This window comes from Malus domestica, chromosome 09 (assembly GCF_042453785.1).
Source record: "Malus domestica chromosome 09, GDT2T_hap1".
Lineage (NCBI taxonomy): Eukaryota > Viridiplantae > Streptophyta > Magnoliopsida > Rosales > Rosaceae > Malus > Malus domestica.
In genome coordinates this window covers 4,245,910-4,365,643 of record NC_091669.1, presented here as the reverse complement: position 1 = coordinate 4,365,643, position 119,734 = coordinate 4,245,910, and the positions used below count along the sequence as shown (strand labels likewise).

General features: G+C 38.3%; 19 protein-coding genes, 1 long non-coding RNA gene, 1 other non-coding gene and 2 pseudogenes across 34 annotated transcripts in view; 16 read left to right on the top strand and 7 right to left on the bottom strand.

Annotated features, from left to right (window-relative positions):
• The first annotated feature begins 2,151 nt into the window (after positions 1 to 2,151).
• LOC103421514 (ribosome biogenesis protein WDR12 homolog) lies at positions 2,152 to 7,267 on the top strand. The gene is made up of 14 exons (XM_070804669.1): positions 2,152 to 2,479; positions 2,610 to 2,710; positions 3,436 to 3,542; positions 3,984 to 4,019; positions 4,137 to 4,222; positions 4,559 to 4,617; positions 4,696 to 4,806; positions 4,913 to 5,038; positions 5,566 to 5,709; positions 5,862 to 5,970; positions 6,096 to 6,232; positions 6,336 to 6,371; positions 6,472 to 6,567; positions 6,888 to 7,267. Exons 1-13 carry the CDS (start codon positions 2,317 to 2,319, stop codon positions 6,562 to 6,564), a joined length of 1,308 nt encoding a protein of 435 aa, XP_070660770.1. The 5' UTR covers positions 2,152 to 2,316; the 3' UTR covers positions 6,565 to 6,567; positions 6,888 to 7,267.
• A 5,288-nt stretch (positions 7,268 to 12,555) lies between these two features.
• Positions 12,556 to 18,847, top strand: LOC103421512 (uncharacterized). Its single transcript, XM_008359554.4, has 15 exons — positions 12,556 to 12,816; positions 13,351 to 13,505; positions 13,670 to 13,730; positions 13,823 to 15,320; positions 15,403 to 15,434; positions 15,608 to 15,740; positions 16,124 to 16,221; positions 16,522 to 16,566; positions 16,731 to 16,836; positions 17,155 to 17,281; positions 17,423 to 17,538; positions 17,679 to 17,755; positions 17,923 to 18,057; positions 18,219 to 18,287; positions 18,392 to 18,847. Exons 2-15 carry the CDS (start codon positions 13,357 to 13,359, stop codon positions 18,662 to 18,664), a joined length of 2,919 nt encoding a protein of 972 aa, XP_008357776.2. The 5' UTR covers positions 12,556 to 12,816; positions 13,351 to 13,356; the 3' UTR covers positions 18,665 to 18,847.
• A 360-nt stretch (positions 18,848 to 19,207) lies between these two features.
• Positions 19,208 to 19,280, bottom strand: TRNAA-UGC (transfer RNA alanine (anticodon UGC)). Its single transcript has one exon. It is a non-coding gene; the product is annotated as a tRNA-Ala (tRNA).
• A 1,856-nt stretch (positions 19,281 to 21,136) lies between these two features.
• Positions 21,137 to 29,188, top strand: LOC114826923 (uncharacterized). 12 transcript variants are annotated; one of them, XM_070804668.1, is made up of 11 exons: positions 21,137 to 21,398; positions 22,250 to 22,529; positions 22,731 to 24,446; positions 24,528 to 24,598; positions 24,737 to 24,987; positions 25,278 to 25,347; positions 25,483 to 27,047; positions 27,194 to 27,242; positions 27,349 to 27,590; positions 27,728 to 27,835; positions 28,263 to 29,188. In XM_070804668.1, the coding sequence occupies exons 2-11, from the start codon at positions 22,376 to 22,378 to the stop codon at positions 28,489 to 28,491; spliced, it is 4,455 nt and encodes a 1,484-aa protein (XP_070660769.1). In that variant the 5' UTR covers positions 21,137 to 21,398; positions 22,250 to 22,375; the 3' UTR covers positions 28,492 to 29,188. The 12 variants fall into 12 exon arrangements, with proteins under 12 accessions (XP_070660769.1, XP_070660768.1, XP_070660767.1 ...); XM_070804667.1 differs by having other exon boundaries at positions 25,275 to 25,347; XM_070804666.1 differs by having other exon boundaries at positions 25,251 to 25,347.
• Positions 29,189 to 30,598: 1,410 nt separating this feature from the next.
• LOC103411385 (transcription initiation factor IIB-2-like) lies at positions 30,599 to 31,243 on the top strand. Its single transcript, XM_070805183.1, has one exon. The coding sequence runs from the start codon at positions 30,599 to 30,601 to the stop codon at positions 31,241 to 31,243; it is 645 nt and encodes a 214-aa protein (XP_070661284.1).
• A 777-nt stretch (positions 31,244 to 32,020) lies between these two features.
• Positions 32,021 to 32,859, top strand: LOC139187945 (uncharacterized). The gene is made up of 2 exons (XR_011570986.1): positions 32,021 to 32,190; positions 32,284 to 32,859. It is a non-coding gene; the product is annotated as an uncharacterized lncRNA (long non-coding RNA).
• Positions 32,860 to 35,460: 2,601 nt separating this feature from the next.
• On the top strand, positions 35,461 to 37,471 carry LOC103411384 (transcription initiation factor IIB-2-like). The gene is made up of 2 exons (XM_008350020.4): positions 35,461 to 36,322; positions 36,725 to 37,471. Exons 1-2 carry the CDS (start codon positions 35,503 to 35,505, stop codon positions 36,859 to 36,861), a joined length of 957 nt encoding a protein of 318 aa, XP_008348242.3. The 5' UTR covers positions 35,461 to 35,502; the 3' UTR covers positions 36,862 to 37,471.
• A 9,232-nt stretch (positions 37,472 to 46,703) lies between these two features.
• LOC103442408 (transcription initiation factor IIB-2-like) lies at positions 46,704 to 48,461 on the top strand. The gene is made up of 2 exons (XM_008381191.4): positions 46,704 to 47,569; positions 47,960 to 48,461. Exons 1-2 carry the CDS (start codon positions 46,750 to 46,752, stop codon positions 48,094 to 48,096), a joined length of 957 nt encoding a protein of 318 aa, XP_008379413.2. The 5' UTR covers positions 46,704 to 46,749; the 3' UTR covers positions 48,097 to 48,461.
• A 7,138-nt stretch (positions 48,462 to 55,599) lies between these two features.
• On the top strand, positions 55,600 to 57,581 carry LOC103442409 (UDP-glycosyltransferase 83A1). The gene is made up of 2 exons (XM_008381192.4): positions 55,600 to 56,213; positions 56,552 to 57,581. Exons 1-2 carry the CDS (start codon positions 55,733 to 55,735, stop codon positions 57,430 to 57,432), a joined length of 1,362 nt encoding a protein of 453 aa, XP_008379414.2. The 5' UTR covers positions 55,600 to 55,732; the 3' UTR covers positions 57,433 to 57,581.
• On the top strand, positions 57,563 to 58,685 carry LOC114827087 (UDP-glycosyltransferase 83A1-like; annotated as a pseudogene).
• Positions 58,588 to 63,238, bottom strand: LOC103442410 (isoleucine--tRNA ligase, cytoplasmic-like). The gene is made up of 4 exons (XM_008381193.4): positions 62,592 to 63,238; positions 61,481 to 62,179; positions 60,759 to 61,094; positions 58,588 to 60,528 (listed from the first exon to the last, which is right to left on the bottom strand). Exons 1-4 carry the CDS (start codon positions 63,123 to 63,125, stop codon positions 58,780 to 58,782), a joined length of 3,318 nt encoding a protein of 1,105 aa, XP_008379415.2. The 5' UTR covers positions 63,126 to 63,238; the 3' UTR covers positions 58,588 to 58,779.
• Positions 63,239 to 64,098: 860 nt separating this feature from the next.
• On the bottom strand, positions 64,099 to 66,171 carry LOC103442411 (small ribosomal subunit protein uS9c-like). The gene is made up of 2 exons (XM_008381194.4): positions 65,683 to 66,171; positions 64,099 to 64,517 (listed from the first exon to the last, which is right to left on the bottom strand). The coding sequence occupies exons 1-2, from the start codon at positions 66,031 to 66,033 to the stop codon at positions 64,230 to 64,232; spliced, it is 639 nt and encodes a 212-aa protein (XP_008379416.1). The 5' UTR covers positions 66,034 to 66,171; the 3' UTR covers positions 64,099 to 64,229.
• A 1,000-nt stretch (positions 66,172 to 67,171) lies between these two features.
• On the top strand, positions 67,172 to 68,764 carry LOC103411383 (UDP-glycosyltransferase 83A1-like). The gene is made up of 2 exons (XM_070804656.1): positions 67,172 to 67,682; positions 67,831 to 68,764. Exons 1-2 carry the CDS (start codon positions 67,214 to 67,216, stop codon positions 68,712 to 68,714), a joined length of 1,353 nt encoding a protein of 450 aa, XP_070660757.1. The 5' UTR covers positions 67,172 to 67,213; the 3' UTR covers positions 68,715 to 68,764.
• A 3,191-nt stretch (positions 68,765 to 71,955) lies between these two features.
• On the top strand, positions 71,956 to 73,757 carry LOC139187967 (UDP-glycosyltransferase 83A1-like). Its single transcript, XM_070804655.1, has 2 exons — positions 71,956 to 72,632; positions 72,787 to 73,757. Exons 1-2 carry the CDS (start codon positions 72,164 to 72,166, stop codon positions 73,668 to 73,670), a joined length of 1,353 nt encoding a protein of 450 aa, XP_070660756.1. The 5' UTR covers positions 71,956 to 72,163; the 3' UTR covers positions 73,671 to 73,757.
• Positions 73,758 to 77,343: 3,586 nt separating this feature from the next.
• On the top strand, positions 77,344 to 79,698 carry LOC103411217 (UDP-glycosyltransferase 83A1-like). The gene is made up of 2 exons (XM_008349867.4): positions 77,344 to 78,012; positions 78,591 to 79,698. Exons 1-2 carry the CDS (start codon positions 77,526 to 77,528, stop codon positions 79,472 to 79,474), a joined length of 1,371 nt encoding a protein of 456 aa, XP_008348089.2. The 5' UTR covers positions 77,344 to 77,525; the 3' UTR covers positions 79,475 to 79,698.
• A 560-nt stretch (positions 79,699 to 80,258) lies between these two features.
• On the top strand, positions 80,259 to 82,632 carry LOC103411382 (UDP-glycosyltransferase 83A1-like; annotated as a pseudogene).
• A 3,182-nt stretch (positions 82,633 to 85,814) lies between these two features.
• On the top strand, positions 85,815 to 88,001 carry LOC103429051 (UDP-glycosyltransferase 83A1-like). The gene is made up of 2 exons (XM_008367199.4): positions 85,815 to 86,479; positions 86,989 to 88,001. The coding sequence occupies exons 1-2, from the start codon at positions 85,990 to 85,992 to the stop codon at positions 87,912 to 87,914; spliced, it is 1,416 nt and encodes a 471-aa protein (XP_008365421.2). The 5' UTR covers positions 85,815 to 85,989; the 3' UTR covers positions 87,915 to 88,001.
• A 2,986-nt stretch (positions 88,002 to 90,987) lies between these two features.
• Positions 90,988 to 91,332, bottom strand: LOC103429149 (transcription factor UPBEAT1-like). The gene has a single exon (XM_008367292.2). It carries the CDS (start codon positions 91,330 to 91,332, stop codon positions 90,988 to 90,990), a length of 345 nt encoding a protein of 114 aa, XP_008365514.2.
• A 6,891-nt stretch (positions 91,333 to 98,223) lies between these two features.
• LOC114826921 (F-box protein At5g39250-like) lies at positions 98,224 to 100,281 on the top strand. Of its 2 annotated transcripts, none has more exons than XM_070804654.1 (2): positions 98,224 to 98,359; positions 99,214 to 100,281. In XM_070804654.1, the coding sequence occupies exon 2, from the start codon at positions 99,266 to 99,268 to the stop codon at positions 100,013 to 100,015; it is 750 nt and encodes a 249-aa protein (XP_070660755.1). In that variant the 5' UTR covers positions 98,224 to 98,359; positions 99,214 to 99,265; the 3' UTR covers positions 100,016 to 100,281. The 2 variants fall into 2 exon arrangements, with proteins under 2 accessions (XP_070660755.1, XP_028963687.1); XM_029107854.2 differs by having other exon boundaries at positions 99,166 to 100,281.
• A 148-nt stretch (positions 100,282 to 100,429) lies between these two features.
• LOC114826831 (expansin-A23-like) lies at positions 100,430 to 102,374 on the bottom strand. Its single transcript, XM_029107593.1, has 3 exons — positions 102,269 to 102,374; positions 102,074 to 102,168; positions 100,430 to 100,876 (listed from the first exon to the last, which is right to left on the bottom strand). Exons 1-3 carry the CDS (start codon positions 102,372 to 102,374, stop codon positions 100,430 to 100,432), a joined length of 648 nt encoding a protein of 215 aa, XP_028963426.1.
• On the top strand, positions 102,190 to 114,370 carry LOC103442835 (sister chromatid cohesion protein SCC2). Of its 2 annotated transcripts, none has more exons than XM_070804653.1 (28): positions 102,190 to 102,815; positions 103,400 to 103,509; positions 104,246 to 104,393; positions 104,468 to 104,564; positions 104,658 to 104,914; positions 106,077 to 106,184; positions 106,328 to 106,439; positions 106,664 to 106,760; positions 106,863 to 107,049; positions 107,178 to 107,609; positions 107,690 to 108,222; positions 108,304 to 108,514; positions 108,590 to 108,640; positions 108,753 to 108,911; positions 108,999 to 109,166; positions 109,281 to 109,580; positions 109,665 to 109,817; positions 110,193 to 110,362; positions 110,481 to 110,589; positions 111,516 to 111,674; positions 111,782 to 111,886; positions 111,955 to 112,188; positions 112,391 to 112,524; positions 112,604 to 112,894; positions 112,979 to 113,402; positions 113,511 to 113,603; positions 113,699 to 113,824; positions 113,934 to 114,370. In XM_070804653.1, the coding sequence occupies exons 5-28, from the start codon at positions 104,753 to 104,755 to the stop codon at positions 114,147 to 114,149; spliced, it is 4,734 nt and encodes a 1,577-aa protein (XP_070660754.1). In that variant the 5' UTR covers positions 102,190 to 102,815; positions 103,400 to 103,509; positions 104,246 to 104,393; positions 104,468 to 104,564; positions 104,658 to 104,752; the 3' UTR covers positions 114,150 to 114,370. The 2 variants fall into 2 exon arrangements, with proteins under 2 accessions (XP_070660754.1, XP_028963684.2); XM_029107851.2 differs by having other exon boundaries at positions 102,225 to 102,815; positions 104,254 to 104,393.
• A 336-nt stretch (positions 114,371 to 114,706) lies between these two features.
• Positions 114,707 to 117,048, bottom strand: LOC114819114 (biotin carboxyl carrier protein of acetyl-CoA carboxylase 2, chloroplastic-like). The gene is made up of 8 exons (XM_029107853.2): positions 116,609 to 117,048; positions 116,091 to 116,144; positions 115,852 to 116,006; positions 115,443 to 115,749; positions 115,245 to 115,316; positions 115,074 to 115,139; positions 114,960 to 114,997; positions 114,707 to 114,861 (listed from the first exon to the last, which is right to left on the bottom strand). Exons 1-7 carry the CDS (start codon positions 116,765 to 116,767, stop codon positions 114,974 to 114,976), a joined length of 837 nt encoding a protein of 278 aa, XP_028963686.1. The 5' UTR covers positions 116,768 to 117,048; the 3' UTR covers positions 114,707 to 114,861; positions 114,960 to 114,973.
• A 1,448-nt stretch (positions 117,049 to 118,496) lies between these two features.
• The window catches only part of LOC103442405 (probable mitochondrial-processing peptidase subunit beta, mitochondrial), a 3,883-nt gene continuing 2,645 nt past the window's right edge, over positions 118,497 to 119,734 (bottom strand). The window contains exons 7-9 of the mRNA XM_008381187.4: positions 119,499 to 119,564; positions 119,022 to 119,129; positions 118,497 to 118,899 (exon numbers count right to left, since the gene is read on the bottom strand). Coding sequence (XP_008379409.1) covers positions 118,813 to 118,899; positions 119,022 to 119,129; positions 119,499 to 119,564 — 261 coding nt within the window. The 3' untranslated portion in view covers positions 118,497 to 118,812. The remainder of the gene's footprint in view (positions 118,900 to 119,021; positions 119,130 to 119,498; positions 119,565 to 119,734) is intronic.

Sequence of the window (119,734 nt, the reverse complement as noted above, 5' to 3'; positions counted from 1 at the left end):
TTAATAAATTTTCGGATAGGATTTCAAGTGTCACGTGTCAAGATGTAATTGGTTGTGCAAATTTATGTGGCATTTCTTATCTTCAGCTTTCAATGATGTAGGTATTTATACGAAAAACAATTAGATTTTTTTTTAATTCGTCCAAAAAAAAAAATCAAATTCCAATGGTAACTGACGTTAGCTAGCCATTGCTAGCTAGCATTATGCTGACATTAGGTAGTCGTTGTCATTCAAATGGGCTAAGCTAGAGGGTTGGCAAAATGTCAAGCTTGACATTCTGGCGCTGGAGGGCTAGGCTGTAGGGCTGATTGGCTGGAAATGGCCAGGTCGTTGGCCTGATTTGGGGGTTTGGCCCCGGTAGGGCCCATAAGCCCTTTAGCCTAACCCTTGGTTGGAAACGGTTTTCGTGTCATTCCGAACTATTTTTAACCCTATAACTCTTTTGTCGGGTCGGTTGGAGATGGCCTTACTAACTATACATGGACATCATATTTAGGCAATATACATAGAGGTTGCGACGTATATAAGATTGGTTTAAAATTTAAATAATAAAAAAGGTGATAAATTATGAGCAAGATTATTAAATATAAAAAATCAACGATATAAATCTAAAAATATTTGAATAAAAATTATTATTGGTACTCCAAAAATCTCATTATACACTCCTTATTATACTTAATTCAGTCTCGTTTGTAAATGAAATGCAGAGGTTACGCTGTGAGCTTCCGTTTGCAATCATGCGGCTATTACTAGATACTGGTCATCTCCCTCACGTCGAGAATCCCGCCTCTGTTGCGAAATTAATTGCAGAGTTTGCTCAGAACGATCGTTGCTGATGATGAAATTGAGGTTCTACCATAAAACCAATTGACAATATGAAAAGTAGTCCAAGAATATGTAGAGCATCCTAAGACCATATAAGCACATAGTAAACCTTGTCCCTCACCGATGTGGGACAACTCTTAACAACTGAAGGGGACTGCGGCAGAACTTATGAGACTTGTTCATTGCTAAGAGGCCTATTGTTCTCCTTGGCAATACTAATGTTTTTCTTTAATTTTAGGGAGTTTTAACAAAACACTCTGGTACTGTTCATTTTTAACGAAAAATTATATTTTTATCTTTTTCTGGCACTATTTACTAAACTCTTATTTGTCATTTTTATTAAAAACTAAAGTTTTTTTTTGGATATTTCGTTAGTTTTTCTTTAATTTTATAGTTCTAATTTGTGTTCCGGAACAGTTAGCAAAGAAATATTCTGAGTATTAGAGACGAGATGTAGTTATGATTAAAATGTGTGGCACTAGAATGCGTTCAAATTCCGCTTCTCTAATATTCCTTATATTGAAAAATAAGGAAGGGGAACTCGGTTATCTTTTCCACATGAGAAAGTAAAATACCACTACCCGAAGATCTAACGTAAAATATTTACTAGTTGTACATAGATATAATATTTTGGTCAATACACATAGACGTTGCAATGTTTAATAATAATAATAATAATAATAATAATAATAATAATAAAATGATAAATTATGAACCAGATCATTAAATATAAAAAATAAATGATATAAATCTAAAAATATTTGAAACTAACAGTGGTTACTCAAATAAAGCTATGTACAAAATAAAATTTATTTTTTATTTTTATATTTTTGTTAAAATTTTGCTTCACTTACCATAACAACAAACTATCTTTTTCATTTTCTTCAAAATATATTTTTCGTGCAAAATTTATTGAATTCCATGTTGATGAGAGAATGAATATTGTATGTACTTATAAGTAGTTGAGTTACTCTCCATATTGCCACTTGGTTTTATGGTGGAACCTCAACGTTTTCAGGTTCACCATATTTACCACATGGATGAGAAATTCTCTTGTAAATCCAAGCTACCATGTCTAGTGCTAATTCTTAGTAAATATGCTAGGCCAAAGTTATGTGACGTCATTATTTAACTAATAACTTAACTGAAAACATAACGAAAGTATTAAGGTGCTACTAAAATTAAATCTTAAGTATGAAAATGAGACGAAAAAAAACTAAGGATAGCAAAGTGCGAATTTCACGATGCTTAACTGTATTAAAGTAAGAATAATTTTTTTTAACATATAATTATTGAAAAAGTTAATTTGTCTCTAAATCCAAACGGTGCGTTCCGCACGCCTCTTGTTTCTTTCTGTTTCTAAACCCTAGTTTCCTTCCATCCCTTCCGTCTTAAACCCTGCTGCTGGCCTGCTAATACCTCTCTCTCTCTCTCCTCCTCCTCCTCCTCCTCTTTCTCTCTCTACAATCTCTTTCACAGAGAAGCAAGGAGATGGACGCCGACGGAAATACCGAAGAGCCGTCGCGGCTGGTCCTCGTCCGCTTCAAAACGGACCTCGGCCACCCCTACAAAGTTACAGAATCCTCCATTTCCATCCCCGCCAATCTCACCCGCTTCGGCCTCTCCACCGTTGTCAACAACCTCATCAAATCAGGTAACCTCTCATATCCCTAAACGTGTTTTTCCCTCCTCCGTTGATTCTCTGATACTCTGCTGCCCTTAGGGGAAAGAAAAAGGATTTTGCTTTTTGGTGTTCTGAAGCTATGATTGATGATTGTGATCAGGAAACCCCGATTGGGAATCGGAGCCTTTCGATTTTCTTATCAAGAATGAGCTGGTTCGGATGTCGCTCGAAAAGTTCCTTCTTGCCAAGAACATTTCTGCGGTGCGTATCTCCGATTTTTCGGATTCAATTTGCAATTTGTTGCGTGAATTGTGTGCATAAGTTTTCTGATAAAATGCTGTGTGTAACTTTTATGCAATTGCAAGCAACATGGAAATAGAAAGCAATGCTGAGAGATTGGTTAAAAGTGACGGGATTGGAACAATGGAATTTAGAGTGTTATCAGCTTGATTAATACGAGATAAAGTGAAGTTGAAAAACAAAACGTAGTTTTTGTTCATTAGACGGGATTTCTAAGTTACGCCTCGTTAGGCGTAACTTTGGCATAGGATTTGAAAAACAAAACGTAGTTTTGTTCATTAGACGGGATTTCTAAGTTACACCTTGTTAGGCGTAACTTTGGGCATAGGATTTTAATTGCTTCAAGCTCCGTCGTCAAGTTCCTCGGAATTTTGTAAAGTCTGTTTCAGAGTCTCCAAACTGGATACTTGAGAAACCAACAAGAGTTAAGCTAATTGGGTTAATTACTTCAGTTAGCCACATAATATGGGTTTTACAATTATGTTTTTGGTTCCACAACTAGGAAAAATTGAGTTTATCTATTATTTATTGTCAAGTGCGGATGCTATCTTCTAAATTAGAGTGGAGTGGGTCTAGTGTTGCATATGTTGCTTTACGAGCTGATTTGATGTAAGTTTATTTTCATCATTGTCATTTTATCCACCTTTTTTATTTAATATCTAATGATAGGTTTATGACTTTTACAGGAGAGGATATTGGAAATCGAATATATACGGGCTGTGGTCCCACGCAAAGAAGAAGAACCTTCTTTACATAATGACTGGGTCAGTGCAGTTGATGGTTCTAGTCCCAGGTATAACCATCACAATTTGTAATGTGTACTACATATCTTCATGGAAGTCTATAAATACTTGGTTGCTCCAAAAGTGTGTAGCGATAAACTCTTATCCTACATGGCTTGGGGTGCAGTATGTAAACAATAAGGATATATCTGTTGCTAATAAAGTGTGAAGTTAGAGTAATTTTTTTGAGCTGAGGATTTGTAGTTAGGTCCTCTTATTAAGAAAGGTGGCATGGAATAGCTAGCTTGAAAAGTATTATTTTCAGTTCTACTCCAAGTCTCTTAAGGGGAAACCTTCAATTGTCATTTCTCGGAATGTTTGGTATTCATTTAATATGTTAACTTGCATCGTGGTGCAATATGAAGTTATTTCTGAAACATTATCCTAAATTTGATATTCTTGTTTTGGCCCTAAAGTAGTTTGAAACTCCTGTAATTTGTATTCTATGGCAGGTTCTTTTTGACAGGCTGCTATGATGGTTTGGGAAGGTAATTCCTCAAAAAAGTTTTGATTTCATTTCTTGTGTACCTCATGATTTCTCATGTGGATACACCCAAAATAAGGAAGCTTAATATTTACTTTTGTTGAATTTGGTCTTCTTTTAGGGTATGGAAAGCTGCCGGAGCATGTACACATGTTCTGGAAGGACACAGTGAACCTGTTACTTCAGTTAGTATAATCAATCCAAAAGGTAGCTATAAGATCTAACTGTTGATAATTGGCTTATTCCTTGTTGAATATGGCCACGATACTGTTTTAATCAGTTCTTTAGTGAATGTCAATTGGCACTGCCAACTACTTGCATTTTTTCAATTCTGGGTTTTCGAGGACCAATTTATTATGGCATCCTCATTGTTTTTGCTTTTGGATTTGAAATTTTTTTAATGTCTACTGGGATACTTCTGTGCATGAATTTTTGTGTGTTAGGAGGTGGTTTTTTACCTGGTAGCTGATTAGGTAGTGCAGTTCCCAATATCTATATTATCTTGTCGCAAGTGCTTAAGCTGTTATTCATTTTCTATTGCAGGTGGAGAAAGTGTTACCGTAGCTACTGCTTCGAAAGATCGGACACTGAGACTGTGGAAGGTAATTGGATGACCATACTGTTATCACAAGGGTAGTATGATGTGTATACTAATATTTATTATTTGTTTTTTGGGGAAGTTCAATGCAGAAGAGACCCGAAAAAATCCTTTGAAGATAAGAGCATTCAAAATTTTACGTGGACATACAGCAGCTGTTCAAAGTGTTGCTGCTCAGACCTCTGGAAACATGGTCTTGTCTACTTCTGATTTCCAATATGTAATTTGATAAGTAGTGTATATGAGATTGGGCTTTGTCTATAACTTACCTTTTCTTTTGTCTTCTTACATATGATTAGGTCTGTTCAGGCTCTTGGGATTCTACTATCAATTTATGGCAGACAAATGAGCCTGATTCAGAAGGTGATACTGTGTCAACGAAGAAGAGAAAAAAGACTGGTCAAGAAAAGGAATCGCAGTGGGAGGTATGTGATATGCTTATATATTAAATTTTATATAGAGGGGTTTGATAATTTTTGGGGTGACGTTCAATTGACTAAGTGGGGACAGGCTTATTAAATATTTGACTCAGGGTGCACACGGTATGTACAACTTCTAAGCCCTGACAAATGGCTCATCACTTTGTTATTGATTGAAATTTTTGCACTAGGGAATTCTTGATGGTTTCTTTGTTTCTGCCTATGAATTAAATCTCATAATGTTACACAAAACAATATTTTTCGATCTAATGTAGAAGTAATGGAAAGATTAATTCATTTAAAGGAAATGTCTATGTAAGAAATATAGATCAATTATTTCTTTGAAGGGGATGCCTAACTGGTTTATTTATGTATTAAAGAGTTGTTCAGCTAGAAATCAAAGAAGTGTTTACTTTTTTGAGATTTAAAAGATTATTGCATCAATGATTGTGGTAATTGATAGTTATGGTTGTGGTAATGAGCCAGATTGTTTTCCCTGGTAATTGATGGTTATGATAAATTATACGTCACAGGGGGAGGCTGTTTCTTCTCTAATAGGCCATACACAATGCGTATCTACTGTGAAGTGGCCAGAGCCTAAAACAATTTATTCTGCATCGTGGGACCATTCCATTAAAGAGTGGAATGTCGAGAGAGGCACAGCCACGTCGACAATAGTAAGTGCAAATAGCCTTAGCATTCTGTTGTCTGAAGTCTTTTTTGACAATCATGCTTATATGCTTTCTGTGGCATCAAATCACACAACATCCTGGCATTTGCTCTCTCAGAGTTATTAAATGTGTATGTGGTAACATTCTCCTCGTGACAGTATCATGATAAAGTACTCAACTGCATTGATATTGGAGGTGAAGGTTCTGCTTTGATTGCTGCTGGTGGTTCTGACCCCATTGTTAGGGTATGGGATCCTCGTAAACCAGGTCCGTTAGACGACTCAAGTGTTCTGCTCTCTCTCTCTCTCTCTCTCTCTCTCTCTCTCAGCACACACACACAAACAAACTAAAGAACACAAACATCTGACATGGAGGTTTTATTTATTTCCTAGGAACTTCTGCTTCTATCAAAACTTTCTCATCTCACACTTCCTGGGTTACGGCATGCAAGTGGCATGAGAAGTCTCCATTTCATTTAGTCTCTGCATCTTATGACGGAAAAGTTATGCTGTGGGATACGAGAACTGCTGTATGCCTCCTCATTGTTTTTGTTTTCTTACAATAGTTCACGCTTCTGCCAAGCATGACCTTGAGATGAATTTGTTACTCAATAATAGTGTTTTCTCTTGCAGTGGCCCTTGTTTGTCTTTGATTCACACAAGGACAAGGTACAACATTATTCTCTCTTTCTATCATTTTAATTTCCTTTTTTCGTTAGTGTTCTAAAATTCAATCTATTTTTTAACTGTGAACTTTGCTGTAACTCAGGCGCTATGCGCTGACTGGTGGAAAGGTGATACTGTGCTTAGTGGTGGTGCAGATTCCAAGCTTTGCATGACTTCCGGGGTTTCTGTGCTGTGAGAGGTAAAAGTTCCCACTTTTATAGGTTATTTGGAAAATTCAATGTTCCTCCCGACTATCAAAGCACGGAAACTTGTCGTATAACCATGCGCATTAGAGGAACATGACAACGTATCTATTACTTTTAAACCTTTGTTTGTCCATCTGGGTGCATTTCGACATAGATGAGTTTTTCCTTAAAAGTTTGTGTTGATTTGATAATCCTGCTTTCTGTTATACTTCATATGTGGCATTAAAAGCTCAAAGATTCTGTCTCAAAACGTTTTGCTTTAGTTTGTTCTGTTGCGTGATGATAATTTCAGTATTTCTGCCATTGCTTTCAGCCATAAGCAGAAGAGTGATTTGAAGATGGAAGGACTTTTGCATCGCTTACAACTTGCTTGAATCTCTACATGTTTCATGATCCTGTGGAAATTGGTCGCGAGAATGGGGGCAATCTGAGTATTGTGTCTATGGGGATGTTTGGCCGTGACTTTGGTGCCTCACATGGCCGGAGAATATATAGTCTCGGAGCTATTTTTTGGTCCAAGGCAGACTATGGCTTAAGCAGTAGCAATTGACTGACTTCTTTAGAAGTGTGCTCGATGTACAATTGCATGATTTATATCTTATATTTTTTTGGTAACTTTGTACTTTTGGAGGTTTGCTTGAATTCTCTAAACGGTGATCCTATCATTAATTTTATGTCTTAAAATTTAGTGTTGTTCTTTGGCGTGCGTTTGTCCAGAATGCGAACATATACGCTATATTTCATTATACAAGTGGAGGGATGTTTGAAAGAAAAAAAATCCTTCCACTCTACTTGTATAGGGTGTTGCTCCGTATTCCACACACATTGAAAAGTTGAAAACTTTATGTGCGTTGGATGACTTGAGGATTGCTACTGTGTAAGCTGAGAATCCAAATGGACGGGAGAGGAGAATAAATTTTGTCTTAACGAATTAAAAAAAAAACACCCTTAGTTAACAGATGCCCAAAGAATTTGCAGGTTGACCCGAAATCAACCGAAAAAAAAAAGTGGATGATTAACAGGTTCAACCGTTAACAATATTTTTTTTATAACAAACGATATTATCTACTAACCGTTAATAATTCAACAACTTGTTAAGTCTCCACCCAAATGCTGATTTAAATTTGGGGTCGGGTTAGTGGGTTGGGTTGAAGTTGCCACCCCTAACTGTGGGAATGGATTTTGGCGCGAGAATTCGGTTAATTACTTTCCAGTTCCTATTTTACCCCTGCGACCTCCGTTGATGAGTTTGCTAGGGGCGGTTGAATTCCGTTGATGAGTTTGTTAGAGGCAGTTTTAACTGATCAGTGTAATGAGAGAGAGAGAGAGAGAGAGAGAGAGAGAGAGAGAGAGAGAGAGACTATAAATAGCCGTGCATAGCTAGTTCATTTCTTCATAGTTTTTCATAGCACACTGGCCTTCAACTTGCTCTCTCTGAATTTCCCAAAACTCCCTCTAGATCTCTGCCTCTCTCTCTCTCTCTCTCTCTCTCTCTCTCTCTCTCTCTCATCTTCTTTCTTTTTCTTTCTCTCTCATCTCCTTTCTTTCTCTTTCTCGCTCTCTCTTCTTGCCGTGCTTCTTGCACATCATGGAAGCCGCCGCCGTACCGGAATGGCAGCGTCAGTTTGATCTGTGGTTTCTCATTCTGCTCGACCACCTCTGCGAGTCTGAAAGAATTTGGACCATGGGATATCCACTGGCGCGTCTTAAACAAGATTTCCGTCACGCGAGCGGCCTCGAAATCGATCACCGTTCCTTGGGCTTCAACAACTTGAGCGGATTCATTTCCAGCGGTTACTCACACCTGTGTATGATGGAGAGGGTCGGCGGTAGAAGGAATCGAAATCTGATCGTCCGCCCCATCAAGACTCCTCCTACTCGTCACGACACTAATTATAAGGTCGCCGATACGTGCTGCCTCGTACCCTTTGTTATCGCAGTCTTTCTGTACTTTGTTTTCACCATCGACATCGACAACGATAACATGAAACTCTTATGATCGTCAGCCTTAGAGGAGGAGGAGGAGGAGGAGGGGGAGGGGGAGGCCTCTGATGATTGTTTCTTTAATTTCCGCGAGATCTTAGGCTTGGCTAGGCTTGGCTTAGGGTTTGTTGTATTTTCCGCGAGGTCAAGAAGGTGCATGCATGGTGAGGAGATATTTTGGTTGAATACACAATTTTACGAGTCGCCCTTAGAATCGCACAGACACGTGATCTGGACAGCGAATCCCAAATTTTCTTTCAGCGAGAGATCTGCCTTTGTCTTCCATATTGCTTTCTACGAGTTTATTAAAAGAAAAGTCAGAGTTGGGAAAAGTGAGCTGCCTTTTACAGGTGGGCCTGTGTGCTCGTGCGAGATCCCGTGAGTGTGAGCCAACCGTTAAAATGACCGAACTACCCTTACAAAATGACTAAAGTACCATTAACGAGTGATAATATAAGTAATTTTCTTGTTAGCAAAGAAATACCTTAAAAATTTAAACCCCAATAACATGTCTACTTATCTCAGATTCTCAAGCGAAGCTCACACGAAATCAAGAATTCGACCTCTAAAGAAATGAATTGGATCCCTAAGCTGGGAAGTAACATTATAATTGCTCGAGAAAAAACTCATTTCAAGTTTGTATTTTGAGTTCATTTTACGTTTATACTGTTTTTAAAACGTTAAATTTGTCCAATTTTAGTCAATAATAATTTATTTAGGACATGAGCATTTTAATAATACTGGTTTCGATTCAGACTCACGTGCATTAGTAAAACAACTTTTGTAGAATTAATATTGGGTAGTGCTATTCATACCTATTTTTACTTTTCACACATCTTATTAAATTTTTGTTCATTGATTTTGTTCAATTCATTCGATTCGACAATTAAAAATTAAGAGGGTGTATGAATAGTAAAAATGGGTGTGTAACAACACCCTTAATAATTTCATCCCCTTGATAGACTCCGAATTTCCAACTCATCCTCAATTCTTTGAAAGGTCGATTACCCAAGAAAATTTGCCTATTTATTTAAATCCAAGTTCGAAACCCATTCACCTAAATTGAATAGTTTTGGATATCGTTCTAAAAATTTTCGTCTAGCACTCTTTGATTAGTCTTTACGCATTTTAAAATTAAGAAAGTGGTCATAGAGTCACTTAGGCATTCGCCTAACCCAACTAGGTCGTGACTTCTACTTAGACATAAAATTGATAACTTTTTATTTTGCATTTTATTTTGTCAATAAGACTTGGATGAACACTCATTAAATGCTTGTTCTCCGTATTTTCAATATCTTCTAATACTTTCTAATCTATATATCATTTTATTTTGCAATTTATGTATCCTAATATAATTATATGTTTTTTTAAGTATAAATAGTGTGACAACCCATTTCGGAAAATAATTTCCGTTGACGTGAAATTACTGGTTTACCCTTGGACGTTAAGTTGTGTGGTGTATGACTTGTATTTAAGTTGGATTTAATTATGATTTCCTAAGTTTTTGGAACCACTTAGGAACTAAGAAAGACTAAATTTCTCTCTCTCACTTCCGTGCCCTCTCTCTCATACTCACACTCTCCCTCTCTTCCTCTCTTGTACAGACACAACCAGAAACCCTTGTAAACGTGACAGATCGAAGAAGAAAAATAGTACCATTGTGTTCCTAAGGTCCTCACGAGTTCAAAGGTACCAATTACAGGTAAGATTACCTTCGATTTCACGTCGAACCACAAAACCCGATTTGGGGTACTATTCATGCTCAAGTAAAATGTTGATTTTTAGGGAACTTAAAGGACATAGGGAGCTTAAGGAGGTCCTTACGAAGCTCGTAGTACTTCGTTTGAAGAAATTGGACGTCGGAATCGTGAGAACGATGAGTTTTAAGGTTTGCCGGATTATCGAAGCTTTTTCTAGCGGGATTCCGGTGGTTTCAGAGCTCGAATCAGGTATGATTTTGTTCGTCGTTGTGAGATCTTTAAAATGGTTCAAGTTTCATAAATCTTGGGTTAAAAACAAAGAAGATATAAGGAAATGAAAATTTCCCGGTTTCCGACAACGGCAACGGTCGCCGAAGCTGAAGGTAGAAGATGAAAGGATATTCCGTTAAGTTTAACGGAATATTCTAACGGCGTTAGGTCACGCTGTTAAGTTTTGTTAAGGAATAAACGGAATATTCCGGAATATACCTGACGGCGTCAGTTGACATCATCAGTGTGCCTGGCACATGGCCGTGTGTGGGGGGGGCACGTCTGGCCGTGCCTTGGACGGCGCGTGGCGGCGCGTGGGAGCTAGGAAAAATATTCTAAAAATTTGGGGATGATCCTGAGGTTGCGTAGGTCACTGTGGTATATTCATATACCTAAGTTGAGCAATATATGAGAAGTTATTACCTATTGTTGGTTATGTGCGTTAAATAATGTTAATTCGGTTATTACGACTATATGTGAGACCTATTCTCAGGATGTGCGTAATCAATCGAGGCTCGGGGGCTACTACCCATCGACATATCTGTGAGTAGGCAATTATTTTCAGTATATATATATATATACACACACTTGGCGTTTTTTCCAAAAAACGTATTTAAAGGAAATGTGATTTAAATGTCATGCTATACCAATGCCTATATTTAATTTTAGTGTATGCATTATCATAATTATGCATATTGTCGCATGGTGCTGTGGAGGCCCAAGTAAGCTTAGGTGAATTATGTTTTGATTATGTAAATTGTCAATGATGTGATATGTGATATGTGATTGAATAATGTTGAGCTCATAAAACTGCACCTAGAATGATTGTGATTTAGCCAGAGATATGATACAGGCCTGTTTATTATGTCACCTCCCGCGCCATATACTCACATTGGATCCAATTTAGGTGCACATTCTTGTCGTATAGACCTTATTTATGGTTCCGACTTGTAGGTGACTAGCGATTTATCGCCCGGCTATTATGTGAGAGGAGTATTGAGCATAATTATATTACACCCATTATCGTCGTACAGACCCTTGCATTTGGTTTCGACTATTGTGCAGTATGTTGCCGTATAGGTTATTGTAGGGACTCCGGCTAGAGTGACTTTTTAGCTATGAAATTTAGCCGTATAGACTACCTCAGGGGTTCCGGCTAACATGTTATATTTCTATGAAATCATTATTACCTGATTTGCTTACTCTATTATATCGTGACATGACATACATATGTTTATGATTATGTGAAGCAAGATTGAAATGATATAATTACACATATATTTTTGTATATTCTTATATATTAATTATGGGAAAAAGTATACTTGTTTTATGGCGATGGGTTAGTATATTCAAAGGAAAATAAGGTTTATATGTAAATGTGTTTTTCTGACCCACTCAACTTTGTTTTTCGCCCTTCCATGTTTTAGGTAGCAGAGTTTGGTGGCCACAAGGAATTCAACGGTGTTTTGACAGATCTCGAAAAAGTAGGATTCATCCTTTGGTGTTGTATCTTAGTAATTGTCATACTTGACTGTAACTAGACTTTCTTATTGCTCTGAAAGTGTATTTATACACTTAAACTCTCACTAGTATCCCTTCTTAATTGGGATTGTTAGTTGCTTGATTTTAAATTGTTAGTATTTCTCTTACTCTTTATAGCTTCCGCTTTGCGCTCATGGTTACGTCACTCTCACGTGACGCCCAGCACTTATTGACTTCGGTCGGGGTGTGTCAAATAGATACTTATTATACAATAGTATAATAAATTTACTTAAATCCGCCTAACCTGCATAAGCCTCACCTAAATGCTAGACCCCAACCCACAGCTCGACTAGCGTCTAGCGTCTTTTAAAGCATTGGTTTCGAATTCCCTCACCAACAAGTTTCAATGTTTCATGTCTTTTTATTGTTATGAAAGAAAAACGATGGTGAGTTTCCAAAAAATAAAAATGATGGTGCATAGATATTATTGAGGGGTATTAAAGTCATTACATGGATGGTCAAACACAATGGAGTGCCCCTGAACTTGAGTGGAAGCCGCTTACCATTGCCAATTTAACGCCGCGTACAAAAAAGCTTTAGGCCTTTGAGTCCCTGCGCCATTGCATTTCTTCTCCTCCTATTTCTCTGCTCTCTCTCTCTCTCTCTCTCTCTCTCTCTCTCTCTCTCTCTCTCATCCTAATCCAATAATCCGTCCACACTAACAATTCCCCACATTTTTTCTTATCCTTCCCAGAATCATGGGGTCTCTCCAGCACCTTTCAGAGTAGCTCCACCGTTTTCCACCAGGTTTTTATATCTATACATTTTCTGTATAATTATATTCCTCTGTGTGCATGATTTTTTTGGGAATCTCAAGGAAATATGGATCATCTGATCAAGTGTTTGAATTTCTGCAAAATGTCATGTGATGTGATCGTTAATGTAGACGTGCATGTATGTTTAGGTTGACCATTGATGAATTTGGTTTTCTGGGCTATTATTGCTGAATTTTTTAAATTTAATTTGTAGTTGAATTTTGTGGAACTTGAAATCGTAGAATTTGGGTTTTGTTTGGAAAAGTTATATTTTTATTTTTGTTGTTTGTAATATTTTATTGTAAAATAAACAATTTGAAGTAAAAATTATGTAAATACTCTTTAATTTGATGAAAAAAGCTTTCTGGGTTCGCATTGTTTAATTTTTTAAATTTGACTTGTAACTGAAAATTGTGGAACTTAAATTATAGAATCTGGGTTTTGTTGGAACAAGATTATTTATTTATTTTTATGTTTTTGTGTGCCTAATATCTTGGTAAAGATCAAAACTTTTAATTCCTTGCAGGAAGAGATGGGTACAATTTCATTGCCTGAAATGGCAGTTGGGGTTATTCACCACTGCCCCATTGCATCTTCAGGTCCACATTGCAAGTATGATAGGAGTGTATGCCGCCTGGGGCGGCGTCCTCTTGTCCTCAGAACTAATTCGAATAGAAAAAAGTGTGTAATTTCTCTCTGCTGATGCGCCTGTGAATTTATAATTTCATTCCTACATTGTTTGTTGACATTTTACTATATTTCTTTCTTTTAAATGTGGCGGAAACTGTTGTAAGTTATTTGAAGGTTGCGTTTTCAGTATGATGACCAAAACGAAATTCGTGCAGGAACCTTTTCTACACGCCACATTGGCTATGTAAATCAAGAACTAGTATTTTTTCAAGCATGGTAATGTCTCTTCATGCTAAAGGAATGATGTATTTCTCCTCATAGTATTCACAGCTTTTGCGACTCATGGCTTCTGATTTATTTTTTTACAGGATGATTCCACTGACACTTTTACCAACGTGGCTAACACTTCGGGTAGTAGTGAAGTGTTGAATATAGAAGAAGATGAAATGATGACCGCTAGGAAAGCTCTTTTGGAGGCCCAAGCTAGACAAGGAGCCATTGAGAAAGAGAGAGATCAATTGCTTGAAGAGTTAGCATGTTCCGAGGCTAAACAACAGGAATATGTTGCGACCATATTGCACGACAAGGAATTGGCTATCGCAGAACTCGAGGCAGCCAAGTCACTGTTCCATCAGAAGCTGCTGGAATCAGTTGAAGAGAAGTTCAGCTTAGAGTCTAAGTTAGTTCTTGCAAAACAGGATGCAGTTGAACTTGCGGTACAAGTAGAAAAGTTAGCGGAAATTGCTTTCCAGCAGGCCACATCTCACATTCTACAAGATGCCCAGATGAGGGTTTCGGCAGCAGAAACTACAGCTGCTGAAGCAGCTTATCAGATAGAAAAACAAATTAAGGAGGTGACTGAAGGTAGTATATTGTTAATTGTGGAACAGTCAAAACTTGCAATAGAGAAGGCACTGGATGCGGCGGAAAAATCTGGTGAGCATGCATCAAAAGCAGTATTAGAATATACTGAAGGTGTGAGTCCACTGGATGAGCTTGCTTCCCTTCAGTCAAAAAATATTATGCTACAGGGTGCCGTAAATGATTTAGAATCTCAGTTGTTGCTTACAAGAAGTGACGTTGATAGGTTGAAGTTGGAGTTGGAAAAGGCCCTTGCACATGCAAATGCGTTTGAGGTCCGAGCTAATGATGCTGAGAAAGCATTGCTTGAATTTCAGGAATCCAGTAGGAAAAATACCCTCCAGAAAGAGGAGGAAATTATGTCTTTGATAGAGAAAATGAAGAAAGATACGTCAGAAAGAATGAAGTCTTCTTCTAAGGCTTTCAAGGCTGAGTTGCAAAGCATTAGGGATGCTATTGGAGCTGCCAAAGAAATGGCATGTACGAAAGATGATGCATACTTGAGAAGATGTGAAGCACTGCGAAGATCACTGAAGGCATCTGAAGCTGCTACAAAGATGTGGAGACAGAGAGCAGAAATGGCAGAATCATTATTATTGAAGGACAGATCACTGGGTGAAGGGGATGAAGATTCTATTTATGTTGTTAATGGTGGGCGGATAGACCTTTTGACAGACGATGATTCACAGAAATGGAAACTTTTAAGCGATGGCCCTCGCCGGGAGATACCTCAATGGATGGCTAGGAAAATTCGTACTATCAGTCCCAGGTTCCCTCCAAGAAAGATCGATGTAGCTGAAGCCTCGAGTTCAAAGTTCAGATCTTTGAATTTGCCCAAACCTGATGAAGTATGGTCTATAGCTAAGGAAAAGCCAAAGGAGGGCGATACACTTATTGAGCATGTGCGTGAGAGAGAAACAATAGAAAAGAAACGAAAAGCTCTGGAGCACGTTCTTCAGAGGAAGACCATACAATGGCAGAGCACCCAGGAACAAACAAAGTTAGGTTAGTTTTCTTGTGTTCCCAAAATTGCTTAATGTTACTGAGAAAAAATGAGGCCTGTATCTGACTTGAGACTTCAATGCAGAGCCAGGAACTGGAACCGGACGTGAGATCGTGGTACGTATTTTCATACCAATTGGTTGAAATAGTAATATGTCATCCTAATTGTAGTAAAGATTGGTTATGCAAGACTAGATTTTCAAGTTTACTTTGATCAAAATATGCCGTCTACCTCTCTCTCTCTCTCTCTCCCCCTCTCTCTACTGACTCTTATTCTTTTGCTTTTGAAGTTTCAAGGCTTCAATTGGGAAAGCTGGAGAAGGCAGTGGTACTTAGACTTAGCTCCTAAAGCTGCTGATTTATCTAAAATTGGGGTAACGGCAGTGTGGCTCCCACCACCAACAGAATCTGTCGCTCCTCAAGGTTCATCTCTTCCTCGTCTATTTTGTTTAGTTTTGATCTCTCTTGTTAACGAAATTAAATACAGCAAGATTAATGACTTTTAAGACATTCCTGTGCATGCATATAATCATTCTGGATGGCAATGATATCGTTTAGGTGTTATTGTTGCATACCTAACAAGTTGCCTGATCTGAAGTACTTTTCTTTTGTTACGTTCTTAATATTTATATGGTATTCACATGCCACCTCCATGTGTGTGTGTTTATATGTAGAATCATACTTAGGGAGTTAGGACCTGCCTTAGTATATTTAGTAGCATAAAAACATGATTTGATGAAGTTTGCGGCTCTTCAGTAATTTTGTATAGAGTTTGTAACCAGTTACCAATATGAAATGACTCACAGGTTATATGCCTTCGGACCTTTACAATTTGAACTCAGCATATGGTACTGTGGATGAACTTAAACACTGCATTGAGGAAATGCATTCTCAAGATCTTCTGGTAGGTATAATCTTAGGCATCGAAAGTCAATTCTTGAACTATTTAATGGACTTTTGTATGATAAGAGGTTTCCGATATTATCTTTTATTGTCTTTGTTCAAACAAGGAAAGTTGTTGAGAAAGTGCAATTCACTCGTCATAGGCTCAAAACAGAAATCATCTTTGGCTAATCAGATCATAGGGCCCGATTCAGAATAATGCTATGCATATGTATAAGAATATTATCTACGTTTATTTTTTGTTTAATTAACATATGTGAATAATCGTGTTGGATTAGTAACGTATTTTGCCTGTGAACAGGCTCTGGGAGATGTTGTCCTAAATCATAGATGTGCTCATAAACAGGTAAACTGTTGATTTCCTGTTTCGAAACTTCATGGTAGTCTGTTTATGACATTAAAAACTTTCTGAAACACCTTTTCGTTGAGCACAACTTTCATGTTGCTAACTCAGTTGGTCATATTTGTTGTCATTCCTCTTGATAAAACTCACATTCTTCCCGATTTCAGAGTCCAAACGGCATTTGGAACATTTTTGGTGGGAAGCTTGCTTGGGGGCCTGAAGCAATTGTTTGTGATGATCCAAATTTTCAGGGCCAAGGAAATCCTTCAAGTGGTACTTTATTATTTTCTTTGATTTTTGGGTGATACACAAACATTTTTTTCCTTTTTTGCCCCACGTGACCATTCAGAAATTAAGGAAGCAAATATTCTGTAAATTTTTTGAGACATAATCTGAGCTTCACTCCTGCTCTTGATTGTTTGATTTAGTTTACGTAAAACAGTTCCGACTTGAGCAAGACATGCTATTTACTACCCCACATCAGTGCGGGAATGTTGGGATAACCTCATGAAGTTTACATATGCATGTCTTAGAGACTACCAGAAATTTAAGCTTACCCTTGTACCCATCTGCTGTTGATGCTGTGTGTAGGGGATATATTCCATGCGGCACCCAATATTGATCATTCGAAGGAATTTGTAAGAAATGATATAAAGGAGTGGCTAAACTGGCTTCGGAATGATATTGGTTTTGATGGATGGCGCCTTGATTTCGTAAGGTGAAAGTTCTTTCTTTTGGGGGGGCCAAAGGCCCAAGGTGTTTTCTTAGTTTAACCCAATGTTCAGATGTCTGAATCTTTAGAAATTGTTTTCTCCTTTTAATCCATAGCATGCAATTAACTCCTTTTGTGTTGTTCCAGAGGCTTCTCTGGCACCTATGTAAAAGAATATATTGAAGCTTCGGTTCCTGCATTTGCTATTGGAGAATATTGGGACAGCTTAGCTTATGAACATGGAAATTTGTGTTACAATCAAGGTACGAACTTGTGAACTGCAAGACTCGATTATACACCGCCTTGACTTAGTAAAACTCGTTTGTGGCCAGAAACAATGATATGGCTACTGTTTTGCTCATTATGGACTTTTGTGACAATGTTAAATTTTTTGGTTCTCTAGATGCTCACCGGCAACGGATTGTCAATTGGATCAATGCCACAGGCGGCACTTCCTCGGCATTTGATGTCACAACAAAGGTACTCTAGACTGCATCTGCTGCATCCTATATTAGTTTGACTCACATAAATTAGGCTAAGAACAATGTCTCTAGGACTGGGGAAAAATCGAAATGTTGTCTGATGAAATTTATGTTGTGTGGCTGCATATTTGAGCCCAATGCGTACTTAGTATTGCAATTTTGCAGGGAATACTCCACTCTGCTCTTCATAACCAATATTGGAGGCTAATAGATCCTCAGGGTAAACCGACTGGAGTTTTGGGATGGTGGCCCTCTCGTGCTGTCACGTTTTTGGAGAACCACGACACAGGATCAACACAGGTCTCTCTTTCACACTTGCATGCACGCTCACACAAGCACTGAACGCAAATATCCCCATTAACGATGTCACATTACCATTAACGAAGCACATGAAGCCCGTCACTGGTTTTTTACTGCTACACTCCTAACGTATGAACATCCTAACTTTCTTTTTATGTCAGGGTCACTGGCCGTTTCCACGAGATAAGCTTACACAGGGATACGCGTACATCCTAACTCATCCCGGAACAGTGAGTTCCCAATCCCCCCAGTTTCCATTTCTTACTTACTGTACGACTAGCTGCTATTAAACTTCGCAATCTGCAATCTTTACGTTCTTACCTCTGTTGTGCAGCCTGTCATTTTCTATGACCATTTGTACGACTTTGGTCTTCATGACATCCTAACCGAGCTAATCGATGCTCGGAGAAGGGCCGGGATCCATTGCCGGAGCTCGGTGAAGATATACCACGCGAACAACGAAGGTTACGTTGCACAGATAGGTGATACACTGGTGATGAAGCTTGGACATTTCGATTGGAACCCGTCGAAGGAGAATCATCTGGAGGGGAGCTGGCAGACGTTTGTTGACAAAGGATCGGATTACAAACTGTGGGTACGACAGTAGTCTAGTACGATTTAAATGGAAACGTATATATATACACACACACTTGTAACACCTGGGATTAATTAATAATTGTAACTTCCTGGCACCAGGAATAACTGCAAATATAATGCAAAAGAAAAAAACTGTTTTGCAACAATTTTCTTTATAATTTTCTTTGTAAATAAAGAAGGCTTTTTAGCCAAAGTGGATCATGAGGTTGATATAATTCGTCATTTTGGTACCTGAGATTTAAAATCAATAGAAGTCGTCATTGAGATTGTCCATCGTCAATCATTTGTCATTTTGTAAAAAAATATCTCTTAATTTGAAGGTATTTTTGTCAAATCAACACTTCCACTTGAACATGTGGTTTCTCCAATTTAACGGAAAATTTTCACAAAATGATCAAAATGATCAAAATGATTGACGGTGGACAATTTCAAAGACCATTTCTATCAATAACGTGTCGATAACCATCCAATCGCTCTTGCCATGCGACGATGCGATGGCAGCAAAACTGGTTAGAAAAACAATAATTAAAAAAACCTTAAAAAATAGCTGTTTTGGAGATGCAGGGGATCGAACCCTGTACCTCCCGCATGCAAAGCGGGCGCTCTACCATTTGAGCTACATCCCCAACTTGATAATTCTTCTCATACCAAATATAACTATTTGTCTTTTACAAAATCATCAATCATGTCCTCTTTCTCTATCTGGGTGGGGATTTGGAACCATCGGATCCAAATTCGTCGTGATCTTAGAGATCCTCACATTTTAACCATTATTCGTACATCGTGCGATCAGAAATCATTTGATTTTTATTATTTAAAATTAAACACAAATAGTAACTAACGAAAACAGACCGCACGATATACAATGATCGATTAAGATGTGAGAATCTCTAAGATCCTGATAAAAAGAATCCAAAAAGGATCCTCATCCTCTAGGCGGAATGAGATCCAGGTCGAATCTGTGCCGGAGCGTGGACCTAAACATCCTTACCGTTCAGGAGAAAATAAGAAATCTGAATCATTCAAGTTTTTAAATTTTAATGTAGCGAATTAATGAAATGAGTTATTGAAAATATAGAATTAAAATTAAATAGTCTGAAATTTCTTTATCTAGGGACACTAGACACAGAAATCCAAAGCGATTTCAATCCTATCAGGGCAATTTAAAAATGTACGAATGCACCCACCAACTTCGCCACATCAGTGTTACTTACTGTGTATGTATGCAAAAACGACAACTCCAGTCAAAGTCTCAGCTGCACAAATCCCCAAGTCAAAGCAAAAACGACGACCCAAGTCAAATTCTCGACCTTACCACCAATATTATTAATTTTTAGATCTTTATTTATTCATATTATTAAAAATAATGATGTATCCTGTTCTCTGCACTAAAATGTACCCCATAGTTTTTTGTTGAATTAATTGGGAGCATGACACGTGTACCAAGAATCAGAAACATAGGGCAATAAATGGCAGGACTTTGGGAAAGGAAAATTAAAAACTCTATCACCAACCCCTACTACACTCTTCTATCTTTACACTACATAAACACATCTTATTTCATATTACAATCACACAACTTGGTTATGTAGATGCTATTAGTTTCAACTGTTCATGCATTGTGCATAAATTACGAACATATATACATTAATGGTTTGAAATTGTCACATGTAAGCTGTATTTAAAAGAAAGTTGTTGTCGGTTAATTACTCTGTGGTGAATATAACTCTTTTGAGTTCGCTTACTACACGCATGAACGATTACAAAAATCCACTTGTAAGTTTTGTTTAAGGGAATGCTATTGTCCAGCCTTAACCTTTATGACAAAAACAATCGGGAGCCTAAAAGATGATGATTTACACTGGAACGAATGTCAGCAGTTTAAGTATTTCTCATCTCAAACTCGTAAATTTAGCTAATACAAAATCTAAATTCAGTAGACGTTATTGGGCCGTGAAAGTTAGGTGGCTTGGCCCAAACATGGAACAACCCTAGACAATTAAGCACTTAAACCCACCCACTTATCCCTAATCGTTTGCTTAAACCGGCGGCGGGAAAATAAACCCAAAAAAAGAAAAGAAATAAATATTAACTTATCAAGCACATACAAAATTCTCAAAAAAAAAAAAAAAAAAAAAAGAAAAGAAAAGAAAAAGCTCCAAAGTTCTGCTTGAAAAATAAAGTGCACCGCCCCACGCGTGGACAAAAGCGCGTGACGTCCGAATATCCCGTCCACTTTTTCCTTTCGAGCCACAAGCAATGACGCACGCTTACTAGAGCCTACGTCACACTACCATATCAACCGTCGATCTCCCAGATATCGTCATCCGACGTCCATAACTGGAGGGCACACCAACTCACGCGAAGCACATTAGCCCCTCTATCCCCGTGCCGTAGGTTCGGGTACTCAACAATACCCGAACCTGAGGTTCGGAGTCCGAGCCTGAGGCAGCGTTTTCTTCCGAGACTCTGTGCGTTTGTTGGAAAACATATTTCTCGGAGCGGTGTTTTGGTTGGATCGCTTTATCGTCGACTTCGGGTCCGAAAAATGGATTGCGGTTTCTCACTCCTCTGGTCCTAGAGAGAGAAAGTTCAGTGCCGGAGAGATAGAAGGAGCCATTTGCGACGCCGTTTTGGAGCTTAAACAACTGAGGTGTGAATTGGGAGCTGCAAAAGAAGCAGAAACGACGCCGTACCGTCCGCGCTCTTGAAGAACCCTAATTCCCCTGGATTGGGATCACACTGTGAGCTCCCAACTCTCCGCTTTTTGCTGGTTTGCCCTTCTGTGTTCACACTCTGTTGCTTTAGCTTGTAAGAGTGAGACATTAGAGTTGGAGCCGCTGAGGTTTTCTGTTTCTAATTTTAGTCGAATTACCTCGGAAATTGTTAAATTCAGGTGGTTTGTTAGTAGTTTTGGGAGAATTGAGGTTTCATTGATTGTGGGTGGAGATTTTGTTGGATTTTTTAGGGTTTTTGAGTGTAAAGTTTGAGTTTTGCTTGTGATTTAATTTTGGTTTCTGTTGCTTAATGATAGTGTTTAAGTGCTTTTTGTTTAGCCTTTGATTTGTTTTTCGAAATCCTGAGTTCGCATTAAGCTTAAGTTTCTGCTGAATTTGCAATTTCGGGGGTTTATTTTCTTTCCCATCTTTTGGTATTAGCTCAAATACTCTCATAAGAGTTGTAAATTCGTAAATTACTGTGAATATCGAAAAGTTTGAAACTTTTTTCATTTCAAAGAATTTAGGAAAGTTTGAATTTTGTAGCTGGGCACCCAAGCCCCTAATATGTGTATCTCTCTCTCTCTCTCTCTCTCTCTCTCTCTCTCTCAGAAGTTATATTTGCAAACAACTGAATAATACTAGTTGTTTGACACATGATTGGAATTTGTAACTTTGCTGTCGTAGGTTCCAATTGGCAAACTGTTTTAGCGGTTCTCCATAAATGAGACCGGCTTGAGTTTGAAATCTGATGTAGCTGTATTTTCGAGGTTTTTCCATGATTAAATTTTCGACATTTTACCAGCTGTATTAATTGATATTTTGTCAAAACTGTCTGTCAGTGCTTCTAATCTCAACTTGTCCAATGAAATATGCAGGACAAGTTGGAGAATGCCTGGCAGAATTGCAGGGATCAGGGTATCTTATGCATAATGGTCTCATAAACAGTCGTAGCTCTTTTTCACAGAAACAATTAGCTGAGAAATTTGGTGCCTGGGAATTTAATGCCTGGTAACGAAATTGAAGGCAGGATCCACAATTTTTATGAACAAGACAACTATTCCCGTCAATCTCAAGTTGCAGACAATAATTGGCCTGTTGATATTTATAATCAATGGCATGGAAAACAAAGAGAGACAAGTAATGTGCAACAACTAGGTACAAGTGGCTTCATTTTCTTTGTTCTTCTTGATTGCTTTATAAGTTCTATGTTTTGGTTGTCATGACTGCATTGGAATTTGCTTTTTGTTTCCCAAATAGTGGATAAATCTTTGAATTTTCCCCCAGGACAGTTGCATAATGTAAAATACCAAGTTTGTGTTTTTGAATGCCCTAATGTATCTGTTGTGGCATTTGCAGATTTTGGGAGAGGACGGGGCGGTGAGTCTTTGAGTTTTGATAAAACATATAAACAGTTGGCTCAGAAACCGGAATTGTCCCATATTCAAACTAGAAACCAACATCTGGAGACGAATGGGTTTATGCTTGGATGGCAGGATTTGCAGGAAAGCCAGTTTTTCGATGATAGCTCAGTTTTGGTTCCACTTGCTTTAACTTCGAGAGGCTTATCTATCCTTCAATCAGAGCAAGAAAATGCATCGTGCGATAGTCCCACTTTGACAACCAATTCAGAAAGGTCTGAAATTACTGAAGCTTCCAGTGAGTTTAACTTTGTTGGAAGGCAGCCACAACTTGTGAGGGGACAACAACAAGGCATTCCACAGATTCACTCGATGCAGCAGTCTGGGTACAATGACATGCAGATGTTGCAGCAGCACCTGATGTTTAAGAAACTGCAAGAACTTCAGAGGCAGCAGCAACTACAACAGTTCGGTGATGCAAGGCAACATAATGCAGTAAATCAGCTCTCTGCAATTAATAAGCAGACTTCAGGGGTTCAGTTTTCACCTCTAATCAATGGAACACCCGTTAATGATACGCCACAAATGTTTATGAACTGGGTGCAGAGGGGTGGATCTCTGGGAGGACAAAATGTTTCTAATAGAGTTATTTTTTCTCAAGAGCAAGGTCAAACTTTGAGCTCAATGGGTCTTGCTCCTCAGCAGTTTGATGCATCTTTATATGGTACTCCTGTTGCTAGTGGAAGAGGGACTATGAATCAGTATTCCCATCTTCCGGTGATGTCTCATGATTCTGAAAATTTGTTGGCCAAGGCTAATGATCAAATGCAGAAGCCTGCTATGCAGCCATCAGCCTTCAATAACTCATTTGTAGGTGCTCATTGTACGACTGCTTCTCCGGACCAGGTTTGCTCACCTCAAGGGGCGTTTGTATCCCAACAAGGCTTTCAGGGAAAAAATGTATTTGGACAAGTTATTACTCAAGGTTCAAATTGTGGATCCACATTGGGTAACCTCCAACAAGGGGATACCTTGCAAACAAATACATCACCACAGGAGCTCAGTGGAAAGCAAGATCAAGCTGGCTGGCCGGGAATCTTCCAGCAAAAAACAATGCAGCATGGCCCTTCCCAGGGTTTGGTTCCCCTTGATCCAATGGAAGAGAAGATTTTGTTTGACATGGATGATAGTACTTGGGATTCGTCTATGGGAAAGCAGAGTGATATTGGGGCTGGAGGCTTTGGAAATGCATTCGAAAGTTCATTTCCTTCTCTCCAAAGTGGAAGCTGGAGCGCGCTTATGCAGTCTGCTGTAGCAGAAGCTTCTAGTAGTGATACCGGCCAACAGGAGGAGTGGAGTGGATTGACTTTTCAGAATACCGAGCTGTCAACTGGTAATCAGCCTTCAAACATCGTGGACAATGAGAACCAAGGAAGTTGGGCTGATAACAATCTGCAGAGTGTCTCTTCCTTAAGTTCAAAACCTTTTCCCATGCTTAATGACTCAAGTGTTAGTTCTAGCTTCCCTGGCTTTCCACAGCCAGGCATCCAATTCACACCTGAGCATCGAGAAGGGTTTCACCAGGATGAATCTCATGAATCCATTCAGAAGTCTCCCAAAAGTTCTAGCGAGTGGTTGGATCGTAACTCTCAACAGGTTCAGCCACATATGCGTTTGGACAACACATGGACCAGTCAAAGCAGTAAACCAGAAGGTAAGAATGTTCATTTTCAATCCTCTAATGGAAATGATGCTAATTTTCGTTTCCCTGATATTGTGTGTGATTGTTGAACAGGTGATATTAACGAAGGCATGTACAATAGGAACTCTGAGAACCATATGTGGAATAGGGATGGTGATTCCAGGGTAACTTCATTTTCCAGATCAACTGGACAATTGGAGCAAGTACATTTTGGTTCAGAGAATATTCTTAGGAACAGAGAAAATTCCAATATTTTTAACTTTCATTCCCTGCAAAATTCACACATGACTAATGTCCATCAGGAAACCAGTCACCAAGTCCAAGATAATAATAAGCTTGATTACGGGAAACATTTTATATCTAGCAACAAGGAGGATAATGAGGGCATTGGAGAAAAACATCATCAAATGAGTAACAGCTCTCATGTTATGCAAAACTCTTATGGGAGGGAAGGTGGAACATATGAGCAGCAGCAAAATTGCTACCAGAGGGACAACTCGTATGGCCGGAAATCAGAGGATTCTAGCGGCATGCGTTTGACTGCACAAACAAGGTAGTTTGCTTAAGAATAATGAGGGATTGAAAGTTCCGAATGGCTAATATTTCTTTTGAATACTAATGAACATTAAACATTCTCTCTGCAGCCTTCCTTATTATTTTCCATACGTATTCGCATTCGTTAGCATATGAAATTAAACATTCTCTCTGCAGCCTTCCTTATTATTTACCTTATGTATGGTAGTATATGGGCATTAAACATTCTCTCTTCTATTTTGTATATTCTCGTGGAATCTTTAGATGGCTTAACCACAACAGTCAAAATATACTTCATCTTCTTAGCAGGGTTGATCAGTTGAAGGAGAATAGTTCTATCGCACAGTTTGGCCATCCTGGATTTAACCCACTATCTGAGGTAACTGAGGCAAAAACTCCTGGAGCTTCTGTTTCTCATATCTACAATCAGTCTTCTGCTTCTCAAGGTTTTGCTTTGAAATTGGCTTCTCCATCTCAACGACAATCCATTTCAAACACTCTTTTCTCTTCTCAGGGTATGATCCATCCAGCTAGTAATCCAAATCAAATGCAAATGGATTCTAATTTAAGAGGGAAAAATCAGACCTGGTCCACTCTGTCCCCTTCTCAACCTTTGCCCCAATCACATGAATCATCACCGAGATCCCGTTGGGATGATAAATTTGGTATCGGGGGACAATCGAGCAGCCCTACGTCTTATAAGCATGGAAACTCTATTGCAGAAAGCACATCCAGTCCTACATTTTCAAGGAATCAGCTTCAAACACAACATCTGTTTAATGTACCTGGTCCATCTAATCAAACAACATTACCTGGTTCTTCTGCAAAGCATGCACCTTCCAACCTTGCTCTATCTCAAGATACTTCTCAGCAAATTTTTGTCAACTCTGGTGGTCAACAATTCCCTGTTCTTGAAGCTGTTCCAGTTTCTCAGCCTCCTTTTATGTCAGGCATGCCTGCACGGGGTGGAGTATCAGTGAAGCCGCAGAGTTTGTGGACAAATAACCAAAGCCAGCAACATCTTTCTGGCATGGAAACTACTTCGTTGGCTTCAAAGGAGCTAAATGGTCTAAATACCCAGGACAGTGGATATAGATCATCTGAATTTGGCCATTCCCATACGAGTTTACAAGGATTCAATTCTGCACAAGAGAAACAGGAGGAAGAGAGGATGTTTGATGCTTCACAGACAGGGGTAAGGAATGTCTCCGATCCTAGTGATTTTGCCTCTGGTACATTGTTGAATCATTCGCACCTGCAGGATCTTGGTGGAATACATCATAATGACAGCAATGGCCTGGCTCCCTCTGCAAGAAATCTTGGATTTCTTGGCCATGCTTTAAAACATTCACATGGATTTCGTCATGACCACTCCCGGCTGCACCAAGTGCAGGGTACGAAGAATGAAGAGGCTGATCCAAGTAGGAGGGATCTGGATGTACAACAGGTAACTGCTATGGCAGGACAGCAGTCAATTTATGGTCATAACAAGGATGGTGAACTGAATTCTCCATCAGCTCACAAGTTATCGCCACTTGGAAATTCCAACGCAACAAATTTCCTGACGGATGCAAGAGAAGGTCTAAGTGTAAAAACTTCTTCAGAATCTGCCTTCCAAGCCCAAGGCATGGTTGCATTTGGTGAAAGTGATTCTCAGAGTCCATCTATTGGCAATGATGTGTTACCTAATTATGCTGAAACTTCTCAGCCCAATCTAAGCATGGCATCGAACTGGTTTAAACAGTATGGGACCTTCAGAAATGGGCAGATGCAACCAACGTATGATGCAAGGCTTGCTAGGTCTTCTGCAGGGCAGACCTCGCTTGTGAAGCCTTCGCAAAGCCTAAACATACATTCTTCTGTGGAACAGATAGATGCTTCTGAGGCTAACAGAGTATGGCCAAGTACAGCTACCAATTTGGTAACAAGCGAACCCTTTGTAGCCCCTTATGTGTTACCTTCAGAAGTCATTGATGAAACTATGGCGATCGTGAGACCAAAGAAACGCAAAATTGAAACATCAGAGCTTCTACCATGGCACAAAGTGACAGAAGGTTCCAAAAGGGTTCAAGATGTCAGGTATTTACTATTGCTCCCCGTTTATTTTCTTTATGTCAAATTTGGCATGTAGAAGATGAGGTATTCCTTTGTTCACGAAAGTGCACAGCTAATCCTCAGGTCGTTTATGCTGGTTCGTTAACTTTTGGATTGCATTTTTTATGCAGTCTGGCAGAGCAAGAATGGGCCTTGTCATGCAATCGGCTGACTGAGAAAGTGAGCTTCTAGTTAAATGGGTCACACCAGCAATTCATTCTACTTTAAAAAAAATCCCAGGTACTTTGGATCCAGGTGTTTATGTATTATTCATTTTTAATGGCAGGTTGGACATGAGTTTGAAATGATTGAAGATGGACGTCCAATCCTTCGATCTAAGAGAAGGCTTATCTTCACAACACAGTTTCTGCAGCAATTGCTCGGCCCTGCACCAGCATCCATTCTCTCAGCAGACGCTGCTTTGTACTATGATAGTGTGACATATTTTGTTGCTAAATTATCATTAGGGGATGCGTGCACCCTGACCTGCAGCAGCAGTACTGATGCGCCACTGAACGACAGTAATACGTAAGTCACGTTTCATGGTTTTTTGAGAGAACCAGAGAGATTGTAAATTTGAAGTTTATAAAAAGTTCTTGTGCTTCAAGTTGTATGGTTCGAGGTTTGGCCTTCTAAGAATTAATTTCTCTGCAATTGTTTTGTAGGATTGGGGAAAAGCCTAAAGTTTCTGAAAATACTGAAATGCAGTATTTATCAAAAGCTGTGGAAGATTTCACTAATAGATCGAAGAAGCTGGAAAATGACCTACTGAGGTATGCCAAAGTTTTTTGTTCAGGAATTGTTTTTGACATTTCTAGTAACTACACTCTCATTCAGTCTTATTCGGGAACAAAAGGTAGAAAAATGTTTCTTGCAACTGACCGTAAGCAGTTGGACTAAGGCTCAGTTGAGTATGCTTTTTCCTTAATAACCAGATCTGCAACTCTGCTAGAAGTTTACATGGGGGGTACTCATACATTTTTCCAAATTTTGGTATAGTCACATATATTAGTTATTGTCAGAAATCAGCTACTTACCCTGTTCCCAATGGTAAAAAAAAGGTTCTTTTGAATTCAGAACTACATGTCTTTTAGAAAGTGCGAAAATTGGGTAATCCTTAGAATTATGCCTTGCAAATCTGTCAGAATTCGGCCATCTAGTTCAATTTCTTTTGTATCATGATGTCTTTTAATGATGCAGGTTAGACAAGGTTTCAATTTTAGACTTAAGACTAGAATGCCAGGAGTTGGAAAGATTTTCGGTCATCAACCGGTTTGCCAGGTTCCATATCCCCCAAACAGCTACGTCTGGGACCACTTCTTCATCCGGTACAGTTCCAACTGCACCAAAACCATTCCCCCAACGATATGTCACTGGACAGCCGCTGCCAAGACATCTACCAGAGGGTGTTCATTGTCTGTCACTATGATTATGAATTGATTGCTCCTTCCCCCTGAATGCTCTCCCCTTTTCATCCATTTGCATTCCAGATCCCGCTCATGCACCTGTTTATGATCACTTTTTACTGACACATATGCTAGCCTAGCACAGAAGAAAGAAGATTGAAAAAATGGAATGCAGGAAGTCAACCCCAAGTAAGGAAAGCTGCTCGTTCATTTTTGAACCAACACCTATTGTTGTCATTTTTGGGAAAGTACATATTGTTCTCTTGTATATTTTGAAGAAGTTGCAAAGGAGAATAGGTAGAGTGCCTGAAGCAGCAGGAGGATGGTCGTTGGTATGAATGTGTCTCTTAGTGGCCCTAAGTTGTTGCATAAATTAGTTTTTAATCTAGCCATACCTAATTTATACAAGAATATCCAGTAGCTACGAGCACTGTCACTATCGTATTTCCTCTCTTTTCCCCTCCTCCGCGTTTTTCGCCCTTTTTACAGGTCGTTTCTGCATGAAGCTGTACTGGCCGAACCCAGAAGAGAGAGTTGGGATGTTGAAGATGAAAAACAGTTAAGTTAGTTAGGAAAAATTGAATAATATTATGAAGGTTGTAATTTTATGATCCAACAGATGCTTTGCTTTGCAAACACTCCACCTCCAAAAACATGGGTGAGTTTTTATTTTTTATTTTATTCCTGCCATTAATGATAATATCCTTCTTTTTTTTCTGATTGGTCACGTGTGAATGCTGGTACTTCTGCCTTTGGATTTTTGTAAGGGGGAGCACATAAGATCTATCTGAAAAGGTTGCCGAAGCTTCCAACTCCATTGGAACTTTGAAAACCGTTTGTTTGTCTTTTGTTGTCGTCTTGAAAAGTACAAGGTTTCAGATTCAAGACATTGATTCTGTGTCCCCTCCAAATGGAGTAAAAGACAAGGAAATGCTTCATTTGATAGGACAAAAAGGGATTTGGAATTCATGGGATCCGATAAGTACTTTCGTTGTCTGTCTGCATCAGCAGAGCAGCATCTGATCCGTTCATGATCCACCAAAGTTTATTTATTTATTTTTTGATTTTTTGACAAAAAATGATGATAAAATTCTGTGGTGTTACTTGACAGCTGACAACATCACGGATTTGGTGTTTGTTTTTCTGGAAAAGCACTATAGTTTTCACCATCATTTTCTGTTGTCCACGTGGGTTTGGAACATGGGATTTTTGCCACGTGGAATATGGGACCTGAATCACCAAGGTCCTTGTCCTTGTCCTGGTTAGCCAGACCTAGATTGCTCATGGAATTGGGGGTGGATAATTCCTGGGGCAGTGTTCTTTGCCACCTTACATTTGCTCTTACATTACATACAACCAATCATTTTAGACCGATATTTTAATCCAAATTTAAACTGTAAGAGCAAATGACGGAGTTTCTCTCAAGCTTAATTTGTTCGGGAGAAAGTCTCTTTTAAAAATGGCATTTTTGGTCCAATTAAAAATCACGTAGGAACATGTTTTGTTTCCACTTTTGATGCAGTAATTGGTGATTCAACTGGAAGATTTAGGTAAGTGAGTTTTACTGGGGCAAACTTAGAAGAACAGTAATCGGAGAATCAATACCAATCAACCTTCATGAGGAAGGTTACTTCCTGAGGAAGTATCAGACCTGCACGAGCAAGTATCAAATCAAACCTTCAGGAGGAAGGGGAAGGTTTACTTCTTGTGGCTGTTAGTCAATGGTGACGTGGCCCAATGAAAGCCACAGGACAAATATCCTCAGCCCACTAACTTTCTAGCTTTGTCAAAGAATCCAAGGGTCTTCCTTCAACTGTCTATGTGGCAGTAGTGGGTCCCAGTGAGAACAAATGAAGGTGTAATGTAAGGACCTCCTTTATTATACTTGTTAGGAAAGTTTTGGGATAAATATAAACTTCATTTGCTCCTATAAATATCGCACATCCAGGCTGGCTAGTCTTCTTAATCGTAACCCCAAATTCTCGCACTGTAAAACATAAACTAGTAACTGCACAGTATGCACATTCACTACCACAACTAAAGCTAGCTAATGCCTCTCTCTCTCTCTCTCTCTCTCTCACACACACACACACACACACACACACTCTCTCTCTCTCTCTCTGAAAAATCATGGAATTTGAGTTCTGTGTGGATTGCAAGGAATCCAGAGAAGTTGTGATCGACCACCAGTCGGGTGACACAGTCTGCACCGACTGTGGTTTGGTTCTTGGAGACCACTGCGTCGATGTCACCCCCAAGCGGCGAAAGTTTCATGATCAGAACCCCGGGGAAGACCGAAGTCGCGTGGGCGCTTCCTTGGATCCTTTGCTGGACAATGGTGTTCTTACCACTTGTAACTCCAAAGAAAGGAAGCAAAACAAGAAGGAGGATAATGTCGATGGCATTGCTCCACCTAGTAACCAGTTGAACAACGCAGTGTCAAACCCCCAAAAGTCTCTCGCAAAAGCTACCAAATACCTCGAATCCATGGCTTGTTGGCTAGACAAACATGGCCTTCCCGATGAGGTTCTACATGATGCTGAAGTGTTATACAAGAAGGCCGTTGATAAGAAGATTCGTAGTGGGAGAAAGTTTTGTAGGGGGAGAAAGTTTGAGGTTATGGTGGCCGCTTGCCTCTTTCTTGCTTGCCAAGAAAGCAATAACTCGCGAACACCCAAGGAAATCGCCAAGGCTGCCAACGGACCTTCTAGGAAAGAAATTAACAAAATGGTAAAAGTCTTGGAGAAAGAGCTAGAGATCCGTGTTAGAGTTTGATATTTGGATTAGTTTATATTTTACAGAGTTTTGTTGTAATTTTCACTAAGAAATTGAAGTTAAAGATGTATTTAATTGGGATTTTGAGAAAGTGCTAACTATTGATGCGGAGAGTAAGTGCAAGCGAAAGGGAAATATTTTTAAATAATAATTTTTGCTTCACCGTTAGATTTAAAAGAAAACTAACCAAAAGGGCCTGAAAACTTTAAGTTTTAATAAAAAACCATGTTGTAAGTTTATTTAATGGTTAGGACAAAGCCCAACACTAAATCAATCCAAATAAAATGGCCCAAACAGTGAGTGTCTGATTTTGCCCCTGATGGCAAAGCATTTTTCCGTTTAATCTCTCTTCCTTTATGGGTCTCTCTGCTCTGCTATGGTCTGTCTCCCCATTTCTTCCTGACACATCTGAGAGAGAAAGAGAAGTGAAGGAAGTGAAAGAAGAACACATCTGAATCCTTTTATTTCCAAGTTCAATTCCAATTCCTCCATTTTTCAATCGAATCGATCGAATCTCTCTCTCCCTCTCTCTCGATCTCTCCACCCAATATGTATTTTTGTTTTCAATTCAATTTGAGTTTCCACAATTTTTCAAATCAATCGAATCGATCGAATCAGATAAGCACGGGCGACCTTCTCAGCATCGATTCTCTAGAGCTCGAGTTCCCCTATCAGTATAACACGTTACCTTTCTCTTTCGATCTGGTTTTTGTTTTCACAAATTTGCTTCATTCCTGTTTTCAATTTACGATTTTGAATCTTTGCAGTTGAATTTCTTTTGCATACATCATTAGTTCTTGAACGCTTGAGATTTCTATGAATCCAATGATCTATTGCAACACCAACTGCAATATTAATAAATTGCACACAGGATTTGCCATGAAGAAGAAACCGGAAGCTCCGATAAGACCATGGAAGCTCCCTGTGCATGCTCCGGAACTGTTAAGGTACACCTCAAAACCGAGTTTTGTTTCTTCTTCTTGTTTTGGTTTTCTGAATAATCCTGAAAACGATTAATAAATTCTATTTTTTGTTCTCAGTTTGCACACAGAGATTGCATACAGAGGTGGTGCAACGAGAAAGGCAATACAACCTGCGAAATATGTCTTTAGGTAATAATCAGCTGGTCAGATTTTTCATTTTTGGCTTCTTTTCAAATTTCATTCTCTCTTATTTTTGTTTGGTGTTCCATATTAATATGTATTCTAATTCGATGAATTGTTTTTTGCTGTTTTGCTTCGTGTTTACATATTTCAATCTTCAAAAATGGAATTAGGTATGAGGTCATTGTTGTTTTCAAGTCGATGAAACGATGTATGAGAACATCGTTTTCTGTTTTGTCCGGATTCTTGGCGTCTAAAATTTGTCTTTTCCCGTAACTTTGGTTTATGTTCCAAGTTATACTATTTGCTTCCTTCGTTCCGATGCTTGTACATATGCATCTTGGATGGGCACTTGGATGGATTTTGATTTGACAATGCATGTTGTAGTGGAAGAGAAGCACATGCTCAAAGAGGAAGGGGAATGAATCCCATGTCCGCTGAATGGTAGTAGGTTGCTTTGCAGTTTCAAAGACTAACTGTGTTCGTCTATGCATCATGTGGAGTTTCATGTTCAAGTACACACTTGTGTATATCATTGAGCCATGTAGACAATTCATTAGGTTTAAGAGGGAAATCGATCTCTTGGAGGGCGAATTATGAAAACCATTTTATACATTAGGTTTATCAAACTGAACTATTTATCAAATTAAATCACACTTTTTTACCAAAGCAAACTGAACTATTTATCAAAGTGAACTAGGAAACCACACTTTTTTACCAAAGCAAATTGAACTATTTATCAAACTAAACCACACTTTTTTACCAAAATAAATTGAACTATTTATCAAAGTGAACTATTTATCAAACCAAACCACATTTTTTTACAAAAGCAAATTGAACTATTTATCAAACTGAATTAGAAAACCACACTTTTTTACTAAAACAAATTGAACTATTTATCTAACTAAACCACATTTTTTTACCAAAGCAAACTGAACTATTTATCAAAGTGAACTATTTGTCAAAGTAAACTAGAAAACCACACTTTTTTACCAAAGCAAACTGAACTATTTATCAAAGTGAACTATTTATCAAACCAAACCATATTTTTTTACAAAAGCAAACTGAACTATTTATCTAATTAAACCACATTTTTTTACCAAAGCAAACTGAACTATTTATCAAAGTGAACTATTTATCAAAGTAAACTAGAAAACCACATTTTTTTACCAAAGCAAACTGAACTATTTATCAAAGTGAACTAGAAAACCACATTTTTTTTACCAAAGCAAACTGAACTATTTATCAAACTAAACCACATTTTTTTACCAAAACAAACTGAACTATTTATCAAATTGAACCATACTTTTTTACCAAAGCAAACTGAACTATTTATCAAAGTTAAGTAGAAAACCGCACTTTTTTACCAAAGCAAACTGAACTATTTATCAAACTGAACTAGAAAACCACACTCTTTTTTTCCAAAGCAAAGTGAACTATTTATCAAACTGAACTATTTATTAAAGTGAACTAGAAAACCACACTTTTTTACAAAAGCAAACTAAACTATTTATCAAAGTGAACTAGAAAACCACACTTTTTTACCAAAGCAAACTGAACTATTTATCAAATTGAACTAAAAAACCATACTTTTTTACCAAAGTAAACTGAACTATTTATCAAACTAAACCACACTTTTTTTACAAAAGCAAACTGAACTAGAAAACCACACTTTTTTACTAAAACAAATTGAACTATTTATCTAACTAAACCATATTTTTTTACCAAAGCAAACTGAACTATTTATCAAACTAAACCACACTTTTTTATCAAAACAAACTGAACTTTTTATTAAACTGAACCATACTTTTTTACCAAAGCAAACTGAACTATTTATCAAAGTTAAGTAGAAAACCACACTTTTTTACCAAAGCAAACTGAACTATTTATCAAACTGAACCACACTTTTTTACTAAAGTAAACTGAACTATTTATCAAACTGAACTAGAAAACCATACTTTTTTACCAAAGCAAACTGAACTATTTATTAAACTAAACCACATTTTTTTACCAAAGCAAACTGAACTATTGATCATCTACAGGACCATTGTTTTATCGATCAATAGTCACGACCGCACTGGCAAATCTTTAAACCCACCAACTAAAAATGAAATTGAAATAATTTTTAATGAAAGGGTTCCTGCAGAAAACATTTATACAGGTTCTAAGCGGCAAATAAAATTAAGGTGGAGATTGGTAATTTGAACAACCTAATTCAAATAAGTAAAAAAAAAAAAAAAAAAAAAAAAAAAAATATATATATATATATATATATATATATATATATATATATATATAATAAAAGAAAGTGGGAATCGATGGGTTTCTCAAGCCTATGAAAAAGACGTCCCTTCCGGCTTCCAAGAGCAAGGGGGAGGGCAAGAAGAAAACAAGAAAAATAAAAAGGAGAAACCAATGGCAAATTCAAAAAAAAAAAAAAAAAAAAAAAAAAAGAGAGAGAGAAACTGGCTGACAAAATGGCATTCAAATTCTAAACGGTTTGGCTAACGGAAGTAGTGTTCCGTCAGGGGCAAGGATTGAAAAAAAAAATTGTTTAGCACGCTGGGCTTACTTCCAGCCCGTGTGCTCTTTAGTTAGGCTTCTGTTTCTTATAGTTTGTGTCATTTTTCATTAAAATTCATGTCCTTTTTATTAAATAAAGTTATTATGTAGTTTTTAGTTAAATTAAAGTTAATCAAAACCCTTTTAATTAAAGCTCCCTAGATTTAATCCAGTGGGGGTCGATCGTGAGTTTTCCTGATCCAGGAGAACAAGACTGCCAATTTTTTATGTTAATTTTTTTTTTCAATATGCCGAAAAAACACAATTATCATAATAGTGAATATTTGAACAATTTTTTTTTTAACTATTGGTTTTGTAATACGTGACGTATCGGACGGTATTATTTGTTCTCTTGCGTCCATGTATTTCTGCCTCGTGGAATGTGGACCCCAGTCGACACGGTTCTACACCTTTAGGAATCCTTTTCCCTTTGCGTGTACTGCACGCCGTGTAGTATTTGAATTTGAAATAGTCGGTCACATTGGAGTCGGTTAACTGAAGCTTTTTTCTCTATAAATATGGCATACCCTGGCTCTACATCCCACGATACAAAACATAAGTTATTCCGCAAATCTCTCTCTCTCTCTGAAAATCATGGAAGCTAAAGAGTTCTGTAGGGACTGCAAGCAAGAGACAGACGTCGTGTCCGACCACAGGTCGGGTGACACAATCTGCACCGTCTGTGGTTTGATCCTCGAAGCCCGCTACATCGATGAAACCGCCGAGTGGCGAAATTTTGCCGATCAGAACCCTGAAGAAGACCGGACTCGCGTCGGAAAAGCCTCCGATCCGTTGCTGGATAATGGTGTTCTTTCCACTTGTATATTCAAAGAAAAGAAGAAAAACAACAAGAAGGGTACTGATGCCGATGGTAATTTTCCTCCTAATAAATGGACCAATAGGGCTGTAAACCCTAGCAATTCTCTCCTAAAACCTTTCAAGTACCTCGAAGAGATGGCCGACCGGCTAGACATACACGAAGGCGTTCCGAATTGCATACTGGATCATGCCAAAGGTTTATACAAGAAGGCCGATGATAAGAACTTCTGTAAGGGGAGAAATTCTAACCCCATAATGGCTGCTTGCCTCTTGCTTGCGTTTGAAGAAAGCCAAAATACGCGAACACTAAAGGAAATCACCATGGTTGCCAATGGGCCATCTAAAAAAGAAATTAGCAAGATGAAAGAAGAGTTGAAGAGAAGATTAGGGATTGCTTCCAAGATCAAAAGCGCCATGGACCTTTGGCCGCGACATTGTTCGAATCTTGGTATTAGTAGTAAAGATAAGAAGGCTGTGGAAGAAGCCCTGAAGAATTTGGCAAATTTTGATATTAGGAGAAACCCTAATTCTGTTGTGGCAGCGGTTATGTACATGGTAGTTCAGCTTTCTAATGGGAATAACTGTTCTGTTCAAGGTATTTTAAACTCTTTTTAGTAAGCTTATTTATGCATGTTTTATAGCAATTAAGCTTGCATGGATCTTTAATTTATATATGATTAACTTCTTAATCTTAGTAATTAAGAAGCATATATTAGAACTTAATTACTGGGGAAGATGGGTAGGATGATGGTTAGACTAGGCTAGAGATTCAGGATTCGATACCTTCCTTATCGTTTCATTAGGGAGTAGAACATAATGATTTTTGTACAGTGCTAATAACATCTCCCCGTTGATTAATAAATGTCGGTTTTTGTTGTACTTTGAGATTAATTCGGTCTGTATATTTGATTATTTCTGTAATCTATCTTACAATCATCCTAATTAATCATCCTTGTTTTGTCTGCATGGATTTGATATAAACTATGTGGATCTGCAGAAGTCTCAAAAGCAGCTGATGGTGTTGCTGTAGGGACAACTAAAAAGACATACAAGGATATTTATCCCTATGCTTCACAGATAATACCAACCTGGTTTTGCGGGTTGGAGGGCTTCAAGAAACTTATCACTCCTTGAACGTCTAAGGCACAACACTGCAATTCCTAATTCCTGATCCTTCCAGCTTATATATGGAGTTCGCTGGGATGATTAATTTGGCTTTCCCCTCTCAACTAGTTGTGGGATTATGATTTGACTAATTGTCAAATTTTGAAGTCAGATTTTGAACTGGTGTCTGAAATTTGTGGCATGATCGCTTATGCCAACTTGTTCTTCAAACATTCTTTTCCTCCTCACAAATCGGTGTGCTTTTGAATGCAATTACTGGTGTGGGTTGCACATCGTTTGACACCAAAGGTGGGAAAGGAAATTTGGAGGAACAGAGTTACAAAACTTAAAATTGTGAATTAACTAAAAAATGGTTGTAATCTTGGATTAGAAAAACTAAATACGAAGAAGGAAAACACGCGTTCAAGAACAACTTTCGGCAAGAAGAGGCAACAAGTCAGCTTTGAATATTTGTTGGTCGGTCAAGTGCGCGTCCGAAACAATGATTTAAGGAGGACTTTTTCTTAAGTATCCTTTGTTAATTCGACCTCCATTTTCTAGTAGAGATGGGGTTTGAAACCTACAGAAAGGTCAAGTTTGGAGGAGTTGCAATTTGATTCTTCTACGTATTATTAATCAATGTGAGACTTTTCTCGAAGTGGAGAAATTCTGTTTGTCTCTTTATCGAATTTGACATTTGTTGATATTTTTCTATCCGTTTCTCGCTGCGTCAGAAGACGAGATGGGAAGGGAAGTGGATTTGGAGCATAGCTAATCCCCACCATGCCATCCCAGTTTCTGTTGGCCCAAACAGTTTCCGGGAACCAACCCAGAGTTTCAAAAGTATGTCCCAAGCCCCGTTTCGAAAGTTCAAGCTTTCAATAATTCCACTAGCATATGAAAAAGGCTTATTCTTAGCTACGCTTCCTGGAACTCTATTTTGATCTCACTCTATTCCTGTCACTCAAAAATCATCACTTTACTCTTTGAAACTCAAAATTCGTTTCACTTTGACTTGTGAACTCTCTTCTCCCTATAACTTATAGTTTGCCTCCTAAAATGTATGTGAGACCCAACACACAATAAGACTATGTCACCTGTGCAATAAACTCGATTGTAAATCTTCATTATGCATTGACATTGAGCAATCGGAGAATGTTAAGTTTATCGGAGAATGTTAAGTTTAAAAGAAATTGAAGAGATGATAAAAAAAAAAATATTTGATTAGCTTGGCGCACTCAAATCAAACCCACATAAGAAATTAACAAATCTAAGGCAATGTTGAGCCAATTTTAAGTTTTATAGAGATGACTATTAAGTTTTAAGGGGCAAAATGGAAACAAAATCGACTTTCAGAGGCAAAGTGAAGCAAACTTTGAATTTCAGGGAGTAAAGTGACGACTTTTGAATTATAGGAAGTAAAGCGAGATTAAAATCGAGTTCCAGGGGGCGTAACTAAAAATAAATAAATTCATTAGGAAGAGATGGCAATTTAGATAGAAAAAAAAAGGGAAGAAAACAAATAAATCCACAGCATACCTCAGCATAATTCAAAAAGTATGTACCAGTACAGTAACAACAAAAGAAAAGGACAATAATGAATTTAATTACCATTAACAAGGACAATGATGCAACAATAGAAAATGGTAGTGATTAGGTTTAGTTTTTTTTGGTCGAAAGATTAGGTTTGGTTTTGTTGTTGATTCCAACTAATATCAAGACAAATTCTTGATGTTTTGGTCCATACATCCAACCTCTCTATAAAAGTGATACAAACTTGAGATTGAATTTCAACAACATATGTGAGTTAGACCAATTAATCAAGGTAGTGTGTCTGTCTCCTTACACCTAAGTAGGGGTGGGTTCGGTTCCCACCGGTTCGGTTTTTTCCTAAAACCGAAACTGAACCGAAATTTCGGTTCGGTTCGGTTCACATTTTTCGGTTTTTTTTCGGTTCGGTTTCGGTTTTTTTTCGGTTTTTTTTTTTTTGTCTCCAAAAAATAAAAAATTTGAAAATATAAAAGCTCACATTCTCCATCCACGGTCCAACTTCGGGAAATAACATATTTACAACAACAAAACCATGATGAGAATGAGAATCCAAGTCTTCCAAATTCCAATGATGAGTTTATTTTTTCACGGGAGCTATTTGATGATCTCATTGAGTTTGAGCTTGAGCTCGAGGGCGAGGCCTTTGATGCACTTGACTTCATCTAATTAAGATACAAAACAAAAAGATAAGACTTTTACATCCCAATACCTACTAAATTAAAAGCAAAGTTGTTCAATTGTCAAACACCAAAACCTAGAGATTTCGAATTAAAAGCAAAGTTTAACAATTTATAAAACTCGTGTTTATTTAAGTCCCCAATTGATGCTTTCATGACCTTTACCACCTGACCTTTAATTGTTAAAGAATGATACTGCATGTGTCTCTTCCCTAATCCTATAATTTCATATTTGAGCAATCAAAAAAATCTACTTATCGAAGCTTAAGTTTTAAATGTGCCAATAACAGACTAAATTGACTTATGAGGGCCCAAAATTTGTATTGGCCAGATCTATATGCGACAAGATAATAACAACAAAAGATAAGATCAAAACTAAACCCAAATTCCAACTACATTCAACGGGAACTCCTATTGCACCAACAGAAACCAACATGCCAGCCAAAATAAAATCCATTATATATAAAAGAAAACAAAAAACTTAAGTCCACAAGTTTCCCACACATTTGTTTTCATTTCAACTGTTAGAAGGCATATTTTCTTTGATAGCGTGCAGCTTATTCAGCTTGTTAACTGATTCATTTCTCAAACATTTGTTTTCCCAGGGAGTAGAAATGCCGTGTGAGATCTACCGAGGTGAGGCATCTTTTGTAGAAGAAAGAACTCATAGGTTATAACCCATTATAAGATCAACAGGTTACTAGATTGGAAACGTATACTTGTCGTTTTTTTTTTCATTTGTTGACTTGTTTTTGTTCTTTCTATGGTTACTGAATATGCAGTCTCATGGTGTTATGTTACTGCTTTTGATTTTAAAAGCACATGTTTGCCACAAGTCTAATGCTAATAGTACGTTGGGTATTCCTTTATGTAGTTATATAAAATTGCATGGAAGAAACAAAAACCAGGAATTAGCACATCCAAAAAGAAGGAACAAATAAAATAGGAAAAATCAAGATTAACCAAGAGACCCAAAAATCTAATTTGAAATCTGGCAAGATCTGTAGACAGTGCACAGCAGATGAAAATTGGAAGTTTGAGCAAGTCTAGGAACCCTAAAACTACAGGCTAATCACACAGTAATTTACAAGATCAACCCCAAACCCCCAATCCATCTACGCCTACCTCTACCTGGCCTAGTGCTGTAAACCCAAATTGGTAAATGTAGCAATCAAAATGCAAAGTTAACAAATTCAATTGCTATGAAAACTCAAAGCCGAAAGCAACAAATTTCGAAATGAAGGTAGAGAGAACATACCAAGCTGGACTTGAATTTCTCCACAAACTCACTGTTCTTAAATCCACCGAGAAATTCCCGCTTTTCGAACTCTTTCAATCTCGTCTTCAACAACCCTAATTTTAAACAAATTGAATGAAGACATGAATTGGGGGAAACAGATGGGTCATGGGTTTCAATCGAAGTTGTCAAACAAGAAATAAGAGAGAATTTTTGAAGCACCTGAGTCACTTCCAGTGCTAACTCGCCCAGTGCCAATTGCTGATGGGAGAAATAATAGAGAATCCTCAGTCACTTCCAGTGCTCTGACCTGTTTAAGACTCGGGTTTAGAGGTTTGGTTTGAATCTACAACAGAAAATTAAACGTGAGAGTGTAGTCGAGAGTACTAACCTTTTGAGAGACAGAATTTGAGAGACAGAGTTTTGAGAGTCAGACTCGGGCTTTAGAGGTTTGGCTTTGGGTGAATTCTCAGTCACCGCCGCTGGGAATGAGAGCAGAGAGATAGAGTTTGAGATAGAGTTTGAGAGGAGGGAGGGAGGGAGGGGCTGCGCGAATTGGGAGTGCGAAAACAGGCGAGACCGAGAGAGGAGGACTGGACCTAGGTTTAGGTTACACTCGGTAAAACGGTGGCGTATTAGAATTAGGATTATTAATTAATAAAATAGCATAAAACGACGTCGTTTTGAAGACTTCGGTTCGGTTCGGTTTCCGAACCTCAGAAACCGAAACTGAACCAGACAGCTTCGGTTCGGTTCGGTTCAACAGCTTCGGTTCGGTTTTTTTTTCGGTTCGGTTTTTTTCGGTCTCGGTTCGGTTTTCGGTCCGGTTTTTTTCGGTTTTCGGTTTTTCCAACCCACCCCTACACCTAAGTTCGAATTTTTCTTCCTATAAATTAAGGTATTTTAGATATCGTTGTGTTCAAAAGAAAAACCTAGCAAAGAAAACAAAAGAGGGAGAAATGGTCAATCCACATGTTTTGGTGATTCCTTATCCAGCACAAGGCCATGTAATTCCTTTGTTTGAGCTTTCAAGATGCCTTGTAAAACACGGCATCGAGGTCACGTTTGTAGATGCAGAGCATGTTCACATGCAAATGAAAAATGCACTGGCCGTGGAGGATGAAATAGGGAGTAAAATTCATCATGTATTTGTTTCTGATGGGTTAGAATCCTTGGAAGATAGGAAAATACCAGGGAAGTTTTCTGCAGCAATCATGCAGGTTATGCCTGGAAAGTTCAAGGAGCTTATCGAAGAGATTAACGGATCAAATGGGGATCAGATCACTTGTGTTCTTGCTGATCAGAGTCTTGGATGAGCCTTGGACATTGCCGAGCAGAAGGCGATCAAGCGCGCTGCCTTTTGCCCGGCAGCAGCTGCACTCTTGGTGCTTGGATTTAGCATCCCAAAGCTTATTGATGAGGGAATTGTTGCCAATGATGGTGAGGATTACACAACATACCACACAAAAGCCACAAATCAAATAAGTATACATTCAAAATAAGGTTGTCAGAATGAGAAAAACAGATGAGAACTAAAATCAGCACAAAGCAAATGAGGTGTACAACCCTCCAACTTTCTAAATTGACCAAGTCAAAAAACTTTGTAGCAGAACATTGAGAAAGGATGGAACAAAGAGATCTATTGTGATGTAATAGTCAGTGATGCATAGTAAGTTGAGTTAAATGAAAAAATACCAATCCTAAAAACAAAAAATAGACATATAAACCTGCTGTCCATACTGGTTGTTAGAAAGTTTCAAACAGAGTATAGAGATGTAATTTTGTTTTTATAAAAGTTAAGAAAACTTAACAAAATTTTAAAATGGATAGACAAATACGTCAGTAATGGTTGATTTGGTGGCTGCTGTGTGAATGAAAGGTTTGATTTGTATGCTTGTGTTGGATCTGCATGCATATGAAAAATAAAATTAAAAAGTGCATCACACAAATACAGAAGCAATCAAGAAATGGAAAAACAACCTAGCAACATAGAGACATTCGAATGATGTCAAATGGAAAAAGACCTGAAGGTGATTTGGTGAGAAGCAATTAGTGGGAAAGTACGAAGAAACACACAATGAGCACAGTGCAACCCCTTTATTTATAAAGACACAAATCTGACCTTAACAGTGAACTCAACAGTAAACTAAACAGCCTAAACTCTCAAATTTAAAAACAATAAACTTAAAAAGGAGCTTCAATTTTGTTTACCTATAAGCAAAGGGAATAAAAATATCTGAAAAACACAAATATCAAGACAATGTAGTCCCTTAATTCACAAAAAGCAAACTCAAATAGTTAACTAAATAATTTAAAAATATGAATGACACCTTTAATGCAGCTTACTGGCTATGTGCAATGGAGCACCACAAATTACATGATCAAATTCAATATTCAATCTTATACACCTGGTTTGAATGAGAAACGCATCCTATTCAAGGATGACAATCTAATTATGCCAAAAAACATGTTGTGTTTCTTGTAAAAGCTTATGTGAACTATTAAAAGAGTATATGAAACTCACTAACATGGAGTTGTGGTTAACTGCAAACTTTGAGAATTCAACGTGCTAAATCATGTACACACAATAAAATGTGGTCAATTATGGCAATCTCATTCCTTTTATTGCTATCATATCAAAAATATCAGTCCATTGTTTGATCTTGTTCAAAATCAAAGGCACTAAATATGGTAAAAGATTGCTTAAAGTTCACAACATTTTCTTCATCCAAAATATTATAGATTGGAGGGTCCCAATTATTATATTTATTAGTCATCTTGAAAATGACACAGAGAGAAGAGAGCGTAGGTCGTTCCCTTTATTTGAAAGAAAACTCCTCAGAACATTGTTTTCCAGATCAACCCTTTTTCTGTGTTTTTTAAGAAACCCTGGAATAATTTTTTTGTCGAATGCAACTTATTATAAAGGCAGTGAAGTGTTGAAATGGCCTAAAAATTCCAAAAAAGGTATAATAGTTTATATGACATTTGAAAAAAATAACCAATTATAATCGATGAGTGCATGAGCGTAAGCTTTATACAAAAAGCAAAAACTTTGTATTATTTCAATTGAATTATTAAATTGTGTTTGTTTTTCTTTTCAAACTTTTGTAAAATAAGAAAGTTAAAGGAAACATGTAGTGATAAATATTTAGTGGTGGAATTTGTAAGAAAAGAAGACTGGCTAATTGGCAATTGCATCAGCTTGGACGCTGATTCGATTACTTAGTCTCGAGGGGAATTTAAATACCTTTCCAGTTTCCACAATTTTTCTTTTTGCAAAGCACAATAATGGAAGGCTCTCACTTTATCTTATGGTCTAGCTGAAGACTTGGGAGTTTTCTTCGTGGAAAGGGTTTCAAGTTCGACAAAATTGTTACTATTAAGTTAAACCAAAATTGGGAAAGATACACCAATTGACAGAAACCAGTCATAAACATCATCAGGAAGCAATTTGTATAAACTTTACATTCCTCACTCAAACAATAAAGATAATAAAAAAACAACAATACCTTTTATTCCATTACATATACATGTACATACAAACAAAGATGCATACATACATATGTACATACACAGGCATATATGCACACATATACATATAGCTATACAGAAACCTATACATATATTTAGATATATACTTAGGTATATATTGATACATATACTTGCACATACATCTGTACACAAACATACAACAAATTTTGATGACCACAATCAAAGCAACAACAAAAAAACCAAAAGCAAAAATTCAATGCTTTAAGCAGAAAAAGTTAAGTTTGGTTGTTAAACTCATTCATAAAATGTAGTCAAGTATTCATAATCAATCATTGTTGTATCAACAAAAAATTAGAAGGAAAACTTTGTATAAACAAAATTTAAAATGGATAGATAGATACCTCACTAATGGTCTGTTTTGTGGCTGCTGTGTGAATGGATGGTTTGATCTGTATGATTGTGTTGGATCTACATGCATATCAAGAATGAAATAAAAAGTTAATTTCAGAAATATATAAGAAAGCAAGAAATGAAAAAACAACCTAGCAACATATGGATATTCAAAAGATGTGAAGTGGAAAATGAACTTGAAGATGATTTGTTGAGAAGCAAATAGTAGGAAAGTATGAAGAAACACAAAAAATGAAAACAGTGCAACCCCTTTGCTTATAAAGACAGAAATATCAACTTAACAGTGAACTAAACAGTGAGATAAACAGCCTACACACCCAAATTTTAAAGCAATAAACTTAGAAAGGAGTCTTAATTTTGTTTACTCATAAGCAAAGGAAAATAAAATTCTGAAAAACAGAAATATCAGAATTTTCAACACTGTGTACTCCCCTTATTTGCAAAGACTAAGAGGAAAGTCTAATAGGTAAGTAAACAATTTTAAAATATCTAAGACAACTTTAATGAAGGAAAAATTAGCCATGCAAATTTTAATAAAGGGAATGGTAAATCAAACAGTGAACAGCAAAATTCAAACAATAAACTCTGTAAATTAAGGTGTTTTTTTACTTAAATTATTTTTGTTTTTGCGTCAACCCTTCATTTTGCTGTAAATTCAAGTGTTTTCTCTCTGTGTTGGTCAAGCTGCTTATACTTGTCAAATGTTGGTTCTTGTTATGCAAAAATTGATGTATTTAACAGGTAACAACTACCTATATGCAAAGGAGCACCAGAAATTAATGTACATTATGGTTATTAGGACAATGGATTAAATTGTAGGATAAGTTTGGACATCCAGCTAACCTAGAGGTGAACTAAACAACCTACAAATGACTAAGAGGAAACCCTAATGGTTAACTAAACAATATAAAATATCTATGAGAGCATTAATGATAGAAAAAAATATCTATGACAATTTTAATAAATGCAATGGCAAAGCAAACAGTGAACAACAATTTAAAACAATAAGTTGAAATAGAGTTAACCATAAGGTGACCTAAACAATATACAAAGATCTATGATAATTTTAATGAAAGAATACAAAATTTGTAACAATTGCCAACAGAAAATTGATGAATCATACAAAAATTTATCAAGAAAGAAATAAATTAAATCAGTGCAAGGCCCTAATTTACAAAAAATGAGTCTTAATCCTAGCACCCAACCGAACATATTATTAACATGCATTGCAATTTGGATGAAAGAACCAAATATGAATGGCAATTCTAACAAAGCAAATGGCAAATTAGACACTAAACAATTAAGGAAATACAGTGCATTACCTTTTGAATCAAGGGAGAAAGCTGAAAACTCACACCCTGCCATTGGTCCCTCACCCATCCCCTCCTCACCGCCTCTATGCGTAACCCGTTAACCCTAAAGACTGCACACACTCATGCTTTTTGCTCTGTATCTCTCTCCCTGCCCATCTCTCTCTCTAAAATCGGAGAAAATCCCATAGATCCTGGCAGAGCACCTACCTAAATCTCTCTCTCACTCAGTCCAAACCCGTAGCTCCCATCTCTCTCCAATATGTCAGGGCCTGTGTATCCTCCCTCTCTCCTCCAATTTTTCCTTCCAGGAGTCCTCCTCTCTCTTCTGTCCAGCATCGCACGGCCCCTCTCTCTTCTCTTTGCCATCCGACGACTCATCCTCTATGTCTTCTCTCTGGCATCGTACGACCCGTCTCTCCTCTCTTTGCCATGGTTGCAGGTAGGCCTACCCGTGTCGGCCATCATCCGAAAAACCCAACTACAAACAAAACCCACCAACCCAATCACAGCCCAAACCTGCAAAGCCCATACAACTAAACCTGAAGAAAAAAAAAAGCCCGGGCAAAATCCTTAGAGCAATGGCATTGTTGTAATTAAACTGATACTATTCATTTCTACAGTGCTATTTCCCATGCTTTCTTTAGACTAAAGTAATTTTACAGAGTTTTGATGTAATTTTCACTAAGAAATTGAAATTAAAGATGTATTTAATTGGGATTTTGAGAAATTGCTAGCGATTGATGTGGAGAGAGAAAGTGCAAGCGAAAGGAAAATACTTTTAAATAATAATTTTTGCTTCACCGTTAGATTTAATCCAGCTGGGGTTGATTGTGAGTTTTCCTGGTCCTGGAGAACAAGACTGCCAATTTTTTGTTAATTTTTTTTTTCAATATACCGAAAAAACACAACTATCATAATAGTGAATATTTGAACAAATTTTCTTTTTAACTATCTCTTTTGCAATACGTGACGTATCGGACGGTATTATTTGTTCTCTTGCGTCCATATATTTCTGCCTCGTGGAATGTGGACCCCAGTCGACACGGTTCTACACCTTTTAGGAATCCTTTTCCCTTTGCACTACACGCTGTGTAGTGTTTGAATTTGAAATAGTCGGTCACATTGGAGTCGGTTAACCGAAGCTTTTTCTCTATAAATATGGCATACCCTGGCTCTACATCCCACAATACAAAACATAAGTTATTCCGCAAATCTCTCTCTCTCTCTGAAAATCATGGAAGCTAAAGAGTTCTGTAGGGACTGCAAGCAAGAGACAGACGTCGTGTCCGACCACAGGTCGGGTGACACAATCTGCACCTTCTGTGGTTTGATCCTCGAAGCCCGCTACATCGATGAAAGAGCCGAGTGGCGAAATTTTGCCGATCAGAACCCTGAAGAAGACCGGACTCGCGTCGGAAAAGCCTCCGATCCGTTGCTGGATAATGGTGTTCTTTCCACTTGTATATTCAAAGAAAAGAAGAAAAACAACAAGAAGGGTACTGATGCCGATGGTAATTTTCCTCCTAATAAATGGACCAACAGGGCTGTAAACCCTAGCAATTCTCTCCTAAAATCTTTCAAGTACCTCGAAGAGATGGCCGACCGGCTAGACATATACGAAGGCGTTCCGAAATGCATACTGGATCATGCCAAAGGTTTATACAAGAAGGCCGATGATAAGAACTTCTGTAAGGGGAGAAATTCTAACCCCATAATGGCTGCTTGCCTCTTGCTTGCGTTTGAAGAAAGCCCAAATACGCGAACACTAAAGGAAATCACCATGGTTGCCAATGGGCCATCTAAAAAAGAAATCAGCAAGATGAAAGAAGAGTTGAAGAGAAGCCTAGGGATTGCTTCCAAGATCAAAAGCGCCATGGACCTTTGGCCGCGACATTGTTCGAATCTTGGTATGAGTAGTAAAGATAAGAAGGCTGTGGAAGAAGCCCTGAAGAATTTGGCAAATTTTGATATTAGGAGAAACCCTAATTCTGTTGTGGCAGCGGTTATGTACATGGTAGTTCAGCTTTCTAATGGGAATAACTGTTCTGTTCAAGGTATTTTAAACTCTTTCTAGTATGCTTATTTATGCATGTTTTATAGCAAATTAAGCATGCATGGATCTATAATTTATATATGATTAACTTCTTAATCTTAGTAATTAAGAAGCATATATTAGAACTTAATTACTGGGGAAGATGGGTAGGATGATGGGTAGACTAGGCTAGAGATTCAGGATTCGATACCTTCCTTATCGTTTCATTAGGGAGTAGAACATTATGATTTTTGTACAGTGCTAATAACATCTTCCCATTGATTAATAAATGTCTGTTTTTGTTGTACTTTGAGATTAATTTGGTCTGTATATTTGATTATTTCTGTAATCTATCTTACAATCATGCTTGATTTGTCTGCATGGATTTGATCTAAACTATGTGGATCTGCAGATGTCTCAAAGGCAGCTGATGGTGTTGCTGTAGGGACAACTAAAAGGACATACAAGGATATTTATCCCTATGCTTCACAGATAATACCAACCTGGTTTTGCAGGTTGGAGGACCTCAAGAAACTTATCACTCCTTGAACGTCTAAGGCACAACACTGCAATTCCTAATTCCTGATCCTTCCAGCTTATATATGGAGTTCGCTGGTGTTCGCTCCCTAAATCCGCCATGGTGCCTTGCGGGCAAGCCGGGGATTTACTTCACATACGAGATTGGTGGGTGCGGGCGTGCCACTACTAGATGCCGCTAGTAGACGGGATTTGAATGATTGAGGTTGCGCCTTTTGACTTCAAATCCAGAGATTGTGCCATTTGAGTGAGAGTTGCTCAAATTAATGTTCTTTCTTTGCCTTAAAAATAAGGACTTTACTTATATGGAGAGATAGAACAATATGTAAATGACAAGGTTGCTTGGAAATATAAATGACAGAGGAAAGTGACTAATATATTGCAGATTGCTTGTAGATTAAATGACTGAAAGAGGGTTGTACATAAAAGCTACAAATCAGATCGATACTACAAGTGAGTAGTAGAGCTAATAAACAAGAAAAGCAAAGGATGCTTGGCTAAAAATAAATGTCTACAAGGAAGCTGATTAGCTAATTTGAGTAGAGTTTTGATTGGTTGTTTTGAGTGTCCATAATCCTTCTGTTTGGGCTCCTTTAAATAGAGATCTGGAAGAAACCCCCTGCTGAAGACACTGCATCTGCCCGAAAGAAACTTGGGCAATTTTTATTTCACTTGCCAACTTGCATGGAGAAATAATATTAAAAGGGAAACTTGCATCTCCACCACATGTTTTTAGCACATGTCTCCCCACTTGTAATAAACTAACAATTAAAAAAAAAGCAAGTTGCATCTCCACCACATGCCTTTTCCCACTTGCAATAAAATAATTAAAAGAAGCAAATTAGCTTCTTTCACTACACATTCTTGCCCGAAAGAATGCATGGTATCTTTCCATCCACTTGCATGAAAAAGCATGCACTTATCTTGATTAAACAACTGTCTTGGCAAACCTCCACCACCAAAACAAATGGGAGAAACAATATTATAGTGCCAACCTATCCCACTTGATAGTTAAATATCTTCGAAGTTAGTCTTATTGCTTATTAATCCTCCAAATGCCATATTTTACCCAAATTGCCCAAATAAGTAAAAATGGGTATATTTTGAGTGCAAACAGTGCCCCCCAAGTTTTACAAATTTGAGCAAAGTTTGTGAAACTTACAACTCTAATAAGCTCCTCCAGAAGATTGATGATATAGCAAGCATAAGAGACATTTGAGCATGAAGAACACTTGATCACAAATGGCAACTTTGTTTGCTATGACTTCCCAAAAAGCCTTGGTGGCTTTAGTGCTGCTAGAAAGGAAGAGGCACGTCTACCTCTTCGGTCCTTCTGTCGTTGATAAACTTGGCAAGATGAGCAAGGCAATTGGTAGTACAACTAGTATTGGAAAGAATGTTGTCTGGCTTGTATTCCTTGTTAATACCAAAAAACATGGGAACAACCTTACTGGTTACATAGATAATAAACTGGACAAATGCCCGAAGTCGGACAAACTAGAAAAGAGGGATAAGAGATGAATAAACTTGGGCAACTATCCTTTTTATTCTTCTTTTTCTTTTTTGCCTCTTTTCATATATATAATATATATATATATATATATATATATAAAATATTAGCCCTTTTGGGCAAAGAAATTACATACATATAATATAAAATATAACACTACATATATATGGTAGAACACATAGTATAATATATAATAAAATACATATATATGTGAACTTTTTGGTAGACAAAAACTGAGGGAGAAACAGGAAGAAAGAAAAAGAGAAAGAAAGAAGAGAGAAAAGACAAGAATGAGAGAGAAATAAATAATAAAAAGGTAAAAAGAAAAGGAGAGAGAAGCATCTTTCGGGCAAATTGCGAAAAACAACCCTATTTTTTATCTTTTCTTCTTTTATTTACTTACACATTATATAATATAATATATATATTATAAATATATATAAAAAGCCCTTTCGGGCAACACTTTTATAATATATTATATAATACTATATATCTAGCCTTTTCGGGCAATACTTTTATAAAATATATTATAATACTATATAAATATGTATATATATATTTAGCCCAACATATAATATATATAGCCCTTTCGGGCAGAGGACAACAGAAAGACACGAGAGTAAGAAAAGGAAAGAGAGAAAAGAGAAAAAGAAGGGAAAATAAAGGAAAGCTCACTTCGGTCAAAGAGGAACAACAAAAATGAGCCTTATTCGGGCATATTCGGGCATATTGGATGAAACCCCTTCATTGCCCAAATGTTATTTTTCTCTCAACACTCAAATCTTTTCCTTTTTTTTTAAATTGAGTGTAGAGAGATCAAATCCACCATTTAAATTGGTCATGCTATGTAGCTTGGGAACCATAGGAGGTGACCATTCATGTTTGATCCCGAGCTTTGCCCTCATTGAGATCTCGATATGGATAACATGCTTGTGTTGGCAGGGAGGAGTGTATGAGCTTTTTTCTTCTTCTTCGGGCTCCACATGAGGTGTGGGCTCGAGCCCCCCGAGCGTTGGTGTTTGGCCTACAATGGCTTGATCTTCTACAACCATATCCATTTTCATGGATTTTTCATTGGGTGGGGCCATTGTTTGGCCTTCATCAATATGTATGATTTGTTCTTCCTTGGTTGTAGTAGGGTGAGTGTGCTTTGTAGAGGGGATTTGACACATTTGATCTATCAACTTTCTCAAAGTTTCTCCAAAAGTTGTATAGCTTTCCTCCACCCTTTTAAAACACTTAGTCACCTCTTCACCATATTCAATGCTTGCCATATGGAGTTTGGACGCCTTCTCCAATTTGCCGACATCCTCTTTGTAGAGCTTTTCATCCAGATGATCATGAGTTGGCATCTCATATATTGGCTCTATGTACTCATTGGAAGCATTTTGATACTCAAAGCCATTTGTTGGCCTATCATAGTATTCATGAATGCGATTGTCTTCAAAAGAATAATAACCTTCATCATAGCCATAAGTTGGCCAATCTTCAATATTATTATTTATTTGATGGCCATGAGTTGGCTGACAATCATTCCATGGGACTTGAGTACTCTCCAGCCATGTACCCATAAGTTGGCAACTCATAGGTTGGCTCTATGTGATAGCCATAGCTTGGGCACTCTTCTACACCGTCATCCTCCGAAAAAGTAGAAAAATCATGAACATAAGGATTTTTCATGATCTATCTTCATATAAGGATCCCACCGGGCGTGCTAAAATATGTTCGCTTCCTAAATCCGCCATGGTGCCTTGCGGGCAAGCCGGGGATTTACTTCACATACGAGATTGGTGGGTGTGGGCGTGCCACTACTAGATGCCGCTAGTAGACGGGATTTGAATGATTGAGGTTGCGCCTTTTGACTTCAAATCAAGAGATTGTGCCATTTGAGTGGGAGTTGCTCAAATTAATGTTCTTTCTTTGCCTTAAAAATAAGGACTTTACTTATATGGAGAGATAGAACAATATGTAAATGACAAGGTTGCTTGGAAATATAAATGACAGAGGAAAGTGACTAATATATTGCAGATTGCTTGTAGATTAAATGACTGAAAGAGGGTTGTACATAAAGGCTACAAATCAGATCGATACTACAAGTGAGTAGTAGAGCTAATAAACAAGACAAGCAAAGGATGCTTGGCTAAAAATAAATGTCTACAAGGAAGCTGATGAGTTAATTTGAGTAGAGTTTTGATTGGTTGTTTTGAGTGTCCATAATCCTTCTGTTTGGGCTCCTTTAAATAGAGATCTGGAAGAAACCCCCTGCTGAAAACACTGCATCTGCCCGAAAGAAACTTGGGCAGTTTGTATTTCACTTGCCAACTTGCATGGAGAAATAATATTAAAATGGAAACTTGCATCTCCACCACATGTTTTTAGCACATGTCTCCCCACTTGTAATAAACTAACAATTAAAAAAGAAGCAAGTTGCATCTCCACCACATGCCTTTTCCCACTTGCAATAAAATAATTAAAAGAAGCAAACTAGCTTCTTTCACTACACATTCTTGCCCGAAAGCATGCATGGTATCTTTCCATCCACTTGCATGAAAAAGCATGCACTTATCTTGATTAAACAACTGTCTTGGCAAACCTCCACCACCAAAACAAATGGGAGAAACAATATTATAGTGCCAACCTATCCCACTTGATAGTTAAATATCTTCGAAGTTAGTCTTCTTGCTCATTAATCCTCCAAATGCCATATTTTACCCAAATTGTCCAAATAAGTAAAAATGGGTATATTTTGAGTGCAAACAGCTGGGATGATTAATTTGGCTTTCCCCTTTCAACTAGTTGTGGGATTATGATTTGACTAGTTGTCAAATTTTGAAGTCAGATTTTGAACTGGTATTCTGAAGTTTGTGGCATGATCGCTTATGCCAACTTGTTCTTCCAACATTCTTTTCCTCCTCGCAAATTGGTGTGCCTTTGAATGCAATTACTGGTGTGGGTTGCACATCGTTTGACACCAAAGGTGGGAAAGGAAATTTGGAGGAACATAGTTACAAAACTTAAAATTGTGAATTAACTAAAAAATGGTTGTACTCTTGGATTAGAAAAGCTAAATACGAAGAAGGAAAACACGCGTTCAAGAACAACTTTCGGCAAGAAGAGGCAACAAGTCAGCTTTGAATATTTGTTGGTCGATCAAGTGCGCTTCCGAAATAATGATTTAAGGAGGACTTTTTTCGTAAGTATCCTTTGTTAATTCGACCTCCATTTTCTAGTAGAGATAGTGTTCGTGGCGGGAATTTCCGTGGGGGATGCTTCCTGTTCGACGAGCACACAGCTCCCCGAGAGGTTGGCGCCGGTTGATGCTTTTTGTCGGGCTCCTGCTTTACTGACGAGCTTGTCGGGCAAGGCTAAAAGAGAAGGACAGAGTTAACTTTGAAATGTGCCTTTGTTAGGCCTTAGGTATAGGCCTTGAGGCTCACAATCAAGATTAACCTTTAAGTGCTCAGGCGTGCCACTGCCATCTTCAGCATGGCAGATGTAGAACGGATGTTTGAGTTTAATTATATATTCGAGAGACTATATTAGTTATTTGACAGGTGCCTTTGTGGGGCCTTAGGTGTAGGCCTTGAGGCTTCCCATAAATAACTAACTTAGTACTCGAACACATACAGTTCCATTTCTTGGTTATATGGGTCTTATAACCATCATACTTCTGATTGCCAGAGCACAAAGAGCAGAATGAATCCAAATAGGTGATTTTGTGGGGCATTGAATAGGCCTTGAGGCTTCCCATCAGAACCCCTTCTATACTCAATGTTCTTGCCCAAGAAACAAGATGAATCCAAATAGGTGCCTTTGTGGGGCCTTAGGTGTAGGCCTTGAGGTTTCCCATCAGAATTCATCCCGTCCTCGAACGTTATATAGTAATCATAATATAACAGCAATAAAACTAAGTGACAGGTCGATTACTTGCGCCCCAAGTAACTTCGGACTTCTTGTTTATCAAAGCTTGTAGTGGATGGGTTAAGTCCACATCAGGTTCTTTTTTATGCCTTGAGGCCAAGGACTTTTTAGAATGATCAAATCTTATATGCCCGAGGGCTTAGAACTTAGATCTGGCTTGAACTGTGAAGACATATTCAAATCGGATTCAAGTGCTGAGAGAGTCTTTTAATAGCCATATTACTAGAAATAACTTGGATACAGCTTGTAGTATACAACATATTGCTAGGCTAATGAATGAAAAGACAAAAACAAAGAAGGTCGGGCAAGGCTGATCGTCTTGCAACTTCCTATCTTTGTGGTTTATCAAGAGGTTTGAAAGCTTAGAAAAAGGGTTGGGAAGTGAGTTTACAAAAAGAAAGAGATCGATACTACAACAAGAGTTGAACAGGGTAGCAGAGCTATTACAAAGGTTTATCCCGAGAGGGATGAAGGCTTGGGCTGACTACAGCTTCGTTTTGAAGGCAAATCTGGCTTTTGAGCAGAGTTTGTGCTTGTATTTGTTTGTTTGAGTGTCCTCGATTCTGACCTCTCTTTCTCTTTTTATAGATACCTTGGCTTGGCCTCCTGTAGCAACAAACTTGCCCGAATGCAGCTATTTTACTTGTACTGCCACTATAAAGTACTTTATGGGCTGTATAGCTTGCTGGTCTATACCACTTGGCCTTTGGGTAGGTGAGCAAGTGGTGCAAATGATCTTCACCTAGTCGGGAAAGGCCTTCTCTGCTTTCTGGGTTTGGGCTGAGCTTCGGGCTTTTCCTTCTCTTTTTGGGCCAACTCCCTTCTAAGTCCAAAGTTTAAGTTTTAACCCAAACAGATAGGGTTTGAAACCTACAGAAAGGTCAAGTTTGGAGGAGTTGCAATTTGATTCTTCTACGTATTATTAATCAATGTGAGACTTTTCTCGAAGTGGAGAAATTCTGTTTGTCTCTTTATCAAATTTGACATTTGTTGACATTTTCTATCCCGTTTCTCGCTGCGTCAGAAGACGAGATGGGAAGGGAAGTGGATTTGGAGCATAGCTAATCCCCACCATGCCATCCCAGTTTCTGTTGGCCCAAACAGTTTCTGGGAACCAACCCAGAGTTTCAAAAGTATGTCCCAAGCCCCGTTTCGAAAGTTCAAGCTTTCAATAATTCCGCTAGCATATGAAAAAGGCTTATTCTTAGCTACGCTTCCTAGAACTCTATTTTGATCTCACTCCATTCCTATCACTAAAAAATCATCACTTTACTCTTTGAAACTCAAAATTCGTTCCACTTTGACTTGTGAACTCTCTATTTTCCCTAAAACTTATAGTTTGCCTCCTAAAACGTATGTGAGACCCAACACACAATAAGACTATGTCACATGTGCAATAAACTCAATTGTAAATCTTCATTATGCGTTGACATTGAACAATCGGAGAATGTTAAGTTTAAAAGAAATTGAAGAGATGATAAAAAAAAAAAAAATTGATTAGCCTGGCGCACTCAAATCAAACCCACATAAGAAATTAACAAATCTAAGGCAATGTTGAGCCAATTTTAAGTTTTATAGAGATGACTATTAAGTTTTAAGGGGCAAAATGGAAACAAAATCGACTTTCAGGAGGCAAAGTGAAGCAAACTTTGAATTTCAAGGAGTAAAGTGACGACTTTTGAATTATAGGAAGTAAAGTGAGATTAAAATCAAGTTCCAGGGGGCGTAACTAAAAATAAATAAATTCATTAGGAAGAGATGGCAATTTAGATAGAAAAAAAAAGGGAAGAAAACAAATAAATCCACAGCATACCTCAGCATAATTCAAAAAGTATGTAAACCAGTAAAGTAACAACAAAAGAAAAGGACAATAATGAATTTAATTACCATTAACTAGGACAATGATGCAACAATAGAAAATGGTAGTGATTAGGTTTAGTTTTTTTTGGTCGAAAGATTAGGTTTAGTTTTGTTGTTGATTCCAACTAATATGAAGACAAATTCTTGATGTTTTGGTCCATACATCCAACCTCTCTATAAAAGTGATACAAACTTGAGATTGAATTTCAACAACATATGTGAGTTAGACCAATTAATCAAGGTAGTGTGTCTGTCTCCTTACACCTAAGTTCGAATTTTTCTTCCTATAAATTAAGGTATTTTAGATATCGTTGTGTTCAAAAGAAAAACCTAGCAAAGAAAACAAAAGAGGGAGAAATGGTCAATCCACATGTTTTGGTGATTCCTTATCCAGCACAAGGCCATGTAATTCCTTTGTTTGAGCTTTCAAGATGCCTTGTAAAACACGGCATCGAGGTCACGTTTGTAGATACAGAGCATGTTCACATGCAAATGAAAAATGCACTGGCAGTGGAGGATGAAATAGGGAGTAAAATTCATCATGTATTTGTTTCTGATGGGTTAGAATCCTTGGAAGATAGGAAAATACCAGGGAAGTTTTCTGCAGCAATCATGCAGGTTATGCCCGGAAAGTTCAAGGAGCTTATCGAAGAGATTAACGGATCAAATGGGGATCAGATCACTTGTGTTCTTGCTGATCAGAGTCTTGGATGGGCCCTGGACATTGCCGAGCAGAAGGCGATCAAGCGCGCTGCCTTCTGCCCGGCAGCAGCTGCACTCTTGGTGCTTGGATTTAGCATCCCAAAGCTTATTGATGAGGGAATTGTTGCCAATGATGGTGAGGAGTAACACTCTTTTATGTCTAAATTTATAGAACACTCGCAAATGAAAGTTATGAAATATATCTTTCTTTTTCTTTTAAAATCACGATATGTTCTATTTTAAACTAATCAAAACAATAGAGAGGGGATTCAAACTCTGGTACATAGCAATAGCACATCCACTCTTCCACATTTGCACATAATTGTGACTAGTAGCCGTGGGCGTACCATATTGGCTAGAGTAGATGTGCTCTCTCTATGCACCCGAGTTTGGATCCTCCTTGATGCAGTTTAGATTAGTGTAAAGTAGAATATACCTTGTATTGAAACCTTCAACTATGACTTGTATTTGCAGGAACTCCCACAAAGAAACAAGTAATTAAGTTATCACCAGAAATGCCTGGCATGAACACATCAAACTTTGTGTGGGCATGCCTTGGCAGCAAGGCTCTGCAGAAGAATGTGTTTCAACTTATGGTTAGAAACAACCAATCAACAAAATTAGCAGACTGGTTACTTTGCAACTCAACCTACGACCTTGAGCCGGCGGCGTTTTCCATGGCTCCACAGATCCTACCAATAGGTCCACTTTTGGCAAGCAACCAACTCGAAAGCTCTGCCGGAAACATCTTGCCGGATGACTCTTGCTTGAATTGGCTTGACCAACAATCTCCACAATCAGTCATATATGTTGCGTTTGGTAGTGTCGCAGTTTTTGATCGAAAACAGTTCGAAGAGTTGGCCTGGGGGCTTGAACACTCCAATAGGCCTTTTTTGTGGGTGGTCAGGGATGATAATGCACACACAAAAAATGAAGCCTTCCCGGAAGGATTTCTTGACAGCGTTGCTGATCGTGGGCGGATAGTAGCTTGGGCACCACAGCAGAGGGTTCTGTCTCATCCGTCAATCGCGTGTTTCGTGAGCCATTGTGGCTGGAATTCCACAATGGAAGGTGTAAGTTACGGGGTGCCTTTTATGTGCTGGCCTTACTTTGCTGACCAGTTTTTAAACCAAACCTACATTTGTGAAGTTTGGAAGGTTGGTTTGGGGTTCGAACGGGATGAAAGTGGTATCGTCACGCGAAGAGAAATCTCAAGCAAGGTGGAGCAGCTGCTAGGAAATGATGAAATAGGAGCCAGGGTTTTAGACATGAAGAAAAAGGTTATGGATAGTGTCAAAGAAGGTGGCGGCTCAAACAAAAATTTCAATAGTTTTGTTGATTGGATGAAACGATAAGTGACTTCTTCGAGCATTGTTTTCATACTTGACTTACTTCTTGCAAGGAGTTGAGATCAAGCTGGTGTAAACTACAAAAATTAAAACCGAGTTTACGTGTGTAAATCTTTCAGTGCTTCCAGAATAAAAAATGAAACCTAGTTTCATCAGTTATAGAACAAAAGTATAAAACAATAGAGTGATGAACCTAAAGCCGTTCACAAAGCATCAGCAAAACAACATGATATAAACCAAAAAACCAATAAAATCACGTGTAAAATGGATAAATCGTATTTCAAGTTATAGTAAGAAACAATAAGTCTGAAAGAGGCAGACTGGCTTGTTTGCAACTCGGCGTATAATCTTGAACCAGCAGCATTCACCCTAGCACCCCAGATTTTACCAATAGGCCGGCTTTCAGCAAGCAGCCTGCTCGGGAACTCACAAGGCAACTTCTGGCCACAAGACTCAACTTGCTTAGAGTGGTTGGATCATGATCAACAGACACCCAGCTCAGTGATCTATGTACGTTGCATTTGGCAGCTTCACAGTTTTCAATCAAACACAATTGCAGGAGCTTGCTTTGGCTCTTGAGCTGTTATCGCTGGCACGTGATCCCTACCCCAAAGGATATCAAGAGCAAGTAGCCTCTTGCGGTCTGATGGTCGGTTGGGCACCTCAACAAAAGGTTCTCGGTCATCCTTTGGTTGCTTGCTTCGTAAGCCATTGCGGTTGGAACTCCCTTGGTTTCTTGTGTTGGCCTAAGCAACGGGCTTCCCTTCTTGTGTTGGCCGTACTTTGCTGACCAGTTGCTCAACGAGAGCTACATTTACGATATTTGGAAGGTTGAGATTCGATAAGAATGAAAGCGGGATGATCACACAGGGAGAAATCAAGAATAAGGAGGAGCAACTTCTCGGTGATGAAAGTTCAAATCGGGAGCTTCAAAACTGAAGGAAATGGCCATGAACAATATCGAGGAAGGTGGGCAATCATATAAGATCTTCAAGAAGGGAGCTTATTGAATGGATGAAGTCTTAGACGAGACGCCTTCGGAGTAAACAAAAGGAAATAGGCAGCAAAGAAAATGTAGCAATGGATCTGGTTCGAGCGTTAATAATATAAGATCAATAGCTCAGTTGATTGATTCAACTGAGACAAAGCTAATGTAAACGGTAATCCAAAATCTTGTGTTCATTACTTCCGCAAATAATAGTTTTCCAACAGTGCCAAAACAAGAACATAAAACAAAGGCGTGATGAAACTAATGCTGTTTGCCCGAAAGCACCAACGAGGTAACAACATGATTAAACCTAAATGATTAGCTAACGAAATTTGACTAAAGATACTTGATCGTTTCTAGAAACTCTACTTGGAACTGGTCGGGCGAACCAATCTGATAACAAATGACATACCAGATACCCCATGGGAACTCTCCTCCGCAACAAGGACAGCATCTGATGGCATCACATGAGAAGGACGCAATGGAAAACCAATGGCATCTGTAATGTATTCTTCCTGGGATTGCAAAACCCGTTGTGAGACTGATTTATCTTGATCTAAAGATTCAAAGTAGGCCTCTACCACGTCAGTAGGTTTAAGGGCAGCTGTCTTCCGTAACTGTTGAACTCTCCTAACAATTTCGCGAGCAACACCAGCCTCAAACAAGGACTCATCTGGACGTAAATCCAAAACCACCAAAACATCACCATCTCCCGCTGCATCAATCTCCTTTTCTGTCATTCCATTAGGACGCTTGAAATCCCTAACCACCTTAATATCAGCAAGCTTTAAACAATGACCAGAAACAGTAACTTCTCCAGCTTTCTCAAATGCTAAAATGCTTTCCTGGGACATGGCCTTGACTTCTTTGGCAACAACTCCCATCGATTTTCCAAGCCGCTTACCCAGTACACTAAAATCAGGCTCTGCACGTAACGAAGCATACTCCAATGTATCATTACATGTGACAAGAGATCGTACATTAAGTTCCTCCAACACATAATCTCTTAGCTTTCCAGCAATATCATCAAGAAAGTCTGCATCAGGATGAACTATAACCATCTCCTTAAGGGGTGTCTTGAGAGGCTTATTGTGACGCTCACGAATGTTACGGCCAAGATCTATCACTGTCATCATTCTTCTAACACTCTGCTCCATGCGTTCATCCCTCTTTCCTTCTGCTTTAGGAAAACTACAGAAGTGAATGCTTTCCTCAGACTCATTCAAAACTTTCCGCAAATTTTGATAAAGCACCTCAGTGAAGAATGGCGTTAATGGTGCCATCACTTTACAGGACACCAAGAGGACATTATAAAGAGTTGAGAGTGCCATCCTACAATCTTCTTCACCAGTACGACCCTTTAGCCTCTTGCGATTGAACCGCACATAAATATTTGTCAAGTTGTCAAGAAACTTCAAAAGATATGGAACCACCGTGTAAAGTCGATAACCATTCATCTCTTGTTGGACAAAATGCACAAGACTCTGTGTGGCTGAGTTGATCCACTGGTCAAGCACATTAGATGATTTTTGTACAGTGGTTAGATCAATAGGGAGGAAAGTGCCAAACCCTTCATCTTCAAGTCTCTTTGCATTCTGAACAAGGAACCTGTATGCATTGTACCAAGGAAGAAATACATCCTTGACCACACCAAAAACTCCTTCCTTCTTGAAACGTAATGTCTCCGCACGCACAACAGGAGAGTTGATGAGGTATAATCGTAGTGCATCAGCACCATAGTCATCAATAACCTCCATTGGTGAAGGATAGTTCTTCAAACTTTTACTCATTTTTTTTCCATCCTCAGCAAGGACAAGTCCATTGCAAATCAGGTTTCTAAAAGCAGGTTTCCCAAATAACGCAGTAGATAACACCATAAGAGTGTAGAACCACCCACGAGTCTGATCTAGCCCTTCCGCGACGAAATGCCCAGGAAAATTTTTCTCAAAAAGTTCAACATTCTCGAAAGGATAGTGGATATAAGCATAAGGCATGGATCCACTCTCAAACCAGCAATCAAACACATCATCTATACGTCGAAGAACACCATGTTGCGGACCACGAGCAGATGGAATAGTGATATGATCGATATTGTGCCGGTGCAGATCAAAAACCTATTTAAATCGACATAAGAAATATTATTTTAGATTTGTAAATCACAAGGGAAAAAAAAGAACCGTATTATTTTGGATTGTTGAATCACAAAACAACAACAACAAAGTCTTATCCCCCTAAGATTGAATCACGAAAAATAATAATTAATTAAGCAGGACATTCAAACACCAAGGAATATTCCACATGACATATAATTGCACAAAATAAAGTAGACAAAGAGGAATCGAACCTTAACACCGGAAAGCTTTTCAAGCTTATCAATAGAATCGATGACTAGTATCTCCTCGCCATCCTCACTAACCCACACAGGGAGAGGAGTTCCCCAAAACCTACTTCGACTAACGGCCCAATCTCTTGCATTTTCCAGCCAATTGTGGAAGCGCTTTTCCTTGACAAAGTCAGGAACCCAGTAAGTCTGTGTGTTATTTTCTAGCAATTTTTCTTTCAACTGCTCCACCCGGATAAACCAACTTGGGACAGCTCTGTAGATAAGTGGAGTTTTAGATCTCCAGCAAAAGGGATAAGAATGAGTGAAAGTTCCGGACTTCACTAGCCTTCCTTTTGCCTGAGAAAATATGAAGAAATATATCAGAATAAAGGATACAAATACAAACCAACATAGCATAAAGTACAGAAACAATCCATCACAAACGGGACACATATTCCTACTTTCCACTCTCTTTTTCCTAAATTCTTTTCAACTAACGATGACAACAAGAAGAGCAACAATAGTAAATAGCATCAGAACGCATGAGACTACATATTATTTGATGTCAAAACATTAAGTTTAGAACATGTAGTTAAAACTGAACATTTATTTGAAACATAGAATGGCATGGCTCTATATTTTCTTCTTATTGAGTGGGGGGTTGCGCAAGTAAATCACCCCACTATGGTGTGTGTGTGTGTGTGTGTGTGTGTGTGTGTGATTGTGTGTAGTCTCACTTGTACCTTCACTGCTTCAATAATATCTTTATCGGCATCCTTGACATAGAACCCGCTGAAATCAGTGATTCTTTCTGTAAAGCAGCCATCATCATCAACCGCTACAATCAAGTTGTCTCCCTTATTGATTACTTGGTTTTCGAGGCAAACACGATAATCATCCTCGCCAAAGGCAGGAGCACAATGAACAATACCAGTCCCACTATCATCAGTAACATAGTTGTCCACAACAACTCTAAATGCCACATCAGAGAACTCCTTAAAGTATTCAAACAGTGGCACATACTTATTTCCCACTAATGAAGCCCCCGAGAATTTCTGCAATACTTGATATGATGAACTGGCGACAGTTTCCTTTTTCCCAGCTCCTCCCTTGGTCTTAGACTTGGACCCATTTTCTACTACAGTACTTTTCTCTTTAGGTTTCTCGCTAGGAAGAGCTGACAACCGAGATTCAGCAACAACATAAACTTTCCCCGAGTAGTTGTTGCGAACCTTCACATAAGTAAAGTTCGCATTGACACAGAGGGCTAAGTTACTAGGGAGGGTCCATGGTGTAGTTGTCCAAGCCACAAAACTTGCATTTTCCAGATCTCCCACAATTGGAAAAGTCACCATAATTTCGGGATCAGGCACATCCCTATAATCTTGACCAGCCTCAAAATTTGAGAGTGGTGTCTTGCAACCAGTGCTGTATGGCATGACCTACCAACAAAAAACAAAATATGTCAGTAGAAACACAACATATCCTTCTTTTGTTCAACAAGTCAAACAGAACATTTATCCTCCCTCTCTCCCTCTCTTCTCGGTTTTCCGAATTTAAGCTGCAATAGAATTCCATGTACATTTAGCATTGAGTTTTTACCCTAACTAGAAATCAATACCAGACATTTCTATCAAATTACAAGCTTTTGGAGTTGACATGAGCTATCTGCATAATCAAAAAGCAACAAAACAGTAATTCATGAAACCGAAATTGTTTTCGATCATGCATTATGTTAATAAACCCCATTTACCATCTCCCACCACACATGATCAAAACATGTTAAAATCCAAAAATTCTCACTACCCAATTGAGCAAAACTCATAGGAAATCACAATGCCATCAAAAACCAACCTTGAATCCTTTATAAACCAGCCCCTTTTCGAACAATTGCGCAAAAACCCACCACACAGATTCCATAAACTTCAAGTCCATCGTCTTGTAATCGTTCTGGAAATCAATCCACCGCCCCGTCCGAGTGATAACCTTCTCCCACTCGCCGACGTACCGCGTCACAATGCTTCTACAGGCCTCGTTGTACTTATCGATCCCCATATTCAGCACGTCGTCCCGGCGCTTGATACCGTGAGTCCGATCGATCTCGTTCTCCACAGGCAGGCCGTGGCAGTCCCACCCGAATCGGCGGATGACGTGGTGGCCGGTCATGGAGAAGAATCGGGTGATGATGTCTTTGATGGTTCCGGCCAAGATGTGGCCGTAGTGCGGGAGGCCGGTGGCAAACGGAGGGCCGTCATAGAAGACGTATTCCGGCTGGCCCTCCGTGCGCGCCAATTGGGTTTCGAAGGCTTTGATTTCGGACCAGAGTTTGAGGATGGTTTCTTCTTGTTTGGGGAAGGAGAAGTCCTTGCCCTCGCACACTTCCTCCATGGCTGAGTTGCAGCAAAGGAAGCTCCTTTTTTTTGGTATGGAATGAAGGAAGATAACGCGATGAAAATGTTTTTTTTTTACGTTGAACAAATATTTATAGGGGCCTCAGGGTTTAGAGAAAAACTCGAAACGTACCACAAAAGGATGCAATATTAGATCCAAAACTTATCAAAATAGGTCAAACTATGATACTAAATCTATAAAAAGTTATCTAAAATATGGGCTGGAAAAACTTCCAATACCAGCATTCAAATTAGATGTCTCGTTCGATTTGACATATAAAAACCCTAACTCTTATATCATCTCATTTACTGGTTTGTGACTCTCAAAGTCTCACCTCTGGTACTCTCTCCTTAAAGCCGAACTATATCTCCAATTTTCTCCTTATTTGCTCCGCTCTCGAAAAGCTCTAAAGTTTCATTCTTGAATTTCAAACGACCTCTATCTCACTTGAAAACCGGCATAAATTTTTGTTTCAATTTTCTTGTCCTTCTCAAGTTGGTGCATATCACTTGATGCCTAGGTTGGAAAAGAAAATTTTGGGATGTAGAGCATTTTTCACTAGCTAATTTGGTGTACAATGTAGTCACCAAGTCATGATGGTAAGTTGGTAACTATCAACTAGAGAAGTAATAACAAGTCTTACATGGTAGCATGGCTACATTTGTGTATAGAGTGAAATGCACCCCAAGTAATTACCAGGGAAGTTGTCTGAAACAATCCGGCTGGTTATGGCCGGGAAACTCGAGGAGCTTATCGAACAGATTAATGGATCAAATGGGGATCAGTTCGCTTGCGTTCTTGCTGATCCGAGTCTTAGACGGGGCCGGAAATTGCAGAGAAAAAAGGCTTCCAGCAAGCGAGCTACCTTCTGCCCGGTACTTGGATTTATGCCCGATAACTCAGAGGATCAGATGATATAACACTAGAAAGTTAGATATGTCTAGTAATCATGGTATGGGAAGAAACAAACTAAGCAATCAAAACCAAATTCCTTGCTTTAAATCTACATTTACATTTCCAAATGAAACCTGTTCATATAGTGCACAAGAAGATATTTGTATGGCTTGCGATGTTCACAGCATAGAAAAAGGAAGGACAAGTCTAACGCTTTGAAAACTGAGGGGCTTTGCGAGCTTTCTTGAGACCAGGCTTCTTCCTTTCAACTACTCTGGCGTCTCTGGTCAGCAGCCCTTCCTTTCTGAGAGGTCTTCTATGGTCTTCACTGACCTTTAGCAAAGCTCGGGCAATGCCAAGGGAAATCGCCTGCGCCTGACCAGAAAGGCCACCGCCATGAGCCTTCACAAACACGTCGTATCCACTTTCGTATCCTAAAGTAACCAACGGTACTCTTACGTACTGTAGCCACAACGGGTTGCCTTGCAGATATTCCTACACAATGTTAAATACAGAATCATAAGGGTTTCGTTAATATTGTCTACAAATAAACAAAATTCCCTAACGAGTAACTTTGGTGCTTGTACTCCAACTACTGCTATACTTGTTCCATGACCATGATATTCATGACAGACGAGACACATATTCGTAGACCAGGAGATATAAAAAAAGAAAGTATTGTTCAAGGAGTTGCTGATACTGAAAGCTGTAAAGGAATGGGACCATAAGAAATATCACAGTAGTTGGCAACGATGAACGAAACCATTAACACAAGTCATCGCAGTCCACTCAGAATTATATCTTGAAACAGATTACAGATCAAAATTCTTACAAGATTAGATGAACTAATTAGCCACTACACTTTAATCTTTCATCATAAATACAAGTCTAAAATCATGACAAATATATCCACAGAATAACGTATGAATTCAAAACATTGAGGAGACTAGTCAGACATTTCGTACAAGGCAAATATGGGTTCAAAATAACGGACAGAGGTACACAAAAGTTACATTGAAGACGAATAGGCCTCGTAGAGATTATTAGTTTAACAGCACCAACAGTTTCAGACATACAATTGTCTAGAAAAAAGTTAAAATCACTAGCCGCTTCAAGCAAAAAATGAAAAGAACAGAACAAACAAAGTAAAACATAAATAACTAAGAACATCACAGCAAATAAATTAAGGACATCCCCACAACCGCATTTTCTACCGTAATATTATTGGGGGCATTCTCCGATGAGGGATAATTGCAGGATGTGAATAGCCGGCGAAAATCAACCAATCAACCAGCAGACCGCAGGCCTGCCACTCACATCCCGCAACATTCCTCATGTCCTCTGGCATTCAACATTTATATTACTTGCGCATAAACTCAGCGAAAAATGCAAAAAGTAAAAAGAAAAGCAAACATCTTTGGCTGCCCAAAGAAGCACACTTTGAGCACGACATCGCATAATCACAGAGAGATATCAGCTGAAAAATGCATCAAAAATCATACAAGCCATTATTCAAAAATCAACTACATTTTTTAATAAATAAATAAATTATGTAGCTAACAGAAAGGTAAAACAGGATGAACATGGAAATCCCAAATTCCCAATTCGAAACCCTAACTACTTGTGGAAACAGAGAGAGAGAGAGAGAGAGAGAGGAGACCTTGGCGTCGCGATAGTTGATGATGACTTTGCCGGTGCCCTCCTGGAGTACAACACGAGCAATCGCGCACTTCCGGCGACCGGTCCCGATGATTGTCTGAGCTGCAAAACCGCCGGGAAGCCTTGATTTCACGTATTTCTTGAGGTTTTCAGTCTCCACCACTTCTGTAGGAGGAGCTGCCGCTACGGAAGCCACCACCAGACGAGGGGCACGTGTGGCGGTTCCGCATACGTGCGAACAAGTCACTGATTTGGAGCCGGGAAACGAGGCAATGATGGGCTTCTGAGCTACGTGGGAGGAAAATGAGAGAGAAGAGAGGGACGATGTGAGAGCTGCTATGGAGACCGCCATTTTTTTCCTAGGATTTATGCGGATTTGGATTTTGCCGCCAGCACCGAGCAGCTGGTGAGAGGATGAAGAAGATGACAGAGGATAACGTTCGGAAATGGGGGGATTGAGAGGATAACGAAAGTTTGGGTTTTTATTATTTGGTAAAATTGCACGAGTAGCAACTGGACTATTTGGGTATTCGAATTGCAACCCCAGGATAAAACAGGATTTAACAATGTCAGTCAAAGTAAAATTAAGTGTTAATTACAAATATTCCCCCGAGTTTTTGCGATTATTTTATTTGGTCCATCAAATTGTTTTATCTAGAAGATTTTGAAAAACTCCCCAAACTTTTAACATTGTAGCATGCTTTTCCCTATGCACTTAAATCCGAATTTTCCTCCCAATATTTAGATTAATTTGACTGCTATCACTTGAATAAAAATACACAACAAAGTGTGAAAGAGAATAGTTTCTCTTATGTCACCATTTAAACACGTGACAATCGTTTATTAGACAAGTTGTACCGTTTTTAAACATGTGACAAACATTTATTGAACTGTGACACTACTAGGATAAAACTTAATTGAACAAGAGAATTTATCGTAGGTGCAAGTTTGCTCGAGTTTTGAGCATCCTCCTAACCAGTAACTGATGAGTGACAGTGTAAAATGGATCAAGGCTAAGAGGATGCACAACTACACAAACAAGAAAAGATGGTGGCATGTGGTAACAATTTTTTTCCTATTGTTTGTAAAATGAATCCGACAAAGCCATATTCTAAACTATTTTAATTTATAAGGAATGAGATTCGAACCTAAGTACAAGAGACGGCCAACCCTAGCCAATCGGCCTAAGCCACATCTGCTTGGAAAGTGAAGGGCAGTTCCATCAATGCCAAGACAAGAACATAAAACAACGGCGTGGCGGTAACCAAAGCCGTTCGCCGAAAGCATCATCAAGAAAACAAAACAATGAACTAAACCAGGCATGAACTCAACAAGAAATGCACGCATAATAATGGAAAGAGACACAAAAAGGTTGATTCCCCAACTCCAAATTCACATAAAACCAATGCCCTTGGAGACAAAACATACAGTAATTCCATGCCTCAAATGCCTCCTGTATAAGATATGTGAAGAAACTGCATGAGAAAACATCTAGGAATCGAAAAGAAAAGAGAAAAAAACGAGAGCGAAAAATGAGTAGGCCACATATCGTAGCGATTCCTTACCCGGCGCAAGGGCACGTAATTCCCTTGATGGAGTTCTCGCAAAGCTTAGCGAACCATGGTATCAAGGTCAGTTTTGTGAACGCGGAGTATAACCACAAGCGCATAGTGAAAGCCTTGGCTGGCGAGAGTCTTATCGATCTAGTTTCGCTTCCAGATGGGTTAGAACCGTGGGAGGACAAGAGCGAGCTAGAGCAGATATCCGAAGCGTTGAAATGGATCATGCCGGGGAAGTTGGAGGAGCTCATAGAGAAGATCAACGGAGGGGATGGCGAAAATGTCACTTGTGTCATGGCTGATCATCATATTTTCTGGGCCCTGGAAGTAGCAGAGAAGATGAACATCAAGGCAGTTGCATTTTGGCCTGCGGCAGCTGCATCGTTGGCGTTGCTTCTCAGTGTACCAAAGTACATTGATGAAGGAATCGTTGACAACGATGGTAAGATCTCTGTCACAACTTTTCATTTTAAGCAGATCAACTCGGTTTTAAGTTTTCATACTTCCGCAAGTAGCAATTCGTTGCAAAGATGGGGGAGCTCTTCGAGCAGATTATCGATTGATCTTTTTGTAACCATTTAATTTTTCAGGAACTGTATTGAAGAGCCAGAATGTTGACATGGGAACAAACATGCCCACCATGAAAACTAAAGACTTTGTGTGGGCATGCATAGGTGACTTTACCATGCAGAAAATGATATTTGATTTGATGTTAAAACTCAACAGCAGCCAGAAACTGGCACAACGGGCTGTTTGCAACTCGGCACATGACCTCGAGCCGGAAGCATTCACCCTGATACCCGAGGTTTTGCCAATTGGCCCGCTCTTGGCAAGCAGCCGGCAAGGGAATTTAGCTGGGAACTTCTGGCCACAGGACTCAACCTGCTTAGAGTGGTTGGACCAACAGCCACTCAGCTCAGTGATATATGTTGCATTTGGCAGCTTCACAGTTTTCGATCCAACCCAATTCAAAGAATTGGCTTCGGCTCTCGAATTATCCGAGAGGCCATTCCTCTGGGTCGTGAGGTCAGATACTACTGACAGTACTTGTGATCCCTACCCGGAAGGATATCTAGAGCGTGTAGCCTCTCGCGGCCTGATGGTCAGTTGGGCACCTCAACAGAAGGTCCTGGCTCATCCTTCGATTGCTTGCTTCGTAAGTCACTGCGGGTGGAACTCCACCCTTGAAGGCATAAGCAATGGAGTTCCTATATTGTGCTGGCCATACTTTGCCGATCAGTTCATCAATGAGAGCTACATTTGTGATGTTTGGAAGGCGGGACTGAAATTCGATAGGAACGAAAGCGGGCTTATCACGAAAGAAGAAATCAAGAACAAGGTGGAACAACTGCTTGGTGTTGAAGAATTTAAAGAAAGAGCTTCCAAACTTATGGAATTTGCCATGACCAGTATCAAAGAAGGTGGCAAATCTAACAAGAACTTTAACAATTTTATTGAATGGCTCAAGTCATAGGCAATGTCAAATTTGAAGTATATGGTGACTTATCAAACGTCATATGACAAAATATCAATGTCAATCAACCAATTTACCAGGTTTATATCTTCAACTCTTTCAATACTTCCACAAAGAATGAAAGGTTGTTCCATCACGAGGTGGCACAATGGCTAGGACAAATTCCTAATTCGTATTTCCATACGGCTCGTCTGGATTCGATTCTTGGCGTTGGTTAATCACACTATGGTGGCTGGGGAAGGCTAAAATGCAGTTGTGAGTCTTCGCAGTCTTAAAAAAAATAGATCGACGTGGCTTGGCCACAAGCTAATCCCCTTTTACAAAATAAAAAACTAGTGGACAAAAAATAAAACAATAACAATATACCCAATAGAAAAATGATATATGTTTGGAGCATTTTCTTAAGCGGGATCCCGCCTCAATATGTGGGATTACTATTAGTAACATCTCGACAACAACGTTGTATTGAAATGATTAAATACATTACTATTTTCCCAACAATGAAAATATACAATTATATTATTGCATAATTAGGGCTTATAGGTCGGATTAGCAGAGCCAATAGGAGGAAATCTCTACTAATTAATGAAACCCTCTTTGTCAACTAAAAGATGGTGAAAATATAATTTAATCTTCTATCACACAAAAAAAATGATGGGCAATAATGTAATTTCACAAGTCCAAATTTTACTGTTTTTTATTGAAGTCTCACCTATAGGTGATGTTAAAATATCTCTAATATTTAAAATTAAAAAAATTAAAAAATAAACCAAAAACAAAAACCTCCCACTCTCCCCACGTTCTCTCTCTCTCTCTTCCTCTCTCCTTCTCATTTTCTTAAAAAAAAAAAGCGTTCATACACACAAAGTGTGTAGGCAAATGCTAGTATGAATTAAATTAAAGAGTTCTGATCTTACCTGACTGGTAAGCATCTGTACCGCACATATTTCACGATCTTATCTATAACTAATAAGGACTCATATGACTTTCAGGTAGTAGAGTTTGTTGGTGTTCATTCAACTACGTACAATTACAGCCAATGTGGGCAGAGGTGGATGCACATTGGAAGTGAGGTGGTCCCAGGACCATCCAGAGTCAGAGAAATATGCATGTGAAGATCTTCCGAGAACCCTCCAAATATTTGGTACGAGTTCTTTTGTGTACACCAAGTAACTTTCGTGCTTGTACTCTCTCCTACTACTGCTATACTTGTTCCATGAACATGATATTCATGACAGAAGATATATTTGTAGACCATGAGATATAAAAAGGAAAGCACTGTTCAAGGAATAGCTGATACTGAAAGCTGTAAAGGACTCGGACCATAAGAAATATCCCAGTAGTCTGCAACAATGGACACAACCATTAACACAAATCATCGGAGTCCACTCAGAGTTATATCTTGAAACAGATATCGGATCGAAATTCTTACAAGATTAGATGAACTAATTAGCCACTACCCATTACTCTTTCATCATAAATACAAGTCTAAAATCATGACAAAATATATCCACAGAGTAATGCATGAATTCTAAACATTGAGGAGACTAGTCAGGCATTTTGTGCAAGGAAAACATGGGTTTGAATAATGAACAAAGGTACACAAAAGTTACGCTGAAGACGAATAGGCCTCATAGAGCTTATTAGTTTAACAGCACCAACAGTTTCAGACATATGATTGTATAGAGAAAAGTTAACATCACTGGCCCCTTCGAGCATAAAATGAAAAGAGCATAAAAACAAAGCAAAACATAGAGAACTAAGAACATCAGAGCAATAAATGAAGGACCATCCCCCACAACCGCATTTTCTACCGTAATGTTATTTTGGGGGGGGGGGGGGGGGGGGTTAGAGGTCGCACTTGGTGCGATGGCAAGTGCCTTCGTCCATGAGCGGTAGGTCTCGGGTTCGAGACTTGGGAGCAGCCTCTCGATAAATGGGGGTAAGGCTAGCCGACATTCACCTCTCCCAGACCATGCGTAAAGCGGGAGCCTTGTGCACTGGGTACGACCTTTAATGTTATTGGGGGGGTTCTGTTCAATGAGGGATAATTGCAGGATGTGAATAGCCGGCACAAAATCAACCAATCAACCAGCGGACCGCCAACCTGCCACTCACATCCCGCAACATTCGTTACATTCCTCGTGTCCTCTGGCATTGAACATTTGTATTACTTGTGCATAGACTCAGCAGAAAATGCAAAAAGTAAAGAAAAGCAAACATCTTTGGCTGCCCAAAGAAGCACACTTTGAGCATGGCATTGCATAATCACAGAGATATCAGCTGATAAGTGCATCAAATCATCATACAAGCCATTTATTCATAAATCAACTACATTTATGATAAAATAAATAAATTATGTAGCTAACAAAAAGGTAAAACAGGACGAACATGGAAGTCCCAAATTCCCAAATAAAATAATCGCAAAAACTCGGGGGAATATTTGTAATAAACACTTAATTTTACTTTGACTGACATTGTTAAATCCTGTTTTATCCTGGGGTTGCAATTCGAATACCCAAATAGTCCAGTTGCTACTCGTGCAATTTTACCAAATAATAAAAACCCAAACTTTTAACATTGTAGCATGCTTTTCCCTCTGCACTTAAATCTGAATTTTCCTCCCAATATTTAGATTAATTTGACTGCTATCACTTGAATAAAAATAAACGAGAATAGTTTCTCTCATGTCACCATTTAAACATGTGACAATCGTTTATTAGACAAGTTGTACAGTTTTTAAACATGTGACAAACATTTATTGAACTGTGACACTACTAAGATAAAACTTAATTGCACGAGAGAATTTCTCGTACGTAGGTGCAAGTTTGCTCGAGTTTCGGGTACAACAACACAGTTATCATTGACCTAAGCTTTGAGCATTATTCTAACCGGTAACTGATGAGTGAGTGTAAAATGGATCAATCTAAGAGGATGCACAACTGCACAAACAAGAAAAGATGGTGACATGTGGTAACATTTTTTCCTATTGTTTGTAAAATGAATCGGACAAAGCGATATTCTAAATTATTTTAATTTATAAGGAATGAGATTTGAACTTGAGTACAAGAGACAGCCAACCCTAGTCAATCGGCCTAAGCCACGTCTGCTTGGAAAATGAAAAGCAGTTCCATCAATGCCAAGACAAGAACATAAAACAACCGCGTGACGGTAACCAAAGCCGTTCGCCGAAAGCATCATCAAGAAAACAAAACAATGAACTAAAACAGGCATGAACTCAACAACAAATGCACGCATAAATATATAATGGAAAGAGACACAAAAAGGTTGATTCCCCAACTCCGAATTCAGATAAAACCAATGCCCTTGGAGACAAAGCATACAGTAATTCCATGCCTCAAATGTCTCCCATATAAGATATGTGAAGAAACTGCACGAGAAAACATCTAGGAATCGAAAAGAAAAGAGAAAAAGAACAAGAGCAAAAAATGAGCAGGCCACATATCGTAGCGATTCCTTATCCGGCGCAAGGGCACGTAATTCCCTTGATGGAGTTCTCGCAAAGCTTAGTGAACCATGGCATCAAGGTCAGTTTTGTGAACACAGAGTACAACCACAAGCGCATAGTGAAAGCCTTGGCTGGCGAGAGTCTTATTGATCTAGTTTCGCTTCCAGATGGGTTAGAACCGTGGGAGGACAAGAGCGAGCTAGAGCAACTATCCGAAGCAATGAAATGGATCATGCCAGAGAAGTTGGAGGAGCTCATAGAGAAGATCAACGGAGGGGAAGGTGAAAATGTCACTTGTGTCATGGCTGATCATCATATTTCCTGGGCCCTGGAAGTAGCGGAGAAGATGAACGTGAAGGCAGTTGCATTTTGGCCTGCTGCAGCTGCATCGTTGGCGGTGGTTCTCAGTGTACCAAAGTACATTGATGAAGGAATCGTTGACAAAGATGGTAAGATTTCCTCCATCAAAACTTAGCATTTTAAGCAGATCAAGTTGATTTTTAAGTTTCCATACTCCCGTAAGTAGCAATCCGTTGCGAAGATCTGGAGGGGCTTTTTGAGCACATTATCAATTGATGTTTTTGTAACCATTTACTTTTTCAGGAACTATATTGAAGAGCCAGAATGTTGACTTGGGAACGAACATGCCCACCATGAAAACTAAAGACTTTGCGTGGGCATGCATAGGTGACTATACCTTGCAGAATATGATGCTTGAAATGGTATTGAAAATGAACAGCAACCTGAAACTGGCACAAGGGGTTGTTTGCAACTCGGCACATGACCTCGAGCCGGAAGCATTCACCTTGATACCCGAGATTTTGCCAATAGGCCCGCTCTTGGCAAGCAGCCGGCAAGGGACTTCAACCGGGAACTTCTGGCCACAGGACTCAACTTGCTTAGAGTGGCTGGACCAACAGCCACCCAGCTCAGTGATCTATGCTGCATTTGGCAGCTTCACAGTTTTCGATCCAACCCAATTCAAAGAATTGGCTTTGGCTCTCGAATTATCCGAGAGGCCATTCCTCTGGGTCGTGAGGTCAGATACCACTGACAGTACTTGTGATCCCTACCCGGAAGGATATCTAGAGCGTGTAGCCTCTCGCGGCCTGATGGTCAGTTGGGCACCTCAACAGAAGGTCCTGGCTCATCCTTCGATTGCTTGCTTCGTAAGTCACTGCGGGTGGAACTCCACCCTTGAAGGCATAAGCAATGGAGTTCCTATATTGTGCTGGCCATACTTTGCCGATCAGTTCATCAATGAGAGCTACATTTGTGATGTTTGGAAGGCGGGACTGAAATTCGATAGGAACGAAAGCGGGCTTATCACGAAAGAAGAAATCAAGAACAAGGTGGAACAACTGCTTGGTGTTGAAGAATTTAAAGAAACTGCTTCCAAACTTAAGGAATTTGCCCTGACCAGTATCAAAGAAGGTGGCCAATCTAACAAGAACTTTAACAATTTTATTGAATGGCTCCAGTCATAGGCAACGTCAAATTTGAAGTATGTGGTGATTCATCAAACGTCATATGACAAAATTTCGCCATCTCAATGTCAATCAACCAATTTACCAGGTTTACATCTTCAACTCTTTCAATACTTCCACAAAGAATGAAAGGTTGTTCCATCACCGAGTGGCACAATGGTTGGGACAAATTCCTAATCCGTATTTCATACGACTTGTCTGGGTTCGATTCTTGATGCTGGTTAATTACACTATGTGGCCAGAGGAGGCTGAAATGCAGTTGTGAGTTTTCGCAGCCTTAAAAAAACATAGACCGTCTAGGCTTGGCCACAAGCTAATCCATTTTTACAAAATAAAAAACTAGTGGATAAAAAATAAAACAATATACTCAAGAGAAAATCGTATATGTTTAAAGCATGGTCCGAAATGCCGATATTATCGGTTTTTAGGGGAACCGATTTTTTTTTCAATGTCCAAATGGTTTTTGGGATAATATCGGAACTGGCCTACTCGGAGAAGAACGTCGGAGCTGTAGAAGCTCCGGCCGACTGTAAAACAGGACCCTAGACTCCGATCTAGGTATGAAAATGAAATAGAAGACGAGATGAACGTTTTTATATATGAAGTTTACCGTGAAACCGTCGGAGGTGTTCGGAAAGTGAGTCGACACGCACGGCCTCGCCGGAGTTCGCCGAGTTGCAGAGACGAGAAGGAGAGGGAGAAAGACGAGGTTGCTGATGATGATGGGTGTGCGTGTGTGTATGTGGGTCTCGGACCCTCGGTGCAGAGAGAAAGGAGAGAGACGACGGCGGCGACAAGGGAGAAGCAGAAGCCGATTTGCCGATGCGGGTCTCTGTGCGTGTGTGTGGGAGTGGGAGAAGGATAGATGATGATCAGTTGGGTGGGTGGGTGGGGGTGGTTTCTCAGGTGGGGGTGCCAAGATCTAGCGGAAGGGAGGGATAACGGAGGAGGACGGAGGGGGTCGGACATGCGGAGAGTGAGGAATTTGAGAGAATATGGATGGAGAGAAAGAGATAGGCGACTAAAAGGCAAAGTGGGAATAAAAGGGAAAGAGTCTGACGGCAATAGGGATTTTGATAGGTTATGAAGAAAGATGATGGGTTGGGATTTTTTGCACTTTTGGGAATTAAGAATTATATTTTTGCACTTTCTTTGCAATTTTCTTAATGCCCATTTTGCATTTTGAAAATAAAATAAAATAAAATATTGTTTTCAATCACAATTTTACATAATTTAAGAGCATCTTCAATATAAATTTTAAATAAAACCCCCACAAACATATAATTCTTAAATAAAAAAAATAAAAGGTAATAAGTCACTCATGTATCTTACCATGCAATGTATAAAGTGTAAAATATTGTACTAATTCATTATATATAAATGATTATGATGTGTTTAAAATTATTTCATTAATTACTACATATTTTCTACACTCACAATGTTTGCCAGCTCGCTATATAATCAACTTAAATAAGTTAAATCCATCATGCAATGCATTTCCTTCCAATTTTTTATGATAAACTAATAGATAATTGACTAAATAAACATCCTGCAAAGTTTCAATAAAAATTTCCAAGTTTTTCTTACAATTTCCATGGTTTCCATGTAATTTTTATCGATATCGATATTATTCCGATATTTCCATCGATATTTCCGTGTTTTCGGACTACCGATATTTCCGATATTACCGATATTTAATACCTACTTTAAAGCATTTTCTTAAGCGAGATCCTGCCTCAATATGCGAGATCGATATTAGTAACATCTCGACAACAACGTTGTATTGAAATGATTAAATACATAACTATTTGCCCAACAGTGAAAATATACAATTATATTATTGCATAATTAGGGTTTATAGGGCGGATTAGCAGAGCCAATAAAAGGAAATATGAATTAAATTAGAGTTCTGATCTTACCTGACTGTAAGCATTTGTACCAGGAATTGGATCCTCTTCTGAGCTTGGGCTTAGGAGCCTTCTGGTCAACACACAAAGGCCGTTGGATTTTGATCTAATGGTTATAATTATTATAACTTTTAAAGAGCCCTCATGTTTGTAGTCGTTAGATCAAAATCCAACGGCCCTTATGTGTTGGTCAGGATGCTCCTAAGTTTGGGCTCATGAAAGGATCCAATTCCTTTGTACCGCACATATTTCACGATCTTATAAATAACTAATAAGAAGGACTCATATGACTTTCGGGTAGTAAAGTTTGTTGGTGTTCATTCAACTATGTACAATGACAGCCAATGGGGGCAGAGGTGGATGCACATTGGAAGTAAGGTGGTCTTAGGACCACTCGGAGTCAGAGAAATATACATGTGAAGATCTTCCAAGAACCCTCCAAATGTTTGGTACAAGTTTTTTTGTGTACACCAAGTGTTTGACAAAATGTCTTGCGCAGGTTGCATTGATAATACTCAACAAATTCTTACAAAAACACTTGTTAGATTGCTTTGGCACCTATTAATATTTATCATGTGTGCAACTTGATTTGGCTGACGACAAAACGCCAACCAAATATTCGACGAAATACCTCGGTGAATAAACTGAATATTTTTTTTTGCGCATTTCACGGTATGTTTCTTTCTGAAAAAAACTTCAACCTCAAACACTAAAATCTCAATATTCAAATCTTGAATCCGCCAGAATACAAATATCCAATTAGAGGGCAACCCTATATACGAACCTGCAAAACATGCATATTTTCTTGGAGCTATTAGAAAAAAGAGAAGCAATATTTTGTCCCAGCTTTAATAGCATGGACAAATGCTGCTGATGAAGATGTGACACAGACAGTGTGTGTATCTAGTCATAGTTGTGGAGGTATGGGGCCCTTTTTGAAATGTAAGATGATGGAGGAAGTATCCTTCTTCTTGTTTTAAGTAAAGAAAGGACATGGAATTTTTAAAAAACATTTTGCACACTTTTGTAAGATAGAATATCAAACTAGCCACTCTCACTTTCTTAATTCTTAAAGACTGAAACCCTAGTAAGTAGCTAGAACTAGCCTTAGTAGAATATGGACACTGTCCAAGAGAGTAATGCTATAGTTAGTCGCTCACACATAACGACTGTTAATCATTAACATAAGTGAATCATATAACATATTGACAACTGACAATCATTCTCATGCACATAAACAACTGTCGCGAGAACATATTCACTCCCTCACAAAAACTACTAAAATTTGGTCAATTAATTGCTACCAAAAAAGGCAAACAAATGAACAAACAAACTGTGGTTGGGCTTTTTCTTTTTTTTTTTATTGGTCCTTTTTTGTTTCTTTATTTTGTCTATAGGTCAATAGTTTGTAAATTTGTGTTGTATCTATAATAAAGATTCCTGCCTTTAGTTGATCCTGAAAAAAAAAAGGAAACAAATGAACAAGTTATAAATAGTATCAAAATTTCATCAAAATAAATACTAAAATATACTAAGAATACGACAAAAATATAAATTCAACTGCTAGCTGATAAAGATTTGTGTCTAGTCAGATGTGGTACAAATAATGTATGTATCTAGTCATGGTTGTGGAAGTATGGGGCCCTTTTGAAATGAAAGATCATGCAAGTATCATTCTTCTTGTCTTTTTAAATAGTCTGTTTTTTAATCCGATACATCATTAAACGTTCGATTAATTTAATCAGTATTAACCGACTCAAATAGTCAGTCAAGAAAACATAAACAAACCAACAAGATAATGAATCTAAGCAATGACTTATAAAGTAAGCTCAACACAGTAAACAAGAAGCAATGGGTAGCTCCTCAACAGAACCCCTAAAGCTCCTCCCAGATTTGACCTGAACACACTGAAACTCTGAAAAAAAAGAAGAAACAGAAAGCAAAGAGAATGAGCAGCCCACATATTTTAGCTATTCCTGTTCCTGCACAAGGCCATGTAATTCCCATGATGGCGCTCTCACAATGCTTAGTGAATCATGGCTTCAAAGTCACATTTGTCAACACAGACTTCAATCACAACCGCGTCGCGAACGCCTTGCCTGATGGTCAAAGTCATATGACGAAGGATCGTATCGATCTAGTTTCAATTCCGGATGGTTTGGAACCGGGGGAGGACAGGAGAGATCTAGGACTGTTAACGGAAGCAATGCGACGAGTCATGCCAGGGAAGTTGGAGGAGCTGATAGAGAAGATTAACGGAGGGGATGACGAAAAAATCACTTGTGTCATTGCTGATCAGGGTATCGGGTGGGCGCTTGAAGTTGCGGCGAAGATGAAAATCAAGGCGGTCGCCTTTTGGACTGCGTCAGCTGCGGTCTTGGCCTTGAAACTTAACATCCCCAAGTTAATTGATGAAGGAATCATTGACAATGATGGTGAGTGAGAACTCTGATATCCTCTATCACGAACCTGTGAAATATTATGCAACCATGTTATGTAAATATTTTAGTTCAACTAGTTAAATGTGTTCAAGCTCACTCATTTGAAACGTAAAATTTGGATTTGAGACACGCTTGGAATTTTTACTAGAAATTTAAGTGCTTCTTGAAGCCCCAAAAAAAGCTTCTACAACTCAGAAGCACTTTTTAATTTTTAAGTCAAACATGGTTGGAACTTAGAAGTGCTTATGGATGTTAGAAAATTATGCTAGAAGCAGTCCCAGATAGGTCCGGCAGATATGTGCTGAATATGTAGGCCTAGTCCTTGCTAGTGACTACTTTAACTTGATCGAAATTTTTGGTTACTATTGTGAAACTTCGGATTCTGTTGTGTGTGTTGAGTCTCACATCGGTAATCTACTGACAGATCCAGTTATGTAAGAAATTGTCAGGAGCCTCGATTAGTGAATAAATTAGACTAATTAGTTATGTGTTTAGCAATAGGCTATGAAATTCTTGAGTTCTCTTTTTATGTTTTATATTTTCGTAATCATTCATACAGTCACTTGTTACAGGAACCGTATTGAAAAGCCAGGCGATTCAGTTGGCACCAAACATGCCCGCCATAAAAACTGCAGACTTTGTGTGGGCGTGTATTGGTAACGAAACCACTCAGAAAATCATGTTTCAATTTATGGTAAGAAGCATCAAGGCTGTGCAAGTAGCAGACTGGATTCTTTGCAACTCTGCATACGGCCTCGAGCCAGCAGCATTCACCTTTGCACCCGAGATTTTTCCAATAGGTCCACTCTTGGCGAGCAGCCGGCTTGAGAATTCAGCAGGCAACTTCTGGCAGCAAGACTCAACTTGCTTGCAATGGCTGGATCAACAGCTGCCCAGCTCAGTGATCTATGTTGCATTTGGAAGCTTCACGATTTTCAATCAAACACAATTCCTGGAGCTTGCTCTGGCTCTTGAATTATCCGAGAGGCCATTTCTCTGGGTTGTGAGGCCGGATATCACTGACACGACAAGTGATCCCTACCCGGAAGGATATAAAGAGCGAGTAGCCTCTCGCGGTCAAATGGTGAGTTGGGCGCCTCAACAAAAGGTTCTGGCTCATCCGTCGATTGCTTGCTTCTTAAGTCACTGCGGTTGGAACTCTACCCTAGAAGGCCTAAGCAATGGGCTTCCTTTCTTGTGCTGGCCATACTTTGCAGACCAGTTCACTAACGAGAGCTACATTTGTGACGTTTGGAAGGTGGGATTGAAATTCGAAAAGAATGAAACGGGAATCGTCCTGAAAGAAGAAATCAAGAACAAGGTAGATCAACTGCTCGGTGACGAAATTTATACAGCAAGAGCTCGCAAACTCAAGGAAGTGGCCATCACTAATGTTGAAGAAGGCGGCCAATCTAACAAAACCTTAAAGAACTTTATTGAATGGATGAAATCATAGAGAAGTAAATCTAAGATCAAAGTTTGAGAGTCATAAGATACTATCTCAAACTAGGCCACTTTCACGTTCTTAATTCTTAAATCCTAGCTAGTAGCTAGAGCTTTGGTAGAATATGGACACTTTTCAACAAAGAGTAATGCTACGATTAGCCACGCAAACACAATGATTGTCAATCGTTGATGTAAGTGAAAATAATGAATAAGAAACTGGCAATAATTAGACAATTGTCGCTGGCACACGTCAACATTCAGTCAACTAGTAGCTACCAAAAAATCACACATATGAACTGATGGGAACAGTTATTTCTGTGAAAAATTTTGTTCCATGAATTTCTTAATAAAAATAAGAAACAAATATCAAATTGATATAGCGGGATTCCGTTCACTGTAGCTTGAGCGAGATCCAGCTTCACTGTAGCTAAAGCGAGATCTGTATCAATTATTGATATTGTTTTGGATATGTTGTCAATATAGATCCCTCTCCAACGGCAGTGGAAAGGTTATGAAGTTTGTCATATATACATACATACATATATATATACACACACACACGTATGAAGAATAAAGTAAAGAATGCAAACAAAACCACAATATAATAAAAATATTAAAGTAAGACCCAAATCTCCTCCCAGATTCGATCAATCGATCTGATTAAGATTAGAACACAGAAAGTGGGAAAAAAAAAACAAACACAAAGAAAAAACAATGAGCAGCCCACATATTTTAGTCCTTCCTCTTCCTGCACAAGTGTTTGAAATGGTACCAGGCATATTGTTTTTGGTTGATAAAGATTGAAACTTGAATAAAGGTTTGACGAAATTTTGTGTTTGTTTTGGCTCGAGAGAAAACAGAAGAGCAAGAGTCACTTTGTATATTTTCTTGATATCCAAAAGACAAATTACAAAGACTATATCTTTTTGTTTCACAGCCGGTCTAAAAAACCAGAACCTACATCTAGAGGCCTAGTACTCTTCTCCGATCATAAATGGTTATCAGAGGATATCATCCATCCACTTGGAGGAAGATGAGAATGCTCAGTACAAATAAAAGATAAAACACCAGCTGTAATCTTTCTAAAAACAGGGGAAGAAACTAGCTGTTGAAAATTAAAAAGCTCCTTCTAATTTTAGTAAGGTCTTCATTTCTTCACACTTTCCTGCTTCCTTTTGACTTCATCTGCAGGATTACCTTCTGCAGGATACCTCTAAAGCAAGGAGGCAGCTTAATTCTCAACAACAAGGCCATGTAATTCCCATGATGGAGTTGTCACAAAGCTTAGTGAATCATGGCTTCAAGGTCACGTTTGTCAACACAGACTTCAATCACAACCGCGTCACTAACACCTTGCCTGATGATCAAAGTCATATAAGGAGGGATTGCATCGACCTAGTTTCAATTCCGGATGGCTTAGAACCGGGGCAGGACACGAATGACCCAGGAAAGTTATCAGAAGCAATGCAACAAGTCATGCCAGGGAAGTTGGAGGAGCTGATAGAGAAGATCAATAACCGAGGGGAAGGTGATAAAATCACTTGTGTCATTGCTGATCAGGCTATCGGGTGGGCTCTGGAAATTGCGGTGAAGATGAAAATCAAGGCGGCCGCCTTTTGGCCGGCATCAGCTGCAGTTTTAGCCTTGAAGTTGAGCATCCCCGAGTTAATTTATGAAGGAATCATTGACAATGATGGTGAGTGAGAACTGTGAGATCCTCTATCACTAATTTGTTATTCAACCATGTTACGTAAATATTTTAGTCCAACTAATTCTAAATTAAGTTTGTTCAAGCTCACTCATTTGAAAGATAATATTTTGAAGTCCCGAAAGAGCTAACATGACCTGAAAGTATTTTTTTATCCAAAAGTAATCAGAAGCGCGTTTAGCTGTCAAAGAATGCTTTCAACTATGCCATAAGCAGTTTCAAACGGGTCTACCAGAGATGGATGTAGACTTAGTCCTTGACTCGTTGCTAGTGACTACTGGATCTTGATCTAAATTTTTGGTTACTGTCATGAAACTTCGAATTGTGTGGCGTGTGTTGAGTCTCACATCGGTAACCTAATAGATCTGGGATATGTAAGTGATAGTCGAAGCCTGGATTAGTGACTAATCCTCTTGACAGTTGAAACCCCCATGATTTGTAATAGGAATACAACTTATTCTGTTTTTATGGTCATCTTTCCATATCATTCATTTCATTCACTCATGGCAGGAACCATATTGAAAAACTAGGTGATTCAGTTGGCACCAAACATGCCCACCATCAAAACTGCAGACTTTATCTGGGTACGTCTTGGAAATAAAACTACTCAGAAAATCATGTTTCAGTCCATGTTAAAATGCAACAAGGCTGTGCAAGTGGCGGACTGGCTTCTTTGCAACTCTGCGTATGATCTTGAGCCAGCAACATTCACCTTTACACCCGAGATTCTACCAATAGGCCCGCTCTTGGCGAGCAGACAGCTTGGGAATTCAGCAGGCTACTTCTGGCCACAAGACTCAACTTGCTTAGAGTGGCTGGATCACCAGCCACCCAGCTCAGTGATCTATATTGCATTTGGCAGCTTCACAATTTTTAGTCCAACCCAATTCAAAGAATTGGCTCTGGCTCTCGAATTCTCGGAGAGGCCATTTCTCTGGGTCGTGCAGCCGGATATCACTGACACGACGAGTGATCCCTACCCGGAAGGATATCAAGAGCGAGTAGCCTCTCGCAGTCGGATGGTGGGTTGGGCACCTCAACAGAAGGTTCTGGCTCATCCTTCGATTGCTTGCTTCCTAAGCCATTGCGGTTGGAACTCTACCCTGAAGGCCTAAGCAATGGGGTTCCTTTCTTGTGCTGGCCATACTTTGCCGAGCAGTTCACTAATGAGAGCTACGTTTGTGACGTTTGGAAGGTGGGATTGAAATTCGAAAAGAATGAAACTGGCATCACCACCAAAGAAGAAATTAAGAACAAGTTGGAACAACTGCTTGGAGACAAAGATTTCAACGAAAGAGCTTTGAAACTGAAGGAATTGGCCATCGCCAATGTCGAAGAAGGCGGCCAATCTAACAAGATCTTCAAGAATTTTGTTGAATGGATGAAATCATAGGGCATGCAAGTGGAAGAGGCAAAGAAGAAAATGTGCTAATCATCTGTTTTTAAGAATTAATATAAGATTCATGCTTCAGTTGATACAGTGATACAATAAAATTCAGAAATCTATTTATATCTTAATTATATCCGTGAATCGTGGTCACGAAATTTAGTCTCCACACATTAAAATTCTACAATATTACATGAATGACAGTTCAAGGTGTATATACTTGTATTTGAATTGATTAAATACATTACTATTTGTTCAACATTGAAAATATACAATTATATATAATTAGGGTTAATAGGTCGGATTAGCAGAGCCGATAGGATGAAATATGAATCAAATTAATTCTGATCTTACCTGATAGGTAAGCATTTGTACCACGCATATTTCACGATATATACATATATATATATATAACTTGATGTAGAGCAGATGGCTGAGTGGATTGAAGAGAAAATGAACTGAAAGTGAAAAGGACGCATCAGGAATTTGCAGATTTAACGTCCGAGTTCCGATTTAGGCTCATGATACATTTTTGAAAGAGAACAATGTAACAGTTTAGATTTACCACTTTGGTTTGATATACGGTGGATTTTGGTCATCCAAGACCGTTTAGGCTTCCAAAACTGCATTTTAATAATTTAAGACTTTTCGTTTATCGTCTGATTAATCTCGTTTATTTTCATAAGGCCCTTGAATTTTTCCATGGCATTGTAATTAGGTTATTTAAGCCGTTAGCTTCAAATGTAATCTCATCTTTCAATCAATAATCAAATAAATGTTCTCAACAAAATCCGATGGACTCCATAACTTGTTCTTCAAGAGCTTACGTTGGCACCCCTTGTTAGTTTCATGTTGCGTCATAACTAATTGAAAAAACTCCTTGATTCGATTTTTGGGTAGTAGAGTTTGTTCGTGCTTACTGACTACAGTGACAGTCAACGCAAGTATCCAATTAGAGGGCAACCCCATATACGAACCTGAAAAAAGAAAAGAAAAAGAAATATACTTTATTGGAGCTTTTCATAAAAGGAGAAGCAATATCTTCTAGTATGGACAAATGCTGCTGACGAAGATGTGACACAGATAATGCTTTTGAGATGAAAGATCATGGGAGTGTCTTCTTCTTTGTTTTCTTGTTTTAAATAAAGAAAGAACATGGAATTTGAAAAAAACCATTTTGCACACTTTTGTAAGATACAATATCAAACTAGCCACTCTCAGTTTAATATACTTGTAAGTTCTCTCCCGTTTTGGTGAGAGCTTCTCTCTCTGTGAGAGAGTTTTCTCTTCAACGTGTGAGAGTTTTCTTTAGTTTTCAAGCTTGGTTCTATAGTTTTTTCTCACTTTTACTGCTACCGATCCTAGTTGTGGCTTGGGTTGGTGGCAGCCCCAGTCCCTCCTCCTCCTTTTTCCTTCGGTTTGTCTCCTATGTCCCTTCTAGATAGCTTGTATTTCCGACTTGGATCCCTGTGTAGATCTATCCGATCTTCCGGTTTCAACTCCCATTTTTAGTCATGTTCTCGATACCCAGTTTAAATGTGAAATTTCCTCTAGTGAAGTTTCAATTCTGCAAGGAAAAGTGTGCAGAACTTTGGTTCGGGTCTTCATACTGCCACTTTCCGCCGCAACTGTTTTGATGGGACTGTTCTCCTTGGTGATTGAGCTTCGATCTGGAAGCACCTTGGGTGACGATGTTATGACTGGAAGTGTGGAGTTTATCTGGATGACTCGGATTATGCGCAAATTGGGGCATTTTTGGCAACCTTGGGAATGTATGACTGATTTCCATGGGGTTCCAGCGGCTACTGTTTATGGATTCCAATTTGGGAATTTTTGTTTTTTCTGGCTTGTTGTGTTAGGGTTTGTTTGGGCCGGGGCTTATGCCTTTTGTTTGGGTCTTTGGAGGAGGGATTTGTGTATATTGTCGGCTTTGTGTATATTTTAGTTCTTTGAATGAAAGTTGCTATACCAAAAATTTTAAATTTTAAATTTAAAAAAAAAAAAAACAACTAGCCACTCTCACTTTCTTAATTCTTAAAAACTAAAACCCTAATTAGTAGAAAATGTAATATGCACACATTTCAACTATCCGCTCACACATAGCGATTGTTAATCGTTGACGCAAGTGAATTTTATAACGTATTGACAACTGACAATCATTCATTTGCACGTAGACGACTGCGGCTATCACACATTCATAAACTATCTAATTGACTTAGTGATTGGCCACCATCAGGGTAATTAAATAAGCAATTTATGTGGAACATCATCCTGAAATTGAAAAGGGTTTCTTGTGATTAGTAATTGTAATTTTACTTAAGGCGAACATCACTCTCTTAAGGGTTTCATGGTTTTGAAAGGGTTTTCACAGAACTTAATGAGTCTTGCATGTTAATTATATTTGATCTGAACATCACAGACGGATTGCATGTTGGATATAAGTTTTCACTTGAACATCACGATGAAAATATGCATTATGAAAACATAACCTTCAAAGCATGTATGTGAAAATTCATATGTAGTTGGTAAAATTATAGAGGATTGTTAATAACGCCAGTTGAACCCTAGTCTTTCCCATAAGTAATTTTCTTAAAATCTATTTACTACTTTCTGTTTTTGCATTTTTTTTCCTTAAATTAAAACTGTTTTGTTTGTGATTTTCATATCTTAAATTTCACAAAATCTTCAATCTTTTCTAAAATCTATTTTTAAATAGTTAATTAAGGATTAGTTTAAACACAGATTATTCACTCAATTCCTGTGAAGAACAACCTTGCATGAGCGTTCATACTACAACTATCTTGCACTCTTACAAGCCTTTCATGTGTTTGTGTAATTTTAACTTATTTGCGAATGTACTAAAAATCCTATCACCAATAATGAATAAGAAACTGGCAATTATTAGAAGATTGTCGCTAGCACACATCAACTACTAACATTTAGTCAACTAGTAGCTACCAAAAAAATCACACATGAACTGATGGAAACAATTATTTCTGCGAAACACTTTGTTCCATGAATTATTGAATAAAAACAAGAGACAAATATCAATTATTTGGCACAGCGGGATTCCGTTGATATTTGTTGATAACAAGTTGGTATTTTTGTGGATATATTTTCCATATGGATCCCTCTCCAAATGCAGTGGATAAGGTTATGAAGTTTGCCGTATATACATATATATATATATAGATATATTTATTTATAAATATATACACACACACATATCAAGAACAAAGTAATGAAACTGAAATCAAACAAAACAACAACATAATAAATCCAAGCAGTGAATATTAAAACAAGACCAAAACACCAAAAGCAACAAATAGTGGCTCCTCAACAGCTGCCCCAGATCTCCTCCCAGATTCGGTCAATCGATCTGGTTAAGATAAGAACACTCTGAAAGTCGAAAAAAAAATAAGAAACACCAATGAACAGCCCACATATTTTAGTTATTCCTGCTCCTGCACAAGGCCATGTAATTCCCATGATGGAGTTGTCACAATGCTTAGTGAATCATGGCTTCAAGGTCACGTTTGTCAACACAGACTTCAATCACAACCGCGTCACGAACTCCTCGGGGGATGACCAAAGTCATATAAGGAGGGATTGCATCGATCTAGTTTCAATACCGGATGGCTTAGAACCGGGGCAGGACAGGAATGACCTAGGAAAGTTATCAGAAGCAGCGCGACGAGTCATGCCAGGGAAGTTAGAGGAGCTGATAGAGAAGATTAATAACCGAGGGGAAGGCGATAAAATCACTTGTGTCATTGCTGATCAGACTATCGGGTGGGCTCTGGAAATTGCGGTGAAGATGAAAACCAAGGTGGTCGCCTTTTGGCCGGCATCAGCTGCAGTCTTGGCCTTGAAGTTTAGCATCCCCAAGTTAATTGATGAAGGAATAATTGACAATGATGGTAAGTGAGAAATGTGAGATCCTCTATCACTAACTTGTTATGCAAATATTTTAGTCCAACTAGTTCTAAATTAGGTTTGTTCAAGCTCACTTGCTTGATAGATAAGATTTTGAAGTCCAGAAAGCACTTATATGACCCAAAAGTATTATATTTTATCCAAACATCATCAGAAGCGCTTTTATTTGTCAGAAAATGCTTTTAACGATGCCATAAGCAGTTTCAAACTGGTCTACCAAAGATGGATGTAGACTTGGTCCTTGCTAGTGACTATTTGAGCTTGATCTAAATTTTTGGTAACTGTAGTGAAACTTCAGGTTGTGTGGCATGTGTTGAGTCTCACATCGGTAACCTAATAGATCTGGGATATGTAAGCAATTATCGAAGCCTCGATTAGTGACTAATCCTCTAGACAGTTGAAACCCCCATGATTAGCAATAGGAAATGCAACTCTTAAGTTCTGTTTTTATGGTCATCTTTCCATGCTCATTCAATTCATTCGCTCATGGCAGGAACCATATTGAAAAACCAGGTGATCATTCAGTTGGCACCAAACATGCCCACCATGAAACCTGAAAACTTTATCTGGGCATGTATTGGTAATAAAACCACTCAGAAAATCTTGTTTCAATCAATTTTAAAAAGCAACAAGGCTGTGCAAGTGGCGGACTGGCTTCTTTGCAACTCTGCGTATGATCTTGAGCCAGCAACATTCACCTTTGCACCCAACATTCTACCGATAGGCCCGCTCTTGGCGAGCAGACGGCTTGGGAATTCAGCAGGCCACTTCTGGCCACAAGACTTAACTTGCTTAGAGTGGCTGGATCAACAGCCACCCAACTCAGTGATCTATGTTGCATTTGGCAGCTTCACAATTTTTAATCCAACCCAATTCAAAGAATTGGCCCTGGCTCTCGAATTATCCGAGAGGCCATTTCTCTGGGTCGTGAGGCCAGATATCACTGACACGACAAGTGATCCCTACCCAGAAGGATATCAAGAGCGAGTAGCCTCTCGCGGTCGGATGGTGGGTTGGGCGCCTCAACAGAAGGTTCTGGCTCATCCTTCGATTGCTTGCTTCCTAAGCCATTGCGGTTGGAACTCTACCCTAGAAGGCCTAAGCAATGGGGTTCCTTTCTTGTGCTGGACATACTTTGCAGACCAGTTCACTAATGAGAGCTACATTTGTGACGTTTGGAAGGTGGGATTGAAATTCGAAAGGAATGAAACTGGCATCATCACAAAAGAAGAAATCAAGAACAAGTTGGAACAACTGCTCGGAGACAAAGATTTCAACGAAAGAGCTTTGAAACTGAAGGAATTGGCCATCGCCAATGTCGAAGAAGGCGGCCAATCTAACAAGATCTTCAAGAATTTTATTGAATGGATGAAATCACAGGGCATGCAAGTGGAAGAAGCAAACAAGAAAATGTGCTAATCATCTGTTTTTACGAATTAATATAATACTATATGCTTCAGTTGATACAGTGATACAATAAAATTTAGAAATCTATGTTTATCTTAATTATATCCGTAAACCGTGATCACCAGGGGTGGATCCATTTATGACGGCCCAGATCACCGGAAGTCCAAAGAAGCGCATGTGAGGACTTCCGAGGATCACCCAATGGTCTGGGCAAGTGGTGGAAGAGAGACCACCACCATGACTATAATAGAGGCCTTGAAGCCAGAAGAAAGATTTAGGGGCTAGACATCAGCCCATCACTAGACTAGCGCCTAACGTACTTTGATTAGGATCACCCAATATTAGAATCTTAGATCTGCAACTGGTGATCACAAAATTTAATCATCCACACATTTAAATTCTACAATATTACATGAATGACAGTTCAAGAAATACATATTTGTATTTGAGATGATTGAATATTAACTGTTTGTCTAACTTTGAAAATATACAATTATATCACGGAATTATGGTTTATTGGTGGATTAGCAGAGCCAATTGGATGAAATAGGAATCAAATTAAAGAGTTCGGATCTTACCTGATTGATAGGCATTTGTACTGCACATTTTAAAATGGTAGAGTTTGTTCGCGTTCATTCAACTACAGTGACGGCCAACGCGGGTATATCCAACTAGAGGACAACCCCATATGCGAACCTGCAAAAAAAAAACACACTTTATTGGAGCTATTCGAAAAGGAGAGGCAATATTTTCTCCCAGCTTCAAAAGTATGGACAAATGCTAGCTGATGATGTGACACAGATAATGTTTGTATCTAGTCATGGTTGTGGAGGTACGGAGCCCTTTTTTCAAATGAAAGGTCATCGAAGTATCCTTCTTGTTTTGAGTAAAGGAAAGAACGTGGAATTTAAAAAAAAAATCATTCTGCACACTTTTGAAGATAAAATATCAAACTAGCCATTCTCACTTTCTTAATTCTTAAAAACTAAAACCCTAGTTAGTAGCTAGAGCTAGCTTTAGTAGAATATGTACAATTTTCAATGAAACGACTGTTAATTGTTAATGCAAGCGAACCTCACAATGTATCCAGAACTGATAATCATCCACATGCACGTAGAAACGCTAGCATATGCATTCACTCCCTCGCTATTCCAATAAGAGCATGGAAGGTTAAGAAGCTATAAGAATTAATGCAAAAACTACTAAAATTTGGGCAATTAATTGCCCCCGAAAAGGAGAAATGAACAAGTTATTAATTCGAGCTCTGAACTCCATGTTACAAAATTTATTGAAAAGCAACCGAAATTAGATTCACCAATATATGTTGCTCATTTTTTTCCCTAAACCAGTAAAACCAGCATAGCATACTGAGTTGCTGTGGACCTCCGCTCTTGCTTTTGCACATGGTTTCCTTTTATAAGCTTAACACACTTATAATTACACATAGCAGAAAGGACGTTAAGTAACATACAGATTTAATTGCATAGCACATGACACATCCAAACTGGCAAACATGACATCATTTTCGTCAGTTCGTGTTATCGATCCACTCATGTTATATCACATCTATCTATTTAGCAAATTTATACTCTAAAGTCCAAGAATGTCAACTTTACCGCCCAACCTATCACATTATTAGTAATACCACGTGGTGGATTGGTGATACGATCGCCAAACCAAGGAAATTATAGAACACACGAGACATCTAAACTAGCAAAGATGAATTTCTTCGGTGTGAATGTCATACATTATTGCCGGGGATCAATCTACTCATGTTATATCAATGTATACGTCTAATAATATTATATCCTAATATTTGTGGATTACAGTAGTTGACTAGAGTAGTGTGTTCCACCATTTGTACCAAAATTCGAATCTCTCCTTCTACCTAAAAATAAAAGAATAAATCAGTGATATTATACGAAATATCAACATAATCGTCCATATATATTATAACATTCGGACCAACAATGTCTCTCATGTCAGTGTGACTGTCACACTGAGATTTTTTTTCCAGGCAAAGACCCCTCAAATTTGGCTTTTGCACATGGGATTCTTGACCGTGCTGAGAAATAAAAACATGTCCCTATCATCACAAAACACTGCATGCCACAAGGGGCTCTGCTGTCAATTTCATGGAGATGTTATGTGAATTTCACTACCTATCACATTCAATTTACTATGTACATCCATCCATCCCCATTCCTTTAATTTCTTGCATAGTACCTCTGCAATGACTGTCACCACCACCACCCACCACCCCGTGCTCTCTTTTCACAGTTAATTCTGACGTATGGTTTCCAGGCTTCTCTGTGAAAATGCCATGCCTTGGATTTATGTGAATATATAGATTCATCATACATATAATGTAATATATATATATATATATATTTGTATATATCTTCTTCTTTTCTCTACAATGCATGTCTGTGTGCTTAGAAAATGATGTGTGTGCAGGCACACTGCAAGAGAGACATATATGGAGAGAGCCAGAAGGGATGTCTAGCTCTTGGGTGCCAAAGAATTCCTGCAGTTTTTGTTTATGCATTTTAATTCAGACACAAAAAACAAAACCCAGGAATAAAATATGATTAATTATTCAAATTTAACCAATTTCATGCAGAGGAAAATGATGATAAAAGAGGGAAAAGTATAAAACTTTCAGTCTTATTCAAGATATAAATTGCTTAAGCTAAGATGTTTTTTAACGGATCGATATTTTAAACTAATCTGATCAACAAAAACAGAGAGATCTAACATGCGAACTCGTTGTTAACTAGCCTAACACACATCTGCTTCAACAAAAACAGAGAGATCTAACATGCGAACTCGTTGTTAACTAGCCTAACACACATCTGCTATAACAAAGTAGCATATTTTGCTACGAAAGATCTGGCAAAAAAAATTAGCTATTAATTAATTAAGTTGAGCCTCATTTGGTGGATGAACTTCAACCAAACAAAGCATGCAACATCTAAACTTCCAAACAAAAATTAAGAGAAAAATAAAAGGAGAAAAACCTAAAAAAACCCATATTTTTTCCTTTTCTTTTTTTGCATTGACAAATTAAAAAGATATTGAACTACTATGATACAGCAGCAACATTTTCCTTCTCACTAGATCCATAAAACTCGACGAGTCTCTGCAAAATCACGACCTGGGTCCGCAGCAGAACGATGTAATCCGCCGTTTCCTGGAACAATTCGTCTGCTTTTAGCGATTTTCCGACGTGGGTCGGATTAACGAGGGTCTTTAGCGTCTCCAGCTTGGCCGAGACCGCCTTCGAACAACGCCGTTTGCGGTCGCCGCTGTTGAAGCTTCTAACCGGAGCTCGACACCGGCGCGGCATAAGTCTTCTTCTCGAGGTGTTTCTTCTTCTTCTTCTTCCGGCCAGGGTGGCCTTGAGGTAATTTCCAGGAGCAGAGCTCATGGTGTTTTTGTGTGATGGAAAAACAGAGTCGCAGAGAGAATGTGAGGAGGAAGACGAGGCCTTACGAGGTTTAAGTAATGGAGGGTTGAGAAATAGACACGCGGCTTGTTGGTTACTACGAAAATGCCATTTCTGGTTTTTCCTTGTCGTTTAGCCATGTTCTTATGATCCTTAGGATTTTGACGATGTTTTAAACTACTTTAAGTGATTGGTACTTGTGAATTTGAACTCAAAAATGGATACATTATCAGGCTCACTAGCCTAACACACGAGAAGTTCTTGTGTTGAACAATAAACTGGCACTCAAGTGCAAAGAAATGGGTATATTATTGCGCTAAAGTATTTTAAACACATGAAAAATTCTTGTGCCCAACAGATAAATCAGGTGCATTGTTCGGTTTACTTACAGAAAAATAAGTTTTGTATTGTGCGATTTAGCGAAATAAGACTTGATTGTTATTATTGAACAGTGTGAGCCATACGGTCTGCCTTATTTTGATTCTATATTGGGCTGTAATTGAAAGAAAAAAATAGGAGCGAGAGTGAAAGGAAAATAGAGAGATGTTTGTGGGAAGAGAAGGGGTTGTTTCGTAATTTAATTGACAGAGAGTTGGCATCTCAATTAAAAGAAGAAAGCGGGAACGCGGCACAACTTGCGAGCCACAAGGCAGAAAGCCTGCCCATCTGTAACGGCACATGTGAGGGGCGGGACCGTAAAATACCGCTATTCCCAAATTACCCTCATATTAGGTTATTTGATTTTAGTGATTGAGAGTGATAAACATCAACATGCATGGACATACATCCACTTCGGATTTTACTTTTGGAGTTCAAGAATCATGCAATCTGAACCACTCAAATTGAATTCGACTGTCTCCCATTAACTTATTTTGCTAGTCTACCTTACACAAATCAGGAACTTCGATTTCTCGTCCACACAAACAAGGATTCCGATTTTCTGGTCCTTAGGCTTCGAATACTAAAGTTTGAAAGGATCCAAATTTAACTGCATAGGTAGATGGAATTTCCACTTGTTGACTTTTAGACCCAACAATGATCAATTGGTGCAATATTTCACTCTCATTCATAGACATTTGATTACTGATTAGTAGTTAATATGCGTATGAGCTGTACATAATGATTTTGTTCATTGTAAGTAAAAATTCAATCCAAAAGTTCGAAACAAACCAATTTATTAATATTTGATCAAATAGTACTTGTTCAATGCACCAATTAGAATACATTATTGGGTGGTGCTATCTATACACTTATTTTTATCTCTCACATAGTCTTTGTTAATTTCTACCTGTGATCTTCTTCAACTCTCGACTCGACGGCCAAAAATTAAGAGAAATGTGTAGGAGGTAAAAAATGATGTGTGGATAGCACCACCCTACACAAGGACAAATATGATCCTATGCCAAGGTCCAATGGAACAAGTTACAGAAAATGTCGTATGGGGAGTGATCTAGAAGGTATGTCATATCAAGACAAATTAACCTTCTCTTATTCTCTCTTCATCGCATTAATATAAAACAAAGCTTGTCCTTGGGTTGTTTAGATGGTGAGACTAAGTAAGGGGCAAAATGGACATTTGGGGTACAAATAAAAGTTGGATAGTGAGCTAGCTAGGGTAGTTGTATTGGGAGTGGGAGTGAGGTTTTGCTAAAGGATGCATGTGAGGTGATATGGGCCAGCAAAGCCCCATCTGAAGGCTGTGACTGAGAGACTAATTGAGAGAGAGAAAGAAAGAGAGCACATGGGAAGCACATGCAGAAGAGGGAGTTTTGGAGAGTTGTTTGGGAGAGGGGTAAGGGCATGTGACAAATGAGAGACAGTGAGGAAGCAAGAAATGTACAGCATGTTTTGCACATTCCCTGCATGGAACTGATCAACCGGCAGCAAATGCACCTTTTCTCCTCTCTCTCTCTCTCTCTCTCTCTCTCTCTCTCTCTCTCTCTCTCTCTCTCTCTCCTTCCTTCCTTTTTTCCTTTAAAAAATGGCAAACCTAAGCCAACAAGATTTCTCATTTTGTGACCGTCAGGGAAGAAACATATATCGTATACAACTTTACTCTCGCTTTACAAAAATGTTGTTTTTACGATTCGAATCTGTAACCTCTTGATCACAAAAGAACAACATTTATATTGGGTCAATGCTCATCGTCTCCTTTTTTTCTTTTTGAAAATATAATAATAAAATTACAATGAAATCGCGACAGATCCAAAAACCATACAAATTGAAAAATTAGTTATCACGATACTCGTAAAAGTGAACTGATTCGAAACTAAACTACGATCCAGATCAAGTCTTACCAAAATCGGATTTTCTTTTCATGCTGTGTGCCCTTAGAGTTTACTTTGCCCTTATCATGTAACTAATTAATGGGTTTACTAATTGGTTCTTGTTATGCACATGCATGCTTTGACTTGGTTTGATTTAGAAGCTAGTTGATCAATCGGGCACGTACAAGAGAAATTTTTAGTTGTGAAGGAAGTACGGATAGTACATCACGTGTTTTTATGTAAGTGGTAAAAAATTTTAATTTTTAAGTTATTAACCCTTTAACACACATAACTCACTATTTATATAGAGACACGTGGTGTACCATTTTATGTGACTGTCATACTAAAATATCTCTCGTACCACGGGTGTGTGAGCAGTGACGTCATTCCTATAATATACCTTGTCAATTATTTAAAAATAATAAAAGTATCATTCTGTTGAATTTAATATGCTAAACAGAAGATCTTGTCTTCTCGTAGGTGGACTTTTGTTGAGCTACCACTGCAAACTTCCAACAAATAATTAACGTTATCCATTTAATGCGAAAACAATTGATGTGTACTACAAGTTCAAAATAATGAAATGAGGTTTAGCCATCATATATTTGTAATTATGTATCTTGCCCTAAAGTTAGCAATTTTTTATGAATCACTAACGTAAAATAGAGTGCAGTGACGATCTATGATTTATACAGTCAACTCAATTTAATGGGATATGCCTAGTGATAGGAGAATACCTAGCTTGTGAAGAGGAGGTAGAGGTCAAAGTATTCCTGTGTCTGATTTTAGTTTGTTGTTGTTGTTGATAATAATCACACTTTGATGTTTGAACATAAATTCTTTTCGTGATTTTAGTGAGTTATATTTTTATGAGTAAATAAGCATAAACTCCTCTCTACATGTAAAAAGTTGAATAGTCTTCACACGCTCTCCCACGCTAATGGTTTGTTATCTTTTTTATTTTTGTGGGTTAATTATAAAAAACCTTGACAGAGTAAAAAGTTAACTTTGGTTTGGTCTTTTAAATTTGATGATCATCCTGTGCTAATTGCTTATATGTTTAAATTAATCATATGAATGGTCCAATCCAAATTTCCCACATACTTTGCAAGAGAAATGTTAAGGGATCTCTCTTAAAATGGAACTTTTAATAGACTATGTCACCTCATGTGTTTAACACAATATTTTATAATGTTGATATGAAATTGGCGTTAAATTGTGAGGCGGCAGAGAATCCAAAGAGAATTCCACTTGAAGAGTGTCCCCTAAACATTTCTCACTTTGCAGTATCACTAGAAGAAGAGAATGAACATATATACATATGGTTGTACTATCCACACACTCATTTTTACCTCTCACACATCTCTCACAATTTTCATCTGTTGATTAAATGTACTAAGAAGATCAATAAACAAAAGTTAATAAATATATGTAAAAAGTAGGAAGTGTGTTATAAACACTACCCAATATATGTGTACTTGTGTGAGGGACAAGATGATTATGCTGATGATGAAATGCAATAAAGAATACTTGTTTTCAGATACAAAGCAAATTATATCAAGAGAGATGTGATGTAACATCTTTTTTTTTTTCTAGATCATGATCAGCTGCACTTTCTCTGATAGAAAGGAGAGGAGAGCTGAGTGAGTTCTACTGCTTAGAGCATCTCCGGGCTCTATATAGGGCTGGAAAAGTGGTGGATATAGCTCATTTTAGAGATTTGAGGAATCTTTGGGGTTTTATAGAAGAATCTCTCATAATGAAGAGCTATATCTTTCGGGCTTTATATGGGGCTATATATTAATTTATGTAGTAATTTGATTAAGCGATGATTTTTTTTGTTAGCTTTTCTTAAGTTGATTTTTCGATGTGCTATCTTCAACCTAAAACGTTCAAATTGTGACAAAATTAGATTTAATCACTTATGAATCATTTGTTGGATTAGATTCCCTTATCTCAATTTTCGTTGAAAGAAACAAACCTCCACTTCGACCTCTGAAATAATTTGTTTTTCATGTATAACACAACAATTTACCTAGCACCAATTGGTAAATTAGTATCATACAATTTTGAAAAAAAATATTTGAAAATTTCACTCATCAATGCTCATGAACGTTAAATCAATTTCAAATTTTATTTCTTATGGAATTTAAAACAATCATTAATTAGCCAAATTGCTAGAAAAATAAGTAAAAAAAAGAATTAAAAAAATAATAAAAGGAAAGTTTAAGTGTATTCGCAAGTGAATAGAGAGTGATATAATTTTGCTCACATGGGTTACTACTTTTTTTGTGGGACCCACTATTTTTTTGGGTTAGATGTAGCCCGATTTTATGCTACTCAAGAAAGCAAGTTGATTGCCCCAGTGGTTGATTTACCACATTTTCCAGCTCATTAGAGATGAAATTTCTCGTTAAGGTTGGAAATATAGTAGCCTCATGGAGGATAAAGCTCCTATTGAGGATGCTCTCATGAGCTAGTGAGCTGCAGCAGCAACTGCGAAGGAGAGAGAGAGAGATGCAATATCATGAGAAGCTAGCTAGGGTTTGAGTTCACTTTATTCCTTTTGTTTTCAGGTCTGCAGAGGCTGCCATGATCGGACATGGCTCAGTCACTCGACGGTCTTTTGGCTGCAAACTCCACTTGTTTTGTCCAGTCTCAACCAACTTTGCCCACTAAGCTTCATTGCCTTCTCCTTTTTCCTCCTCCTCTCTTATTTTTCCCATTTATACACTCCTTATATGTATATGCTCAACTAAAATTAATCATTGTCGGCACCTAATCCATAACCGACAAGTGTGGTTTATTGTTTTGTTATACGATATGTATTCTGAATGCTCTTATTTATAAAGAGAATAATTTGAACTTAAGTACAAAACGACGATATAGTATCTTACTGAATTAACTTAACCATCTCGACCTTAATTCTAGTGGCTCTACCAGATACGACATTATTTCCGTCCTTAAATCACCTCTAGTGGCTCTACCAGATACGACATTCTCTCACGCACAACTCTAAATACAAAGTTCATACTACAAAGCATTAAAAAATTAGAAATATTATCACTTAGTAATACGGTTTAGTGATATTTCTCTTCACTTATAAGTGAGAGGTCTTAGGTTCTATTCTCGCTAAAGGCGAATTTGAACCATATTATTGCTAGCCAATTGTGAAGCTAAACCCGCCCCCTCCTCTCTTAGTGTGAATAATACCAGTTGTTAAAAAAAAAATCAGAAATATTTCTATTGAGGATTTTGTCTTTTATTGGACGTTGGATGAAACCAACGGCAAAGATTGGACCTGGGTTACTAAGCCCGATATAAAAGCTTTGGACATGGAGTCTAAAGTCCACAATGACAAAATTGGACCCGGGTTATCCCCGAAAAGCCCTGAACCCGTCAAATATAATATACTCCTCAAACCAAAAAATAATATTTGTTTTGTCGGTTGGAACAAATTTTGGGTAAAAACAATTCGATCGCGTCATTTGTAAAACACTTGATGCAAAAATACAGGACTTTTAATATTCTTTTTAAGGGAAAATTGCAATCTCCATTCATCTGTCACATTCTTTTTACTAGTTTTTCTACACACACGCTTATACACATGCGAAAAGTTTTTTTCAATCACAGACCCCCTCCATGTCTCCACATTTTTTATGCTAATACGTCCAAAAGTGAAATAATAAATTTAGTGCAGAACACATGTCAAAAAATGCGAATACATGCTTGCATTGAATTGTTTATCTTCAAACACATGTCCTAAACCTTTGGGGTGAAAAATTTAGAAATTATAGAAATGACATATTTTATAATTTTTGTATAAAAAGAAAGACGTCTTTATCAAATCACTATAAGACCATCTTAAAAAGAAATGTCAAATTACAATTGATAGTTGTTGCAACAATCTGAAGCCTTATGTTAAATTTTGTATTTTTCCAACGAAATTGTCAAATATAATTTTATTATTTAAATAGAGCTTTAAATGATTGTAATTATTAAAAAAAATGTTGAAACAAAATTTTTATTGCTTGAAATACTAGTGGAATAAGGGATCCACTATTAAAATGAATTAAAAATAAATTTGATATTAATGTCAAATTTTACATCAAATCACTAAGCCTTCAAATCCAGTCATCAAATAACATTTCTGTTGGAGAAACTTTTGATGTTAAATATGTACAGTGACATTTCATCTAAGATTTTGACATCTCCTTTAAAGATGCTCTAAAAGAGTTGAGGGTGGACGAGAAGTTAGCTAAAAAGTCTCCCTTACAATACCCGAAACCACAATCGTTATAGTTTCATTTAATTTCACATTGATTCCACCAAACTCACCCGAATAATGCAACCCGATAAAAGTTTCTCACCTCACTTCTGCCATCACAGAAGATTTCGTTTGTCCAACATATGTCATCATACAAATAGAAAGAAACTTAAAAAAATATTTTCCTCTATTTATAAAATAACAGTTAACGTAACTCGCCGTATTCTGAAATTAATAATTTTCTTCGTTTGTTGGCCCACCGGCGAGTGGCGACCACCAAATTAATAAACAATTTTACATAAAAGTCCCATATTGCGATTGTACTGTTTTTTGTTTTTATGTTAATTTGCTGCCTACTTTTCTTTCTTTGCCTCCCAGACTCCGCCCAAAGTCTAATATCCCACTTCCCTCCGTCATCTGCTTCCAAGGCTTCCAACAACATTACCGGGTTTAACCGATTCCGCCAACAAATTAGGTACGAATGCAAATAATCTTTCATTTTTTTAATTCAATTTTTTGTCCATCTTCTTCGACTGCGTGATCTAGGTTTTTGATTCCCATCAATTTTTGATTTGGGGTTTTTTGCAGTGTAAATTTTGTATGTCATTTTCTTAATTTTCTGTTGATATGACTCTTAATCTGATCTAATCAAGTGTTAGAAATATGTGTTTGTTATCTGTGTGAGGGCGAATCTTGGCGCAGCGGAAATGTTGCTCCTTTGTGATTGAGTCGTGAAAATAGCCTCTTTTCAAAACAAGAATAATGCTGCGTAGATAGATGTTTCCTCCGATCCTCGCAAAGCGGGGAGCCTTATTGGCTTGGGTCGCCCTTGCCCTGTGTTTTGTAAATGCATATGTAAAATGCACGTTGTTAGGCATCCCAGTTTAGGAAGAATTCTGTGGTTGTTCGGCATGAAAATTAGCTGTTTGGTTAAAACTTGGAAGTGCATTAAGGTTTATGAAAGTGCATTTGCTTATTGAATTAGACCGCCCATCCCGATGATCAATCCAATGCGAGGTTTTTATTGAGTTGAAGACATAATGCGATGTTCACTTCTTCTCGGGGCTACCTGTTATAGGGAACACATTTTTTTCCTTATGATTCGTCGAACACAGATGGTTATTTTGTTTAGAAGGACACTACTAAGTCATTCGTTATATCTGAACTGAATTTGATATGATCTTTTGCATTTTTCTCGTTAAGCTAAATGTGTGGTGATCTTAACAAAAAATGACGAGTGTATATTTTATGAATTTTGGATTTTATACTTTTTTTCCACAGGGTTTTCTATCTGTCCTCGTCTCTGCTGATTTTAGTCCTCCAATGTAGTGATAGCCGCCGCAGTGGCAGATTCTTTTTATGAATTGGTTGTGAGTTGAAAATGGTGAATGAAGTGGTCCTGAAGGCGGTTTTCCCTTTACTGGAGGGTGTGGACCTTGCTTCTTGTATGGGGGTGTGCAAGCGGTGGAGACAGATAGCTCGAGATGATTTCTTTTGGAAGCGTCTATGTGCCAAGAGATGGCCCTCTACCTGCAAGCGACCTAACCCTCCCACTCTAACCTATTGCAAGCTGTATCAAAACTTTTATAAGCGCCACCACCGTCGAACTCTTCTTCCACCAAGACTTTCCTTTGATGACTTGGAATTTTTCATTGATATATGGACTGAAGATCGATTTCTCTTTTCTGAAGTGGTCCCTGGCCCAGTTCTACAGAAAGGTACCAAAATCCCACCACCAGGAGTATGTGACATGCTTAGATATCACCTGGAGGGTACCGAGTACAGGATGAAACTCCCTGTTGAGCCAAGGTTTGCTGTTCCTCTGACCCAGACCGTGAGTGTTTCAGTGCTTGTGGAGCGCAAAGATTCTAACAGGGTTGCACGTATAATTGATAATTCTATTTTTGACTACATTGATCGAACAGCATCTAGAGCCATGGCAAATGAATACCTAGACTTCTCGGCAGTCTACCCATTCACTTCAGGTATCCGGGCATGGATCTCTTTGCTTTTCATGGACAACGGAGATGAAGGAGTTATTGATGTTTTTGGGATCGAAATGGATTTCATGGATGCTGCGAACTCGAAGGAAGAGGTTTTGTGGCTATTAGACATGCTTGATTGGAAGTGAGGGTTTCACTTGCAAGGCCATTCAAATAAAAACAGCGACTGAATTGGATGCAACAATGATGCTTTTGTCTTCTACAGTTTCGTTGACATGCTGCGTCTGCATATGGAAGAAAACAGCACAACGCTCTCATTTTCAATGTAAGCACTTTGCTTCAGCGGTATCACTTTCTTTCATGTGTTCTTGCATATTCAAAATTTTGAAGTTTGTTACATGCTTGTTTTCTTTGTTACTGTGAATAAATTACAAATGTTCATTTTTGCTCTGTATTGAAGTGTATTTATTTCATGTTCATTCTATTTATAATACCACATTTGTATGGTAAGACGCACCAACACGTGGGGACCATCTCTATTAGATGTGGTACGAATGTGGTATGGAAAATGTGGTAAGAGTGTCACTTTCGGTCTAGAAATTTCATCTGCCTTCAAAGGTTTGACCAAACTGCCAATTTGCTGGTGCGACATCATCCAATTCTATTGTTTTCCCATCACTCATAGTGACTACGAATGACAAGCTAGTTGGTCTCCCGTCGCCACCCAAACTTGCCCCCAGTGTCTTAATCCAGTTAGTGCTAGATCCTCTGATACCGACATTCGTAACATCGCCAGCACTGCCAACGTTGAACACTGTCGTGGTAACCCACCAGAGGTTGCCGTTGAGCTCAAACTTAACCCCTCCACTCTTCCGGTTCGAGACTCTGCGGTACTTAACTGGATTGATACCGGCTTTTGTCTGTGCGAGTTTTGCGAGCATAGGCATGTACAGGTCGAAGTGCTTTTGGGGTGGATTGCACCAGTGATCAAGAGCCGGAGCCCAATTTGGCGGACAAAAGTTGGTCACTGTAATTGTGATGGCACTTGGCTGTTTACTTTAACAAAAAATCATATTTTTACACTAAAAAGTCAATCCTGATAGGTACTATTTATTTTACCCTTTATTTTGTCCTTATTGTTAAAACTCAAAGTTTTCAAGTTCTTTTCATTAGTTTTACTTAAATTTTTTTGTAAATTTATAGCATAAGTGGGATTAATTGTAAAAGGGAAGAAAATATGAGGATTCCAATTAAGTGAAAAAAAGAAGAAATTAACAATAATTGACATAATTAGTTTTATAATCCTATTGTTAGATTAAAAGGGGAGAGATCCGTTATTTCAAATTTCAAATTAATTGACATGTTCATGATCACTTTTATTAATTTCAAATTTCAGGAACCAAAGTAAAGAGTTATAATAATCTTATGACTCTTTTGGATAAAAAAATTAGTTTAATTTTAAAAATATTTTTTGTGATTTCTAAATTTTATGAAATTGGTTATCAATTTTTTTAATGCAATTACTTATAATTTGGGCGTTATAGTGGGCTTGAATATTATATATTTAATTCCTAATTTGTTTGGTAAAAAAAAATAATTCGTAATTTGTATAATTGCTTACCTAAAGTTAGCTTTTATTCTTTGTGATGGGGCCTAAGTCAACCTTCTCCAAAATTTTGTACTTTCATGAGAGTTTTATTCGTTAAATTTTTGTGATGGAATTTTTAATTAAGAGTTTAATGGTAAAAAATTTCAGTGTATGACACAGAGGCGTACAAAAGTATATTAGTCTTGAATACCACTTTTTGCCTATTAAATATGTAGTTGAAACAAGCTTATTACATATTTATTCTCCTCACTTGTTAAAGTGCATGTAAATAATTGGATTTACTTAATAAAAATGCTACAGTCAGTTACTTACACTTGTTTGAACTGACAATCTTTAATTACTATGCATACTATAACTAAAAGAGATTCTTAAGTTCGCCCGCACAAACTATCTTTTTAACGTCAAAATTCAACATAATTCTCAACGATGCCGGCGGGTTAGCCGATTTACGAAAAACTCTTTAAGATATCTCTTCTTTTTTTTTTGTATGCGGTCAGACGAATGCTATGGCAGGTGGACCCAAGAATCTCTCCGAATTCAGTGGTGCAAACCATGTTACCACTTCAAACAAAAATCTACTAATCATTTACAGTTCAATTTCTCAATCTTCTTATTCCGGCTAGGAAGCGGAAAAGACCGAAAAGGACGACACACAATCTTTGTGCTGCTGACCTTCACGACACCACCCCAAGACTAATTCCGTAATTTCAGAACTCGACCTTTTTCCAAAATCTGCGCCCAGCAAAATCCTCCGTCGAATAAAATTCCAAAACAATCCTTCACAACGAAGCTAACTGACGAGTCGTCAGCGGGAAGCTTTGACAGTTCGTACAGTGCCCCTGAGGGCATTTTCGTAACTCCGGCAGCGAGACTCCGTTCGCAGTCGCAAATCTAAAATCCCCAGAATTTAGTTCCTCCACCACACTTTTCCCCGCCATTTGCTTCCTCCAAATTCTCCTTCCCAAAATCTAGGGCTCCGTCCTCGTCACTCTCTGCAACCGAAACCCTAATTCTCTTCGAAACCCCCCCTTGATTCTGCGTAATTACGACCCCTGCCACTCAGCCGGTTCATCATTCTCCCTACATGCCCTTGCAGCGCCGATTGCGAACTCACCGGTGGAGCAGTCGATGAGTTATCCGGTAGCCACTTCGAGCTCGAGCTCCGGCTCGGCTCACGGAGGTATCAGCCTCTCGAACACGGTGCACTCGGAGGTCGCGCCTTGCTTGCCTCTGCCGTCGCTGCCGGTGTTCTGCGGGGCATCTGATCACCTCCGGCTGTTCGACGAACCCAGTCGGAACAGTGCGTGGCTGAACCGCCCTGACGCAGCTGTTGCGAGTAGGATTGCTGATCTGCTTCGAGAAACCGACGTGTCGTACTTGTAAGTACTTATCTGTGTTCTGCGCCAGCAATTTCATTTCCAGGTTTAAATTTGAAATTTGATTGTTAGAAATGCGCGATGTTGCATTTGAATTGTGATTTTTGCTTATTTTTTAATTTACAATTTGAAATTTGACGTATTTGATTGTTGCCGTGTTCTGCTGCGTGTAAATTTTGAATTTTCCCGTTTCTTGTGATGGGGTTTGGTTTTGTTTGTTTAAATTTTAAGTAATTTGGAGAAAAATGTAATGGTTATTGATGGGAATTAGCTCTCTCTCTCTCTCTCTCTCTCCCCCCACTTTTAGCTGAATTGACAGGCAGCTCAATGTGTTTGAACTAATGCGATGAGGTTGTGAAATGTGAATTCGGAGACGACTTTGTTATAAGTAATTTGGAACAAAGCAGCCACCTGATTTGTTGTACTGTATATTAAATTGTATCCCAGGATCTTATTTTTTACTAAAAATGCAACGGACTAGGGGAACTGTGCTGATACAAAATTTTTATTAGTTACATTGTTTAGATTTGTTTTGAATTTTTTTTTTCTATTCATTTGTCGGTGCTCATATATGGTTTCATGCACAGGAACCTTAGGGAGGATGCTAGGGCAATTCCATATGGTTATGGAGAACCTTTAAAACTTCACGATGAAGTTCTTCGGTACAATCCAGAAGCATTTGAGTACTATAGACCAGGTAAACCAAGTATTTCGTCTCTCCTTACCTGCTTTTATGCTTCAACTTTTTCTTTAGATTTTTTTTTGGTTTCCTACTTATTGGGTTTCTGTATAGCTGTTTCGAATATAACTGCAAATTGCAACAGCCATATTTTCATCATACAACCAATAAGCCTTTACATAGGTTATAACATGATTGAGTAATGCAATCACATCTCTCAGGTGCAAGAAGTTTTGGTGATAATATAGACTTGGTTAATGATTATGCAGATTTTATACTAATGAAGATTGAGAATAATATTAATTCATTGATAAAGATACTGAAAATAATTAATAAAAACTAAAGATAATATGTCTATGAATGAGAAAAACATATCTTTTTTCATACGAGTGGAGATATTGATTAGATATGATAAAATAATAATAAAAATATTTTCTTTTGGTTTCAAAGCACAAGTTGCAGAAGTTAAAGAGTGCTAGTTGATATTTTTTACACTTACCAGACAGAGTAGCTTCATTTAAGCTCAAAATATTTATTTCTTTTTAGATGATGCACTTTTACTTCATTGTTGAAAGGATACATGCGAATTTCCAAGATCTCTCTTAGTCTTTGTATATGTTACATGCACAGTAAATAAATGTCTCTAGATATTATACACACTACTTAGTTCCTTAGAAGAATTGGTTGTAGTTTAAAGTGTTTGTTCTTGTATAAATTTATATTTCTGTGCTTATTGTTTCTTGCACTGTTCAAGTTTCGCAGGTCCTATTAAGGGGCAAGTGCCTGTCAGTAGTACAGTATCTGACAAGAAGCCCTTCAAGCCTATTGTACCTATACCAAAGCTTTCTCAAAGAGACTATTCCGTATCTGACAATAATCAGCTCAATGATATTCCTCCTAATGTATGTGTGCATCTATTTGGCAGTTAATAATTTTGCCCCCTCCTTGTTTAATAATCTAGAAGGTGAAATGGCAGGACATATCTCCACCATCTTCTAGAAAACCAAAATCCAAGAAAAAAGCTAGTGATACCGTTGTGTCAACAGTCGGACTCGATTCTGCTGAAATTCAAGGTTCGTGGGCTTTAGAACTCTCTCTTCCTCTCAAACATACATTCTTCTTTTCAATATTCATGTGAGTGACCTATCTTCAAAAATCTTGTTTAGATGCCACCATCAGAAGCTTTTGTGAGTTGGTGGAGGATTTCTGTGGCAGAGCTGAAATTTTCAGTGATGACAGGGAAGAAACTGAGTGGTTATCTATGCCTCTTTCTGATCTTAGAGTGCTTGCAAATGAAATAATGTCTCTTCGAGCAAAGAAGCTTCTACATTTGGTTCCTGCAGATACTTTTGTTAGATTGTTAAGGATTTTAGATCATCAGATACATCGAGCTGAAGGCTTGACTATAATTGAATATGACCAGGTGAGCTTGTTTTCTGTTCTGCTTTCTTTCTTGCATTTGGCAGGTCTGTTGTGGTAATTTCAAGTTTGCTTCTTAAATTACATTTCTTCAGGCTTTGTTGTTAGCTTCTTGCTTTTGTGCACTGTTTAATTTTTCCATACTCTTTTTCTTATCTTGTTTTTAATCTTCAAGCTAGTAAAGAATGGTGTTACTGCAGCACCTTGCAATATATTGAAAGTTTTGAGTTTCTTTTTTTAATCGTCTTTGCTATCTGAATCACTTTTATCCTGACCCTATGTTTGCCTAGTTATGACCATGTTTGGGATGAAATTTCTTTAGTTTTGGGTGCCACGCCGGGGGGGGGGGGGGGCACAGGGGTGAGGTTTGAAATAAAATAAATGTTTTATTAGCAAAATAAGGCATTGATTATCTTCTTATCGAAAAATAATGCATCAAGCATCTGGAGCCTTTGGAGGAGACTGCTTGTTATGTACAAATTTGATTGGATAGCATTAGCAACTGCAAAGTGCAATGATAAAAGTTTGGGGGAGTGATAAATGGACAGGAATAGTAATGGGAATAATCAGGAAAGAGAGGAAGGAAGAAAGATAGAAAACTAGTTTTTCATTTTTGGCAGTGAATACAAGCTGAATGGATGAAATGGAAGAGTGCATCCGGCGTGTTGTGTTACCGTCGTAGGCCACTGAAGCTCAAGGGAAAATTTTATAGGACGACAATAAGGTCGGCGATGCTGTATGGCACAGAATGTTGGGCGGTGAAGCATCAACACGTACACAAAATGGGTTTGGACATGTGCAAAGAAAGCCTACTGACACTCCGGTTCGAAGATGTGACTACGGGATAGAGGTTCAGGGCCGAAGGGGTAGAGGAAGACCTAGGAAAACTTTGGAAGAGACCCTAAGAAAAAACTTAGAGTACTTGGATCTAATGGAGGACATGATACAAAACCGAGCGCAATGGCGTTCTAGGATTCATATAGCCGACCCCATTTAGTGGGAAAAGGCTTTGTTGTTGTTGTTGTTGTTGGCAGTGAATACAATGCTAGTTTAATAAATCAATTATTCGTTCCAGTTCATATTTATGCACTGAATTATATATGTGGAGTTTTATTGTAATAGTATTGTGATCATGTTCATAGCTTACTTATCTTTTGTAATGTCAGTCAAATTCAGATGTGGTTTCATCAATACAATGTGCACTGGAGTCCATTCACGCAGCATTAGCAGTAATGGCTCATAACCAGATGCCAAAACAACTATATAAAGAAGAGGTACATGCTAAGATGTTAACTCCTCAGTTTACATTTAGTGGAGGTCCCTTGTATTGTATACTTGTAAATGTACCTTGTATTTTGTTTTTGTTTTTCTATCGTAGAAAATGCTAGTAATTTTTAATTTTGTTCCATCATATCAGATCATTGAAAGAATTCTGGAGTTTTCCAGGCATCAGATAATGGATGTTATGTGCGCTTATGATCCATCATATCGTGCTTTGCATAGGCCAAGTCAAAATGGGTCGCTCGAAGGTTAGTTTTTCTTGGGCAGTTGGGATTTCCTTAACCCATATGTTCCCTAATGCTTCATACATTTATTTAATCTGCATGCAAAACCATCTTCATCATTTTCTTTCAGTTGTTACCTAAATGGTGGGCTGTATATTGTCTTGCTTGGTTGGTCATTTTGCCTTTTCAGGAGTAGTTTGTTCCAACTTGTGTGATTTGAATAACAATTTTTTCCAATATATTGACAGTTGAGGAAGATGAAGAGCCTGATGCTGAATTTGGTTCAGCAAGCAAGAAGAGACGCAGTATCAAGACTGTTAAAGTGCAGAAATCCTCATTTAACAGGTATCCTTATCTATATTCTTCTCTTGGTTTTAGATTTTTTTACTAGATCCTTATATAAAAAAACTTAGGTGCTGTCTTTCCCGTACATCTTTGCCTTGGTAGGGTCTCTGCTGCTGTGAATAATATTCTTCAGAAAATGTGCACCATTCTTGGTTTACTCAAGGATTTGTTGTTAATAGAAAGGTTGTCAGATGGTTGTATCTTACAACTAGTGAAAACAAGCTTTACAACATTTATGGTGGATAATATCCAGCTCTTGCAACTGAAGGCAATGGGTTTAATCAGCGCGGTACAGATCTGCACTATTCATCTCCTCTTGGCAGCTATTGTTTACTCATACCTGTACATATCTTCAAACACATGCATTTTGATGCTATCTACTCTGAAACTTGTACATCTTCATTGTTGGTTGTACAGATATTCTATTCATACACTCAGCATCGCACATATGTGATAGATGAATTAATTCAGTTGCTTTGGAAGTTGCCGGTCTCGAAGCGAGCTTTGAGAGCCTATCACCTACCTGATGAAGAGCAACGGCAGATTCAGATGATCACTGCTTTGCTGATTCAGTTGGTTCACTATAGTGCAAACCTTCCTGAATCATTAAGACAGGAATCAAGTGGTAATTCCATCTTAGAACTTTCTGTCAATGCCGATTATCCAACTAAAGGTCATGAGGCAGCAACAGAGGCATGTTGTCACTTTTGGACTCGTGTACTTCAGCGCTTTGCTAGTGCAAAGGCTCAGGAAGCTTCAGAGTTGAAAGTAATGATGGAGAATCTTGTTACTGATCTATTGACAACATTGAATTTACCGGAATATCCCGCTTCAGCTCCTATTCTGGAGGTAATATATGTGACTTGTGTGGACTGTAATTTCATTAGTTATATTAGTACGTTGCAATTCTGAAGTAGATTTAGTTGCAGGTTCTTTGTGTCTTGTTACTCCAGAATGCTGGACTGAAATCTAAAGACATAGCTGCACGTACCATGGCTATTGACCTTCTCGGCACAATTGCTGCAAGGTTGAAGCGTGATTCTGTACTTTGCAGTAGTGACAAAATCTGGATACTTCAGGAGTTGGTTAGTGACGATGGGGTTGATCAGACATATCCAAGAGATGCATGCTCAGTTTGTTTAGATGGTAGGGTTGATACAAATGTCTTTGTATGTCAAGGTTGTCAGAGAATGTTTCATGCTGATTGCATGGGAGTGAGAGAATATGAAGTTCCAAATCGAAGTTGGCACTGTCAGATATGCCTCTGCAGGAAGCAACTTCTTGTTTTACAATCCTATTGCAAGTCTCAATGCAAAGATGAAGGAATCAAGGATCGAAGTCGTTCAGGAAGAAACACTGAAGTTGCTTTTTCAATTACAAAACCTGAGGTTGTCCAACAGATGCTTTTGAATTACCTTCAAGATACCACATCAGCTGATGATGGGCATCTCTTTGTTCGCTGGTACGTACTCGTTTAACTTCAATCCTTCTTGACTCTGTGGTTCCATTGTTTCCATTAGTGAAGTTGTGCTTGTTTGGACAGGTTTTATCTCTTGTTGTGGTACAAGGATGATTCAAAATCACAGCAGAAGCTCATGTACTATCTTGCTCGACTGAAATCAAAAGAAATAGTTCGGGATTCTGGGACTGTTTTTTCATTATTGACAAGGGATTCAGTCAAGAAAATTACTTTAGCATTGGGACAAAAAAACTCTTTCTCCAGAGGGTTTGATAAGATTCTTCATTTGCTTCTGGTCAGGAATCTTTTCTATTCACTCCCTGATTTTTCATGTAATAAATCTCTATTTTGACATGTTAGTGGATTTCAGGCAAGCTTAATGGAGAATTCTCCTGTAATCAGGGCCAAGGCTTTACGAGCGGTAAGTGAAAAATTATATTCTTGAACTTTTAATCCTCGTAGTGGAAATTTAGTATTCATTTTATGACCATTGACAAAATTTAATGTCTTAAATCTCTTAATATGATGAACAGGTCAGTATAATTGTAGAAGCTGATCCACAGGTATTAGGAGATAAACTCGTTCAATCAGCTGTTGAAGGAAGATTTTGTGATTCTGCAATTTCTGCAAGAGAAGCAGCACTGGAACTTGTAGGAAGGCATATTGCTTCTCATCCTGATGTTGGTTTGCAGGTGTGCACAATTGAACTCTCATCCTACCAACTCCTTTGTTCGTGCGCTATTAACACATGTTGCTTAATCTTTTCCATTTTCTTTCAGTATTTTGAGAAGGTTGCTGAGAGAATTAAAGATACAGGAGTAAGTGTTCGAAAGCGATCCATCAAAATCATACGAGATATGTGCATTTCAAATGCAAACTTCTCCGAATTTACAAGTGCCTGCATTGCTATCATCTCCCGTATTAGTGATGATGAATCAAGTATACAGGTAATTCTGAAGCAATGATTGTGCTGGATTAAGTTCATTGACATGTAAAACACAAGTATACAAAGTTCTTTGTTCTTGACTAGGTCCAATCTTTATTCTTTTCATCTTCCACAGGATATTGTTTGCAAGACATTTTATGAGTTCTGGTTTGAGGAACCTGCTGGTTCACAAACTCATTTCTTTGGAGATGGTAGCTCTGTTCCATTGGAGGTGACTAAAAAAACTGAACAGATCGTTGAGATGTTGAGGAGGATGCCAAGTCATCAACCTCTTGTGACAGTCATTAAACGCAACTTGGCCCTTGATTTTTTTCCACAATCGGCTAAAGCTATTGGGATCAACCCTGTCTTGCTTGCATCTGTACGCAACCGCTGTGAGTTAATGTGCAAGTGCTTACTGGAAAAGATATTGCAGGTACTTTTCCCCAATATTTTTTACATGCTAAAACGATTTGGTTGATTATTTGAATCTGAATGTTTAGAAACCCTTATTTTTCAGGTAGAGGAAATGAATATCCAGGAGGTAGATAGGCAGGCACTTCCGTATGTGCTAGCTTTGCATGCATTCTGTGTTGTGGATCCAACACTTTGTGCACCGGCTTCTGACCCTTCACAGTTTGTGGTCACTCTTCAGCCTTATCTAAAGAGTCAGGTAAACTACATTTTGTTATGTTTTTTCAAATGTACCTTTAGAGCATTCTCAGAATTATTTTTTGGATTTGGAATTTATTTTATTCCACCTGTCACTTTTGCATTTTATCAGTAGTTATACTTGTTCTGAAGAGCAGCCTTCTAGGACCCTTTCTTGTTTCTCTCTAAATAATATGAATCTAGACCTTACCAATAAGAGATCTTAGGATTTTCTTCTGCAAGGGCTTGTTCATGCTCTGTATTGGGAATTTGATTGCTCACGATCTGTCTTTGTTACAATTCATTTCTCTCTTTTTTCCCCTTTGATCGAAAATGCAGAAAGATACTAGTAAAGCAAAACTCATGCCTGCATTTTGATTATTTGCTCTGTGTTCAGGCTGATAATCGAGTGGTTGCACAGTTAGTGGAGAGTATAATCTTTATAATTGATGCTGTTCTGCCTTTGGTAAGAAAGTTACCACAAACTGTTGTGGAAGAACTTGAACAAGACTTAAAGAACATGATTGTTCGGCATTCCTTCTTGACTGTTGTGCATGCTTGCATAAAGTAAGTTCAAGTTCAGGCTTTCACTTTCAGACAATTGTCTTTTATTAATATATTACAGTTGCATTTCTTATGATGATTTAGATGCCTTCTAGGTTTTATATCTTTGTCCTCATTACAGGTGCCTCTGTGCTGTGAGTAAAGTGGCAGGAAAAGGTGCTGCTATAGTGGAGAATCTTATCCAGGTGTTCTTCAAACGTTTGGATGCTCAGGCAGTAGATAACAAGCAGGTTGGTGGATTAAATTATGTGCAAATGGATTATGTCTTTAATTATTAGTGTATTTTCGATGTTTGTGCTTGGATCAATGTTTCTTCCAGTTACCCCTGAAGTTTGAAAATCCTCCTTGATCTATTAAGGGATGGCAAAGGGGATGGCAAATATACCTTGTATTTTATATTACATCTCTTATTACCAACATATTGGTGGCCCATTTTGAAGTTTGCCTGAGAGTTATGCGTGTACGCCTAATCCTTCAAGCACCTCATAGGCAAAATGATATGTGAATTTATTCTTCTAAAAGAGTTTGATATGAGATATTACATTTTTGTGCATGGCCATGCATTTATATAGTTACTCGACAGAAATTTAGAACGAACCACAATGGTGAACTTGCAGATAGTGCTCAAGTATGGCCGTCAATCAAGTAAAACTATGAGTGGAAACCTTATGCAAACTTTTCGTGTCATATATGCTACAAATTAGGATTTACTGATTGAATAATTAACATATTCCTCTGTTCTTAATAAATTTTTTATTTTATAAAAAAAAAAATTAATATCGTAATATTTCTGTTCAGACCTGAGTTAAGAGCAAAACTGAGACTATGGTTAAAGTTAAGCCCCTCTTTCAGTATTGTCTAGCTGCAGTATTGATTACTCATGCAGGCAGTTACATGAAGGACTTTTGTAATATTGGGTTGCAGAGTAAGCTTATAGTTGTTATTGCTTTCTTGAGGCAGCATCTTGTTAGGTTTTATGTAACAAGAAATTACTGATAGGGGAGTTTTGTGTTTGTATCTTGGCTTTTAGCTCTAAGCTCAAACAGAGAGCTGATCATGGTTGATAGTTTGTACACAAACATACCACATGTACATACATTAAATTTATGTAATTGGGCTTCAAGTTTTGACAATTTGCAACCTTTGCTAATTTCAGCAAGTGGGGCGGTCTCTTTTCTGTCTCGGATTGCTTATCCGTTACGGCAACTCTTTGCCCAGTAACTCCGACAGAACAATTGATGTTGTTAGCAGTCTCAGCTTGTTTAAAAAATATCTTCTAGTGGATGATTTTGTAATAAAGGTTCGGTCATTACAGGTATGAACTTTATAATTTACTTTTTCCTAAAGCCTAGCTTGATCTTGAAATGTGAAGGGCCTGGTTTTATAATGAAATGTAGTAATGTTGTGTTGTAACGTTTGTAGGCATTGGGCTTTGTTCTAATAGCTAGGCCCGAATATATGTTGGAAAAAGATATTGGGAAGATAGTAGAGGCAACATTCTCTTCTAGCTCTGATGTTCGTCTTAGGGTAAGATAACTGTGTCTCTTATTTCTACTACAGTGTCAGTCTGTATACTTAATCATTTTTTTGACCAGATGCAAGCATTGCAAAACATGTACGACTATCTTCTTGATGCTGAAAGTAAAATGGGAACAGATGCAGCCAGTGATAATGTGATTCATTGTAATGTGGAAGGCGGCAATGCTGTATCTGTTGCTGCGGGTGCTGGAGATACTAATATCTGTGGTGGTATAGTTCAGTTGTATTGGGATAATATGTTGGTGAGATGTTTAGACCTTAATGAACAAGTTCGCCAATCTGCAGTTAAGGTGAGTATAGAGCTTCTATGTTCTGTTCCTGGCTCTGTGCACGTTTTTTTCTTTTTCTAAGATTGTCATGAATTTGGAGAATCAGAATCTTGTTGACAACCAACTCCTGAGAAAATTATCCGGTGGAAAGAATGTGATGTATTTGAAAATTTGAAAGACAATTTTTTGTCAATTTATCTACTTTTTCCTAATATAACTGCAGATTGTTGAAGTTGTGCTGCGCCAAGGGCTTGTACATCCTATTACATGTGTTCCATACCTTATTGCACTCGAAACAGATCCACTGGAGGCCAACTCGAAGTTAGCTCATCATTTACTGATGCAAATGAATGAAAAGTATTCTCCTCTATGTGCTTTTTGACTTTGCCATATCTTCTATTGTTGCTTAGGTTTTTTAATCGAGGTATCATTTTAGGTACCCCGCATTTTTCGAAAGCCGCCTGGGAGATGGCCTTCAAATGTCTTTTAGTTTCATACAGTCCATAAGTTCTAGTTCTGAACATGAGAACAAAAAAATTCAAGCAAAGGCTTCTGGAAATGCGAAGGGAAAATCTGATAATGTTTCTCTCGAACAAGCAAGACTAGGGGTTTCTCGAATCTACAAGCTTATTCGTGCTAACCGGACTTCAAGAAACAAATTTATGTCTTCAATTGTTCGCAAGTTCGATAATACTAGCTGGACACCTTCAGTAGTCCCTTTCCTGATGTGAGTTTAAATCGTTGGTGTCAGTCTTGGACTTAATGTATTCTGGATGAGGGTGCTGACGTGGATGTTGATTTCTTTTTACAGGTACTGCACAGAGATACTCGCCTTGCTACCCTTCACAACACCTGATGAGCCGCTTTACTTGGTCTATTCCATAAATAGAGTAGTACAAGTTAGGGCTGGGGCGCTCGAAGCAAAACTTAAAGCTCTGACTTTGCATTTGTTACAAAGAAGCGCACCTCATGGGAACGGCATAATTGAAGATGGTTCAGCTGCTCAACCTTTTACGAGAGGAATGGCGTCATTCGATTTGAATGGGACAGTTCAACAAGAACCGGTGTTTCAACCATTTACAAATTATATGTCAATGGAGTGGAATGGTATAATACAACAAGAGCCAGCAGATCAGTCTGTCTCAAATCAAGCTACCCCGTTTGAGGCAAACATGAACGTTACGGGCTCCAACAGTTCTGGTGGCTTCTCAATAGATGACGTACAGAAATTCCAGGTATCCTGTAGTCCTGTACTAAATTGATTTTTCACAAGCCTGAGAATTAGAGTTTTGCTGCTCAGTTAATTTTCATTGATCGTACTCTTGTTTTACGTGCTATTGTAGGCAGACTGCCTGGCGGCTATTGCGGTGCAGCTTCTTTTGAAATTAAAGAGACACCTAAAAATTGTGTACAGCCTGAACGATGCAAGGTGCCAGGTAAGCAATCACTAGATAATTATAGGTGCGAGGTGCCTGGATCTAACTGCCCCTTGTTAATTTTTTTTATCATTTGTAATTCCTCATTGAACCAGGCTTTTTCTCCGGGCGAACCCCTTAAACCGGGAGATGTACTCTCCAGGCAGAACATTCCTTTTGACCTCAGTGATACCCGCACCAATTTGCCTACAACTTATCAAGAATTGGTTCAAAGATATCAGGTACTGTGAGCTGTGAGACTCTCTCTCTCTCTCTCTCTCTCTCTCTCTCTATGTGGATGTTAGCAATCATGTCCGTGCATAAATTCTTACCGATATCGTTGTTGTACAGGAATTCAAGAATGCGTTGAGGGAGGATACGATTGATTTCTCAACTTACACTGCAAACATCAAGAGAAAACGCCCAGCCCCGAGAAAAGGGCGGAAATCTGTGGGTGGAGATGACGAGGGCGATGATGACGACGAGGATTATTCAGGTGGGGCTCGGAGGCCGAGTAATATTGGAAGGAGAGGTGGCTACGGTATCAGAAGTCGACAGCGGTTATAGTAGTACATGACAGGTAGGCTAACTTGTAAATGTTGTAGGAGAAAGGAATAGCAATAGAGAGGGGTGATATGACGAGAGCGGAAAAAACTAGATTTCTGGAAACGGTAGAGAAATCCAGTAGAGTTGCGTGAACTCTTACTGTTTCCGTATTTTGTAATTCGCCCGCGATAGCATATATCAACCGCATTCTTTTGTGAATGAAATCCAGCCTTCCCATCAAATCGTCGATTTTTTGTCGATGTAGAAGCAGGTTTGATTACAAAAGCCGCTTTCGCAAACAGCCCGATGATATGCATTTCTTTGACATGACTTAGAAATCAATCTAAAACACATTTACATGGGATCGTATGGAAAGTGATTTGGGAGGGTCAGAAAGCATGAGCTGCTTCTCACAAAATCACCCAAAAACAGATGACCATGGAGAAGCACATGGCAAGTATTTCCCTTAAAATCACTTATAGGAGGCAGCTCTCAGGTGCATCTCCCCAAAGTGATTCCGACCCTCCCAAAATAAAAGCGAGTTTAGAACGAAGCACGTTGCAAACAAAGAAGCTGAATGTATGTAAAATAATTTTATATCTAGCAAAGTAGTTAAAGAAAGAAGGCATAAAATTACGTTTCAGGAAAGCACATTGCCTGACATCTTTGACAACACACCATGGCCCGTCCCTAAAACTCTAAAACTTGTGAATTTCGACGATTTGTCCAGAAACTGAAACAAACATTATATAGATTTAAGTTACAAGAGAAGATAAATGTCCGAAACGTAATTTTATCACCAAAAAGCTTCAAAAAAAAAATCTTCCGAACCTTGCTCAAAGCTCTCAAGGTACTATGACAAAAAGAGGCTGCACAGAAGCAGAAAAATTTCTTAGATAAACAGATTGTTCGAGAGTACTTATGAGAGGTTTTAAGATTACTTACCGTGTCTACACTGACTGGTTTCCCATCTTCTACCAGTATCTCAGCAACGGTTCCAGATTGATCAGCCTGTAGAAGGATGAAAGGAACAATTAGTTGAGAACATTTTCCAATGAAAGTAAAGCCATAATCAGCGCATAACATCAATTAAATTAAAACAGAGTAAAAACGAACCTCAATTTCGTTCATCAATTTCATGGCCTCAATGATGCAAATGACTTGACCTTTCTGAACTTTATCTCCAACCTGAGCATTTATTTGAGTAAACAATTAGGACAAATGCAAGTGTCTGATAAAATAAAATAAAAAGTGTTTTGTCATCTCCCATATCTCTTGGAACTCAAGCTTTTATAGCTAAGTAAAGACACTTGCCTTTACAAAAGATGGTTCACCAGGTGCAGGACAGCGGTAAAAGGTTCCAGCCATGGGGCATTTCAGTGGAGGGTGAGATGATGTGCTTGTCTTTGCAGGGGCGGGTAGTGCAGGTGCTGGTGGACCGGGTGCTGGAGGAGGAGCTGCTGCTGCTGCTGGTTGAGGTGGTGACATGGAATAATATTGTGCTGGTTGTTGGGAAGCTGGAGCTGGTGGTGGTGGCGCCAATGCTTCTTTTTTTCTAATCACAAGCTCTAAATCTAGTTGCTTCATTTCCAGCTCCACAATGTCTCTCGAATCCACTAACCTGCTCACAAAAATGGTATCATGTTAATGAAAATAATTGGCATCCAAAACATAGTTGACGGTATATGGAAACCAATTACAAACAAAATTTGCAGCAACTTACTTAATAAGGTCTGATACTTGAGCCATGAATGCGGAAATTGATGCTGCATCTGGAATATTGGTTTGACTGGAAGACTCGCCTTTCCCTTCCGGTGATCCATCTTCAGACTTCTTGTTGTTTATGGGTACAGAATTTGGGGATTTCTCAGCTGCAACCTTTGGATTCAGAAAGTAATCAATTATAATTTCACACACGATGTTCCAAATCCCACCTACTAAACTGACTCCAAACAGTTTTACCTCATTAAGCTGTGCCTGCACCTTCCAGGAAGAAGATTGCTTCCTGACCGTGCTCTACACGAGTTAACCATACGATCAGAAAACAATTAATAGCTGCAATCTTTCACGTAAAATCTAGATTGTGATACGTAGAACAGTCACTGCTACAAAAACATATTGAAAATGAAAACATAGAGTATGATCATAGCAAAAGCAAATCATTTATCGGTCCAAGAAGCTTGCTGGTTTAATCCAAAGACAAACCATTACTGGGTCACAGCTCAATGAAAATCCTAACTGTGATATAACCAACAATTCTTCAACCACACGAATTTCAACACACACCAACAACATTTCCCACGTCTTAAATTCAACTTATTAATTTTATATTCAAGAAGCTTCAGAAACGAAGATATACAACCTATACAAACAATACCCGCTTGAGCAAAACACAAAATTAAAGCATGAAAACACAAAAAGCAATGAAATTGAAACAAACAAAGCTTAAAAAAGTAAAGGGTACGCGGAATTAATCAAACCTGAAGGCCAGAAATCTGCAGAGAGGGAATGGGGCAGCGATTGAGGCAGTTGTGGAAGGAGAGGAGGTGCTGCTGCGGCTGCGACGGCTGGGCGGAGGAGCCGAGGCGGGTAACGGGGGCGGAGCAAGCCTTGGGACAGGGAACAGTGAAGGAAGCCATTGGAGTGTAGTGTGAAGCAAAGCAAAAGCAGAGATGGCTGAAGGGGGAATTGGGAATGGGGAAATGGGGAGGTGGGATCTGAAGCGGCAAGGGAATGGGAAATGGGAAATTTGTAGGGTATGGAGGGGCGATGAGATCCAAGAGGTGGGTTTTTGTTTGGGTATTGGGGACTGAGAAATCTGAGAGAGGGGAGGAAGGGACTGGATGTTCAATGTTATGTGTAATTTTCTCCACTTAATCACAATGTGTTTGTTTTGTTTTCCGATACTTACAATGTGAAGAGAGAGAGAGAGAGAGAGAGAGAGAGGCCATTTGAAACGCCCACCCTCTTCAACTAACAGCTAACAACTCACGCGCCTGTTTCTCTCTCTAGAAAGCCCTACCCCTACTGGCCTACATATCCACATTGAGATAGCAGTGGCAAATGTGTAGGGTTTCCCTCCAACTCTCCAAAGGTTTGGGTGGTGTCCGTTGGCTTTTCATCTTTTTGACCATTTATGAAATCATGACTATCCTTTTTCCGAAAGAGATAGTTTCTTGATCTCTTCCACCAATGTCACCGGATCAAGTAATTAGGATTTTTGAAATTTCATCAAACGATCTATTTGTTTTAACTCTTTAAAAGCTATAATAATTTTTTGCTATCAAATGAAATTTCAAAAGTTCAGGTCATTTGATCCGATGATCTTGGTGGAAGAGATCCATAAATGATCTATTTCCTCCTATTTCCATCCCAGCAAATCATTACTGTTTAATTGATTAATTAACCCATTTAATAAATGCAATATGGGTATCACTTCATTTCAATAAATATACTGGACATACTAGTGAAATGCAAAATTTGTAAGCTTTCATGTGTTGGAGTGATTTTTCTGTGACCGAAAAACGGGATGGAACACCATTTGTACAATTGGAGGATTTTTTTTTGTTGAAGTGTTCATCTAATTGTATAATGATGTGTTATTCTATCCCGTATTCTGAGCACACTGAAAAATCTCTTCATGTGTTAATCGATAGTCTAAGGCCTTTACACTGAAAACTTCAAGTTTTTTATTCAATATTCATCAGTTTGATTCTCATATAATAAATGATTTAACTTTTTTAAAGAGAAGAAAGGATAATAACCAAGAGTAAAGTATGAAGTAACCACGGTAAAATTTCAAGTCAGGTATGCTCTATGATCTTTGGGTTTGAGGCACAAGGCTGGCAAAAGTATGAATAATCCCTTGGTTGAAATTATTGAGAGAACGTGTATCATTTAACTGTAAACAGAAGTAGACTGAAATACTTTTGGCTTTTTCGATGCCTTCCCAGGTGTGGGACACCTCAAATCCCTAGTCTTTAGTAAACACATAAATTGAACAATACTCCTCCATTACAAAAATGTGATGAGCAAAAATACATTCCTATTAGCCCTTTGTAGGCAGGCAAGCCAATCATCACAAGACAAAAACAGCTTTAAACTTGTCGATGGCTTTGACAAGGCAGGACGTACTTCGAACTCAATCGCAGGCCTCAAACGATGCTGCTGTCTGCGCTTGAAGACGAAAAAATTGTTTTAAAAAAATGTTCTTAAAAAATATTTTGAGAAATAATAAAAAATTTCAAATAAGATACCTAACAGGCACCTATTTTTCCAAACAAAAATTACCAAATTGAGAACAATTTCGACCTTCCAAGTCGGCAGCATGCTACAAGGTGACAGTTGAGCTACCAATTCGACCGTTCGTTAAACCAAATAGATTTGAAGTTTTATTCACAAATTGCAGAGATCAGTACAAACACATTTGGAAAATTTTTATCCGGCAAATCACATTCGTTCGCAGTCGTCGACGCTTATTAAATGAAATGCAAATGCTACTAACAGTGAGAGAAGCTATAACATATTTTGGGGGGCGGTGGTGGGGGGAACAAAAATACACCAGCCTTCAATAGCTCTCTCCGAGGCCGATGTTTAAATTGCATAAAAGCAGCACAATATTCCAAGACCGGATCGATCGTGAAGGGCAGTTATGAAATAATCAATGGAAAGAGAAACTAGGAGCTTAGTATCTGTTCCAGTAGGTGCGGCGTCTGAACCAGTTGTAGTCGGGCAATTTTGTAACGGGACCCATGGCTGCAATTGCAATATCCTGATGAGAGCAAGCAACAAGCAGAAGGATGAGCGTTCGGTTCTATGATATTACGAGGTTTTTAGGAAACAGTCTAATGTATTAGCACTTGGGACAAGTGCTGTAACAGATTGTAGTCATACCCTGTCATAGATAAACCGGTTTGCAACACGTTTGATGGTGCTTGCATCAACAGAATCGATTCGAGCACACATTTCGGCTAACGGGATTCTTCGACCATATGTAAGTAGCTGCAAAACCACAAATCAAAATAAAATAGACAGAATCAGCTTTGAGTAGGACACATTATTTCTTGCACTCTGCTCCTACAAACACTAGAAAACAACTATCGGCAACAGTTTTCGAGTCTTTGATAACGATAATGGAGCAGCCAGTGAACATATGCCCATTTCAGGGAATGCAATGAAGAGCTTCTATGAGAAGCACTAGGATCTTATTTCCCTTTTAGTTTCTCGTAAGTAATAGAACTGTATTAATTCATAAGCTTAAGAAAAGCTTTGGTAATCATTTCAGGTCTCCGGTGATTGGATCCAATTAGCTACTCGAATGTTCAACCTGATTGCTCTCATCATTATTTCTCTATGAGAAGGAAAAGGTACCTGGCGTCCAATATCTTCAGCTACGGCACTTGTCCCATCCAAGTGAAGGAGGAGAGAAGATTTCAACTGCCAGGAAAGGAACAAGGGTAAGTGGCAACTTATTTATAGAGATATGTTCAATAACACGTAATGTAACGACCAAATGAGAACGTGAATGTATTTGATACCAACAACAATACAAAAATACAAACAATTATAATAGATTTAGAAAGCATAAATCTAGTAGTGGGACAGAC

Bases quoted from the DNA above. Each gene is read 5' to 3' on its own strand.
- LOC103411217 (XM_008349867.4), top strand. From the start codon at position 77,526: ATGAGCAGCCCACATATTTTAGCTATTCCTGTTCCTGCACAAGGCCAT. The intron at 78,013-78,590 runs GTGAGTGAGAAC...CACTTGTTACAG, and splicing joins AGGAATCATTGACAATGATG to GAACCGTATTGAAAAGCCAG.
- LOC114819114 (XM_029107853.2), bottom strand. From the start codon at position 116,767: ATGGCTTCCTTCACTGTTCCCTGTCCCAAGGCTTGCTCCGCCCCCGTT. The intron at 115,750-115,851 runs GTAAGTTGCTGC...TTTTGTGAGCAG, and splicing joins CAAGTATCAGACCTTATTAA to GTTAGTGGATTCGAGAGACA. The intron at 114,998-115,073 runs GTAAGTAATCTT...GCTTCTGTGCAG, and splicing joins AACCAGTCAGTGTAGACACG to CCTCTTTTTGTCATAGTACC.
- LOC103429149 (XM_008367292.2), bottom strand. From the start codon at position 91,332: ATGAGCTCTGCTCCTGGAAATTACCTCAAGGCCACCCTGGCCGGAAGA.
- LOC103421514 (XM_070804669.1), top strand. From the start codon at position 2,317: ATGGACGCCGACGGAAATACCGAAGAGCCGTCGCGGCTGGTCCTCGTC. The intron at 3,543-3,983 runs GTATAACCATCA...ATTCTATGGCAG, and splicing joins GTTGATGGTTCTAGTCCCAG to GTTCTTTTTGACAGGCTGCT. The intron at 6,372-6,471 runs GTACAACATTAT...GCTGTAACTCAG, and splicing joins TTGATTCACACAAGGACAAG to GCGCTATGCGCTGACTGGTG.
- LOC103411384 (XM_008350020.4), top strand. From the start codon at position 35,503: ATGGAAGCTAAAGAGTTCTGTAGGGACTGCAAGCAAGAGACAGACGTC. The intron at 36,323-36,724 runs GTATTTTAAACT...GTGGATCTGCAG, and splicing joins GAATAACTGTTCTGTTCAAG to AAGTCTCAAAAGCAGCTGAT.
- LOC103442835 (XM_029107851.2), top strand. From the start codon at position 102,565: ATGAGTTATCCGGTAGCCACTTCGAGCTCGAGCTCCGGCTCGGCTCAC. The intron at 106,761-106,862 runs GTATCCTTATCT...TTGCCTTGGTAG, and splicing joins CAGAAATCCTCATTTAACAG to GGTCTCTGCTGCTGTGAATA. The intron at 112,189-112,390 runs GTGAGTATAGAG...ATATAACTGCAG, and splicing joins TTCGCCAATCTGCAGTTAAG to ATTGTTGAAGTTGTGCTGCG.
- LOC103429051 (XM_008367199.4), top strand. From the start codon at position 85,990: ATGAACAGCCCACATATTTTAGTTATTCCTGCTCCTGCACAAGGCCAT. The intron at 86,480-86,988 runs GTAAGTGAGAAA...CGCTCATGGCAG, and splicing joins AGGAATAATTGACAATGATG to GAACCATATTGAAAAACCAG.
- LOC103411385 (XM_070805183.1), top strand. From the start codon at position 30,599: ATGGAATTTGAGTTCTGTGTGGATTGCAAGGAATCCAGAGAAGTTGTG.
- LOC103442411 (XM_008381194.4), bottom strand. From the start codon at position 66,033: ATGGCGGTCTCCATAGCAGCTCTCACATCGTCCCTCTCTTCTCTCTCA. The intron at 64,518-65,682 runs GTCTCCTCTCTC...AACATTGTGTAG, and splicing joins TCAACTATCGCGACGCCAAG to GAATATCTGCAAGGCAACCC.
- LOC139187967 (XM_070804655.1), top strand. From the start codon at position 72,164: ATGAGCAGGCCACATATCGTAGCGATTCCTTATCCGGCGCAAGGGCAC. The intron at 72,633-72,786 runs GTAAGATTTCCT...TTACTTTTTCAG, and splicing joins AGGAATCGTTGACAAAGATG to GAACTATATTGAAGAGCCAG.
- LOC103421512 (XM_008359554.4), top strand. From the start codon at position 13,357: ATGGGTACAATTTCATTGCCTGAAATGGCAGTTGGGGTTATTCACCAC. The intron at 15,741-16,123 runs GTTCATCTCTTC...AATGACTCACAG, and splicing joins AGAATCTGTCGCTCCTCAAG to GTTATATGCCTTCGGACCTT. The intron at 16,837-17,154 runs GTACTTTATTAT...TGCTGTGTGTAG, and splicing joins CCAAGGAAATCCTTCAAGTG to GGGATATATTCCATGCGGCA.
- LOC114826921 (XM_070804654.1), top strand. From the start codon at position 99,266: ATGGTGAATGAAGTGGTCCTGAAGGCGGTTTTCCCTTTACTGGAGGGT.
- LOC114826923 (XM_070804657.1), top strand. From the start codon at position 22,376: ATGCCTGGTAACGAAATTGAAGGCAGGATCCACAATTTTTATGAACAA. The intron at 24,988-25,250 runs GTAGTTTGCTTA...TAACCACAACAG, and splicing joins CGTTTGACTGCACAAACAAG to TCAAAATATACTTCATCTTC. The intron at 27,243-27,348 runs GTGAGCTTCTAG...TTTTAATGGCAG, and splicing joins GCAATCGGCTGACTGAGAAA to GTTGGACATGAGTTTGAAAT.
- LOC103442408 (XM_008381191.4), top strand. From the start codon at position 46,750: ATGGAAGCTAAAGAGTTCTGTAGGGACTGCAAGCAAGAGACAGACGTC. The intron at 47,570-47,959 runs GTATTTTAAACT...GTGGATCTGCAG, and splicing joins GAATAACTGTTCTGTTCAAG to ATGTCTCAAAGGCAGCTGAT.
- LOC103442410 (XM_008381193.4), bottom strand. From the start codon at position 63,125: ATGGAGGAAGTGTGCGAGGGCAAGGACTTCTCCTTCCCCAAACAAGAA. The intron at 62,180-62,591 runs GTTGGTTTTTGA...TTTTGTTGGTAG, and splicing joins TGGTTTATAAAGGATTCAAG to GTCATGCCATACAGCACTGG. The intron at 60,529-60,758 runs GTTCGATTCCTC...CGATTTAAATAG, and splicing joins AAAAGCTTTCCGGTGTTAAG to GTTTTTGATCTGCACCGGCA.
- LOC103411383 (XM_070804656.1), top strand. From the start codon at position 67,214: ATGAGTAGGCCACATATCGTAGCGATTCCTTACCCGGCGCAAGGGCAC. The intron at 67,683-67,830 runs GTAAGATCTCTG...TTAATTTTTCAG, and splicing joins AGGAATCGTTGACAACGATG to GAACTGTATTGAAGAGCCAG.
- LOC114826831 (XM_029107593.1), bottom strand. From the start codon at position 102,374: ATGGCGGGGAAAAGTGTGGTGGAGGAACTAAATTCTGGGGATTTTAGA. The intron at 102,169-102,268 runs GTACGAACTGTC...TGCTGGGCGCAG, and splicing joins AAAATGCCCTCAGGGGCACT to ATTTTGGAAAAAGGTCGAGT. The intron at 100,877-102,073 runs GTCTTTTCCGCT...TAAAGTAAACAG, and splicing joins ATTGTGTGTCGTCCTTTTCG to CCAAGTGCCATCACAATTAC.
- LOC103442409 (XM_008381192.4), top strand. From the start codon at position 55,733: ATGGTCAATCCACATGTTTTGGTGATTCCTTATCCAGCACAAGGCCAT. The intron at 56,214-56,551 runs GTGAGGAGTAAC...TTGTATTTGCAG, and splicing joins GGGAATTGTTGCCAATGATG to GAACTCCCACAAAGAAACAA.